At 41.9% G+C, this 144179-nt stretch overlaps 1 protein-coding gene across 1 annotated transcript; it reads right to left on the bottom strand.

The window, feature by feature from the left end:
• Nucleotides 1-75638: 75638 nt before the first annotated feature.
• galnt10 (UDP-N-acetyl-alpha-D-galactosamine:polypeptide N-acetylgalactosaminyltransferase 10 (GalNAc-T10)) lies at nucleotides 75639-127722 on the bottom strand (the record flags this gene model as incomplete). Its single annotated transcript, XM_079283416.1, has 13 exons — nucleotides 75639-75851; nucleotides 75985-76218; nucleotides 76624-76773; nucleotides 77946-78062; nucleotides 79393-79614; nucleotides 81920-82027; nucleotides 85532-85649; nucleotides 91432-91615; nucleotides 93123-93308; nucleotides 109459-109625; nucleotides 112945-113083; nucleotides 115703-115805; nucleotides 127564-127722. 12 exons carry the CDS (start codon nucleotides 127720-127722, stop codon nucleotides 76054-76056), a joined length of 1818 nt encoding a protein of 605 aa, XP_079139542.1. The 3' UTR covers nucleotides 75639-75851; nucleotides 75985-76053.
• Between the last annotated feature and the right edge of the window lie 16457 nt (nucleotides 127723-144179).

Raw genomic sequence — 144179 nt, 5'->3', positions numbered from 1 at the left:
AATCATTAGTCGATAAATCGATGAGTTGATTGACAGAAAATGAATCGGCACCTATTTTGAAAATTGATTGATCGTTTGTCATCTCCAACAGACTGATCCAGCGCCGCTGTCACAAGGACAGATACAGGAAAACGTTCCTGCCCTCTGCCATTAGACTTTATAATAAAACACCTCGGGCCAGATCGTCGTCCTTCACATGACTACAACGCTACACGGCTGTTGCTTGTTGTTGGTGATCCTGGCTCGACTGTCCAGGTTGTTTAGTTTAGTTTAGTTTACTAGTTGCTAATTTTATTTAATTAATACCACTATATTCATGGTATATACTGTGCATTTCTATTTTCTATTCTATTCTAGCTTATTTTTTATTTTTTATTAATCTATTCCTTCAATTCAATATCTGCTCTGTTATTTTATTGTACTGTAGATATTGTGCATTCCATATGTTATATTTTACTCTGTAAATTGCTGCTGCTACAAACGAATTCCCCCCTGGGGATAAATAAAGTTTACTGTCTATCTATCTGTCTATCAAGATGGCAACAAACTGTAAGTGGGTGGTTAGTTGACACGTCTGTAAGAGCAGCAGGACAGTCGGGCGTCTGTCAGATGGATGATAAGGTTCCTTTTTCAAAGAAACCTAAAGTGTTAAATTGGAGAATGGAATGTGGTGTAGTGTAATTGTGTGGTAGCATTTAACGCCACTAAATCACAAATCTCACAGGCACAATACTCGAATAAAAAGTATCTAGAGATAACGTTCCAACAAGAGCATTTGGGAAGTAGATAAAGGACGTCTGTCAATATTTGCTTGGACACAGATCTGACAAAATGGCGTCTGTAACACCGTCAGTTAAGCTGCCGTGGAACTGGTCCAGTAGGTTCGTGGAAAACCCAACTGAAACCACACTGCTGGTGGCAGAACACAGTGACCGAGTGAGGTCGGATGCTGCATTTTTAAATGAACTTCATTCATCCCCAAGGCAGTGAACAGACACAACAGAGAATGCAACGGACAACTCTGTGCTGAACTCAGCTGATACGACAGGACGCTTGACAGACAAATGTCACAGTTGCGCATTTGATCTCTTGACAGACGTCCATCACCGTCGTCGAGTAGACGCTCCTCCTCTGACCGATCATGTGGGATTTGTGGCGATGGTGTACAGTGGCACTTCACAGCAGACACATGATATTGACATTTTATTCTTCTTTCTGCTGAATAAATTTAATTCCTTCTCTCTTCATACTTTTGGAAAGGTCATGCTACTATATCACCAGATCGCTTGGGTTTCGCAGTTTGCATATAAGTAGGGGGGGGGGGGAGAAATGGAGCAACGGTTAATGTTTCAAATATCATTCCATATTAATGATTCTATCCTCCGACAGCTATTTTATATTTTCTCTGAAAACATCCTTCAGGAAATAGCATCAATATCGAATTCAGCTCGGTTTGTTTTGATGTACATCTGTGTGTACACATGTATTTTGGGATACCATTAGATGTATGACTGTATATGTGTTTAAGTGTATGTTGTGTGTGCATCCACGTATAACTGTTGTTCATGTGAGACGTGTAAAAACACAATTCCCATTTAATAAATAAATCCACACAAGAATTCCACACACAAACGTAGCCAAACAACTTCCTGTGTGCCTGCCATCGCCACATGCATTACATTGATTGGACAGACAGCATTGAGTTTAATTGGAAAATAATGAGTGCTTCACTTTGGCTGGAGGCCAGCAGCCCTCGCTGCGATAGCTTGCCTTTGCTCACTAGATATATAGAGAACAAAATTTTGCCGGCGAGAAATGCGGATCATTTAAATGATCCGCATTTCTCGCATGTATTCAGCTTCTCTCTATCTTGTCTTCAGGTTTATCTCATGTTGGGAATCACAGCTGAAGAAATATTTTCACCACTGATCTTTGATTTCTACCTTTTGTTTCTAAGGTTTCAGATTTTCTCCTTTATTTCATCAGAGCGAGTAATCCTGTGAAGAAATAAACAGTGTAAAGATACCAAATCCGGTCAATGATCTGTGTTTTATTGTATGAAGAAGCCGGATGAGTATTTTCCAATATGTTAATGAGCTTATAAAGCCCTCAAATCCTTGTTACAGGAGACGACTGAGGATGGGAGAGAATGAAGAAATCTCTGGGAATCTGTCGTGGATAAATGAAAACCAAATCGGAGCTTTTCAGCAATTTGTTTGGCTGTGTTGTCTTGTCATCGCTACACAGTTTGAACATGAAACCATGTGGCAACTTGAGCTAATAATACCTCAAGCCTCAGTCAAACAGATTGTTTCAAGAAACGACCACAGAGTTGAAAAGGCTGCCCCCTTTCAACCTTGGAGCACATTTGTTCCTGTGAGCGCGCACAATACTGTTCCCAAATTCACCCTCCTACTCAATCCGTTGGATACATTCCAATACGAATGATTTTCACAATATGTCCCGGCCCTCCTGGGAAATTTCTCTTTCGGCACCCACCAATTCACTCCTCTCTCCGAGTAAAATGGGTTTCCGGCGATTGCAGGGCGGGGGGGAAATTGTGCCGTCTGTGCCGAGGGACATTTGCTGTAAATGCAGTTATCGACTTGATGGGACCCCTGTGATTATTGTGAAGTGGAAGCACCCTGTTCTATCGCCGAATGCACCTTCTGCCATTATTTTCGACAACGCCATCCATTAGGTTCTGCAAGGAACTGATGCAATGATGAGAGACAAATGGTCAGGTTCCATTTTCACCACCTGTGAGACCGAACACACATACTAATATGGAATGGATGGATAATCCCCCTTGCACTGACTCTGAATACATTTGCATGCATCTTGAGTGCACTCGGCAAGTGGATTTGCTAGAAGCGAGGGTAACTTTTGATCCTCTCCACAGGCCCTAATAGTGCTTGAAATTATCAAATAAAAACACCCTTAAATGAGAGCTCATTCATTTTAAAAGACGGAAATTACTCTTAATTTGATTTTGGGATGATGCAGCTGACGCTTCTGTGTATTTACTCATAATCATGAAAGACCAGACTGAATATTTCGTCGACAACAAGCGCTGTATTTAACTTGCTTCTGTATCGTTTGACACACTTCAATATGTTTTTTTACCGGCTGGTCTCATCGAGCACAATAACGGGCCGTAATATCCGACCACATCCTCTCGTATGTTATCCACGTAATCATGAACAAGGAAGCATGAAGACCGGAAAAAGCCTTCAAAGTGCGGCTTCGAGGGGAGGTGGGTGAGTCCTACAAACGCCAATCTTTCAGCCAAGAGACGGAACCGCTGTTCAACCTCTGGGAAACGAGAAGTCAAAGCTGATTTGTTTGTCCTGTAAGTTGAGTAACTTGGAACGGCACTTCCGTAGTTATTTTAACATTGGCTTACTTGTTGATTTTAGCATTTTATGTTTTACTTTTTTTGAAATAAGTAGAAATCCCCATCTCTACATTAATGCTTTGTGTGTCAGAAAAGCTCAGTGTCCGATGAGCCGATATGCATTATGATTATCATGTATTGAGAAGTATTGAACAGCAGCAGGTCAGAGCAGCAGTGCACCCAGAGGCCTTGGGGGTTGAAATCACAACCAGACACTCATTTGTCTGCAGCGATTTTGCGAAAGTACCGTCTGTATCAGATTCATCCACATCACAGCCCACTTCTGCCATTCTTGTGCTGTATTGACTCTGTTCTCTGAAGCCGAGCACTGAGAGTTCTCTTTTCAGCCCTTTACCTCAAAATCAAATAACATGCTGTTTGTTCTAAACAAACAGAGCAAGGCTGCCATCCCTCACAGCCCAGCCGACGGATTGTATCTCTGCTGATGCTGGAAATAATGAAATCAATAATCCGCCGTCTGTGATATGATCGCATGCCAAGTCTTTATTGAAGATCAACACTAGATATGTAGCGCTATTTCCTCGTGTTCCGACAGATAATGAGCAAACAGCAAACAGACTGAAGCTTGACCACTGTTGAACAGGGTGAGTGTTTTGCGAAATCGTGATGTCGCTACACGGCAAAGCCCTGGTTAACAGGAGTTAAAACAGAGAGGCATATGACTCTGAGTCTCTTATAAGATTGCGGCTGTCGCACAGACATGTTTCTGTTGTCACACACACACACACCTTAGCGAGGGAGAACCCCGTGCAGGTCTCTGCCTGCACGGGGGTGAAACTTTAAACTTCTTGCAGATCTTCGGACTTTGAGAGTCAGAGTTTTTAAGAATACTTAGAAGTTTTTTTCTAAGTTGAGTCAGGAGAGAAGTCCTCCACCCCACTCTGTCTAGACCTGCGCTGGGTTAATCGTTAACTTTTTCCTCCGCAGGCTACATCGCAAGCCAGTCTGCTGGCTGAGTCAGAGTTTTTATATATATATATATATATATATTTAAATGGAACCTTTTTGTAGTTTTCATTTACTTGCAGAATACATTTTACACGGTAAATGTAATTGCTGCCTGGCTTGTGGTACGTTCACAGGCAATGTGAAAGTATTGTCCGTTTTTGTTTTGCACAATATACAAAGCTCAGAGGCAAAGTGTCACTTAGGCAACGAAGCATTACGTTGCTCAAAAAACCCATTTGCTGTTTCAAATGAATTGTAGAAAAAAGTGATAAATAGATAAAGTCATGCTCTAACACTGAGGTATGGTTGGTACAACCTCCCACAGGACTTTCTAAAATACACACAGAACCACGATAAAAAGCAGCAGCTTTATCCGATGAACACAAAGTTAATCTTCCTCTATGCCAATGAAGACGACAATTTATGAACTCCATGTCGTCTGTGCTTGTATCTGTACACTGAATTAAATATTGGTCTTAATTGGTTTAATCAAAATCAGAGCCAATTTCAACAATCAGCAAATTAGCATCATCAATCATGCATACGGAATTTGATTACCAATTACCAATTTGCCTTACCAATTAAAATGTCGAATCATAATACACATGCACACGTTATTTTGGCTGTTTTGTACCTTTCATTTAGCTGTAAACACTTCCTAATTAAAGCCATTTGATGTAAAGGGTTTTTATTTGAGGTCACATGGTGTTCAAAAGAAAACAACGGCCATCAGTAGAAACCAAACTTGAACTAAACCTGCTGTGTTCGTTCAAAGGCACTGAAACGCATAAACTGGAAGATTACAAAACACCTCAAGTGAACCCTGCTGAGCTGATATACGGCGGAGTGTTCCTCATCTTTCAGCTGAGACAGGAGCTGTGGTGCAGAGGGACGTCTGCTGTCGCTTCGGAGAGGCAAGAAGAAGTGATGCCAAGGCAAAGCGGGGACGGAGAAGAAGAAAGGGGAGGACAGCAGAGAGGATTGGAGAGGAACGAGGAAGGAAGCGAGAGAAGGAAACGCAAGATGAAACAGAGGGAGATGTTTGGAGGGAGAGAAAAAGTAAAGGAAGAGAATACAACTACAACACTGTTAGTTTGATCTTTTCTGCATTTTTCCCCCCTCAACAGTTTTGAAATAAAAAAATAGATATTACACCTAACAAAGTGGAATCTTGTACTTAGGCTGAATGTAAGTATATATTCACTTGAGTCATTATTGACGTTACATAGGTGTCCGCCATTGTCATCGCCATATATACATATATGTGTGTGCGTGAAATCCTTATTGCTTAGCAGGACATTTCCTTGGATAACCTGCTCGACGTTGACTGGATGCTCAGTGTTTGTTTTCAGCTCACACACTAAATGACGAAACGAAGCGGTTGCGACGGATGAAATGATCGGCGTGTCCTTGCCAAGTTCCGTTAGATCTCTGCAGGGTGATGTTTCCTCCCACACCTGCCTCTGTTGTCATGTTTCACCACAGAGCACTTTGTGAAATTACAGCCAAGTCTGGAATGCAAATGATCTGTTGTTGACATTACCTTTTGCCTCTGCTGGAACATTTTCTGACAGTGAAGCACACTGAGAATATTAGCTTATGCTTAAAAGAGAATACCAGCGGTTTTCTTCATGATTTAAAAACTTGAAATACAAATCACCTTCGTTTCAATTGCAGGTTTTTATTTCAAAGTGCACATGAGCTTTATTTTACTTGCAGAAATGCTCGATTAGCAACGAATGAATCCCCCGAGGTGAGCATGAGATTTGTCACAGTTACATTACCATTGCCTTGCAATGCAGCTGCAAGACTGGTTTTCTTTCATTTTTCGAAAATAAGATTTTTTTTTCACACTTTATTTTTTCGGCTTTTCACCAGACAGACAGACAACACATACACAAAAACATGAATAATAATAATTTAAAAAAAAGGATCTGGATTGCGCTGTCTCTTCAAAAACATGATAACTCCTGTGAAATATTCAGGTTGTGTTATCGTTGACATGTAAACATCATCCATTTCTCACGACATCGCTCCACTTGAGCTCTTGTTCTATGAGTTAATAGTTCCATATCATACATGTCAGTCACAATTTTCAGCCATCCATCTGTGATGGTGTTTCTGCCTTGTGCCATCTCTTCGTGATAGCCTTCTTGCAAGCTGCTAGCAAGATCTTCAGTAAATACCTGGGCTATGACAGACCAAAGTCATGTATGTTTCTCTACTTAGGTAATCTGACAGCAGACACTGTGTTAAGAGAAAGTAAGATGTCTGTGTCACTTTCTCTAGTTTTCATGCCAAAGCAACGGATATGTCAAATTGTGTAAACTTTTTGGCTGTTCTGACTTTTCTCATTGATACCAGTTTTATTTTTTGAGTTATGATATTGAAATAAAATGAAAAAACAAAATGCTCAGTGTTAAACACAAGCCTACTTGTGTTTATGAATTACTATCATGGCAGAGGACCATTCAGTCCCATTGAATGCAAAACACCACAGCCGTGTACAATACAGATTTCATTTCAATTTCAAAATGTTCAGTTTTGCACACTGGTCAATTGTACATGAGCTCATTATCATGAAATGTGCAGTTTCATATGATTTAAAGTCATTCAAAAATCCAATTCATCTTTGTACATTCAAATCAGCATCAATGTGCACAGCGTTCACGTGCACTCTCTTCAGGCCGTTTTCCGTTCACTTTTACGACATTGCTATTATTACAGCAGATTACGTTAAACAGTTTGTTGTTCATTTTCTAGGACATCTTACTTTTAGATGGAGAAAGTAGAAAGATCTGGTTGCTTTAACCAAAAGTGTGCGCGCCGACGATCCGCTGCCCAAGCAGGGAATGAGATTTGTGAATGAACGAAGCAACGAGCTTCATAAATGTCCTTGAATGCAACAATTTTCAAAAATGTTCCATTTCAACTACAGCATGAGACGATACAAATTCAACAATGAGAAAATAATAATGGTGGCTAAAGAATTAGTGTATAGGTCTCAAGCAACATTCGTGTCTCTGGAATGCTCCTTTCATTGCGTCCTGAAGTGCACTGAAACCAAAGGCTGCTGCATGGTCGCAACTACTCATATGATGTTCTGCTGGTACCAGTTTATGGAAGTGAATATTGACTTCTATATCATCCAAGTGCTGTTGAAATTGCATTCTGTGTTTTCTCTGTTCACATCTTTGTGTCTTTGACGATTGTATTTTCTGTCTGTTGTGTTGTATTGGTATTTTAACTGTAACTGTGCTGTCTCCCTCAGAAAATAGATTTTCTTTTATCTCAAGTGACTTCCTGATGAAATGTGAAAAAAAAAAAAAATGAAGGACACTGTGGATGAAATGTATTTGTTTTTCTCATTTTACCTGTTGTTGCTGAATGATTTTAGTTACGTCAAAGCAGCCTCCTTCACTCAGAGGATCACTTTGCCCAGGCGGTAAACTTGAGAACAGCAGGATATGGACCAGAAGAAAAGTGTCCGAGAGAGAGCGAGAATATTCCATTTACTCTACTATTCCATGACCATTGTTATACAACTACAGGAAGTTGTGTCCACACCACCAGAACCTCTGGAGGTGTTGTTGTCTGTTGATTGGGCAAAGTGCAAGTGTCAAAAAGAAAAATCGCGGCTGTACATGTTTGACAACCTTTGTTTGAAATAAATCACCATTGTTGCTCTTACTCTTGACTCTTTCATATTCTGCGGTTGTTCTGTTATTGTCTCAACTTTTCCCTGAACTGAAAAAAGGGGGATGTAACAGTCAATGAAAACACGGAGAGGGAAGTTTAAAAACAGATATTAGATAAATGTGTTTAAATGAACATACGCCAGTTGGGATAACAACTGGGAATCCCGCCCTCGATCCAGTGGAGGTGGTGGGAGAACGGAGAATGATGGCGGAGCCATCATCCCTGATGGGGAACACATCCCACCCCACGCAGGACACACTGACAGAGCATGCACGTCACTGGAAGCTTACAACGACGTGTTCTGTGGTTACGTACAGAACGTCGTGTATCATCTATGCCAACAATTCCACGTAATTCTACTTTGTCCTTCACTCACAAATATGAGACATGCCCCAGAGATAAAATAGAACAGGCTTTGAGTGGGCTGTTCAGATGGATTTGGACTAACATTTCTGTCATTAAAGGACAAGTGTAGTTTATTCAGTCAATTTGGTCTGACATTCGTAGCTTTGTCCAATTTCTATCAGTGGTAAAATCACTGTACTAATCTTGTTAAATGCTGAGATCAGGCAATGCGGCTACACCGTTACAAATAGGTCAGACGAAGTAGGAGACCCAAATGGTTCGATGATCAGAGGTTAGAATCAAACTCAGTTCAGTGAAAGTTATTTGGCAGAAAGAAATAACGCCAACTGTACAATCGTTTCTCAAATTGTCCATTTTAAGCATCCAACACAGTGAACAGATGGACTTCCATCTGGAAGCATGTCAACCAATAAACATGTCTCTGAATGAGTTTGACGGGGCAATGCATGAGCATTGAGATGGAAATTCTGGAGTCCTTTGAAAATACGGAGTATATGGATACATACCCGAGAAGTAGATCATGCTCCTTAAGTATTTTGAGAAGTTTCTTTGGGTGTTTTGATAGTTTGTCCCCTCCCCCCCCCCCCCCCTTACACTGAAATTGTGTCAACAACTTGAATCCAAGCTCAACACAGCCTCCGTTCTCTACCGAGGACGAAACTACAAAACTCTACAGCCACTTTTCAGGCCGACAGGGGATGCGTGTTCATGCTCCAAAGATAGATTTTGGGGGGAAAAAAAACTGTCACACCTCACAGATAAAACATGCAACGTGCAAGAGGAGACCAACGCTGCCAGCTCACTATCTCCAGGGATTAGACAGCTGTGGCCGCGAGTGAAACAACAACAAAGGCAGAATCTTGTTAGCTTATCTACTGCGGTGTGAAATTTGTCTTTGAGAACATCAGAAGATACTATGTACAACAGAGAGCAACCAGAGCACAACAGCACATTGACGCTGTAAATAACCCCTTGATGGATTTTACACAGTTAAAAAAGAGGCACAGAGCAGCAAACAGAAAAGTCTTCAATCTTGATTTAAATGAGCTGAGGGTCTCAGCAGACCTGCAGCTTTCTGGGACTTTGTTCCAGATATGTGGAGCAGAAAAACTGAACGCTGCTTCTCCATGTTTAGTTCTGACTCTGGGAACAGAACGTAGACCGGTCCCAGATGACCTGAGGGGTCGGGATGGTTCATAAGGTAGCAGCAGATCGGCGATGGGCAGAGAGGGGCAGATTACTCAGGAGGACACCAAAATCCCTTTTGTTAAATCAATCGCTAGTCCCCCGACTTGTTAGTCACATGACTTGTTAGTTAGTCACTCGGTGGTCAGTGACTCGTTGGTCATTTGAGAGTTACATTACTTGATGGTCATTGGATAGTCATGTTTCACTTCAGTATCTTTTGCAGTCCTTCATTCTTTTTCATTTTAAATTGAAAATAAAGTGAAAAAAAATGAATGAAACCGTATCGGACCATCGACAGTCTCTCCTTTTTTTCTGCTGAATTCATTACTTTGTCTCCCAGGAAACTTCAGGTTATTTAATATTCCAGGTTTCCGCTTGATAAAAGAAGCGAGAAAATCAGAGTGCCAATGATCAGTTAACACCAGAGCCCTTCAAGAGCTTCTCACTGAGCTCTCGGAAGCAAAGGAGTTGTTGAAATCTTCCCTGCTATTAAATCAAAAGCTCTTTGACAACCACCAGAGAGCTGTATCTGTAGTGAAGTGGTTTTTCGCAGCTGTGAATGCAAATTATAACCATGAGATTAAGCTGTGGGGCTTCTCTAAATAACAGCAGCTGAGGTGTCAGTACCCAGACCTGAACTGTTTCATTTGTCAAATCTGTAATAGCTCCTTCTTTTCGGATGACTACAGAAAGGGATGAGCTCCAGCAGAGCAACAGATTGATAATTAAAGAGTGTAGTGTGTGACGGGACATGGGTGTGCATTAATATGACCTATTAATCAGAGCTCCTCTTTCAAGACATGATGAGACATGTAAGGGACAGAATGCTTTTGGCAAACATGGAGGACAGAGGTTGTGAGTGTTTGTCGTTAATCTGAATAAAAGTTCCCATACAGATGATCTAAGACAGAGCTGACTGTAAAGCCAGACTGACGCTCTATGTATGTCTCTGGCGTTAGGGTACACTCTTAGCATACATAGTATTTTCAAAGTAAACTTCCGTATTCACAGGTTTAGGCATCAAGGCCGTCGCAATCTTGGGTAGCGCCCGTTGCCATCTTGACTTTTTGCAACCAGTGAACGGAAGTGACCATAATCGGACTGAGGAGTGACTTCCAGAGCTCTGAGAGCTGTCAATCACAAGGCAGCCCTTCCTCCAAACGGCCATGACTCTCATTTACCAAATGAACATCATGCTGCATTGAAGAAGACTTGAAACTACAGCGACTGAGACCATAAACTCGTGTTTACAATGTTTATTGAGGCAATAAGTCAAGTGGGAAGTACAGTCATTTTCTCATTGACTTCCATATAATCGGACTTCTTTTTACAACCAGAGGAGTCGCCCACCTGCACATAACTAGCGACTCAAGTGAGTCACGTGACTAACATTACTTAACTGAACAAAATGTCAACTTTCACCTACTTTTGGTTTTGCCACGGAAGCCATCTCCTGAATGAAAGTCCTGAGTTAGTACTCGTCGTCATTAGCGCGGTATGAAATAACATATGTGTCAGGTTAAACCAGCTCAGACTTTCTCATTCCTCCCAGAGCAATGCAAGACACACGCACACTCGACATTCAGTGCAAATCCCCCTTGGCGAGCCCACAGCGGGACACATATTGATTCTGACACACAAACACACATGCCCACTTAAGCGGTGGTCGTACAGAGATGGAGGGAGAGAGAGAACACGCTGAAAAGCTAAAGAGCAGCCACAGAATTGAGCAGAAAGGAAACGGGTTTAGAAGAGGTTTTCTGTGACAGACACTCGAGGGAATAACCCATCTGCTAAATATTTCACAAGCTGAAGTTGTCTCAACTTTATTTAAAGAAACTTTCCAGTAATACTTCCTGGTTAAATCGATTGTTGTTTTACTGTATTGTGAGGATGAGGTGTTGATGAAGTTAGAATCACTCTCTAGACAGGATTAGAGGATGAGGAGGTACTATCTTTAAAAACCTCTCTCGTTAAATCCTTTTTTAGGTTTTGCATCAGACCGGTGTGCAAAGCTTCGTCTGTGCTTACAAACTTTTTGGACGACTGATTGTGACTTGCAGACATAAATTCACAACAATGTATTGGTACGTGTTGGCAGTCACACCTGCAGCACAAATGCTGTTTCTTTTCCTCCGCTTCGTGTCAGGTTCATTTCTTACTACCCCGCAATCTTCAGACAGCAACACTGAATAATTCCCTTCTCCCCTCTATTTGGCCTTGACAGGCAGTGACTGAGATCCTGCAGCTCAACACCGCTGAGTCTGTGCCCCCGTAGTACATAACATGTCACCCTCCCTGTTGTTTCATTCAGCTCGCTGCTGTTTGTCAAGCCCTCTGTGTTCCCCCTCACACTAGCTTGTCACACTTGTTTTTAGCTTGTTTTGCCGCTACGTCGGCTGCAGACTAAATGTTGTGTTCTGGATGTGGGTAGCTTTCAAGATACTCAATATAGATGTATGGTATCTTGATGTATTAGTATCTGTGGTGCATGTGTGTTTTTATTTCTATAAACTAGGAGTTTGTGGGTCATCATGTAAAAAAACACAATAGGAAAAAATAGTACAAAACCCGACACATTTTGTCTTGTTTCAATGCACACTTTAATGATGATGAATGAGACAGATATAGCTGTCAGAACCGGGCTGCAGAGGGACATACTATACGCCTGCTTTAAACCTCCACACGTGCAGTGAATGACACAGCAATTTTATTTTGACAGTGTGCCTTTACGAAAATGCACATGTGAACATCTACCGAACCAATCGCAGTAAGAAACTCCACCCAGAGGCCGAGACATGCACGGACACACTCGTATCGCTCGTCATGAATCTGAAATAAAAAACCTACCTTTTCAGGTCATCATGCAGTTGATTTCTGACGACATGACAAAAGTAACGTGACGGTTGACAGGGACTCATGAATGGCATTGTTTGATATTAGTGAATGAATATAATGGGCTTTGAAGGTTCAAATACTACAGGAAAACCAGGAAGGGTCTGTATTACTGCACCTTTACCAACAGAAGCCTTCACACCTATATGAAGGGCTGTGAGGAACACGCTGACACCCTGTACTTACGCTGGATGTGCAGACAGCTCTTCCCAGCTCGAGATTTGAAAATAATGCTGTGAGAAGCCCTCTACAATGTGAAAAGAATACGGCTCGACAACACCTTCTATTTTTTTGTATTTTGCTGCCATGAGCCTCCACCTCTCCAAAACCTCAGGAGGATTTTTCTCACACCGCTAGGGACGCGGCCCAGATGCTCACCCAGGTGCTTTTCATCACCCGTCCCTGCTCGCTGGAGCCCCGGCGTCTCCCACCGGAGCTCTGCAGATAGTCCCGCATGCTGCTGCTCTCCCCAGGTATTCCTACTCCACTTCTCTACTCACTGCACTGGCTCCCTGATGTCGTTGACGTCCAGGTCAAGGCTCTGTTGCTAGTCTGCAGGGCTGCTGCTCCTTTCCTACGGCCTTTACACACCAGGGGCGTGACGAATAACGGACACGAAAGATACGCACCTGTAAATATTGTATGTCTAGGACTGTTATTGTGAAAGGCAAGAATGGAAGGAGTGGATCTGGTCTGTGGTGCCATTATTAATATTGAAAGGAGTAATAAAGTTGTCCATCTTGCTTCAGACTAGAGATCCTCTGTGTTGCGTATTTAAACATATATTTGGATAATGTCTCTTCCAAATGAATGTAATTTCTTACCAAATGTGTCGGCCTGAGCAAATACGTTGCAGTTGTAGGAGGCACCGTTGCATAACAGAGTGCAATGTACCGGAGACTGGTTGATGAGTGCGGGCCCCGGTTTCAGCGTCTCCATAAAGAAAATAACTGCATTGATAATTAAGTTTTGTGGGAAACATATTTTCTGGGGATTCGGTTTTTCGAGGTATGACAACTTTAAGTTCCTCGTATAAAAGTGTTCAGGTGGAGGATGGGTCAAAATATCTAGGAGACTCGGTTGCCATAAGACTGCGATTGATTCTACGTGTCTAGATCCATGATGTTTGTAGGATTAGAAATACTCAGGTAGCTCAAATCAAGCGATCTGATTGGTTCGAACAGGCAACCAGCCCAGCACAGCCTATTCTATAATAAACTATTATTTCTCAATAAAAAACATTTACATTTTGAATATTGACATACTTGATGACTGTTTTATGAAAGCAATCGTGCACAACAGGCCGTGGATTGTTGTGATTACATCACAGCTAAGGGCCGTCGTTTAGCCCAATGTGAAGGATGGTCAAGGAGCTACAGTATATGTATAAATCATTTTTTTAGATAACAATTTATGATAAATATAAAACATTTAAATAATTCAATCGTTTATTTTTGTATTTTCTTGCACTTACAGAAAACTAAGCACCACTTTCTCCTTCGATGCTGGTGTTGTACAGAGAGTGGGTATTTTACAGCAGAGTGCATAGAGACTCTCCCTGCATAGTCTGATGCCACCCGGGAGCTTGTAGAGAACACACATCCTGTCGATGTGTCCTACCCTGGAGCAGGTGTTGTCCTCCATGCAACCACAAGACATCCACACCTGCAGAGAAAGATAAAGAGATGCGGTGAAACACGAACACTGTATCATTTGCCTGTTGGTGCCCGCAGTTTGAATGTGCAAGCAGCTGACGAGGTGTAAAAGGCAGGAAAACTGGACAATTGTCAGACACAGGGGGCGAGGGGAAATATGAGATGGAAAATACATATACAGAAACAGAAATGTGGGCTGGAAGATCGGAGATGGAGTGGTGACAAAGTGGGATGAGAGGGAAAGAAAAGAGTCGAGAATACAACCGATATGGAGGCAGGGCCTCTTGATAAAAGGAAACTGGCAGAGGAGTCTTGGGAAAGAGGAAGGACAGCAGATGATGAGTAGTTTAGACGGAGAGAATGACAGGAGGACGTGCAGTTCCAGTGAGTGTTTTTCTGCCCTTATGTGTTGCACCTCTGTAATGCTACAGATGCTTTTACTCCTGTCTTTCATCAGCTCCTGACCACTGGCACATGTTTAACAGAAAATATGCACTCACACCCTCGTGCTATGACTGAGGTAAACCTCAGCATATACTTAATGGTTGGTGGGGAGTTCAAATTGCGTCACTGTTCTTCCGCAGGACCTGATACTAAGTGGAAAATCCTCAACAATTATCCCTGTCCACCCACTGGTGGAGGATGATAATGTGGCCGATGCAAACTAAAACACGCCAAGCCTCTTGCCAACATGCTGAAAGACACTGCAAACCGCAAGTCAAACCTTTTGGCGGTCCCTCTTCTTTGTTCAAGAGGGTGTGCTTTGAGTGCTGCAATGCAACTCTGGTATATATTTTCAGTCCCAAATATTATAGCCCACAAAGATTTTTATGAAATGTGAATTATTTGATTTGCGGTGTGCAGTGTGTCTGTTTTAAGCTGCAAATGTTTGCAGACCTCACCAGTTAATTCCCTGCTCATCTGCACTGGACCAAATGGCACAAATAAAATGCTACGCTAGTGGTGTCATGCAAGTGTAATACCCAACTGAGATGAAATGTCAAAGCTTGATGATCAACATCAAACCTGACACATCCTCAAGTCATCTGCAGTCCACATGATTGGTTTGACATGTTTTGATAATTCCCCCATTTTACTGACTGCTCCATCCCCACGCTCGACTACCCACAAGCAACACCCCGCCATTGTTCTTAAAGTTTCTGATTAGCCCATCCTCGGCCTCTGATGGACCAACTGATGAACATACACAGAAGGCCAATGCTACATAAGCTATTAAAATGCATCACTTCTGATGGTTCATAGTACTTTGAGCTGCAAGAAACAAGACAAACTTCCACACAGCCACTTGCAAAAGAGGGCTGCGAAGTTGCCATTTTTTTAAGCAGCAGTGAAATGTCTGCCTATCCACAACCACAGAAGACCATTTGTGCAGTTCTTTGCTTTGCCTCCTCCCGAAGTTTTTACAGCAATCAGAAGCAATGACTAATGAACACAATAGGAAAGACAATGAGGCTTTTAACAAAAGAGGATTGGAACAAAATGGTGCGTATGGGGGGGGGGGGGTAGGGCAGAGAGCTGAAAGGACTAAGACTTAGACATGAAACATACGGAGGGAGTGATAACGGAACGGAGGGAGAAGTACTCGCTCCAACTAGATTTGGCTGAGCAGTGTCCCTTGATATGTAAATGTGCTACTGCGGTATGAATGTTTGATGGCTGCTGAGGCTCGACGTGCAGCGAGGGCCAACAAAGCATGAAATACACATGACAATTTCAGGCATTGTGTTTGCAAAGAAAGGTGTGAGGCACATTCACACACACTGTTCTGAACTCTCGCTCTGTCACTCACACACGCCCAGAAAGTCAGTGAAAACAGTGAAGGACAATAGTTCAGCCTTGTGTAAGAAAGCCGAAAGAATTCGAGGGGGTAAAAAAAGAAGAGGGGCGACTCTGCTTATTTACGTGCACGTTCAGATATCGGAGAGAGAGAGAGAGAAGATGTTTCCTCAACTAGCAGCAATGATTTGCAGATCTCTGTGGGTTCAATCTTTCAGAGACACCTTGCTACAGATGGATCCACTTTAATGACACACCAAGGCAGTCCACATCATTGCACCTGGGGAACGACCAACATTACTCTGAGCTTTGAATCAGCAACTTGAAATATGCCACAAAAACCTAAAGGATGTCGGAAGGGAGGGGTGCGTGCCAGAACAAAAGCAATGGTTTTGCTACTGTCACGCCAGAGAGATTTTCTAAAGCGCTCCAAGAGGCTTAAGCCCCAATGACACGAGACGCGTCACTAGAAACTCGTTGCATTTTTGCAAAGCATTGTTTTCAAACGGTACAGCGGAGCAGCGCGTCTCTGTCAATGTCACTCTTGTCCCAGGCGGCCAATCAAATCACGCAAGAGGCAAGCTTTACTACTTTACCACTGGCTTCCTGTTCTGATGCCGGTATATGTTGTATAGGCTAGCTAGTTGGGTTTTGGGCTGTTAGAGAGCGACAGAGTATGTGAGAGGGAATTCGTATCTCCTGTGGTCATAGTTGCATGTAGGCTGCGGTGAGCGGGGATAACGTGAGGGACTGAGAGAGCACATAATCCATTTTCTGGTGATCCGTTGCGCATGACGCACCACGCAGTTTCGCCTCACCCATCTTTGCCAGGGCGTTTTTGAACGACGTGTGATCAGCCACTTACTCATACACACTTTTTGGAGAGGACCTGAGATTGAAGTTGAGTTTCCTCAATAGCAGGTTGGCCCATGTTTGATCTGAACAGTAAGATCTTGTAATTTAATCGGAGCATGCTCGTCACAGAGTAGCAAAAAAAACCACAAACAGCAGAGGTTTTTAACTTGTCAAAGCAGGAAAACCACATGTGTATGTAATGAGCATGCACAATGCCAGAGCCCTGGATCAAATGGAATGCAGCCATCTGTGCTTTTCCCGCTTTGACAAGTCAAAAGGTCAATTACGCGACCCCATGAATCCACCAGCAAGTGCCTTTTGCAATAAAGCAGTATATTTAAGCACTAAGTGCTTCCCGATGCACTGTTCACCTGAGAACTCTGCTGTAATCATGTCTCTCACTGTTGATGCTGATGCTCATGCTCTTAACCATCGCCCACCTGGAACATGCTCTCAGCTGAAGTTCACAAAGTGGAAGTTATTAAAATCCGCACGTTCATCGAACAAACCCATTCCATGTGGGTTGGCTTACTCAAGTGTCTAATGCTCATAAAAGTAAAGTCATGAATAATTTGAAATAAATGCAGACGAGGAGGCGGCTCTATTAGTCGTCAATTTACAGGCAACGGTCTCAAATTGTAATGTCTGTCTTTTGTGTGATCATACTCATTTAGCCACTCTTTACTGGTAGATAGATTTTCCACAATTTAGCTTTTACTTGGGTAGAAGCACACCAGTACCAGCATGTCTTCTTTAGGAGGATGAAGAACACTCCTCGTCTCCCTCTGCACAACAAAACAACCCCTCCTCCCCACAGCAGCACGCTTTCCTCCACCTCCTTCTCCACGTACTGCATGTCAAACTCCATCCTTCATCCTCTCTTCTAGGTGTGACGCCAAACCCTCCATCTTCCCATTGGCATGCCAAACATTTCACTCCCTTCATCCTCTCCGCCCTAACTGCAGGGACCGGTTATTGGTAGAATCTGAAGTTTGTAGCACTGTGCTACAGGGATTTCTCTGTCTTGAGGATATAACCTCAACCGTGCCGTTGCGTGCTTTGCTGCGCTGCAGTCGACAGTCACTTGCAGCACAATATATATGACTTTGCACAGGAAACGGGCTGTCATTTCTGTTTTAGTTTGGGTCATTTGGTTGCTTAAAAGTAGGACCCAGTAAATTGTTTTCAGAAGGATTTTTAGTCTCTAAAGTAAATTTTACTTTTCACAGTAGAGGTGTTCAGATACTGGACTGGACTGCAATGAACTTAACTCTTCTCGACAGGATTTCTTTTAAGTTTCATTTATTTACAATCACGATCTGATTTCACGCAGCGCAAATAGTTTCCCGCACAGCAGCATAGCACAGCAAGGTTGATTACCTTGTTGCAAATTCTACGCCATTATTAGATGCTCAGAGAAAATGCCCTGTGAGTGTGATGACGTAATGTAAAGGGCGGGAGGGGAGGAGGGTTTCAAATGTTTTTTTTCTGTACTTATGTGACGTTTGCATTTGAAGTAGTTTATGTCGTTATTTTAAGCCCAACCATGACGTTCGTCCCAAAACCTAAGAAAGTAGTTTGGTTGCCTGAACCTAAGCGAGTTAACCACGTGTTCAAAGATGACGCCAAGGGGTCTGACAAAGCTTCAGTGTGATGACAATCTAGATTATCATCTTGTCCTGATGCATTTTTTGTTAAAAAATGTGCTCAAGTGAGACTGGAGTGGTGTTCACGTGTTTGGTTTGTGTGTTTGGGAGTGACAGCGAGAGAGACTGAGAGGGAGGGAGAATAATTCTGCTTCCAGGGGCTTTATTTTCCTACGCTCGAGTCTGAAGGTGCTCTGTACAGCCACAAACCAATTAACCCATCTGCACCACTGTGGGCTCTGACTGGTGACAAGCTCTGCGGTGCCAAACTACATAATGGTCCTCAGCTCACGGTGCAGTGGGAGCTCGTCCCTGTAGTGGCGCTGGAACAAGCTGAGGACGCAGAGGGCAGTCTCAGGCTCTGCTGCTGAGCGATGACAATGTGACAACACAGGCGACGATTGTGTGAGTCCCACTTGTCCTTGCATGCTGGCTGAATTGATTTTGCACTTCTGCTCACCTAAATGGAAGAATCTTGCTGGAAGCGGGGGGGCTCAGAAACTTTTTTGAGCATGTCATGAAACAGGATCCGGGTTTAAATCCGAACTGAAACTGAATTTTCAATGCAAATCATTTTGTTCTTGTAAATGTCTCTGAGGAACTGATCTGCATCATGATCACTTTTCTGCTCCATTTTATCCTCACGTCCTTTTAGTGGAAGCTGTCCTCACCACGAGAGGTAAACTGTGAACAAACCGTGTTCCCTAGCAGCCAGAATCACAACGTTTTGATGGGTAGGAACCAAAGAACAAAAGACAAGACAACCAGACAAAGTACAACCGAGGCTGATGTGAATGCCATTGGTTTGGCGGGTATTAAGTCATGAAGCAAAGTATTGGTCATATTGAAATGTTGACCTGACGATGGCGCTTGATGTAAAAGCGTGATCACTAAAGTGATAACAATGTATATATTTAAGCTTTATTCATCCCAGTGGGGACATTTTACAGAGAGAGTTGCTGCAACAGGCTGCTTACCTTCTTCGGTAATCTGAAGGTCTGTTCCACATTTCATGCTCATCCATCATAGATGCTGAGTTGACAGTCTCTTGTCAATTAGCATATCTTTTGTGATGTGTATACTCATCCATCAATGATCGAGCAATCAATAGATACATGGAAGGATAAAGAGACTTGTACAGAGTATTCTAGGAGTGGATAAAAGTCATGAATGTGCCACCTGCAGCTTGTTAGTAAAATGTAAGAGGAAAGATGCAGGAGTGTCATGCTAGGAGACATTTTAAAAACATCTTCTGAAAGGGGCTCGAGGACCTAATCTACATGTTGTCATTCAGACATTTTGCATGACATGCTTTTTGTTTGAGCTGGCTCTACTTAAGAACTACCAGTTTTAGAAAAAAAACCTCCATTTGAAGTATGGGACTCTTTTAAAGAGTCTTAGGTAAACCTGTTAAACGAGAAAGTCATCTTTACTTCTTTTGGAGGAGAATGTCATGGAGTGCAGAGCAGGCAACCGTCTGGGTGAGGTGGACTGGAATAGGAGAGGAGGGAAATGATGGAACTGAGAATCACATTTAGGGAGAAAAAAAAGGCTGAACAATACAATGATTTATACACGGGCAGTGAAATAAATGCCAGGAGGACAGAAGATTGATAAATAGGACGAGGGCACAGAATAATGTCAATGTAATGACCATTGGGATTATCAACCCTCCCTTGTTTTTTCCCCATACAACCTTAAAGTGGCAGACTATAAACATCATGTGTCGTTTAAAACAGCTGGAGAACACACATGTTCTGTAAGCTGAAATAGAAAACAAGATTAGTTTACAACATGTCCTGTCTTCCCTCTGTCTTGTGTGGCAACAAGGAATTAACAGAAAAGAAGCAGTGATTATTATTTCCACCATGAATCATGCGATCGCTCAAGTGTGTGTGTGTGTGTGTGTGTGTGTGTGCATCCGTGCGTGATTGCGTGACTGACTGTGACCCTCTGTGTCTGTCCATGTCTAATATCGCATTATGCTGCAGCGACCTGCATAGTATTTCAGTTGATCAGTTATGGCTGCATGTCTCAAGGACCAGAAGTGGTTGCTGTGGCTCCCACTTCACTTTAATCAAAACACCGTTTATTATAATGCCATTGACTGCCTGCTGACTCCTCACTCACTACTCTTAACCAGCCCCGGCCGGTAGGAGCTGCTAGTAACATTTCTTTGGCTAACGGCTAACGGAAACGCAGCCGCTAATCCACCATTAAGCTGCTTCTCTGCGATCAGAGAGTTATTTCATGCCTTTTTATTGGGCATCAACCTCACGTTTACGCTCGTGAGACGGAGCTGAGACTCGGGCCAGCATCGACATCACAACTCTTCTCCCGTACATCATGCTTCATTCAGCACAAGCTTTTGGGCTTTTTTTTAACAACAAGAATGGATGCCAAGGTGTCCTGACATTCTCACCTCCCCATCATCCCTTATTTTCCAAAACATTTCCAAAATGTGCAGTGACATAGCTAAAATATAGGTGTAATTGGGAAAAGAAACACAAGTTGTAAAAATACCGATAGCTTCCGGTGATTATTTAAACACTTTATTTGGAAGTTAAATATATAGTGAGCACACATGTTGTGATGTTAATAATCCCTCACTGCACATACAACATTGAAACTGCATGTGGCCAAATACGGCAAGGATGATGGGTCAAAGGTGATGGATGTCTCCAACATCTCCATCAGACTTATTTTTGTGTGTGATTTTGTTGCAGTCTGAGATCTCTGCGATTACTTTTGTGAGTACCAAAGTAAGGTGGTGAGTGCAGTGTCATTATAACCAATAGAACTAGGCCAATAACCTGTGAGAAAGAACACCTTCTCTGTTCTCTTAAAAAAACATCTGTCATTATCTTAAGTGATATCTCAGAGTCCAGGCTTCCTGAGAGGTGAGTCTTTTTTTGTCTTTTTTTTGGCTGGGGGGCAACTCACTCAAAATAAAGACGAGAGATTTGGTGTTGAATGGGCACAATTATTCATCGGCACACAAGTGCCTTGTCTCTCAGTGTCTCTCAGCCTCCACTCCCCTCTCTCCTCTTTTCATCTCTGAATGCACCGAGCAATAAAGTCCAGACAGAGTAATTACAGCTTGCCGACAAATAACACAGAACCATCCGACAGAGTGCAACTTCATATGCTTTTAAGCTGCTTATTTTCACCCCGCAGCAAATTAGACACTTTGTGCTAAATCGACCAGCCTCTCCCTCACATGCTCCCTGTCGGGGTTTAATTATGGAAACAAAAACCCACAAGGTCTGACACACTCTGCGCCTCTCTTACTTGAAAAATATCTGATGAACAAAGTTCTTCCTTGTGTCCTGATGATTCTGACAGCCTCTATTCATTTGATTCTTAGTTTGGATAAAACATGTATTGTATTTCAGAAAATGTAAGTCATTTGATCGTCAGTTTCAGTCTCATCTTAATTGTTCATTAAAAAATGCAAATTATTAAAATTAAAAGCCACGTGGTGTTTGGAGGACAGTTAGCTCATTATTCTCTTATTAAAGCAAAGGAATTTTTCCACGAATAAATTCCCCATCATCATCAAGGTGTGTTTTGGGCTTTCCACTTGAACAATTATTCCTGTCTGTAGAAATACGAAATAAACAATAACAATGAAACACAAAATAATAACGCAAACACCACTACCCAAAAATGTGAAAGTAGTTTAACACAAAATAAGACAGACAACCTAATTCAAGGTCCATCACTACAATTGTGTTCACTTCTCATCATGTGACCTACGTCCTAAAACCTGTGGAACATGACATCACTTCACAGATGTTCCAAACTTTGGTCATGTGATGACAACTGAGCAAACTCCATCTGTTGGTGAAGACCATTGAAAGCTCTGGAAAACACAATTTAGTGATTTTTTCTTTTGTTGGTCAAACCACAACCGGTGTTGGATTTTACATGAAGACAGGATTAAAGCATTACTCTTTTACTGGACACAGACATAACCCTGGCAGCTCCCTCATGCAAAGTCCTTCCCATGTCTGATTGAGCCCATGTGTGAATCGTGTGAATTTCCACCATTAAGGGGGCATCCTAATCTCATCCCTACTCGTCATATTTTGGTGGTTAAATAGAAGCATCTAGCAACCTGGGAGCCAGCCTTTTACTGCAATGGCACTGAATGTTGGCATCGGATATAACTTATCCAATATGGATTTAATTCCGAGGGATATCAGGCTGCCCATGCTTGTAATACACACTGTATTCCATTAGAGCATCCATGATTGCTTGAAGTGTATCCTCCTGCTAGCTTGTCGTTTCCGCCCTCAAATGACGACCCTGAAGAAGACGCAACCATAATTACGTGCATTTTACTAAAAGTACAGCAAGCAGTTTTTTGTGTATTTATAGGTCATATTACTTTCGTAAAAAGCTCCAATGTGTGCTGTTAATGATAGCTATTAAATATGCATGTGCAATTTCATGAAATTGGCCTATCTCGTATTTGTCTCAGTGGCACATAGTCAGTTCGAGCTGTATATGTATACATGTTGTGTATAATGTGTGTAATATAATTGGATGGATAGTATGGACACCAAGGGAGTTATTTTGAAGCTAAGCATGGCCAGTGTGGTAATAATCTCAGGTATTGAGGTCCAACGGGTGCTAAAGCAGCAGACTACAAATGCAGCCAATTTATTTCGTTTTTAATTTGTTTAAAAAAAACAGGTTTATTCACTGTTAGTAGACATCGAAAAATGTCCCGTGAATCATCGTAAAAAGCCAATTTCAAGCACTGACACACAGTGGCAGATTGGCAGCTTAATAATGTAATGTCCTACTTATTTATTGTTATTTGGAAATCTGTGCATTACAGCGCTGGTTTCAGGACAATTTATTGATGTTTTCTTTTCTCGAAAGCAGCCGTCAGCAGGATGAAGCTACTTTGAACAGTCTTATCACCAGCAGCAGCCTCTGCATGACAGAGATGGAGGCAAGGAGAGGTGGGGAACAAATGGTAGAGGCAGTGATGAAAAGATGGGAAACAATTTGTTGGAAGGACAGGGATGGACAGAGAGAGAGAGAAAAACAGGAAGATGAAATCAAGTTCAGGGAGAAGGAAGCCGTAATAACACGCCCAAAGGCTGAGGGAAGGATCAGAGAAAAAGAAGAGACATTGGAGCAACACAGCCAATCACCTGTACAGCAGTAGCCACTGCAGAATCCTCCCCTTTTACGGCTCAAGTAACATCACATTGCAGTCATTTTGCAAAAGCTTTAGTCTGAAGCGACGTTCAGTATGTACTTTGTACTTTCTGAAGCTACACAAACAAGTTGTGAGCACATTGATAAATTACCCAGCCCTCTCCCACCGATCGGTGTCATTTGCCCACCGTGTCGTTTGTACCGACGGCAATGCGAACGCATGGATATTGCGAAAGAAAGAAATTGACGAACGAAAGAAATTGACGAACACGTGTACGATTTCATCGATCTTGCGGTTTCTCCGCAAAGAATTATGCACAAGCACCACTTCAAACATTGTGTTTACCAGAGATTAGTTTGACCACCACTGGTCAGCAGATTGCAGAACAGATTGTGTTTTATAACTGGAAATCTCTACTTGTCAAGTCTCATGTAACATCAAACTGTCTTCACGTGTGAAATGTTTGCAGGATAATAATGAGTACAACATTGAGGAACTCGCGGTTAACTTATTTCATCATCGACTCATTATTTTCAACCTATGTGGCAGCCGGAAAAGCAAAGCCCGGCTGTTCTTCCACAATGTCTTTTGGAGCCGTGATGCAGCAATAGTAAGCAAAGCTGTAAGCAAAGCTGTGACAACTGTTATAAAAATGGCTACATCTGTATGCTGCCATGTTTTGGGCAGACTCCGTTCATCAGTGAGTGCTTTGAGCGGAGGTTTAGCTGCCTGTGGTTCAAAAAAATCAAATCGGCCGAGACATAGAAATAGAGAAGGAAGAGATGCCCCGTGGACAGTGAATGCCAGTCTCCTCTCTTAACGATGCAGGTTCTGATGTCTGGCAGGCTACAGCTAATGATGAGGCTTCGTTAGGTGAGGGGAAAGATACAGGGGCAGACGGAATGGGGGTGAGGTGGCTTTGGGGGGGAGTAAGCGCCAGTCATATTGAAACCTGCCTTGTCTGATGTCTGGCTGGCTACAGCTAGCCTCTAGCATCAAACGTGTCGGTGACAGGGTGTCAACGTGTGCTCGTTACATGCGTGGCGTCTTTGCGTAATAACCTTCCTTCTTTACAGGAGGTTAGGTTTAGGCAACAAACCCACATCGTTTTTGGGAGAAGAGTGTTGCTAATGTTTAATTCACTGAGTAACGACACTACTGAGGGACAGTATTGGTATTATTAACTACTCATATCGGTATCATATGAATGCCGTTATAAGTAGTTGTCTTGAAATCAGTACATCCCTAGAATTTAGTCATTGGATTTTCACATGTCAGTGTTACATTCTATTTTGCAGACAAGCCTCTCCACACAGCATACTTTGGTTTTTGTAGACCGTAGTGTGCTCCCAACTTTGCCAAGAGTTTGTGTTTGACCTTTTCCTGTTCCAACATGACGATGCCGCCGCCATGCACAAAGCCAAGTGCATGAAGAAATGGTTTCCCCAGTTTGCTTTGAGAGATCTGGACTGGTCTGAATGTGCAACTGCATGCAACACATTGGGGATGAATAGAAACAGAGGTGGTCAGCTTGCAACCCCTGGGCACACAGCTTGCGTGTGCATGCAGCCTGCGTCATGTTCACATTCAAATTTACATGGCTTGATTAATTACAGCAGGGAGGGGACGCAGGCCGAGGGTTCAGCATCATTACCCCTGCCTTGATTTGTCTGTGGCTGGTTCGTGCGGCGTCTGCGAACTCATTACCCGTTGTGTTTCTTAGTGGAGCTGTGTTTGTGTTTATGGGGCCGCGGGGTATAAGGTGCTGTTTACATATTCGGGCGTGCCATCTGTATCCGCTGCGGCAGAGAGAAAAGGAGCCGAGGCTGCTGCTGCTGCGAGCTCCCTCAAATGCACTTTTGCATCATTACTCTTTAAGGGCTGTCATCACAAATTGTTACTTGGCATTTTTTTAATGATATACTTCAAATGCCTCATAGAAATGAGTTGTTCTCTTTGTCTGGTCTCTTGATCACAAAGTGGCGATAATTATCATTTCTCAGTAATTGTACTTTATTTTGGAGACGGCGCTGCTGCCCTGGAGGAATGCAGCTTCATTAGCATCTGTAATAGTAAAAATAAATGTTCAAGCTTTGCATTTTCCTAATAAGGTCGTTGTTAACATTGTCATTATCAACATCATCATCTGCTAGCTAATCATTTATCAGGGAGGGTGACATCTGACGAGGGAGAACAGAGGTGTGTAAAGGCATATTATTATGTTTTAATATATTTTCCTGTGGAGGGCCCGGCCCATCTCCTGCTCAGCTAATGAAGGGAAAGAGCAGAGCAGAGATGACGGTAGAAGTGAGAAAAGGGTGAGGATGAAAGGACAGACCAGGGGGAGGAACAGGGTAGAACAGAGCAGTGGTTCTCAACTGGTCTGGCTGCGGGACCCACCATCACCCCTTAATGACATGTATTATATACCCACAAAATAGAACCGGAGTCCTATTCCATTATTCCTAGTATTCAGGCGACGGGGCCTGCTTTGAACACTCTGATTTTTGACCCAAATTATATATATATATATATATATATGTATGTATAAATTATCATTTACATCATTATATCTATATTCAAGACGTCTAGTAGTAGTAACGTCTCTGTGTCGTAAACAACTGTCAAATCAAATAAAGAAAGCACACATATTTGAACAAATATTATTCTCATTTTTCAAATTTAACTGGATGGATTATAAATACATAGAAATACATGAATACAAAATACATGAATACATGTTCTTCTCATTTCAAGTAAAATAACACCTGGATTAAAAAATAAATTACGTAATGAAATTCAATTTAGAAAAAATATTTTCACTGAATTGCCCTGCAGCTTTAAATTCAGTCCATTGAGGGTGAAGTGAAGAATCCATAATATTATATTTTTCTCATCTTTCAAAAAGTGAAATGAGTGTTTGAAGAATTCACCTCTGTCCAGAGAGTCTGTCCAGTCAGAGTCTCGTGACTCTGGTCTCTCTGGACATTTGTCTCTTTTGGAGATCGTCCTATGATTTGATTTTCACAACCCACACCACAAGTGCCGTAAATGCTGGAATAATTCCGCTGCATAAAAAATGCCCTTCAAAATAAAATCACAATTTATTTTTATTCATTTTTTGGTCAGGCAAAGGCCCGCGACCCACTGAAAACGGGTCCGCGACCCAACAGTGGGACCCACCAGTTGAGAATCACTGGAACAGAGGACAGGCCCTGATTTCACCAGCAGGCTTGTGAACTGGAGCTTATTGGACCAACGAGCTCTACTGGGTGTGTACAGCACACTAGCAAAGCTGTGTCAGCTTAACACCCTGTGTTAAACTGTTGCATTAGTGGCTTATCAGTTGTACTGTATACTGTACTTTAAAGGAACGCTCCACTAAACATCTTTTTTAAATAGAAGCGCTCCGTCAAAGTGTAATAATTCTCAATTATCTATCGGTTACAGGTCTGGGTCTGGATACAACGCCATCTGGGTCCGGACAAAAAAGTGACCCCTGCTTAAGTGCGGTGCGCTACAACTCGTCACATGACTTCACACTAACGCCCTGTCAGAGCGCTTGGAATCACTTTCTAACGCATTGGGTTGCCCCGCGCAATAATTCTACACCGGACTTGAATGAATGAATTTTATTTATATGGCGCTTTTCACAGACATAATATCACAAAGTGCTTAACAGAGCAGACATTTAAGGGGTTCTGTTTGGGCTGTGGGGATGGTAGGTTTGGTTGATCCACCCTCTGACCTTTCTTGTGCGAGCATTGGCTGCAGATCTTCCGTGTTGCCTTCGAGTATGAAATACCCACACCCCACGGCATTTTGATATGTTCAGACGTGACCCTGGGTCAACGACGAAATCCATCATAACTGCTGTTAATCCAAGCAGACTGCAGCGGCTGTCCTCCACAAAAGAGCAAGCTAAAAGCGTTTCCAACATATGCACTCAAGAGCCAAACAAGCTCAAACATGTTTGAAAAATATAATTTAAGCAAGAAGAGGTTCAAACGGCTTCTTTTGACTCGAACGAGCCAGTTGAGGTTGTTTGAACAACCGGTGATGTTATGCCGAGGAACAATGTTTGAAATGTGAATTTAGAAGAGGGAAAAAAAATACTTCCCGGGACCAACTGCTTCTCCCACTTCATATCAAGAAATGTTGTTTGTGCAGTTTTTAAACTTCACGCTGATATTTTGCACCACAACATTCCTATGAGTCATGCCGTCAACGGCTCTAAAGCCATGAATAACTGTGCACTGGCCCCTCGCTTGCAGTGTGATCGCTGCCTCGGGCTCTGCAGCATCTGAAAGCTCAAAGAAACAGCTGGAGCTGCCCTCAGCAGAACAGCCGCTTATACTCCATTCGCTGCTTGCTCTCTCCTCTCTCGTTCTATTTATCGATTCAGTTCAATCCAGTGACTTTTACTGGACTGACATTTGACGTGTTACAGCAAGCTACAATGGTTGAAACCATGTTAACGTCTTCTCAGCCTTTCACTCTTCTGTTCACACACACGCATTTTCTCACCCCTCCATGTGTCCTCGTCTCTCTTGCCCGCCTTCCATTGCTGAAAATGATTCCTGCTGAAAAAATGAAGAATATCCATGACAGCAAAGCTTCAATTCAGCGCGTTACTGTCGTTTTACTGTGCCCTCCAGAATTATTGGTTGCCTTTTATAAAGAATAGCTCATTACTTTTACAGCTTTTTGGCTCATCCTCACCAAGGGTGCCAATAATTCTGGAGGGTAATACTGTATATATATCTCACCCTCCTATGACTCTCTCCCTTCTCTTCCTCCTCTCCACGAGCAGCCTCATCTCACTTTTAAGGTCATGCATAATTCATCGACTTTTTTTCTGCAAGTGGGAAGTTATATTTAAAAAACGAGCAAACAACAGGGATTTGATTATCTGAACAGTATTGAGCTCCACAGAACAGCTCTTAACTGTGATCTGTGCATGCAGTGTGAGTGAGAACTTGCAGTGAGCATGAAGGAATGGCTTCAGACTGCTGCAAATTTGAGCTTTACGAGTAGACAGGAAATATGCAATTCATTAAGACGGCTTGTCAAGCACACTGCTTAAGGCTCACACTTTAGGATTTTCAATATGTTTCGTGCTTGATTTGATTCAAAGCAAACCTTCTGCTCAGGTCAAGTTCACCTCAACCCCATGAAGTTATCTTCCTCCAGCTCTCTGCACAACGTTCCTCAGTTCATTTGCTGTTCCTGCATAGATGTCTCATTATGTGTCATATGTCTTTTTGTGCCATTGCGTGGGGGTCTATGTCTACACAACAGAAACTAACCTCTCATCCAATTGACCCTTCACTGTGCCCCCCCCCCCCCCAATGCTACTTTGTCAAGCTATCAGAAGCTACCATCAGGCACAGTTGCACACAATTGACCAAAAAAAGTACCACATTTAGTTTCCATTGCCACCCTGTCCATAGAACAATATAGTTGATACATTGTAATATAAAATGATATGTGTTGGTGACAATCAATGGAAATGTCTCAATATTGTGACTTGTTCTTTTCAGTCTACTTTAAGGAGACATTGTGGAAAAAACAACATGACAAAACACGACTAATAGAAATAAGAAAACTGACAGGGGAGATTTGAAATGTACCTTACATAGACTCATAAATCATCCATTTAACAATAATCGTCTTCAGCCTTTTTAATGTCGATACTGCAAAAAAGCAACTTAAAATATTCCTAAGTGAGCACTAGGAGATTGGGAGGATGTGATGGAGTTCACAAGGGCAGGGGAATATTTTGTTGAAGCAATAAATTAGCAGCTTCATTCAAGGTGACAAGGTATCTGGGAATTCACCCACCACTTTGGAAATACATGCTCAGAATGCCATAACAGCTCCGCTATATGGAGCTAATTGATTTTTTTGTTTATTTCATCAAGAAGATGATGCTTGTGGCGAGTGCTTATATTCATACAAACAAACAGGCAGTGCTCATTTGAGACACAGATCTTCAGTACTTTTATGGACTGTTGTACATCATGTTGAGGTTTTATGTCTAAAGCGTCAAGTGAGCAATTGCCTTTAAGGTACCGTATTAATCATTTTTTTATTAATATGTTCCAAGACAGTTTACTGTGGCCCGGGATGAGAATATGTTTCTCCTGAGAACTGCTCTTGTTTATTGAGCTCGAGGATATGAAGAGCGTGCAGTCTTTTATGGACACTCTGTGCATTGTATTAAATCTCATCTGATCTTTTATATGCAACTCATCAAGCTCATGGGGATCTGGGGAAATTAAGCACTACAGTTGGGTGTAGAATGGCAAAAGACCACATGGTGCTGTCCTTATACTTTAAACCAGAAATATCAGCCTATTGAGAACTCAAAACAAAGTTGAGCTACAAAGAAGTAATCGATTGGGTTTGTGTACATGGACACACATTGACCGGTTTTATTGTGTTGCTCTGTCAGAAAACATGATTGGGGTTAAAATAAATTGGTAAACGACGTAAACACGTTATGAACAGAACTCTACAATAACTGAACAGGATTTTGGGACACGAACTCAAACACCAATCCTGTGGTTGAAAGTTAACGTACATGTAATATTCCACCAACACGTAATTCACTGTTCGAGTACGATGAACTTCAGATTTGGAGGTGCTGACTGGCAATCCAATATGATAAAAGACAACTGTATCTGGAAGCAGGATGCTAATAGTCATATTTCACTAAAAACCATGAGTTTCTGAATCCTTTTGATATTTAGTAAAGAAAGGCACAAACAGTTTCTTCAACACACACACTGGATATATAAGAGCTGCGGGGCACAGAGGCACCCATACACGCACACACTTATACAGTATGTGGTCTCATCTCTTTTGCCTCCTCTCTCCATATACTTTTAGTGCATTATTTAACACCTCGGGAAATGGAAATGTGAACAGGAAGTGATGCATCATACAGTGGTTCAAAACCACACTTTATGATTAATATCCCCTTCCTCCCACCTCTGAAATCCCAGTGGTGATGTTGCACTTGTCCCCTGATTTAATATGTCAGGGTCCGAAGTCATGCATTGACTCCACAGTTGAAACTGATTAAGCTGCCTGTGTGAGAAGACAGATATACACACAGGAGCAGTTTTGCATTATTCTCTGCAATGTTCCTGCTGCAACACGGCAAAGCAATCAGCTTTTGCTGGTTTGGTTTGTGGTCTCCGTGTTTCTTATTATTCTTAAAGCGATTACGAGAAAAGTTATTTCGTATATGACGAAAGAGCCAATACAAAGTTGTCTGACTAAGTATTTCAGGAGCCCCATAGCCTACAGTGGCTTTGGTGGGGCTTGTTTTGGGAAAACAGCTGACTTCTGCTGCTGGAACCCAAGTTGAGCACTGAGATGCTGTGAATATGAGGCTCAAAAATCTCAGAATCATGTGATGAGTCTCTTTCGATTCATCACTGCATGCAAGTGGTATCACATGACACAAAGTCATGTGCTTCATTGATTGATTCAGATATTGTTTCGTGGAACTTTAGGAGGATTACTGAAACAAGGTTTTCAGGGACTTCAAATTAAAGTATTTTAATCTTGAAGCACTCTTCGTTGTGAACACTATTTCCCTCCAAACAAAAGATATATATATTTCTGTCTCATGACCTGTGCACAGTGGCGGAACATAATGTTAGAAATAAACAATGTTCACAGCACTTAATCCGCATCATATCGGTCATGCTTATTTATAAAACTAAATAATTGTTGTAAGAATGTGTTGCCCCCGGTGACATTTTCAATTTTCTACCTACTCAAGTTATGTCTCATCAGTGAGAAACACGACCTGAGTGGAAGCCATCTACGATTGATTCCCCCCCTTTTATGTCGTGTTTTACTGTCCGCCCTGAAGGATGCAGAGGTAATCACAGAGGAGCTTCAGGTTCCAACACATGGCAGATATGGATTATTGTGGCTGAATGGGGTTTCATTTAAAAAATACCTGCTGCCTCTCTACTCTGGCTGTATTTCATCCATCTCATTTCGTTTCCAGCTGGTTTCAGGTGGGTTCAAGGTTGAGTTTGTGAGGAACAAATGTCTCTTTTTTTTTTGGTTGTCTTTTTTAAATTGTATCCTCGTCTTGATGCATTGGAGTTTTAGATACATTTTGTCAGCTTAGCCCTCATAGTTTTAGCTCACTGTGATTTACACATATTTCAAAATTTAGTTTGTCATTAATTGTGTTTGCAAACCCCTTCTAGGTTTAAAGCTATCTACAGAGACGTATTATTGCTTCTTAAGCCGTAACAGGCGAGTTCGACAAACAATGCGACACGTACACGCCATGTTTACTCGATGTTTCTATTTAAATCTTTGCAATAATAGAGCCGAGATATAGAGCTCGAACATTGCCAGAAGCTGTAGACGGTCTGCTGCCACGTCTTTTGTCTCGCTAGATCATCTGTGACTCATGCAGCGAGCTGGAAGGCAGAGAAGAGAGCATCTCTGTCTGTGTGATTGTTGGATCTGTGTGTCTGTCTCAATTTTGTGAGAAACTAACCAACAAAAACTCAAGAAATCACTGAGTTTCTGATTTGAATCTGTCAACAGGAGAAGCTTGAAAAATGCCAAAGTTGTAATCTTTTTGTTGTTCTTGCTGTTTATGTGTTTATTTACTTACTCACTTCCTTTACAAGAAACTTAACGAAATGGTTTTGATGCCTAAATGTAATATTAGTTGAATTATGGTATGTTTTCACAAGAGATTTGAAGAATATCAAAAAGTCTTTTCTTTGCACAGTACGTTAAGGCTAATCGGAGCCCCATTATCGATAGAGCTGACACTAATTTTGATATGAAACATATTGGTATCATGACATTTGCAAATACCTTTTTAAAAAGGTGCATTTAAGAAAATACAAAATCGATAAAATGCCCTTAGACACATACAAATATGAAAGACAAGACGCAGACTTATTATAATGTAAGTTTAATCAACGTATAATTTATAGAACAACACGATGACAAACTGTACTGATATTATCTGAAGTGATATGACAAAAAAAAGTATATCATTGTTTAATTAGTTTGTTTTCCTAATCTAATGCTCATCTGACTCTTTAGAGGCTTCTTCCTAAAATGACATTGTGGCTCTTTCATGTCACAGCTGATTAAAATGTCTCTCATTGCTTTTAAATTGTGTTTAATTTGTCAAAGATATTTAAGTGAGTCAAACTAGAGGATCACCAAAGTAAGTGTGCTTCATCATCTGGAGACCAGCAATGTCTCTACACATTTTGATGTCCATCCAACAGTAGATATTTCAGCCTGGCCCAAAGTGATGGACCTTCCATCTCTAGAGCCACGGCGCTAGCATGGCTGACGGACAATTATAATGAAGAAAACAGTAAAACAAGGATAAAGACAACTCATGTAACATCATGCAAACCCTCTGCTCGAGGATATCAGACTCTGTACATGCTAATACAGGGCTAAGATGTGAGAAATATAGCACATAGCCAGGCAACGAAGAGTCTTAAAGGAAATCAATCAGATGATCAGAAAACACCAGAGGCCAGTGTAAAGCCTGCAGATTAATTCTGTTGAGTCCATACCCACAACTTTTGATTAAGACAAGTAATGAGCAAAAGCAAGTTGTACACAGCCTGAGCTCCCTGCGGTTCAGTAAACCTCTCTAAGCTGCTGCCAGACAGCCGGGAAAAATAGAATTGTGTTGCGAAAGGCCAGTTATAGCACTGGTCAGGAAATGTGTTTGGCACAGAGATATTATGGTTACTGAGATTTAATAGGATCATTTTGATTCTCGCCAGTGCTTCTGGGTACATTGTGCTATGTGCTTTCCACCAGGTATGATCTACTGTCAGTACCCATGGGCAACATATCGCAGTCTTCTAATTGATGTCCAAGGGAGCTGAAAATTGTCAGCCACTCACTCTAAATGCACTGGATATAGGGACTGGCTGGAGGGAGGGATGTCTTAATATTGCAGATGAAACATTGTGAAGCACAGACGAGAAGGGGTGACTTACACTAAAGTTTGATTCTTTTTGTGACGTTGCGAGTTTGTGAAGTACTTTCACGAAATTCCATAAAATTCTGTACAAAATTTGATTGAAATAATTGATGAGATATTTCAGTCTGGATTTTTGTGGTGGGCCGACTGAGCGCCATCCCAATAAACAAACCTTTACCGGAAATGACTGATTTCATGGAACCACCTCCACCTCATTATTTATTCATAATTTTTAGGACACCTATTATTTATTGTCAGTTACATAGACCACAAAGTCAGCCAACACAATTTACTGGTACTGTTTTTTTTCATGGCAAATTAAAATAAGAGATTCGTTTGGCCAATCAGATAGAGCTCCAGATAGGCAGAACAAAATGACCTAAAGTGTTAAATTAACTCTGGTATGTGGACTTTAATACACTGTCAGAGTTAATTTCCATTGATTGTAATGAGTTTTGACTCCCACCTCCAATACCATGGGATACAATCAGGTTGTTGTTGTGAAAACACACAGAGGGAAGTGTCCACCAAATGGGGATCTCTATGTGTGCTTCATCAGTCGAGCCGCAGTATAGCAGAGTATATAAGACGGGATTGATACTTAACATGAAAAATGAATGTGCAAGACAAGTACAATATCCATGCTGCATGATCCACCGCCCATCAAGATTTAGGGTTATGACATTAAGGAAATATTGAATTTGTATCGTGCATTCTTTGCTTCATGTCTAATTCTGGGACTGGGTCAAGTTTTACATGTTGAGCAGATCTAGCTGTGGAGTGAACCTTTTTTTTCAATCAATATATTCAATCAATCAACAAATAGATTACCAGCTTTTAATAAAACAAATATTCATGACATATTTTTGAAAGGTAGAAACGAGGGCTGGCAGTAGCAGAAGCAACGCTGTGAAACTTTAGGCACGGCCTGACTTAATGGACTTCATTCTCTTGTACCTCATGGGGACCAGCATCCCCCCCCCCCCCCTCTACATTAGAATAAAATGACTTTCATATTCACTTCAATCCATTTCCTGATTTTCAGACGAGCCCTTTCTCAAACATTTTTCCTCCATGAATGGCCAACTGCACTGCTGGGAGCTGCAAGTTTACACAAAGACATTTTGTCTGTTTCATGCTTGATGGCACTGTGAAGAGAATATCAAAGTATGCGTCAACATAAGGCGGCCTTTGCACACGCAAGCAGGTGCACATGTTTCCTGCCTTTCTTTCTTTTGCTGAACAGGAAAGCGCAGATTTCTTTGACTAATTGTTTCAGACTGCAGACATGAGTTTCAGCAGCTCTACAGTAGTTCGACACAGTGCAGAAATAATCACCTCGCATGTGAGAGGATGCAATTAGTGGAATCGAAGAGATTGAAATCAGCTTAAACTCCTAATCTCTACAAGTGGAACAATATAAATACAAATGGCAGGAGTAATTGCATTGAGTCCATTCATTATGAATCAAGCTGTTGGCTGAGGCATCTCAGACATTAAATAACAATGTAATGTAGTGCCGCCACTGCACATGAAGGGCAGATGAGGTTGTTTGGCACTGGAACAAAAGGTACGTTGAAGAACCAGCTCGATGAACAGGAATAGTGCAAAACAAAGTGTCTGTTATTAAAAGGTTTACAGAATCAAAGGGGTTAAAGCAGACGTAAGACAATACAAGGTGAACAGGAGAAAAAGTGCCCTTGCTTATACGCTGACTGATTGATATTTAACACTGTAAGAGTATTTTAAGGCTAATTTAATTTCCCTTTAAAGCAGCCCTAAAACCATTTCCACCAACTTTTATATTACAACAATTGATCTTCTGGTGGCTGACAGAGGCACTATTCACTGACAGAAATGCAATGTACTGGCCAAAAGTAGCAGAGGACATGTTTACAGCTAATGAATGATGTTCCTTCAGTTTCCCTCTGTACACTTGGTGTGGAAATACTCCATTGTGGTACACACGCCGTGGTATAGTTCAGACATAATCACAACCACGGTCTGATGCTCCGCTGAAGGCCGAGCCACCGCGTTGGCACAAAATCCTTCCACTCTGGGCTCTTTTCCACCCTCTTAATATTCAAGGTACAGCACAAACACTCCAGCAGGGCCTTCGGGACGGCACTATTGCAATGAGCCCCTCAACCTATTTAGTCTCTATCAACCCAGCGCTCATTAACTGACAACGGCTCACAAGTGGCAGGAAGAGCATCTTAAATCAAGCAATTAATTCAGATGAGAACCTGAAGCAGCGGAGAGACACTGAGCGAGGACAGGGACACAGACTATTTCACCTGAAATGAGGAATCTTTCATTAACTTTGATGTTTTCAAAGTCGATTCCTGCGAGGGTTTCTGCTTCTAAGTGTATTCCTCTTTGTTTCCAATGTAGCCTAAAATGTAATTCCGATTCCAAAGCTAAAATATAACAAGTTTAAGTAAACTAACTAGTCAGCTAAACTTAAACTGCAGGTGTGTTGAATGGTTACTTGTACTCGATATGTCGGTCAAATGCCTTTTTTGCAATACTCACTTTTGTACTGGAGAGGATAGTTGTTGGATGCACTTAAATGATGATCAGTTAGTAGTTCTTCAAATTTGAATTGTACTTGATGACAAGGAACTCCATAAATATGAGGATGAGTCTTGGCCCATTTAATTACCACCGAGGACTTCCCAAAAAACGTTCTGAGAAAGTAAGCTGATTATGTTCTCTTCCTCAGTGTTGTAAAGTGAAGGTGAGGAGCACCACATACAATTAGACTGACATGCTGCAGCTGCTCGCATGGATGCAGGCTTCGTCCCTTCACGTTGTTGCAAACTCAACACGTTTTCATTCTCGCAAACAACGTAACATGAGAACAGAAAACCGAAAACAGAAGTCCCAAAAATCACTCACGTGTCTTCAAAATCATTCAAACTCTCCTGGTTAAAAGTCCTGTGTTTGACGCTCTGGGAATGAGAAACATGTTTGCAACTCACGCACTGATGAAATTCATTCCATTTATAGCACTGGCACCAAAAGCTGACATTTACCACTGCTGCTTCAGATAGCAGAGAAATGTTCTGTTATTCAAGCTCATTGAGGCTGAACTATAACACTGACAGTTGGTTACAAATAACTTATGGTTTTTCTATTCCTTGATTCATTTTTTACTGTTTGCCATTCCGCTGGCTTTGTATTACTGCATCATTTAGTCCTTGAAGGATTGTTATTCGGCACATTGTGAATCACAGCACATTTGTGCAGTCACCCATTCAGCTTTTGTTTAGTTTGTTAAGATTGTGTTTCATCCTGCAGTGTAGCCGTGTGTGTTTTCTATTTTATTTTATTTTTACCAAAATGACCGGGAACAGAAGTCCACACTTGGTAGGACGAGCGTAATAGTCCACTGTTGGTAATGTAGGAATGTATTGATGTGTGTGTCTGTGAGTGTGTCTTATTTACTGTCACCTTCTGTTAAGGATCAGGTGGATTGTTCTTCTAGCTCTCATTTATCGAGCTTTAATCATTTACAATATCATATCTAACTGGTGTTCCAACATCAGAACATAATTCCTTGAGGGATTCTGCATTTCCAGTATAGACCGTAGATCAAAGGAAAAAGCATGCAAAAACTGTGAGCCTTGTTATGCACTCTTATTTTGGCACTTTTGTCCTCCTAAAATGTCCAACACAAATTCAGTGCATTTTAAAACCGTGCGAATGCAGAAGTATGGTAAGTACTCCAAATATCATTCATCCTTATAGTCTTTAAAACTGGATTTATTTCAAACCTCTCGCATGGAAAAAATAAGGGGTTGCTCTCAAACTTATTCCTGGTTTCTGTGGGAGAAGCAGGTGTGGAGATAACAGCACAGTAATAACGTGTGTGGCGGCACATACAGTGCTGAGGCATAGTGCTGCCAGCTCCAAGAGCAGCTTACTGTCCCATCGCTGTAGGAGTCCAATCTGACGGATAAGCAGTCCTGTCATCCCATGTCTCCATGTTTTCACTCCTGGTGTGAGGAAAAATGGGATGTCAGGAGCCTGTAAGTGTTTGTAAAGTGAGTCTGTGTCAGGAAGTGTGGTTGATTGGAACAGAAAATGAACAAAATGAACAAGTTCTCCCTTAATAAGCGACCTTCCAGATTCTCTTGACCATGCAGGCAATATTCCTTAAAAGAAGAATTAACAGGTTGCTCTACTATTATAAATGATAATGGCTTCATAGATATATTTGGATGTTTTTTTCTTGAAAATAAGTTGTAGTTATGTCGTGGTTGTAGTCATAAATAAATATTTTCTACAAGGTTCTACATTGGACCTGGTTTTAGATATGTTACTTACTGTACAGGCAACTCTTGTGCATATTGATTGATCCATTTAAATCTGCTGAAATTCTGCCTTTTACCCAGTAAACAGATAACATCTTAAATATTTATGACATGAAATATTACATGATACATGTGACTTAAAGAGAAGCTTTAAATGTCTGTCTGTGGAAAATCTCAATCGGCTGCAAATGAAAAGGATCTTCACAACCCACATATTTGTAATTAAAAGCCTGACTCCTCGGCCCGTATCCAGGGGCTGTCTGCTGCACCTGTCCCTCTTTTGGCTCTGTATGCCGATGTGGGGCAGCAGATCCCTGACAGGCCTACAGAGCAGCTTCTGCACGCGCTCAGTCTGTGCCTCAGCCAGAAGTGAGTCAGGATCCATTTTTTTGGACATACTGTTGAGCAGAATCCGCCACTGGAACAGTCTTCACAGGTCTGAATGTGTTGTTTCCCTTTTTTGGGAATTACTGCTGAGTGACTTGGTTGGTCTGTTGCATACGGCATCACATCCAGTTTGATTTACCTTCTAAATAACAAATGAAGCCACAGTGCTACCAGTCACTGTGTGTGTGCTGAACTATTACTACTCCCATTTTATTTATTTTTCAGAAAAATATGCAGCTTTCTAAACCTTTGCCTCAGGCAGTCAGTGGCCAGTATGATTCCAAGGCCTACATACAACATTGAGGATTAAGAGGACTCAAATATTTTTTGGGGACAAATTAGGACAAAAGTCTTCCAGTGTCAACAGCACAGACAAGACATGAAACAAAAACGAATTAAACAGTAGAACAGAATGACATATCAAGTGCAAAGTGCATGATACTCAATGAACTGCAGTGGCCTAACCAAATTTCAATTCAAACCATAAATCAAGATTGTGCTTAATATTCAAATCATTAATTAAAAATGATTTGCCTGCCAAACATCTGATGTTTAAGTTCAACTTAGTGTTTAAAAGCATTCTCTGCCAATTCATCTTTATTCTTTTTCTTCGTGAAGACAGACCGTGGCTGAAGAGTAATTGATGTCAAATTTGATAAATCGGCAGATTCAGTTGACTACGTTTTGTTCAGTCTACTGCTACAGAAGAGTAATTTAGGGGTTGTAGACGTGGGCCAGGGACCCTGTTTGTCTTTGGCATCATGTGTCTCCCGTCTCCAGTGATGCCAGGCAGATTTGTTTGGTGATGATTTGAATGGCGATGATTCAAGAGTTCAGCTTAGTGGCATCCATTGTCACATCTAGTTCCCAATCACTGATCTGTTAGAGATATCCATGCGGCGACATCTGGTGCCAACGTGGAAGTGATAAAAACTGCGTTTTTTCAAATGGCCACTTGAGGCTGGCTCCAAAAGAGAGTCAATCCCCACAGACCCCCATGTTAAAATGCCCAACTTTGCAGCAGAAATATATGTGTTTACAACCTGGTATGAAAAATAATTGTGTCTCTATAGCCAATATCCGCAATAGCCAATATTCATGACAACTTTAAAGGGAGGGAATTTGAATAAAACTCACCCGTGGACATTTCTAGTTAGGCTTAAAGTTAGGCATAATTAAGGGAGTGGCCTCTTTCAGTGCCAGGTTGGTCAAGTCACTAAACCTAACCTCTCAGCGTGTGTTGTGCCTTTTGGAGATTATTTTATGCAAATATCAGGGAGAATCTAATGTCAACGTGATCCAACGCTTCTATTTCATAATTGAATTCCAAAACGAGGGAGGCAGGGGAGGGCAAAAGGAGGATTAGGAGACTGATCCATGAGCTAATTCTCCATATTGAGGCTGTGATGTTTTGTTCTCGTGGTGCAGAGGCTGCTGTTTCTCAGGGTGCTTAAAACTCAGATCTGGACATCACAGGCAGAACCAAACTTGGTCCATCAGTACCTAAACTTCACATCTGCTTGGGTGGAGGCTTTCTGCTCTGAACAGATGCCCATGTCCCCAGAACAGATTGAGGTTATGAATATAATGAATCCCTTTCAGGTTTTGCTGAGCCATGTATTCAGTGACAAGAGTCGGCTGGACCTGTTGATCCCTCTATAGACCATTGGCAGTGGTCCACCAATAGAAAAATGGGCTTCCAGTTTGTCCGGACAGTTCAGTGAATCCTGCGTTAGCATTTCTAATTGCTCTCTAAAAATATTATTGGCCCCCACATTTAGAATAATGGGATTCATTTTGGGACGTTTATCAGTTGAGGAATGTCAAAGACCCTGTTCTCTAGCATGCAGTAGTTATTTTACGACAAGAGTTACAGGTTAAATCACCGTGTTGGCCAAGGTTTTCTTTCCTGTCCGCTGGCATTTCATAATACTCCCATGTCCTGACTTATCAGCAGCCATCTCCTCTTCTGTCTCATGGGGATTTATTAATGGTTCAAACCTGTTTTCTCGTTAAGGTCTGGGGTGATGTAGTCTGGGTTTATGGCTGTCTGGTTGAAGTTGGCCCTCTGTGGGAGAAAACAATGGGCTAAAATTGGATTTATTTTTAATAGGCATGGCACTACAATCTGTCTTTTGGGTCGCTGTTGATGTTAAAAATATATATATATTTCATTAATACCATTTTAGAGAACCATATTTTTTTGTTTTTAGTCATTTCTTTCATGCCAGGTCCAGCTTTTATTTGACTTTTGGTTTGCAATATGTCTCCGCTGCAAATGTCTGCGTCACTTACCAAAGGCTCGTATACTAACAGCGTCAATATCAATGTGAGACCGATGTTAAAAAGACTGACGTGTAAACGCTGTGGTTCTTCAAAGCTACACTCTTTGTCTGTCTGTCTCCGTCCGTGTGTCTTCCTCTCCTCCAGAGTCTTGTTATCTCAGCCTTTGGTCAGTGGAGGACGTCGAAGGCCCAGTGTGAGACAGAATAGATTGCCCATTAACCCTGACTCCAAAAAAAACAAACAAGCAACACAATGGAGACTCGGTGAAATATGAAAGCCTGCCATGCTCACTGTGTGGAAAAAGCAAAACGGCAGCAGTCAGGTGACTCATCTTTTAATGAGCCTGGGGGGCTTGAAAACAGCACATCAGCGAATAAAGAAGGAGCTACTGATTGTGTTATTCATGCTGACAATGCAAGAAAACAATTAGCGTTAACGAATAGTCTGTTCGTTTACAATGATCAAACAAAAAAAAAATAACAGCCTTGGGGAGCGATATTGAGCCAAAATGTTTTAAGTGTCGTAAACTCTCCCGACTCTTATGCAAACTACGGTCACGTACACTGCTGAATGTACACCTCTTTTCATTAGAAACACCCACACCCTAATCAAAGGCTGCCGCATTTGATCATCACTGTATGTACTGAGAGGGTTTTTTTCTCTTGTTATGTGGAAGCTTGGCCGCCACATAATGAGGACCCAGTTAAAGGTTAAGAATAGAGTGTTTCTGAGGCGCCGTAAGTTCATACGAGTCTCGTTAAAAAAAAATCACCGTAGCTCATTGTGTATTGATTGAGCGGGTGCATCTGGCGGTATGTCTTCGTGTGTCGCTTTTGACAAATGTGAACATAAGCGATGCCATAAATGTGTGTCAAGTTAGAAAAGGCGACAACAGGAAGCAGACACGGTGAAATTGGCGTCGGGCAAAAATCCGGTCGGCCTTTCGAAGGGCCATTAAAGTGACATGGAGGAAATTGTAGGGAGTCACTGGAATGAATCGCTGCTTTCAGGCTTTAAATGCTTTTTTTTTTGGTTTATTTTCTCCTCTGTCCTGGGTTTGGAGTTGACATTGTTTTGTATGTGTAGAGCAGGGGTGTCAAACTCATTTTCACTCTGGGGCCACATCAGCATCACGGTCGCCCTCAAAGGGCCGGTTGTAAATGTAAGACGGTGTAAATGTAACTACGGTACTCCTAACATAGTTAGTTTAGTTTCCCGGGATATCTGTGACTTCCACAACACGTACTTCCAGTTGTGTGATTTCTCCTCCGCCATTGTTTCCTGTTGCTGGTGCAAAATGCATTCTGGGATATTTGGCTGTCCCAAGTACAGACAAGTCACCTCCGATGCATCCCGGGTAAAATGGGCAGAGCGAGCCACATCCGGGCATTAGGGCCGTGCTTGGCTCGATGTGAACTTTGAATTGGAACAGTACTTTGGCTGAGACTGATGACGTTTCAGTACAGAGAAGTACGCATGTTGAGAAACTTGTTGGAAATCCTCTTTATGGGCTGTTGCATCTCCTGTCCACCTGTTGTGATAGTTTTAATGTCGGCACACAGACAACATGCCATCTCATCACTTCGACTTTCTATCTCATAATTTCGACCATGGGGATATTTTTATTTTCACATCTAACTTTAAATTTTTGTAAAAAAAAAAAAAAAAAAATTTTTTTTTTTTTTTTTCTGGCGGATTCGCGGGCCACATAAAATGACGTGGCGGGCCGGATCCGGCCCGCGGGCCGTATGTTTGACACCCCTGGTGTAGAGTGAGAGTTTGAAAACACATTGGATATCACATAGGACGAATTTAACAAGTGGCACATGCGAGTAATTTCAGAAAACTTGTTGCATACACCAGTTTATTTAATTGGAATTTTCTTTTTGGCATGGACCAAGTTGGCTTTTTTTACACAGATGGTAAAAGAAAGGAAACTCTGGTCGACGTCAGGGCTACTCACAGGCGCTCCAGGGCTTCTTAAGAGTTCTGGACGTGGAAGCACCGAGTTCTGTCAGTTGTTGCAGGAGCAGGAACCATTTCTTTGTGCAGGTCAACAAGCCATTCTGCTCCCCTGCTGTTTTCCATAGAGCTAATCTCTCTGTCTGCTTGTTTGTGTGTGTGTGTGTGTGTGTGTGTGTGTCTAAACGTCGCTCTGTTTAGACACAACTGAGAAATAAAAACCACAACCACAAACAGCAGTGATACGAGACTATTTGTAATAAATAGCGTGAATGGATTTATATTATCATTATGAGATCATAGTGACGTGAGCAAATCTGGCTACAAAACGAATCTACAATAAATATACATCAATTATTTTCTACATGATATAAATGGTCTCTGATGAATGATAAAATATGCATCCCACGCTTTCCTCCCCTCTCTCCCTGCTGAGTTCTCCTGATTCTCCTCCCACATGATCACATTTCAAAATCCATCCACCATATTCATTAGACTTAGACTCGTGTGACTGCTGTTTGTGATTGTGCTTTTTAAATTGCGTACTTATTCCTCACATTTGTCCGTTGTGTCTAAACAGAGAGCATGCACGCATACACAGACAGACAGCGAGATTAGCTATATAGTCAACTTCCGCGATGTCGTTGTAGTTACATTCTAAATGTTTTGTCTTCCAGATGTTGCAGAGCTTGAGCGTGGATGTCTTTGTTAATGTGACGGCTTTTGTTTCTTGTGTTGCTCCCAGATCGAAGCAATTAACGCAACAGGTGTGACGTCATCATCACAGACAAAAAAGCCAAACTCATGCCAATTGGACCAAGTTGCAAAGTATAAACAAAAGAAAAACAGAATCATCTTTTTCTTTTCATATATCTAGTAGAATACCTGCTAAGCATCAATTGGCAGACAGCATATGTTTGTCACTAGGCAATGGAGTAAGTGGAACATCTGGAGGCTGAAAAGATATTTAATTCTTAGAGGGTTGGTGGAAACCAAACCAATAAACTACTTAAAATAACTCAAGCATGGATACTTATAATACTGAAAGACGCACACACACACACACTCCTAACTACACGGCTTCGCAGTGATTCTCCCCTTAAATCAGCTCATTTGAATGCAAAGCCAGAGTTTTCATTCCAATTACACACTTGCACTGGAGCAAAGTAAATCTGGGAAGGGTTTTAGAAATTACAGTTATTAGATTATGATGAGCAAAGTTCAGTTGAAAGGCTTACGCCTCTGCAGTTCACATGAGAAAGGAAGGGCTCCACGCAGCACTCACCATGCACTTCAACCAGAAGCCTGGAAATCACTGTACATAGAAAATGCAGAAAAACTCAGAATTACTCATGGATTTATTTGTATGTATGTGCTCTACCGTGTTGGCTGCCAAAGTAAGCTCAAGATGCAAAAACATGTTCATGCTTCGTTTTGGAGGCTGGTCTGACCCAATGAAATGCACCACGGTGACAAGGCAGCAGCCACCAGGAACGATACACTTTATCACAATGCCTTTGATGGACTCATATTTAAAATATGTCTCTGTATATCTATGTTGCAAGATTTCATGTATAAACACAATCATACCCAATCCCAAATGCATTTTTTATTTATTACATGAGAACAGTTGCCTTTACAAGTCTTTTTGCCAATCTACTGTAATTTCATGCCACAATAAACATGATGAAAATGTGGTTTATTTTCCTCTTTGGAGCTAAATGTGCCTCCATTGAATTTTCTGCCAGGCAATTTAGAGTGCATCCACAACGATATTAACAAGCACAATCTACAGTTTCCTTTTATCTTGATGACCGTGATGGCAAGTGAGTTGTGTACTGAGGCAAAATCCATAGAGAATGAAGGAAGGAAACATATATGGCGTTCGTGTTCTTTTACAGAATGTCCAAAAGAAATGCAATGTGAGTTTTGTGTCACGGGGTGTGGTGGCGGACCCAAAAGCAGACACAACCAGGGAATACTGAGTGGACACAAAAGGGTTTATTTCAAGGTGGACACAAAGGGAAAACTGTCATGGAACAATGGGAAATCCCAGGACGAGAGCGCGAGGTTAGGCAGACTGGGGAACCGGGAGGATGATCCAAACTGTAGGCACAGGGCAACGAGGTAAGCACAAGAGAAAACACATGGTTCAAATAAAAATTAAACAGAGCGGCCGAGAACGAAGAAAATACCGATCATTTCTCTGGCCTGCCTGTCTGAGAGTGGCCGTTCAGTGTTGAGAGCAAATCTCACAGTGAACTGTCAGTAGAGTGTGTGTACGGTTTCTGGCCCTTTATTATTCTGAGCTGTATGCTTTTAATTTGGATCACTCTCATGTTGTGTGTTTTCTTTATGTATTATATCTTTTGTGCTGGGTGTTTTTGTTTTTCCCCCATCAGGGGATCCAACCTGGGCCAAACTGCTTCTCAGTGACTATAAACAAGCAGAATGGATGAATCCAAACCTCAATCTTTAAGAGGTTGCCATAAGTGTGATTATACAGCCAGAGGTGTCATATTTGTCTCCATCCCCTCCATTATTGCCATGCTTTGGTATTATTTGCAGAAATGAGGAATCCAGACAATATGGGCGTTGCCAGCCAGCCACTTGACATCCAACAAACAAACACATTTGGTAAAACTGGCCATCTACCATCATACAGATGGATATAATTGTGTTACACAATGGATTTGACCGAAGTAAAAGTTTTGTATTTCAAACAACCCTCCACCTACTCTTCCATCACCCTAGCTGCCATTTTACACTTCATCCTGTCATCCACACACATGCACAACGACCACTTTCTTTGCGTCTATTCGTCAGTGCAATCTCTGTCCACCCAACCAAACATCCGTCCATCAGTCACTCCTTTATCTGTTCAAGTCGCTATAGCTACTGGTGGCTGCCTTGGGAGAGCTTTTTGTCTTTTTCCCAGTCTGACAGTTCAAAAGACAAAGTGCTCTTGCGGCTGACAGCAAGCCGGTCCGATAGGAGCAGGTAAGTGGCACCTTCTGTTCATCACTGCCAGCAGAGAGGGAGCACCGAGCCGCCCCGCTCTCTGCCTGTGATCCTCTGGCAGCAACGCTCCGTGGTGGCAATCAGAGACAGTGATTTCAGCCAGAAGACGCCCTGCTGCTCATCAGGCGTCGAATCCTATTTGATATATATTTTTTAAAACACATGCTTTAACTTGTGGATTCGTAACTCCCCGCATTTCCGCTGTCTGAGATACTTCAAAAAGTACAGGCTCCCGTCACTTTGATTTTAAGCCGATCACCTCCTCGTTCCAGCTCCAGAGTGAATGCACAGGTATAAGAGGTCTCATCTAACTCCAGGCATGACAGCATGTAAGCATTTCCTTTTCCTTCAAAATAAAGTGTAGACTGTGGTCAAATGAATAATCAATAACTGACATGGCATTTATATATTATAGTACAGTGATTAGGTATATGGCTAGACCAAGGAATGGATTTAGGTAGTCCTTTCATGCCAGGCCCATTTTTCTCTACAAAGTGCTTTTTTTTCTCCCAACACTGGGCGGGGATGGGGAGGTGGAGGGGCATGTGTAACAGCAGCACGAAAGGCACGACATAATCTTATTTAAATAGAAGACAAGAGCAAGACGATAGGCTGACGACGTAGTCGTGCCGCTACCGACCGATGGGACCAGCCGATGACAACGGCTGATTTCACAGCAACAATGGCAGCAAGGAAATTATGACAGCATGCATGAGGGAAGTGAATGTCAAGATACATCAGAAATAGACTACACGCATGCAGAAGTATATAGTCTTCCTGGCTCATTTTATGCTTGAGCTTCATTACCCGTAGAGGAATATGTGAGTGTGTGCATACCTCACTGGAATCAGGATGCATTGCTTCTCTTCCACATCCCAGCAATGCAGCTCATTTTCCTCCCAAATTCCTACAGCAACATCTTTACCAGTCACCCTCTCATAATGCTGAGCACAGTCGGCCCATTCAGCCTTTATCTCATTTTCTAACCTATTTCCTCCCCATCGCCGCCTTAATACCTTCATCAGCCTCCAAATAGCCTTAATGTCTTCAGCAGATGGTGCGGCTGTCTGAGGATCCTCAATCTCAGGAGATCTCAGCTGAGATGAAGTGGTTTACTAACCAGTCTTCACATCATCAACAACAAAGTCTGCACATTTTAATATGTATGAAAATATAACAGAGTATCTGTTATTTGCCACATGCTAGGATAGCGAAATATAACTTAAGGAAATACAATGTCATTAGTAATTTAACACAATGTGTACCAATATTTAGTAGAAAAACATAAATATGCAGTACATGTTTATGTACTGGGTAATTGTACTTGTCAAACCGTTGTCAGACTTTCTTACTCTGTTGAAGTCATTCATATTTCAGGACTTTATTTTCTATTATGGTTTTCTCTCCAGTAGGCGATTTTAGACGTTCAGACACAAAAACCTTTTCGTCTTGTTGAAGAAAATAGTATTGCTGCCTGTGAGGGAGAGCTTCATTCACAGCCATAGTTGCAGTCAATATGCGCACATGAATTTGCTCGACCAGGTGTTGGAAATTCTGGACTGTACCAAGTGGAATTGGGGTAGGGAGAAAGCTTTGGATTAGTACTGCCACCAAGAAGGAGGTTGTGTTTTCAGTTTTGATCTGTGTTTGTTAGCAGGATTATGAAAAAAAACAACTACTGACTTAATTTTCATGAAAGTTGGTAGAAGGGTGTTGCATTAAACAAATCAGAAAATTCAGGAGTGGATTACTCCTGACGATTCCATGTAATTGATTGACCAGTATGTTGGTGGATGACATTGCATTGTGTTGCAGCAAAAGTTGAGCCAGGTACAACTTTTTTTGATTGATGTTCTCTGTCTGACCCCCTTGTGGCAGCAACCCCACCTCCAAATGAATGAGCAGGCTGAGTTTTTGGACACTGCACTGATGCTAGTCTGACCACAGCCTTCTGCTTTCAGACACAGCCACGCTGATGGTGGTGATGCATATCACTTCTAACGTTCAAAGATCCAAACTAGTTAAAAAAAGCCCCGAAGCAGCCGTGCCACTGGCCATTGTCTGTCTGTTGGATGGCCGGACGTAATGACAACTACGGATATGACAGCTGTAAAAGTTTCTGTGAATATTCATGGTTCCCAGAGGAATACTCCCAATGATTTTTACAATACCCCAAACCATTCTTATTGTGCCACGATCATCCCAAACGTTTTCATTGTACAAAGGAATTTCTGGTCAGATTGCAATGCAGTGGTGCAGAAAAGGCGACAACAGGAACGGTGAGCTTAACAAACAATATCTCACAATTGAGAAGAATATAGATATATATATATATATATATATATTCACCTTCAGATGGATAATGCTTTGGATTGACCCTGTGGTTTTTCCAGCATACCTCAGGACAAACATATTTTTACTGATTGTAATGATTTTGTTATGAAAAGCAAAGTCTTCAGGATTGTTCAGTCCAACAATTTCTACTCTGTGGTCCAACGAACACCAAGACTCCTCAGTCTTGTTCATCGACTGGCCCATGGGAAGCATCATTGGTTGGGGACAGTGTGTATCTTTCTTTGCGTGACCCTTTTTCAGATACAGCATGGCCGGACTATCGCAGCCTGTTGGATGATGTCACATTTCTGAATGGTTTTAAAGTGGATGAAAAATGAAAGAATGCACTTTCCCCTGCAGCCATGAGTTCAACTTTTCCTTCTCATCTCGAATGCTCTTTTCTCTTTGTGCTGAGGCAGGGGATTGCAGTTTTCCCTCTGAAACCTTTCTTTAGGCTATCAGCCGATGTAAACATCAGTCTGGGGTGATTCATTATGCCAGGCAGAGAGAGAGATAGAGGAACGGGGCAGACAGGAATGAAGAAGAAAGTGGAAAAATCATATAGATTAGAGTCCTGAGTCTCCTTGACCTGGCTCTCTCGTGGTACCTGCTTGTCTTTACAATAGGCAAAGGTATAAATATGTCAAGTGAAATAGAAAGCGGTATAAACTGAGTTTTCATCTGAGTCTTCATCTGCTACTTACATCTTTAAACATGCCTCACAAATATTGACCATATGTGTTTCAGCAACAAGGAGCTCCGACTATTAGATCTCAACACAGCATTGGAATCAGTTGGTCATATTACTGTCATAATAGTCTGTATAAAGAAGTCCGGTCATGTTGGTATCTATGATATTGTACAGTTTTATATGATCAGGCCAAACCGGGTTTTCACATCTGCTACTTCCAGTCCATAAGTGTAACATGTTGGTCATTCAACATGATAGAATTAAGATGACATATTCGAGTGAGAAGTTGTGTTTTAAATCATCTATCTACTCGTGAAATGTTTCAAAATGTGTTGAGAAAAAAACTCTGCTAGTTTTATGCTCTCAAACTTCAGGATGTTCAGTCGGTTGCACTCCTAGAAACTGAGCCTCTCCACAGCACTTCAGTCCATCTCCAGAGTCCCGCCTGCACTTTTATACCGCTATAAAAAGGCCAGCGGACAACTAATGGCATGACCAACCACCCTGCTTCCTCTGCATCCAGCATGGTAGCAAATGAAATCCCATGAGCTGCTCCACTCTTCTAAACTGCCTTCGTGTGATATGACCCACCAACAAAAAAACACATAAATTGAATTCATAAATAAGTATTTTCTTTTTCAGGGCTTCGTAAATGCTGAGAATAAAAAATTCAGCTTTTGTCCAACCAGTCCGTCTGTAATCACTGAAGCTTCTCCCGACTGTAATATTAACTATTTAAGAAAGAATATCCTATCAATTAATCACCAACAGTTCATCATTTTGGGGCATTTAATATTGAAACCAAAGAAAATGTTGTGAAAAACATTCACAGTGTGGTTTAACAGGTCGTGTTGAGCGATTCCAATCAGAGATCAAGTGTCAGTGAGTGAGTCTCAGTGAGACAATTGTTCAGTTAAAATAAACCATTAATCAGAATTGCTATGAAATATAAAACTATTTATTTTTACTCAATTAAAGGGCTATGCGACTTAATTAGAATTGACATAAGAATCACAGACAGGGCTTTATTAATACACAACCAACCAAATTTCTGCATGAAAATTGGAAAGAAATATGATACGGCTACCAAAAAACAAATAACCCTCTTTCTCTGCACCCGTTTATATCTGTGTGTGTGTTGCTTCACCTTAACTGCAATTGTATCAGAAAATGCCAGTGTCACCACAACCATAATAAACTGGTTTAAGAAGGAAATGCACTTAACAGAAAGGTTACCACAGGGAGCAGTCAGCATAAGACGAGGAAGGCTACATCGAACTCATTTAATCACCGCAGGTTACACAACCTGAGGCATTGTTTCTGAGCTGCCCATGTATGTCAATTTAAGAGGTATGCGGGGCCATGAGCGCCAACTAATACTCAAAGTATCAACGACGTATGGAAGGAGTCGTGTTAAAGAATATCTCTTCAGATGACAGAAGGCAGAATTAGATATTGATCCTGTGGGGGGTGTTACAACGAGAAATATGAATGAAACAGATAACAAGATTCCTTTCTTTAGAAGACGGATACAAGGGTCAACAGACAGAGAAATATGAGAAGAAGAACAGAGGAGATATGAGAGTGCGCAGTAAAGACAGTGAACAGAAACATGCAGATGTCTCAGTGAATGGGATGAATACGCCAGAGACCATTCTGATGATACAACAATGTGCACGCTGAATATTGTGCTTTTCACTTCAGGGAAGAAAACGACATATTGGGTGAAAGTTGTGTGTCCAGCAATATGGAGCTCATAATTAAAATGAATTCAACTATGACAAAAAAAATAACTAACCTCAGAGTTGGAAGTACTACAATTGAAATAAGCTTTCAGGAGTCTGAGCTAAATAAAGTGAGGAACCAGCTGGTCGGCTTCGACCCGCAGACAGTCGGTCAGAGAGCAGGAAAGCGAGGCACTGCATGTCCCCAGGGCTGAGCAGTGTCGGACTGCACTGCAGAACATATCAGCCTTCCCTTTATTACTTTCCGTCTGCTGCTCTGAAAGCCGCTCCATCATTGGCTCAACGAGCTCGAAACAACAGCAAACTCCTCACCTGAATCCTGACTCGAAAGAGAAGGTGTCTTTGTGGTTTCATCTCTTAGAATGATTAATATTATGTATTCTCCAATCTGCTTTCGTCTTTGACCACCTCACTTTCATTTGACAGTGTATGGTTTACAATGTGCAGTGCGTGATATAAGTAAACAAATTAAACTGAAAGCCATAATTACAGCACTTTTACAGGACTTTAACCTTCCCATCACACACTCAGGCTGTAGCTCTCAGTGGTGTCGGGCAGATGGTGAGAGTGGGGTTAGTGCTTTATGAAGGAAAGGAGGCTGTTGAATATGTATGGGTGCAGGTCAGTGTGTGAGCACGCCGGTGCGTCAGCAGCGGGGCCCTGACAGGCAGTCTTCCTCATTAGCAGTGACTGAAACAGTGCTCTGCGCGTCTGTCCACCTCCAGCACCGCAGGAGGCGGCGCTCTAGTGCATAATCCTGCCATTCTGATGGAACCTTTTTGCTCCCTTAACTTTCAACTTCTCACTGTTGTTGACTCTTGTAAGCAGAATCCCACGTTGAAACTTCCCCACTCCTGTGCAGAAGTTTGTTGCCGAAGTGAACAGCGTCGCCAGTATTGGGAACGTTCACGGAGACTGAGAGAACTTTGCAGCTGCGGCTGATGTGGGAGGAAGTGCGGCGGGCTTTTAGTCGTCCTCTGCCAGCAGTCTCTGCTTGAAACCGAGCAGCGTGCGTGGGTTCAATGAGCTATCTGCACACAGGAATGTGGAATCTCAATGACACGGATATCATAGCGTTCTGCTGAAAGAACTGTGCACGGTGCAGGGGGAGAAAAGTTCTGAAACTTTCCACAGCTTTCCCAAACACACACTGGTAATTTAATAAAGTGATCGGTGGTTTTTGGAAGAAGCAAAAAGGAGAAAATCTAAACACATAAGCACATAAAGAGGTGTAGTGCTGGTTGACTCATTAGATTAAGATACTTAATTCAATCTCGATAAGTTATGTTTTTCTATAATTCAGTCCTTACCGATTTGTGAGTATATTTGAAGAGCATTTGTATCAATAAAACATTTAAAAAAACGTTTACTACTATTCTCTATTTGTGTCTCAGGTCACCTATGAAAGGCCATGCTTTAAGGAAACCTACAAGCTCTTTGATGAGCGGGGATCATTGGAAATCTGTCGTGCAACATTACACACACAATGTTTTCCTGTTGGACCAGTTTTGTTGAATTTCATCTCCTAACCTGCGCGACGTGTCATTTTCTTAATGCCACCCCACCACATTCCCCAAAATGATGCTATCAACAGTGAATCCCCCAGACAGCAATAGCATTTTCCAAGAGAACAGGGAAGACTGAAAGCAACTTCACAAATGGCACTGCAGTATTTGTCCAAAGAAAGTGAATGAAACGTTTTGTGCAGACCTAAAAAATATTGCTTTCTCATAAAGTACTGCAAAGACATTGCTCAGCTATACCCATGGTATATCGATCTGGTAATTTGGTACTTGATCTGAATTTGGTGTACGATAGTGGCAAACGTCCCCCGTCATGCATGCATGCTGCATTAGTAATAGAGACACATTTCTGCTGTCTTAAATCATAAGTTGTGACTTCTAACAACTGCAGAAAGCAAAAGCTTTATTTTTCTACTTCTTATTATACTATTTTTCCAAATGGAGTCAAAATCTATCGTTTCAGAGCTACAACCCCTTCGTGTTCTTACTATTTTACATATTTACTGTTTGCCCCAACAGGTGCTGCTGCATTTCACTGCACCATCCTGCATTTAAACAATTATCATCTTCTGCAAACTGTATTTTGCTCATTCTGTACAATCAAGCTTCTTGTTAATTACGTTTTCTGTTCAATGTACATCTTCACTCTGTCTTTGTCTGTCTGACCATGTCTCTCACTTCATTTTGGAGACATGTTTTCGTCTGGCTTACTTTTTCATTAAAGACTGCAGTTCATCCCCTTTCACCTCCCAACAGAAATAACCTTCAACCTGGCTTCATCCAATGTTCTGAAAATGTATAAAAATCCAACTTCATGGTTTCTCTCGGCTTCTCTTTATAACCTTTAGACTAAAAACAACATTATTTACACAAATATAATTTTTGAGCCTCAAAGGATTGATAAGTTCAGGTCAGTTTACAAAGTTTAGCTTTGTGAAAGTTAGAGATACTTTTTGTGGAGGTGAAAAACAGAAATTACCTCCAACAGCAACAGTAAAATAGTAACTGGTAAAGAGTTTTAAAATAAATAATGAGTAGGCCAGTGTGTTTTATTAATTTTATTTTATTCCTGTAAGGTTTCAGTTGTTGCTTCCAGACAAAAATAGACAAATTAAAATCATTTGCGTCGCTGTCATGTCCTATCTCAGGGACTGCAGGTTTGCTGCAGGGTCTCACAGGGCTCGTTGGTGGGCACGTGGGCTGCTGCCGTCCTCTGGCTGTCTTTTCCAATGAGTTGAATGTGAAACGATTCCTTAAGCGATGTTGACTGTTGCACCTCGCTCATATCTTATCCATGCAAACAGATGCTCGTTAGCCACGGGGGGATTTCGTTTCCACAAAAACAACATGAGGACGTGGACGTGAGGTGTGAGTCGAAAGAATCATTCACGCCTTCAAACAAAAAAACAGTGGCAACCTGCATATTGGACACAAAACCCTCTGGTGAAGGTTCAGTATTCCAAATGCTTTCCAGCAGTGTCATTACACTGTATGCATTTTCAACACGGACCGAGCCAGCGGCCATGCAGCCTTTAACCCTCATAGTAAATGAGGAAGCCTTTTCAAATTTCTTCATCAGCACTGAATGTGTAGCATGAAACTTGTAGGACAGAGACAGAGTATGCTATTTAGAGTGCAGAAAATATGTCTGCAATGCCTGTTCTCTCTTTAGCTGTGTGTAATATGGAACTTTTTCACATTTATAGACTGAGTGCGATTAGGGAACCGTCTGGGAATCCATGCTGCATAATCCCTTTAGCAACATGCACAGGTAAAATTGAAATGTATCCTCCTGGCGTATCCTTTCTGGGAATTTTTACAAGATGAACAACGTTATGTTTTCAATTAAGAACATGTAGAGACCTGCAATGCAAGGGTATAATACAAACAAACATCAAAACCCCGATTCACTCGCAATGGCTGATTTTTTAAAAATGTACTCCATATTCTGGGCTGATTGTAATCCTGTTTCGCTCTTGAGATATTTCCAGTGTAAATCAACAGGAGTCACTGTGATCAGGAACAGCTCAATAAAACATAATGGCTCTTTTACACAGGATGGACACCCTGCAATGAAGTCAAATGGATTTGTGTGACTGAACTCCCACAAAGAGGGAAAGACAAAAAGATGACCCTCCCGAGTTTGCCGCCTCAGTTGCTCTCGAGCCTGTGTTGGGAGGTAACCAGATGATGTATCTGTTTATTGATCAGTGATTGATGCTGCTAACAGCGCAGCATGCTCCCAGGCCCTGGACAATCTGCACACAAAACCTTGCCAGAGAAATCCTATTAAAGTTTTAACAACTCTGATATGTTCCGCTTTGATTCAGTTTATAACCCTCAATATTTTCATCACATCAAACCAATCTTGCATTCATTTTATGGCTAGTAATTTATGATCATTGAATAATGACTCAGTAGGTACCTTTCTATATCGTAGCCCGTTTCGTCGATACAGTTGTTTGTAGTAGTCTGTGTTGTCTATATCATGGTCTCTATTGACTAGTGGTCTGTGTTGTCTATAGAGAAATCCATATTATCTATACAGTAGTCTATATTGGTTATAGTCTATTAGTAGAATTCAGCTTGCTTTGTGTTTTCATGAGGCTTCATCTGCTGCCTCCCAAATGCTGCCTTAAGAATTCCATGGCCTCATGTTACTTTATATAAAAATGATGCCAAGGGCTGCAGTGACATACGTAGACTTTACATTTTAAAGAGAGGTGTTGGTATTGGATTAAAACTAACTGACACCCAGAGTTGAGAATAAGTGAAATAACTGAGCATGTCCCAGGTGTGAGCGTAACTATGATGAGCAGGCTATGAACAATGTCATATATAATACCCTTTAACCCTCCTGTTACCTTCAAATTTACGAACATCTTTTATCCCTGGGGTCAATTTGACCCCAGCAATTTAACCTGCAGAAAATGATTGTAATTTGAATTGTTTATGCGTCAGGTACTTTATGTTTGTTTGTTGACTACCTAAATAGCCCTTTAAATATAACAACCCGGGTTGATAAAGGTTAAAAGAGCTGTAAAGCTAGCAGCTGCTGGCCAATGGATCTTGAACATGTTCAACGTGCCCGGAGCTAATAGAACAAGCTCTCAGAAATCCCCAGACTGTGAAAATACCATCAATGAATGTGGCTTAAGCTATTCAATTCTGTGATCTTCAGTCAGTCAAGAAAAACGCACATCTGCTTTCTGTGATATGACCGACTCACTTTACCCCCATTTTGGAAAGCCTGTTCCTCCAACTCTACATTTCAGAAAAGTGTTACACTTTTCATAACACCTCAAAAAGGGAGGCACTGAATAGCTTCCTGTTTACGGAAAAAGAAAAGAAAACCCTAGCCGATGCAGTCTGATTATAGAAGTACAATTTAGGCTGTAATTGCACCCAAAAACAATGAAAATTTAAACTTGCTGGTTTTTTTCTCAGAAATCTCCCCTGTCCATCAACGTCCAGTCATCTTACCAGTCAAAATATGTTCCTGAATATGCTACTACTACCTGCTAATTTGAATCTTACTGCCATTCACAAATTCCAATCCAAACATTTTCTCTATTTTTTGTTTTTCAAAGTTATGTTTTATGTCTGTAGTTCCCTTCAATTTTAGACCCTTTCATATGAAACAGTAACGTTTACATCCACATTTTAACTAAACTTCAAAAAATCTACAAATGACATTTTGAACGAATGCGTTTTTTTTGCAATATTTCAACTCGTTTAAGTGTTTTCACTCACTTTTTTTTATGTGGATATTGGAAAAGCAAATTAAAACAGGTGGATGGAAACTTACTGTCTACTCTACCAAATTAAGTTGGTTTTATGTCACATACAATATGAAACACGACTCCAAGAGCACCATTAAAGAAAAAGGAAAGTCATTGAAGGTTACTTTCCATTAAAACAATGCAAAATACGGTGATCGACCATGCAAAGGAACAACAACCTTGAGTTTCAAGAGGATAAAATGATTCATTTCCAATCAGTGGAATATACCACAAAACTGAGACAGAGAAATTGACATCTGTGTTTATTCAATGACGGCATGCATGATGTCAAGAGAGGGTCGAGAGGATGCGGGTTGTCATTCCCTTCAATCAAGCACTCAGAAAATGTCACTAATTAGATTCTCGCTCTCTGGCAGAAGTTGTACTAATCAGTGGGAGCAACTTGTTTGTCTTAGTTTGAAAGGAAAATCTGCATGCAGCACATTTCAACAATTTAGCCTTGGGTTTATATTCAAACTGTAGATCCTACATTAAATGCAACACCAATTACAGAACTCATTACAGCTCGGCAGCAGGTGTGGCTCACGTTGTCTTATTCTTTAATCACAGTTAAACAGGTAAAGACACTGGAGGGTCACGGCCTGCAGGGATCACCTTTAGGTATCATGAGGTAATTTCTGTTAGCTCGCCAAAGGGACCTGATCTCTGGCACGCTGGGATGATACACTGCACCGTGTCTGACATCTCTAAAAAAAGATGTCTGTAGCTTGCAGCCTGGAATGAAATTAACTAAAAACCAGAGACCTACAGGCAGAGTGTCGCCTCAACTCGCCCACAGCCTGGAAAGAACAGAGAGAGAGATGTGGGCTGCAGCTTATTGCATCTCTGACAACCAAAATCTGCACTACATTCATTTTAATGGTGCTGAACAATGAAGGCTGCAACTTACTGACATCTTTTATTTGTCAATTTATGAATGGTACACTCCATAATGAGGACTGGCAGGAAAAATTAGTAATAATCCTGTTTGCACTTCTTATTTAAATTATTAAATTGAGTTTTGTCCTTCTCTGTTGTGCTTTCGGAAATGTTGTATTTGAAATGTCTTTGTGTTTTCGGAAATTTCGTTGTGTTTTGATCCTCAGGGCCACCGTAATTTGTGCTTTGCCGAATACCGTACTCCTCCATAATATATATAAAAAGGTTGTTTTACCAATAGTTCAAAACCTAAATCCTGCAATACAATGATGTAAAGCAGGAAATCCAGTCCACATAAATATGATGGTACCGCGATCAATCTGGTTGGTTCTTCCTGTACTCTATACTGTCATCCTGTTGAAGCGCAGGATTACCATTGCTGGTTTCTTTGTCTTTATGATTGACTGACATTTCGAATTTGTCATGAAACAGCTACTTATGGAGGCAAAAAAACAATACATATAAAATGGATGTCTTGGTAACAAGAGGAAACTTTTTTTCCCATTGTGACACATTGTATATTATTAAATGTCTTAAAATTGATTTGCCAGCATACATCAGTGACTGTAGTGCAGTGGAACAAGAAACAATTCCACCTTCAATTCTTGGGGAAATTAAACATTCCAGTCAGAAAGAAACATCTGTTTACTTCAGCGCATGGAAACACTGAAGTTATTTTTTTCTCATTAGGTATCTTGTAATAATCTCAAAGGACATGAGTGAAACTCTTCAGAGTACTCCGGGTATTAAAACAGTTTTCTGGGAATTTTCCGGAGGTATTGGAAAACAACAAAGTAGCAGACAATGCAGGATAAATTTAACTTGATCAACCAAAGCCTCAAGCTGCAGCAGTAGATGATGGATTTCCCTGCGGTACAGCAGCCCTGTCCTATAACTGGAATATTGAATTACATTCCTAACACAAGTTCCTCTGGGTCTTAATATACATACAGTGTGTGTGTGTGTGTGGGTGTGGAAGATGCTGGCGATGAGCTGGTTCATTGGGAGTGAGCTCAGGTTGAGATCCTCTGGAGACTCTCACAATCCCTTTGAAGATACCTCCGCTCATTCACTTTGCATTGCGTACGGGGATGTGTTTGTACTCACTCTGCATGAATCAATAGTCAAGAAAGCTTGCGATGAAGTGTAACGCTGATGTGCATGTTGATACCGTGAAACCATTTTAAAAGGAAGCTTTTAATAAACTGCGTTTGTTCGTGAGGATTGCATTGCAAGCTCTGGAATTAAAAAGGACATTTCCTAATTTTCCTTTTGTTTGCATTACCGATGATAACTTTTTAAAGCAATACCTATATTCACGGAATCATTTTCTTTCATTGAGCAGATACGTTTAAACCGGTTTTCACTGGATTTGTACTATTAGAAACATCATCACCCCAGTTTGCGATAAGGTTCCTCTGTGACAAAGGGGTTGCAGACTGTACACGACCGTGGCACAGGCGTCCTGCACGGACATGTGTGTGGCACTCAGAAGTTCCAGGTCCGTTTGTCTGTTATTGCTGCGATTTTAATATCCTGAACATAGCTGCTGATGACAGTTACGCCACTCACACACACAAGTGACTGACAGCTGTGCTGCATTGCCGAGCAACAAAAAGACGCCTCCAATGGCAAAGAATAAATCAGCGTGGGCGGGATCGGAGCCAAGAGGCATCATGGTGAGCCTCACAACACATTCTCACTCCCAGGGGCTGCCCGTTCTTTTTGACACATCTGTATGCTGCTGACCACAAAACAGAGGAATTGATAATGACGATTTGGAGTGCAGGTGCAGGTGCACTGCAAGAATAGCATGCATGCCAGTATCTATATTACAGTGAACAAGTGATAAATCACCTTACTGCAGGAACTTTACATCAATAAAAGCCTTATTTATTTGAAAATACAAATGCATGGCAAAATTAGCACACTCAATATTTTAAAGACTCAAATGACGTGTTTAGCGGAGCTCATGAGAGGAAACCAGCTCCCCTGTTTGCACCCTGCTGACAGAGAGCAGTGAAGAGTTCTGTGCCTCTGCAGGTCTGAGATTCACTTGTTTCAGGGTGGTTAAATCAGCAGGGTTAATAAGCACCACGGGTTGCTGCCGGAGGACAGAGAGGAATCGATAATCTGATAGAAGGCTTTCAAGACAAAACAAGGTGTCCTCCAGCAGTGGTGCAGCTGAGCTGATTGAATCCGACGTGTTTTATTACAAGTCCTGGCATGCTGCTCTGTGGTTTACCGCCAATTAAGGCCACCAGCCCTCTTACCCTCTCCCCTCTACAAGATGAACACTCTATCTGTACACACTGATTAATGCTGTGACCTGCATCTAAATGTAGTAGCTGGTCCCTGCAAGGCGCAGACAACAGTGATCATAGCCTGTTATCTTCCTGTGTCTGTCATTTTATCGGACTTCAGGGCAATCCACACGGCCAAGGATTGTTTTAGACGTCAATCACCCGTCTGTCTCAGAGCACAGAAATGATTCTATTTCTTCAAATATCAATCCGCAGCCATTCTGACAGACATGCAATGCCCATCAAGTGAAGGGAAGTGCGTAATAACGCAAATCACAAACTTCGTTTAATTAAGTGGAAGCCCCATTGTGTCCTGGCTGTCCTCCATTGTGTGGGCGAACTCTCGAGTTTTGGTTTTGCCAATAAAGATAGTCGAAATGAATGTCCTACAAATAACTGGAAAAAAATGCCCAAAGGGAATTTACGTCTTGGTGTTCCTAATTTTTCAGCACAAAAGTAAAGTAGAGGTGGACTGGAGAGAAAGCCCCACGGAGCCATCAAGTTTCTCTGAATAGTGGGCTTCTTAAAGGAGAGCTCAGGAAATGTTGAACTCTGCTTAACTCGTAGCCACGACTAAGAAGTACAACCCTTTCATACACCTGCACACCTTTATATAGCTCGTGATGGACACACAGAGTTCAACATCCATCAGTAGACCTTTAGTTTTGTTCCCCACAGTGACAGTTTTTGCTCATGGCGTTCGTGAAATATCGTGTTCATGAAAATGAGACGGACGTGAGGTCACAGTGACTTTGGCCTTTGACATACACAATCGAAACAGTTCATCCTTGAGTACAAGTGCCACATTTGTAAACCTATTTGCTTATGCTGCTGGACAAGGTTGTCGCCGGCATGGGGGCATGAATCTGTTTTCATAACTTAGGATCAATTGAATCCTTGTGGTGAAAGAAAGCGGACTTTCTGGTAAATAGGTAAAGGTGAATCTGACATTTTATGAATGGCTGAAATCTTTTTCTATGCTCTGTTTAACTGGTCAGTCTAAATTTAGGGTTAACGAATGTCACACACTTTAAAACTGCCATCTTCAGATTCTTGCTGAGAGGGTTGTGAAGGAGGACTCGTGAGAGGGGCGCTGGCCTTAATACATCTCATTTGGGTTCTGCTACGTGATTAATGTGCTCCTTCTTTTCAGACTGGGTATTCACCAGGAATTCTGATGAGACAATCAGATTTCCACTGTAACATTATTCCTCGACCACAATGAATGAATGCACTTTTCACGGGGCCCATTGTTTTAATGATGGATTGCACGCTGCATCCTGGAAAAAATTGAATACATTCGAGATCTAGTTTTAACAGGATCATGGGAGTTTTGCAAGCTCTGCTCTTCCACAAACATGATGAAAGTTGAGGACATAACATTTGAATCATATAGCAAGCTAATCTGTCCAGTTAGCGTATAGGTGTAATGCCAAGCTCGGATGTTTCAATGCGAAGAAAAACATACACAAAAGGATTCAAGGCTTTCTTAAGTCCACAGAGAGAAAAGTAATCGCACTATAAAATGCCACATGTTTGTTTAATCGAGCAATTTACAAGTATAAAGAATGTTGTTGTTATTTTATCAGTAGAGCCAGCTGTGTCCCTGCTGTGAAACACTGAGCTGGAGCTGGCGGGAGAAAAGGCTTCAGCTAGCGCTTTCACTGATAAGCACACCTTTAATCACAGAGGGAGGATTGATTCGGGGAATCGCCCGTGTTGTGATCGGTTTGAACGCAACCCTGCGCACTCTCAGCTCTCCGTGGGCTTTGCAAAAAGAGATCACTTTGACAGAGCTTGTGGAGGAGCTGCTTTGCTTTGTTCACATCAAAGTTGGTGCATACTAAACTGAATCACATGAACAAACTGATAAACCGCAGCTGTACAACTCGTACTGTCTGAAACATTTTCCTTTGGTTCTCTTCTGCACTCGGGGCCCATTGGATTTTTAAGTGTTTTTGTAAACATCACAGGTGTCTGTGCAAAGAGCAGGCAGTGATCAGTAACGGTGTTTATTGTATTTACATGGATATGAATAACCGGATTTCTCCAGTCACAGAGGTCACAACTCTGTCTTACCATCTTGTTCTGGAAGTGAACAGAACCCTGTATGGTTTTCTGCTGCGGCTCAGCCACTTCAACGTCTCTTTTCTGCTTTCATTCAATGCAATGTTCTCAAATCTGTAACCAACTCCTCAGGATGTCTTGGACATTGTTACCATGTTCAAAGTTGGCACGCATTTGCTCACAACGACTGTGTCCAGCGTAGACTGTGTATAAGAAGAAACCATTTTTATTGTCAAATATATTTTTACACATACACGAAATTGGACTCCTGCATTTGACCCATCCCTGTATATATCGGGAGCAGTGGGCTGCCATTGATTGCCTTGCTTTATGTTGAAATGTTAAGTTAAAATAATTTACTAACTGATCATCATGCTACAGCTGATAGAAGACAAGCAATTGAGACCACAATAATTTTCTGAGGTAATAAATCAAGTGAGAAGTAGAGTCATTTTCTCATAGACTTCTACACGACCAGACTTCTTTTCACAATCGGAGGAGTCGCCCCCTGCTGGCCATTATAAAGAATACATGTTTAAGGCGCTTCCGCTTTGGCTTCACTTTGCAGAACCGGAGGTTGCTGCCTAGTATCCCCCCATTTACTGTCACATAAAACAAAAACTGTTACTCTGGTGCCAGAAAATAGCTTCATTAAGAATTCTGCATTGAGAGGCATCAGCTTTGTGCCACATATGTAAACCTCAGCAGCTTAAAAGGGAGTGACCAAGTAAATCAATCAGCAGACAAGCTTTCCGACTGAATGTTGAGCTGACAATTTGATGAATTAAATTCAGATTCCAGTTGCTTTATGACTGATAAGTCTAGTTTTGCAGCCACTGCTGAAGAGAACCTTTGGTGCAGGTTGATGTGTGGTACGTTTAGTACATCAGAATGTAGTCACGTACTGTGCTTGTGTGTTGATATATTCATGCCCAATCAAATTTCTCCATCTATTGATCTTTTTTTTCAATTATGCAAAGTTAATTGGTCAAAGTTTAATAAAAGTTCCCTGTGCACCTTTGGAAAATGGCAGTAAATGGCTCTTGGCTTTCGAATCAGAGCAAATAGAGGTTGAGAGTGGAACTAGTTTTAATTCCCCAAGCACTCAATGAAAGCTTGTGAATTGAGGCAGGCCGATGGAAAGGGTGAAAACAACGACAGGACGCCTCTCGCACGAGACAGGAAGAAGCATCTCTCACAATAATGTCACCTCACAGGAAAATATCTCCGCTTCAGGATACGTATGAGACATATGATCTGTTTGGACAAAACCAGAAACTGTCATTGCAATTTTGTGCTCAGGCTATATTATGGGAAGCCAATTTTCTGATATACAGGATTTAAAATTCCCAAGATTTAATACATTTTGTCTATATATATGCCAACAAAAAAATGTTTAACAACTGAAGGAATGACATGAAAGATGCTGTAATCACAACCACAATTGGGTTTGAAGGCAAGTGAAACCCTGACTAAAACCTGTATTTCCCTGTCCTATATATATCGCTGTAATTATTAAAAAAGCTGCCATATTTTATAGGATGTAGTTCAGCCCTTGACTAATAAAGTGGGCCCCCTCTTTCCTCCGCCACCTCAGGTCCGGACGCTCGCGGTTGTCTCTGGACACGGCGGCCATCTGTCATACATACCTGTGAGGCTGTGATGATGTATGAGTGTAACGAGCCATGTGGAGGAATCTTCCATCCAGCTCCGTATGCAACAGGTCACCTGGTGACCTTTACAGGCCACACCCTGATGTATCACGTGTTGGAAGACTTTCTAAAACAAGTAGCCCAGGATGAGTCTATGTCTTCATATTTACCTGTAAACGAGAGAGTCGGGGAGCAATAGGAATGATATCAAATGCAGTGTTTTCTGTCTGCAGGAACAGAACAAAGATTGTGGTAGGCGGGTAAAGTATGCGGCGCACTCACCACTATCCGCTATATGAAGTATCTGTCACTGTGGATAATGATGAAAAAAATCACACAGAGTCAAATTCAACATTTCCTCCATTGAATGAAAAATGGCACAATAACATATAGGACCTGAGAGGAGAGAGTGACCATTTAAATATATATATTCATACACGTTTTGAGAGTCTCGATCATTGATCGATCGATGACGAACTCTCGTATGAATTACATTTTGGACTAAGAGTGTCATGCCACAGGGATTATTCTTATTATGCGTTTTCAATTTTAGACTGTTCATATTGTAAATGTAGTGGTTATTCTATTATCATGACCCCGAGGAAGACTTGATAAGTATGGCACTAATTGGGTGTATGATTATTATCATGTTCCATATTTTGTTATATCATAAGTGTGTGTACACACACAAAACACACAAACGGCCCCAGCTAGATCCCACACACACTCACACGTGACTTCTGTGACCTATCTGACCTGCCTGGAGGCGCACACACACACACACACACACACACACACACACACACACAGCATCCATTTTACTACAGCAGGCTATATGGAGTGCAGAGCATGGAGCACGATGATATGAGGCTGCATCATTATCCCTGAAGGCACATTCTGCATGCGAGTCTTTGGGGTTCATAATCTGCTGCTGCAAGGCTTTCTTACTGTGATGTACAAAAACAAGAGGAGGTACTTTCTTCTCCACCTTCTTCTTTGATCAGGAAAGCAAAACAGCAACCGCTGGGTCTCAAACCAATTTCATAGAATAGCTCATGCTCTTTCATCACACCACTTCCCTTGTTAGTGGGGCTGTTGTTGTGAGAGAACCAACTGGATTCACACCGACAGGATCAATGGACTTGGCTGCAGGTTTGATTCACCACTTCTTTGGACATTTTTTTCATTCCTTTCACACTTACTCTGATTTGCCTTTTGAATCCATGGTAATTGCTTCACATCCAAGCTACACCTTTGAAGCTGACAGACAGCGTTTCCCTCAGGATTTAAGTTTTGGGTGGAGTGTTGTTTTTGTTGGAACTTATAGAGCTTTCAAAATTAGTATTAAGAAAAACGTATACTATATTGTAATGTAATAATATAGAGGCCTGTTTTTTGTTGGGCAGTGTGGGCTTGAGTGACAGGTGTCTCAGCCCATCATGCTCATCCATTGTCGTCGCTCATCCGGCCTTATTGCCGACAGAAAACAGTCATGTGACAAATACAAACCCTGGTTAACAGAGGGACATTTTCAAATCTAGCTAGCGATGTCTAAGAGACAACGGCATGAAAAGTTTCAAGTGTGACACGTGTGTTTCGGTACATAATAAAGGGTGACTGACGGCACAGTTCTGCACTCATTTGACTCTTAAACGTGACGTTTCCCCGTCATTCTTGGGAAAAGTGTGATAAAGATGAAATCACTTTCATTTCAAAAGGTCTGAGGGTGAAAGGTTTGTCGCACAGTTATTCACAGTAGGACAGAAAAACAGCTTCAACCTGTGATATATTCTTCCATAATGTTCACCGGCGTGATACAGATGGATCGTGTCTTCCCAGCCCTAACATCATATTTCTGCATCACGATTCACTGGAATGTGAAGCATCCACATAACTCGAGTAGGAAAACAAGAAGCCTTTCCTCATTTATTATTTAGTCGCTTTCCTCCTCGCTCGCAGCTTCTTTTCAAGTTTAGCAAAACTGGCAGGCTGTGTTTACGTTCAGCTCCAGTCTATTATTAATGCAAGATAATCGTCAGTGTGCATGAGTGTGGAGGACTAATATATGTACATATTTTGAATTTCCATACATGAAATATATGTACATATGTCGGAAAAAACCTATATGTACAAACTACATATGAAACCTGTTAGAAAATAATTTCATATATGACGTTTATGTGAGTATGGAGCTAGCAGTAATCTATATGTGAACAGTTGAGGCTATTTATTGTTGAATGAATGCTCCACTCCTTCAGACCCGATTTTGTTTTTTCTCTCTTTCTTTTTGGTAAAAGCAAAAGTACAAGTTTCTTCCAGGTCATGTGGAACCACAGTCTGTACAGAGCCTCACAATAATACATTCATAAATGACATTATACACCATAACATAACCACATATTGTCAGGATCCAGGATTCCCCTGTCTGTTGTGGTGTGCCATGTGCTCTGTTTGTCCTCTGCCTTCAGACACCTCCCAGGGCCGCACCCTTAATCGTGCACGGCTGAGGACACTCAAGCTGATCACCTCCTGCAGCCTGACACACCAGACTCAGGGCCCCTTAATGAGTAGCCTGCCACTATATAAACTCTGGTCCTGCAGTCTGGGAGTGTCAGGTCGTACCGTCTTCAACCCGCTGAAACCCTGTGGATTACACTCCACGGCTCTGCCCTCCTTGTGTTTGTGGATGCGCTCCGCCGCTCTGCTCTCGTTGTGGTCTACGGATTACACTCTGTCGACTCCAGTATCGAGCCACGGGACTTCACGCCGTCAACTCACCAGCCCTCCAGTGTCGAGCCACGGGACTCACACCATCGATCTGTCAACTCTCCAGTGTCGAGCCACGGGACATCACACTGTCGATCTGCCACTCGGGTGTCGGACCACGGGCTCCACACCTGCACCCACCTGTCTATAAATAAAACCTGTTTAACATTCACTTCTGTCTCCTGTGGTCTTGCGTTTGGGTCCTATCTGTGAACTCCCGTGACACATATATTACATCAGATATATCCGCTCTATACACGTAGCCCCACGCGGCACGGTGTGGTTTGTTTGGTGGCGGAGGGGACAATGGATCTGTATCTATTTTTTTTTGGGGGGGGGGGGGGGTCATGTGCTATGGTGTGTGCTCTGCATGTAATGGCTTTGCTGTTGAGGTCTGAGACTGACTCATTTCAGCACTGCTCTGCACGAGGAACTCGTGAGTGGTTCTGTTGAAAAGGCTGCCCTCCACCACGTCACTTTTCAAACCAGAATGAAACGCAGCGAAGGCGTCCACCTTCTGTGAAGCTTGATGGAACAGGGAAAAGCCGACAAGCAGCTTGATATAACACTGATTCTTGTCAGAATGGAGAGGGAGGACAGTACCTGAGAGGCGTAAAAGCACTACCTGTGTCGGTATGACTCTGCAGCTGGTTGCTTTCCAATATGCTTTATGTTTTTCTCATGACATGAACAATGTCTGAACTGATAGCGACCGAGGCCCACGGCTCCTATTTGCGTTGGTTATTTTCATGATTGATCCTTTAACGTTTTCATATAAACCTTTTTTTCTGTACATGTCTGTGGTTGTTGGCAGTCTCAAGTCGTCTACAATGATGTATTTCAGTCTTAGTTTCACGTAACATATGTGTATCATGTGTACAAACATTCCCTCCTGAGATTTGTTAGTTTCTTTAGATTTGATTACATTATTATCTCGTGTGAGTCTTTTTTTAATTCTAGAAATCAACGTTTTAGCACATCGTACCTACTTTAGGTGTTTCAATCGTAAGCCCAGGAACCAGCAAACTCTAATAGATTCCACTACGGTAATTTAACAAAACATTTGCTTTGCATTGGATTAAAACATGAATCAACTTATTCTCAATCTATCTTTAGGACGGAATAGGGAGAACACAATATGCATCTGATCTGTAAAGTCATATGCATTTGTTTCATCCTGAAATCATGTGCAAAGCCTGCTTTACTTTAGAGATACTCATAATGAACTATCAGTATCCCTGTCAGTCATGCCAGTCTTTCGGAAATGGCGAAGATAAGAACAGCAAAGAAGAATTTACAGAATGTGAAAATGAAAATGTATCGGTGAAGAAGTGAAGAAAGGCGCTTTATACAGCGGCCAGAGTTCACACGTCATTGTCAGAATGAAGACGTATTGAATGGCAACATGTGATAGAAGCTATTCATTCTGTCAGCTCTGAGCCAAAGAAATTGTGTGACTAGAAGAGCGAGACGAAGAAGCGCATCGGTACGCACAATGACAGCGCGAGGGCTACAGGGGCAAGACGGCGAACCTCAGCCGATGAATGCTTCTGTTCCAGGACAAAAGACATTTGATGGGATTGTTTCAGCTCATGAGGGAGACAGATAAAACTTGGTGTGCTATTTTTCTCTTGTTTTGCACAGTGACAGATTTAAATTTTGGAAATTAAGATGTGTTTCACCAAGTCAGGCGGCTTAGAGGACCACGGTGCCGCTCGTAGGATGCAGGAGAGTGAAAGTGAAGATGCCGCATTCAGTCTGCATCGTCATCCAACACAGCTACTATATGAATTTAAGTAACTGATTACAATACAACAGCACAAACATAGTTGCAAATAGTTTTGTGGAATAATCCATACAATTATAAACTCCCTTCAAGGACTTTAACCTTTTTCTTTTCTTCAGGTCGACTGATCACACCAAGATGAAATGTATTAGCTGGTGTAAAAAGCCCAGGAGGGAAGCGGCCATATATCAGCACAGGTTGACGGAGTAATCTACCTCTGAATGATTGCATGGGACAGCCACTTTACCGTCAAATAAAAAATGCAGTGCTCCACAATGGCGTGACCAGCCAGGGATAAGTTTATGTCGTTGAAATGATGGCGATGGCTATTTCACCGTCACCATCTTGGGTTACGGTCGACGACATTTTGTTTTTTTTCTGCAGCCAATGAACGGAAGTTACCATATTTAGAATGCGGAGGAGTGACGTAGAGACGCCGTGTACATCTCTGGTAGCGGCAGCGACCTGTCAATCACAGGAAGCCGGGCCAAAAGCCTACTCCGCTTTATGGTCTCTTTAACTTTAAACCGGACCGTAGTTCACTGACTGAACATGGTGCTGTACTGAAGAAGACTTGAAACTGGTGATTGAGACCATAAACTCATGTTCACAAGGTTTACTGAGTAAATTAATCAATTCATTTTTTCATTGAATTTTATACAACCAAACTTTTTTCTGCAACCGGAGGAGTCGCCCCCTGCTGGACGTTAGAGAGAATGCAGGTTTTAAGAAGCTTCCGCATTGGTCACATGCCACTGCATGTTTGTTTTTCTTTGTCAATTACAAAAAACTGAGTGGTGCAGGTGGGTGATGCGAGTTAATGATGTGTCACACTAGGCATCCATCTCACAATCTGACAATCTCTTTTCATCGAAGAGAAAATCACCTAAACACTCTGAAATGCAATATTTTCTCCACAACAGTGCCGTCGATGCATCGAGATACATGCGTTGTCTTGGTTTCTCCCTCAGTCACAGTTCCTCTCCTTCCTAAAATAGATTCCAGGTCAGAACTGGATCAGCTGGAAACAGAGGGAACTGCACGTTTTTGCAGAAATCCTTTGCTGTAAATGTAGTTGTGGAGCGACCTAATCGTCCTTTAGAGCACTCCGTCAGTCAAATTGAATGGATGTCAACGTGTTTTGACGAAATGGCGAGATTCCATTCCCAGTAAGGCTAATGTCGCGTTAATGAACCGAACCAATTTCCACCAAATTAAAATCCATTTGCACGAGGCTTAAGTGCATCCGGCGGATACATTTCCATAAGCCAGACAGGGCTTTGGGGCAGCACTTGAGGCGTTACTGTGCTTGTAATAACTGAATTATAATTTTATTAGAGGCAGCTAATTTCAAGTGAAGAAAATTACTCTGACAAGTCGGAGGGTTTTTGGGGACACTGAATGGAGGCGAGGCAGGCGCATTAGAGAGGCTCTTCACTCTTCACGTTTCTTTATGTGACACATTCATGCTGCCGAACACGGAGCTAGTTTGTGAAGGTTGCTCTGTGTGTGTTTTTTTCAGTATTTGATTTAATGTCTGCAATGGCAATTTCTCCATGAAGGATTAATGAATTTTATGGGCTGGGTGAAACTGAACTAAGTAGGTCACGTTTACAGTGTAAAGTCTGGAGATTTACACACAGCCAACATTTCCAGATGGGGGCTCCAGATATATTGGTGATTGGAAATAATTTGACTCAGATTGGGAAACCTAAACCTATATGTATAAATGTATATATATTTAGATATCAATATTGAATCTAATATGAAAAGTCAGATAGATCATAGAGAAAATCGTTTTTTCGAATTTTCTTCCGCCTCATTTGACTCATAGTTGTAGTTTCACGGCATATTTGCTGTTTGATTTAGTCTCAGTGTTCTCATCAAACTCAAGCAGGCAGCTGTTGTGTTGTGTTTGCTTGCTGTCTCAGGAATTGATTGAATGCCAAGGGCTCCGTGATAAGTGGAAAGCAGAAATTCATATGAGGATGTGTGTTTGAACCAATTGCAAAAGGCCGGATTGGGAGGCCTGGAGAGAAGCTGAGCCAAACACAGCACACGTTTCGGAAAGTTACAGAGAATACTCACATGAACAAACTTTGATGTGTAAAATTGGTGGAGTTCCCCTTTAATTAGATAATGTAGACGATATACCAATGTAATATTAATCCTAATATTACTGATATTAGGTTTAGTATATGTGCCTTTTCCCTCCTTCAGTGACGGACATCAATTCGTCGTCATTATTCTGATATGATTGCTCTTTGTAAGACACATCCAGGCAAGGCACTCCGAGTGAAGGCTGTGTTGGAGGGAAGCTCGACTTTAGCTTTGGTCCCTTGAATAAGAGTCCAGAGGATGAGTTTTTTTAAAAACCTTCTGCTCAGCGCCTGCAGTGAATGGGTTCCTGAATAAACCAAGTCGTAAATGTGTTTGGTTTTCCTGCAGCTGCGTATAATTTAAGGAGAAAGCAATACAACAAAGCTGCTATATTGCAGATGCAATGGTGAGTTCATCCTTGCCAAAAAACCTTTTAAAATTGCAGGGTGTAAGTGTTTCTTCTCCAAATCCTTATTTTTCAGCAGGAGCTGGTACTTTGAGGAATTCTTACCAACCATCCATTATGCACAAGGATAATTCTCATCAAATGATGTTTTAGCTAACTCGGTTTATCTGGATTTGTCTGCTGATACAGATTCAGGGAAGTGTCGGCACGATGAAACAATTTTTGTGTTTCTAATTATCGTCGAACCAACTCCAGTTCACAAACCTGATTGTCATGACATTTGTTTTCAACATGTCTGGTCACCAGAAGATGCATCAAAAAATTCCCATTGACCTGAACTTTTCCATATATCTTTTAAATATTCATGGCTGCCAGTGGAATGATGTTAATTTCTTTGACCTTTCCCCCAATGTACAACATAGTCATGAAGCCCTGCAAGACATGTACAGACTCTTCATGATTCCCATGCAAGGCAGCAAACCTGTGGCCTCTACCTCATCCTACTGTTGGATTTAAAAAGAACTGAATGTTTTGGGTCTGCTAAATTGAGGCATACAACTTTTCCATTTGCCACAGCCTTTGATTGGATTACAATTTGGACTTTACACTCATGGGAAGATTTGAAATTAAATGTATTCAGCAAATCAATGTTCCCAATGAACCTGTTTGATTTTGCTGACCACAGGATTTTGATCATTTATGTTAGCAGCACTACAAATAACAATATCTTCATCTTCTTATGCTTGTTCTTTTCAACCCGTTGGTATTGTGCCGAGGGTGTTTTGAACGTTGCAGAAGTTGAGCTTTGGTCCTTAGGTTTGTTTCTACCTCCTCATCAGATGGCTGGTGTTTCATCTAGAATGCATTGCTCTGATTGCCCAGACATTTACTTTCCAGTTCCCTGTCCAATTTAAATTACTTTAATTTATTTCAGGAATTTTATTGGTTGCTGACCACAGGATTTTGATCATTTATGTTAGCAGCACTACAAATAACAATATCTTCATCTTCTTATGCATCTTTTTATTGGTTCCTTTTCATCTTTGTGACTTTCAAGCAAGCACTTCAATGCGATCTTAGAAACTCAGGCGTGACATCCATCTCAGCTCCTCCTTCCCTGTAAAAGCCGTCAGTTAGGTGACGAATGGTGCAGCTTCTTTTTTTTTTTTTGCGGATTGTCCTTATTTTGCAGATGTCATTCCACAGTCTGCTGAGAGGTTTCAGAGTCCCCAAAAGTACGTTTCTCAATCTCACGCTCATGTAAACCATTTAATCCTTTTGAAGAGTTTAATGTGTCCCGCATGGTATTTAAAGGAATGACACATTATATGAAATGAAATACGAGTGTACGTATGTGTTGAAACGGGACAAAAAAGACCGCAACCTTGGTGGCAGCCCCTCGAGGCTGCAATGTGAAAGTGTGGGACAGAAAGACAGACATACTGACAATTTTGCTATTCTAACTGCCCAAAAAGTGTTGGAGATACAGGAACAAATAATGATAAGTCAATTGTCAGTTTGGCTGTTTTTAAACACAGTGTAGACGATCACTGCCTAACTGGCACGTAACATGACTTAAAGTAGGCCGATATGCCATTTACCTGAAGAATGTGCACCCGTGTCCTCCCAAGTCCTGGTTATTGCTCTTGCAGACATGACGTTCATTGTGATAAAATACTGAACTCTTGAGTTGATCTTCACAATGAAGTAAAACAACTCGATAACAATGGCTGCCTAAATGTATTTGTGGTAAATGGACAGAAAAAGACACTAGTTTGGGCCTTGCAATATAATGGAAACTCTAAACTGGCTGACATTCTTCATGGCTTTCTCTCAGTGAAGAGCAGTTTGCCTCCTGTACTCGTGCTGCATTTGGACGTGTGCCTGGTGGAGGCAATCGCAGCAGAATATATAGCATGCTGTATAAATCCGCTTTAAAAAGACGGAGGTGACAGCAGCATGTGTGTGTTGCCAGCAACAGCGAGCAACTGACTGTGCAGCACAATGAGCTGTGGTTTCTGCTCGTCGCTGTCAAAACACGGTGGTTATTCTGCAGCTCCAGCGTGTGATTTACTCACCCGGGCTGAATGGGTTTATGTAAATATAACAACAGGTCTTTAACTAAGTCACTGAGAGAAGGTATTCGCTTCACAGCCAGGGAGTGATGTCAAAAATATGCAGCGTGAGGGACGAGGTGTTATGTTGAATAGCAGGAAGCATACTCTGAAAACTTTAAAGAATTTGACGGTATCGTGACCAAATCATGAAACACAAATCGGTCTTTCAACCAGGAGACCGCTGTTACTGTTCCGCACTTAAGTTTATTTTGATAAGACTGTATGCAATGTGAGAAAATTGACACGTGATGCTGGAATTTTGTATGGAAACGCAGGAAATAAAAGGAGTAACTTTTCTGTAAGATATCATACGAAGATATCATCGTAAATATAGCTCAGGTTAGAACAGACAGCGTTTTGTTAGCAGTGGAATAACTAAGAGATCTGCAGATTGTACCTCTTCAAAATGCTAGCTGATCAGCTAATTGGCGATGTAGCCTGCAAACTAAAGTTAGCAGTGTTTTCTCCTGATGAATGGTCCATTGGTAGCTTACAAGACTTTTCCATGCTCCGGTTCAAAGTCTGAGGCCTTTTTGTGTGTGTGCTTTGTCTCGGGCTGCAGTCCGGCTTTCAGTGTCACCTGATTTATGCAAGTATTAAATCATTCAATGTGCATTCGTTCTTTGTCAGTGTAAACAGAAAAACAACGGCATCCAGTCTGAAATACGCTCGGAGAAGGAGCAACGTCATGAAAACACCGTCGTAGAACATCTGCCTTTTTTTGAAACAGCGAGGAGTGTTAAAGGATTTGACCCGAATACGTCCACCCAGGTCCCCGGCGACTCGAGCCTGCCGCCGTGACACTGCCGCTGCCTTGATTTCCCATTAGTGTGTGACAGCGGGGCCGTTAATAGCAGCGAAGCCCTGTGTGAGGTTAGCTGCAATTATTCAGCTGATAGGTCAGGAGCAGGGCAGGCCTGTCACACCTCTCCCGGCTCCCTAGACAGAGCGAATTAAAAGCAAGGAAGGGTGTTTGTTATTAGTCGCACTTGCAGCAAGCGTGTCCCCAGAGAGAGAGAGACTCTCTAGTATTCATTTAATATTTTATTTGAGGACTCTTTCACTCTTCTATCCTACATGCGACTCCTTTACCATTAGCCTGATTAGCACACATACTCATCAAAAGTTGCTTTTCATCCCGACCCATTTCTGCAAAAACAATTCTCTCTGGACATTGAAGATAAAAGTTGACGGTGAAGAAGGAAACAGGTTTTATTTTTCAGTCAGGGCTGGATTCAGTTTTTGTCTGCAGCTCGCATCTATCTTTCCATTTCATGTCGTCTGGTGTTCATATTGCACGCCATCAAAAAGATTGCGTGCAATTTTGCAGCGTCATAATATGATGGAGGCGACTGTGTAGCAATGGAATTAAAGTGCCATGGGTCTCTCGCCCTTCATGAAATTGACTCGACAGTGCATTACACATACAGCATAGAGTCAGTGATTGTGAAGATTACCCGATTGTGAAGATTACCCACGATTCACTTCTGATTGTTCCCGCATTTGTTTGGAGCTTGAGATGTCAAAGTTTCAATCACAGTGATGGGCAGAAAGTGAATGGAAACATTATATTTAATCAAAATGTGTGTCAGCTTGTCACTTCAAACTCATTTCAGTTGAGAGCAGCACTGTTTCCTCCACAATTTCTTTAAGCTTGAATTAATTGTGTGGAAATATTGTTAAACATTATTTCAGACACATTAATACACATGAACCCATTCAGAGAAAGAAAACTGTCAGATGACAGTTTCCCTCGATGATTATCTACAATGTTTGAAGAACTGAGAAGTATGCACATTTATTTTACTTCTAAAACAGAGGAGGCTCTGATTCAATTCCAGGCCAGGCAGAAGGCAGATCGTCTAAACTTTTTTATTTTTTTGGAAGTTGTTAGTGTGGGATGCATCATTTCTGACCTATGTGGTGAAGATGAAAATTAATGCTTTGTTCTACATCACACTCATCTTGATTTGAGTCTGTCCACAGTGTACTGTGCCCCATAATGCATTGCAAAAAGCAAAATGGAGGGGAGGGGGCTAATCACAGCTGCAAAAAAGAATAGTGGAGGGAGAACTGAATGAGAATGTGGCATTCCTGCATTAAACTCTAAAGAGGAATAATATGACAAATCCAGTAAGCAGAGGGCAATAGTGTGCAAACCGACCGTGGTTATACGCGGTGGCTTCCACTGTTTGCTTGTTTAATCTTGGTGGCATTAGACAGCCAATAAGATCCTCAGACTCATACTTGCGGTATTGGAATTGCCACTAAGGTTGATGACTCACTCTGTTCATGAAAAGAGTGAAAGTGGCAAATGATCGTTGGGCCTCTGCAGCTGCCGTCCTTTGGAGTGAGATGTTTGCTTGCTGTGCAGGATTCCTTCCCAGACTGAGGAGTTTGTGTGACCTCGGTTTTATCAGAATTGCAATAAGACGCCTTTGCTCATATACAAGTGCTGAGTCAAGGATCCGAGTGGTCATATTAACGGTGCAGGAGGGGACAACCTCTATGATAATTAAGAATATATTTGCATAGGTTTATTTCATCATGTTAATATATTCAGTGTATGACAATTATCTTCAGCTTCGATGACCTTATACCGAGTTCCAGACAACTCGGCTGTTGGCATTTTCCAAGTTTCCAAACTCCAGATGCACAACGCCAAATGTAGAGTAAACCCTGGCTGACAGTGACAAATCGATGTTTCCTTGGCAACTGTTTTCCTGAATTACCTTTGTGCAGAGACAAATGTTGACAACTAGGACTCTGGACTTGACTATGACTCATTTGGCTATCCAACCTCTTCATGTGAAAAGAGGAAAATGTTCTTTAGTAATGTTACAGATCTCTGAACCCTTTGGTTTTTGCTCTGATGATGGATAAGCCTTTGGAGGCTAGGGGCTATATTTCTGGAGCCTACTACATTTTCTGGTTGAGGCTTTAAGGGGGTCACAAGTGTCAATCAAGGGATCTGTGACCCCCTGATACCCCCCGGTATTGTCTTTCTTTGCAAAAGCTACAGTGCGTAACACTCAACACCTGTTGCTAATCAAACAACCATCAGTAGGTAGATTGTTGGGTTCTCTTCACTGCTCAAGCGTCTGACCTGTGATTACATGACATAACACTTTCTTCCCTGGAAAAGCTGTCTGCTTAAGATGAAATTGCCATCAGAGCAGAGAGAGTGAACCAAAACATACATATAGATATAGATATATATCTTTATGTCATCTATCCTGGCTGAAGATACATGAACGTGTAAGTGGTAAATTGTCAGACATTACAAATATTAAATAACAATACCAATAAATAAATGGTAGAAATGGACATAATTTGATGCTTTATTGCTCAGTAGAAAATCAATTGCACTTCAAAGATGAGTCTGTACAAGATGGTGTTCCTTCTATAAAAGAGATGCTTGCAGTCCATCTGCACACAGTGCAGGAATACTTGTTTCAAATTGTTTCCAGTTTCCATAGAGTTTTGGCTTGCAAAAGTCCCTCATATGTCCTCATATGCTGTTTCGGCACCTTGGAGGAAAACATAGGGAAAAGGTATTTCCCATTGCTGGAATTGTTAATAAGGCAACAATTGAAAAAGACGAGGGGAAAAGAGGCTTCCAGCAGAGTTTGTGTTTATGACTCTTGGAAACACGTAAACGTCCAAACTTCAGTCTGTAAGAGCTCTGTGTTGTCCGTGTGTCCACAGGACAATCAGGTTTCACCGTGGTCCTCCCACCCTGGGGAGGGACAGAAAACAAAGTAAAAAGTATTTTTTAGTGAGTGAACTTCAATTGACTGTGAAATGACAGTGAAATGGTGTGCAGGCAAGTGTGGCTTTCTTTTACCTTCCTCCTCATCACAAGCTCTTGCTGAATGATTGTGTGTGTGTGTGTGTGTGTGGTCCAACCAGCTCTTCTGCTCTCAGCCGTCACACCGGATCGCTGCTGTGCCACGGGACGATGTGTCTGAAGCAGCACGTTATTCACATGTAGCTTCCATTCTTATCTGGACAACAGTGAGACGGTTTAAACAATGACATCAGCGTTATTGGGTTTTTTTTCTTGTTGTCAACAAATGCCACAAAAAGTTGACTTGAACGAGCGCACCGTTTTGATCCTGAGACAACCAGGTTATTCACCTGATCGAATGTGATCATTGCTTCGTGGTCTTTTTCTGCAGAAGACGCCTCATCTCACGTCCAGTGGCCTCAGTTGGCGCCCCGGTTGAAGAGCTCCAGCACGGTGGCGTTGGTTCTCTCAAACATCCACTGCTGACTCAGAGAAGAGGGGTCGCACGTGTTCATGAAGACCCGCCGCTCGCTCGGGCTGCTGTCGATACAGCTGTTACTGACGGGGTGGTACAGACTTTTATCCTGGAGGACGGAGAAACAGACTGACATTTAGCCCCTTCTTGATTAGTTTTCTAATTCTGTTCCAAAAATCTATTTCATAAACTTCACTCCTGACACCCTTTTTTGTACTCAAACAAAAAGTGCCAGACGAATAACCTGAAAGATGCTAGAATCACGTCACATTGTGATCAGGGTAAGTGCAACATCTGTTGTTTATGTATCCTGCAGTTTTCCTTCAGATTCATTTGATAAGATGTGTAACAGATGGTCCCCATTATGTTGAAATCATTCATTAATTGACTGAAATGATGCTTAGCTGACCAAAGAAAATGTTACAGCAGCACAGTTGGAAGGCCGAAAAGAGGATACAGGTGTGACTACCGCCATGAACTCCACACTGTAAGTCTTGACTTTCTTCTCCCGTACCTCTCTGTAGCGCCACAGCTGGTTCCCCTTCATCCCGTGACAGTCGTACAGGGTGACGGGGCTGTTGTGGGAGACAGCGTCGAAACAGACCTTCCTTGTGTGAATGGGGTCACCCACCCGAATATCCTCCCTCCAACCAAAGGTTAACACCTGAAGGGAACACATCTCAGCTGTAATTAAACATCACACATCGCTCTGTGGCTCTTCCTGAGGTTTCTGTCAACAGGTTTTTTCTCTGAAGGTGAAACGCTACTTGAGTCTCAAGGGGGCTTTGATGTTGTTCAGAAATGATGAGGCTTAATGCACAAGAGCAGTAGTTTAGACTTTGCATGACATACACGTCATCACATTTACATCATGCAACACGTCAACGTCTGCTTGTGCAACAGTTTGTACGACATTTGTCTGTGCATTTTACTATGAAAGTCCAAAAACTTGTCAATTTCCATTCTTTAAATGCACAGTTCTTTGCAGAATAAACTTCCGTCTTCACAGGAAACAACTTTGTTTTGTTTTAGGCAACAAAACCACTTGGTTAAGTTTAGTAAAATATTGTGAAATGCATAGTTAGGCTTAGTCAACAAAATTACTTTATTAGGTTTCGGAAAAAAATGTTTGTCTTAAAATAACTAAGTGCCGTTGCTGAAGTACGCGAGTTACGTGACAAACCAGCGGTCTCCTCGGTGAATGATGGCTTTTTGTTTGACCCATCCACCTCCTCTCCCGCCAGCCCTTTGTGGTCTGGTTCATGATTACATTCGATTTGAGGGATATCGACGAATTACGGCGCATTGTTTTTCGCAGAGACCAGCCTGAACATATTCGCATATAACCATGCAAATGTTTGCAGTAATGTTAAGTTGCCCATGTACAGTAATGCTTAGCATGTTAGCTTGCTAGCATGCTAACGTTAGCAGCTACACAACATTTATATCAAACTATAGTAGAATCGGTAAACAATTACTTCGGATTGCTCTGCTGGCTCATGATGTCTAGATAAAATTCCACAGCGATCCATTCGGGCAGCATTTCAAGCAAAGTGTTACACAAACAGAAGATCGCCATCTTAAGAGCCACATTTGGGCGGCTAAATATACCCAAATAAATGAACAAGGACACACAGGCCTGTAAATCTGTTCAGTTCTGAAAGAACTGGCCAATGGGGTCACCTACTCATTAACCCCTGCATGATGGTCATGGTCCTTTCAGATACAACATATGCAGTGCAGAACTCCGACCTTGTGTGTTCTATGACAACCTTCCGAGGTCAGGAGACCTCCTGAGACGTTTTTGCTAGAGAAAGTGTAATGAAGGACCCTCACCTGTCCGTGGCTCCACGCCACCTCGCCCCGCCCTTTCACACAGCTCTCCAGGCGGATGGGGCTCCCTGACACAAAGTGTTTGATCTCCATGCACATGCCGCTGCCCACGTTCCGTATCTACAAAACACACAGACAAACGGAGTCACAGAAACAGCCACTGCTTGCTCTTTAGTTATGGATTGTCACAGCACAGGTCCCATCAGATATTGTTTGTAATCCAGCAAAGTCATGCTGGATGGGTAGACTAAAAGAAGGGATTCATAATGTAAACATTGTACTTCCATGACCTGATTCTGAATGAAGAAATGATAAGCTCAAAAGTATTGTCATGGTGAATTCACCAATTTTAAAGTGTTTGGTTGTTCTGAGAAGCAGAGTTGGGTAAGAGCCTTTGGGCATTTTTAAGATGATAACGGATAGAAACGGCTGACTTTTTCAAACCTAAAAGGATAAAAACACTGTTTCAACTTTGCTTTTAACTAGGAAGCAATTTATACCCATTTCCTCATTCCTTTGATATTGTTATTCCTCTTACTTTATCTATGCACTGTATGCAGATTGTCGTTTTATTTCTGAAATAAAAAGAAGGTGGAGGACCTTCACCAGTCATGTACACACCTTGTGCTGTGCTCGTGCTGACAGTGGGTGGGAGCTAATTGCTTGATTATTATCTCCACCGGGAGATTATCTCTTAGGTCGTGTGTGTATTTCTGTGCCTCTCTTTCCACGGCTTATCTCGCATACTGCTGGACCCATCAGCCTTTCTTTTTTTTTCTGTGCTGAATACTGACTGTATGCTCAAGGACCTCTAGCGCTGTCGTGATTCACACATGTTGTATTGAAGGTTTACAGCGTCATAGACGGATTGCGTAATGTTCCTCGCTTGATTTGCACGCCTAGCTGAGACAATTGCATGTGCGTATGTGTAATGTGTCATGTATGTGCTGTATAAAGGGGGAAAACACAGGTTGAATCAACTTAACTAATTAAATAAGTATAACAAAACAATGAAGAAAATGAAGTTTTGAGGTGAGAATCCTGGCTGGGAGAGAGCACTGTGAGGTGGAGGAGGGGTTTTTAAACCCAGGTACTCAGAGCAGGTGCCACACATCAACAATTAGGACTGGAAGGCACGACATCACATGACCTAATATTTTCTAACGCACACCTTACTGACAGGTGCATGGGAGAATAAAAAGTGTGAAAGTTTGTGTCACCGAAGTGTTCAAGAACTAGAGATGTTGCAACTTTCTGGGGTCTTATCCATCCTAGCAGGTTGAGATAATAAGTTAAGATGAGATGATAAATGTGTGCTCTGCTGGTTTATCGTTTTTGGCCGTGTAAGCATTTCCAAATATGCGTGTTTCTCTGTACGTTTTCTTCTCCATGCAATCTGTGAAACCCTTGAACCACGCTAATCAAAGCAGTGTGATGAACTAAACCTTACTTCTCCCCACGCGGCAGCAGGAGGCTCCACCATTGGGTAGTGTTTCGGTAAATCCCAGGCCACCTCGCTCATGAACCACTTGAAGTTCTTGCAGTTGAGCCGGTTCCTCAGCTCCTTCTGCGCCGTCATGTCTCCCGATGACAGGTGGCGGTACTCGGGCCGACGCTGGTAGACATATTCTGCGTATTCGTCCATCCACACCTCTGCCACGCGTTTGAGGTTCTGGAACCAAATCAAAGAGAGAGAGAGTCAGGCGGATAGATTCATTCACGAAACAGCCTACTTTTCTCAGCAGGCATCTCAAGTCTGCCAGAATGTCTATGAGCCTCCCACAAATAAACACCAAATCCCACAGTCCCTGGCAGTGAGGATGATCTTGTGGAACTACATTGGACTGTTTTGTGAACATAAATGTTTGCTGTTAGCACTGTAGATTGCTCTCGGGGAGTCAGTTCCAACAGTGGCATCCATTTATTGACTCTGCCTGTCACATCAACAGCAACATATTGCTCCTTGGCTGTGGTGTACCATTGAAGACCACTTTGGGCCAACTAAATTAAAGCTGACCTTATAAGTTGGTTGCCATGAATGCAGTTTAAGTTGAAATACTGTAGCGCATCAATAAAAAATGAAAACGTTTGAAGAATGATAAAAAATGAACGAGGGATAAAACTGATGATCAAATTAAAATTCAAGATGGCAGCGAGTTCATTTTTCAGTACCTTTTATGTACATTTTCTCCTTCATCTGCAAGGTCAGGACCATCAGCATTCCCCTGAGTGTTCAGTTTAAAGACTGCTGGTCAGAATACAAAGTCCAAACAAAGGCCAGTGCCCTTCAGTTGCATACTGAGCCAAGCTGCAGCTGAAATTAATCGTTTTAGGCAACACTCCAGATGATTTTTTTATCCTGTGTAGATACTTTGAAACGTACAAGGAACAAAGAAACTTAAGCCTATTCTTCAGAGTAACACCTGCAAAAGCTATAAAGCGTAGATCGTGGATACCCTGCATACTGCTGCCTCTCGTCTGGGGTTTGTTTGTTCGTAGATGCTGAACCGACTTTAACATGCTTTTGTGCGTGGAGGAGAGTAAGGAAATATGAAATAAAAACGTTGTCATTCATTATAGTGCCCCACTTAAAGACAAGCTCACATTAGGGCAATGTGTGTGTGTGTGTGTGTGAGTGTGTGCAAGTACACAGTCTGTGTTTGCACACATGTGGTATTGATGTTTGTTCATGTGTCTCTTTATTTGTGTCCTTGAAACTAGACAGAGGTTCATTCGCTCCTTCTCGTAAGCTTGTGTTTTCAGCTATGCCTGATTTAAGACCAGATTTACTGTTCAGAGCAGTTCAAGGACACACAGTGTTCTTATAGTGTGTGTGTGTTTGTATTTGTATTTATGTGATTTCACAGCAAGAAAAGAAAAACAACGCTGAATTTACATTAAAAGGTAGGGTTGGTAATTTTGTTGAAACTCATTAAATCCTGTCAACAATCATTCAATGAAATGCTCTGACAAAAAAAGAAAAAAGAATTTGTGACTGTCACAAGACTATAATAAGTCGGTCTGATCTTTAAATTCAGCCCAAATGTAATGACTGGACAGCTACCTGCAATCATTGCTCTTCACCAGAGTCTTCCACAAGCTGCTAGCTTAACACCTGTGCATGCTAACAATAGCCATGTTCATTGTTTATGTCCAACAAGACCAACCCCTCACAATATCACCAGGGTAACGCTTGGAGAGCACACTTTTTTTTGAACAAACCTGCTTTAAAAACATCTTGCAGAAACTCTCGAACAAAAACAGACAATATTGAGCTACATTATCGGAAGTGTGTTTTTGAAGTTTGGCCAATACAAGGCACTTTATAAAAGTGCAATATATAATAGCCGGGATGACGATAAATACATTACGTGGACCAAAGTGGACCCTGACTGGCTTGCGGATCACGTCAGACACGCGGATGCTGAAAGTATGAATTTGTGTTTCCATCAATAGTTTCCTTTTATTTTTGTATAATTAAAAAAATAAAATAAATGTACAGTGTCCTTTACTCTCAGTGTATGGACCTTTGATCAGTTAGGTTTGACCCGTCTTAATTTCATGATGGACAATGCAATTCAGTTAAAATGGACTTTACCATCGTGGTGCACCTGAGAAATGTCACCAAACCAAAAGCACAAACAGCATTACAAATACTGTAGGTTCTACTGTGGTGGAGATTAAAGGAGTGTCAGACAGCGAGTGTACTCTGGTTTATACTCCCTGAATGGATCAGCCTTTAAACAGCCAACACAGATCCATTACGCTTTGATTAGCCCTGCAATATTAGAGAACAATCCTTCTTAAAATATAATGTTGTCCATTGTTGTGTTGTGTCTCAGATGTGAAAGAGTTGATGTGACAGCACTGTGCTGACACTGAAACCCTGTCCTGGTACACAGAAAATGTGATCTGCTGAATTGTATTTGCTCATGAACCGTGGAGGCATACTGTGGGCACAGTGTGTGAAGAATTACCTTGGCCAAGCTGATCCCTCCAGGGACCTTGTAGGGGACGTACTTCCTATAGATGTGTCCTACCCTGGAGCAGGGGATGTCCTCCATTCGACCACCACACATCCACACCTACAGAGAAACACAGAAAGGGAGGAATCTCTTTCATCAGTCTGTTGTATATAGAAGCTTTGTCCATTTCAAAATTCAAAGACAGAAAGTTGTGGAAAGGTGAAAGAAGGAGACGATCAAGGAGATGAGCAGGAGAGTGATGGTGAAGAATAAAAGAGGCGTGCAGTATAGTGATTCTAACAGGCTTATAAATCCTGGGAGACAAAGAGGAGCGAGGAGTGAATTCGGAGGGCGGGCAATAAAGACGAAATTGCAGGATAGTGGAGGAAGAAGAGACGACACCAAAACCAAATTATCATTATGATGGTGACCTGAAATCACCTGAGCAGCGGGGTCAGATTAGAGAAAGACTGAGCCGCTGGGTTAACTCATTGGCACAGTATACGATGACAGTATTTAAAATGAGCTGATATGGGAAAAACAATGGCAACTGCGAAAAACTGTTTACTGCAAAGGCTTTCCAGGAACACGAGGCATGCTGTTTCTTTGAAATATTGAAGTCATACAATGAGATTTTAAGCACCTTGATGTGATTTTCTTGAGTTAAAAAAACCCTTCATTTACTGTTATTGTATCTTGTTTATTTTCCTTTCCTTCGTCTATCGCACATAACCGACACATCCAGCAGAGGCTCCTCATTTTAATCCTCCAACTATAATAAAGACACCAGTGATGAGTCTCTGTCTTGGCACGTTGAAAATAAACCTTGATAAAGAAAGGGAGGCAATGAAGAGGATCAAGATGAAAGGAAGACTTAGAGACAGCAGACCAGATGGAAAAGGGGTTTTGTTTTAACGACAATAGCAAAATGAAAAGTAGGGAATTGAAAAGCTGGATGAAAACAAACAACCTAAGTATGAGCGTGTAGGGCGTCCACATTGTTTCTATGGAGTAAAGTCTTTTCATATGTAAATAAGGTGTATGCCATTTGAAGGCTAGAAGTGCCATGAAACTGCTGAGACTTCAGGAACATGGACAGGACTAATGGAACATGAAATATACATAATAACATTATACTCAATTAAAACAAAATAAAATGCAAAGGCCGCTCTGTCTGTTCTACAACAAGAATAAAGGCAGTGCGATGTGAACACGCTTTGTCTTATTAACCCTTGAAATTGATAGTTAAAACGAACTACATGGGAATCATTTCAAACCCAATCTAACATTAGGCTATTAAAGCATCCCGACATAACATACACGTCCTCATTGCCCTGTTTTGACATCATTGTCACTGCAGCGCGACCAGTCTCTCTGGTCTGTTGCAGATGAAGTTCCAGTGAACCGAACTCAGATCAGCTGATAAACTACAGAACAACAGAATTCACTCCAACTGCATTAATAAAACATATCGCTGCAAGACAAAATCTAGCATTGAATAAAAGTGCAACTAAAACTTGAGTTGTCTCTATTGGTGTCTTTGAATAAATAAAACATAAGTTCAGCATATACTGTATGTCAGTGGCTCTTGTATTCAGTTTCCTTCCACTACATGAATAACAATGACCTAACCAAGGCCGGCAGCAATGAACGAAAAGTCAGAGAAAAAACAGAAATGTAATGCTTCAAGGTTAGTACTGGCTTCAGCACCAATCTCAATGACTGACTCGATCTGCTTTTTAGATAGCAGATGCTTTACATGTTAAATTATTTGTGTTTGCCATCTGGTCCAGAAGGCAGAAGTTGGTCATGAGCGTGATGCAAAAACATTTCACGTCGTGAACAATTAAGTTCTTGTTTTCTTTGGCAAACAAAAGACTGTTTTATGGAGTTTTAATGGAAACAAGCAAGCTGGTGCATTGTCATCAAGCATACCACTGGCCAATATGTGAAAGTTTATGTAAGCAGCCTACTACCCATGCAAAATTCAGAATGCTAAAAAAATCATGTGATTTATTTTTCAATGCAAGCTTTGAGAGAAACGTTTCCCTCTGCCAACTTTTTGCCATTTAGCTTACTTATACACAGAATACCTACTTGTTGTGGCTCCTTCCCTGCAAGTTTAATTCGGTCTGCCTCCAGTGCAGATGTCTCTGAGAAATGTTAGCATAACTGAAACTCCAATATGCCAGAGCGGAATTTAAAAAAAAATCAACCGTCGGTTATGTGCCTGCTCTATCTTCTTGCTTGGCATGTGAGGTCATATTGCCTTTGTGCTCCGTGTGCCTGTATGTCCTGAGATTATTTCCCTGTACGAGTTGTAAATGCGTGATATTCCCATACTTATGTGACCAAGATGGAGCTTTAGATTAACTGTACCAGTGATTGTGTTTCACATGCGAGCAGGGCCTGGCTGTCTTTGGGAGCAGCAGTGTGGCTGTAAGGATTAGTGTGAGGAGATGGGCTGTCTGCTCTGTATCAGCTAATGGGGATCTTAATAAAAAGGAAACCAAATTGAATATCTGTGGGCTTAAAGTAGGGTTACGAGGCACAGCTAGGAATGTGCTGATAGCACAATTTAATGGTATGATAATCTTGGCCAAAATAATAACCTCGGTTTGGGATATTATCTCAGTAATTACTTAAATAAGATGAAAAGCTTCGAAACAGTATTCAAATGTGAGAGCTTTTCACATAAGCCCTGGGTCACGGATGATGTTAGTTGAGGCCTATCGTTTGGGCTTTAAATTAATGAAATCCTCACCTTTTGCTCAGGGTTTGAAAAACACTCAAGCGCAGAGTTATCCTTTACATTCTCGGGTTAAAGTGGAATCTTCTGCGTCACAGTGGTCAAGTTGTAAGTGCTTCAGGTTTGGAAATTGATTCATATTTCAGCGTCGGATTTCAAATGTTGAAACCACCACTAACATCACACTAGGAAGACAGAGGCTGTGTAGGGCTTTCATTATATACCTCCAAGAAATTGTGTCGGAAATTAGTTTGCAAGATCACAAAATATGTTCAGAAATTTGCTGAAAAGAAGATTCCTCAGCCTTTCTTCAGCTGAATTGATGATGTCTGTACTATCAACGATCATCATTGGCATCTGAACAGATGCTAAAAGGACAACGCCAAAACCCAAATGTCAGAGGTCAACAACACAACAGCCTCCAAGGAGCTGGCTTCAAGTTGGTGTGGGATGGATTGGGAACACTGCCAACCTCATAAATGTGTCTCCAATCGAATACTCTCAAAGACAAAGCAAAGAGATCATCCTTTTGGTTTTAAAGTCGTAAGTGAACAACAACATGAAGCTTTCATCAAAGATGTTTCAGAAACCAAAAGGAAAGAGGTTGATGGCATTGTTTGGGAACAAGATTCATTTCCAAAATGATGTTTTATTGTATGACCCTGATTCAATGATAACAGGCTAGAAAGGTGTCAGAATGACTTGGTTACAGGATGTAAATTCCAAAAATATCATCTGCAAATGTGTACGATAAATGAGCATTCAATTAGCCAGTGGTTTATGAACATATAAGAAAATGATTCTACCATCCCTTCAACAAAGTGAGCAAAACTGGCTTTAACTGCAATTTACATTTGGGATTTGATCATTTTTACCTTGAAGGAGATCTCGTACTGTTCTCCTCCCCAGATCTCCAGACCTGTGTCATATCCTCCCAGCTCCCAGAACCACTTCCTGTCTACAGCAAACAGTCCACCTGCCATCACCGGTGACCTGCGGGACACACAAAATACAACACACACTCACTACTTGCAGTACATGTTGTACAGCAGATGCACCCAAAACCACAGCATTTACATGAATGAATGAATGAATGAATGAATGAAATTTATTTATAGAGCGCTTTTCACAGACATAACATCACAAAGTGCTTAACAGAGCAGAAATTTAAAAGCATAAAAAAACACAATGTGACCCTAGGGTCAATAAATTACATACACAGAGAGAAAAAAAAAAGAGAAAAATTTTAAACATATTTTAAGAGCAGGTCTAGGACATGGGTTTTTACTAAAACGCCAGCCTAAAAAGGTGGGTTTTGAGCTGGTTCTTAACAGTATTCACAGTATCTGCGTGGCGTAGAGTTGCAGGCAGAGCATTCCAGAGCCTCGGAGCCACTGCCTCAAAGGCTCGGTCACCACGGCTCTTAAATCGTGTGCGTGGGACTGACAGAAGACCTAGAGCGTCTGACCTGAGAGAGTGGGCGGGTGAATATGGGTTAAGTAGATCAGCTACATAAGTAGGAGCCTGACCGTGAAGTGCTCTGTAAGTGATGGTGGGAATTTTGATGCAGAGCGGCAGCATCGCTTTCTACTTTTCAACTGCCAAAAAAAAATAAAAAATGTACAACTCACAATATCCTTGAACTCAGCACTTTTTTTGAGTCAAAGTAACCAAATGGAGAGAGAACGCAAGGAGAATATCAGAAAGCATCACTGCTCAAGAGAGAAATAGAGGGCGACGTGAGCAGATGCATATTGATTTGTGAGGAACTTTAAAAACCTTTTCCTTGAAAGCTTGAAGGAAGTCTTGGCTCGGATAGCTGTTGGCTACACCGGGACCCCAAAAATATAGACTCTCGCCTCCAGACGCTTATCCGTCATCAGACTGATAGCTGATGGGTTTCGAGTAAACCAAAGCTGCATACATAATTATTGTCAAATTAAAAGGGATTATTTTGCCGAACATTATGCCTGTAACGATCAGTGAAAAAGCAAAGGTCTAGAAAAGTCAATTTGTGCTCAATTATTGCTATTCTATAGAAAAAGAAAATACATTTTGTGATCTTTTGTTTGAATGTAAATGGCTGCGTTCACTGGAAGAAGCATGAGCAATATATTGGCGAAGCGATGAGTGTTTTGACACAAACCTAACATATGAATGGTTGGCATAACAGTAGATTGTACTGCAGGTGTTGTTTGAGAGGTTTTTATTCATGCATGTATGCATGTTCTTTGCTGTGACTCTGGTTCTGAGTTGGAAAGCAGTGCAACTGCTCTAAATCCAAGCTGACGGCAGCTGCTGGCCGCCATGATGAGGGCGAAACAAACCTTCCAGCCTACGTGATTAAAAACTCAAAGGACAAAATATAACAGTCAGAATAAGAGCAAGGAAGCAACACACAGAGACACAGGCAGCAAGCCAGAGTTCATGTATTTATGGTGGCACTATTTCTCACCAGATAATGAAGCTACACTGAAGAGTGCAGAAGCAATAAACCCACTGCAGAGCACTGTGGCTTCCGTCTGTTGTGACGAGCTCTGTGCTGCTGAGTACGGGGCTTGTTAGCTCTTACACCGCTGCTGTACAGTACCCGATTGTAGCGGCAGCACACCTGAGGCAGACAAATTGGGGCAGCAGGTGCAGACACACGACTATATTTGATTTCTTGTAAGGAACCCAGCCCACCTAGTGTCTTCTTTGAATCCAAGTCATGCCACACTGATCCTAACGATCGATCACAACTCAACCCCCCCTGCCCTTCTCCCACAAACACCACATCTTCGGCACAGACATGTCACGATACACGCTTGCAGATACACCAGGTTGTCATAGTTACAAGCATTTCATCAAGTCGAAGTCGGAGCCAGGCAGCCAGCAGGTAGTCTGCTCTCGCCAAAGTCGTCCCTGAGGAGGATCAATTAAATGGAAAACAGGGCAGCTACTGTACTGTCAGCAGTGAGAAACACTCCGGGGCTTCCCACGCCTCATGAGCTGTGAGCACAGACACGAGTCCCGTGGTGATAACAGCCAGCTTTCAGCTTCTCCAAGGGTGAACAGGATGAAAATAATCCACTAGCAGTGATAACCGTACAAACACCTCTGTACTTCCCTCCGACATTCTTTTTGTTTTGTCTTTTAACATAATCAGTGTCACTCTGTCCAAACTGCGCTACTCTATTTCGTGGCGCAAACAGTTATGTTTGCTGTGCCTGCTATTTGCAGGATGGGTCTCTAAATGACCACTTCAGCTAAATGATGCGCATGTGTGCTAAATGAATGGCTGTGCTTGCTGCGTAATGAACTTGTCATCATTTCCAATTGTTTCAATGACAATCATTTTCTTTATTGGCATCTTTACAGACATTTTGCCAGCTTACCATGTCATTACAAAACCATTGGAATTGTTTCTTCTCTTTTGGAAAGGCTTGCTGCCAGATTTTGAAACTTGGCTGCAGGGATTTGTTCCCATTCAGCCACAAGAGAACTTGTGAGTTCAGCCACTGTGCGATAAGGCCTGGGTCTCAGTTGGTGTTCTAATTCCTTCTGAAGGTGCAGAATGGGGTCGAGCTCATGGCTCTGTGCAGGCCAGGCAAGGTCTATCACACCAAACTGGGAAAAGCATTTCTTTACGGAGCTGGCTTTGTGCCACATGTTGAAACAGGAAAAGGCCTTCAACAAACTGTTAGCATGTTATTCTCTAACATGTGTACAACCACTCTCCCAACTTTTATAAAGCAACAAGTTATAAATCAAACAATTTCCCCAAGTGATGTATCCATGTTTCCTGCTTTGTTTTTGCCCTGCATGACAACAACTACAGTCTTCGGTTCCATTATGGACGTAGGTATATTAGAGGAAAATAAACTTTGTATTTATACAAATGTAAGTGTGTGGACAGTGAGCTTGATTCCCACTGGCTAAAAGACAGTAATATAAAGCAGCTGGAGTCAGATTACACAACAGCAATGTTCCCTCTAAGCTGCGCGCTTGAGCAATCGCGCACTGCTCGCACATTCTCAGCGCACAAGAAAATCTATGCAGCGCATAAAATAAAATTCAACATAAACGTATTAATTAATATCTAATATTAGTCCTAATCTTATCTAATCAATTAAACCAATAATAATAATAATAATAATAATTTTGTTTTCTGTACTATTTTGCAACGTAACTCAGTGAGTGACAGGTGTCCAGCCAATGATACGATTCGGTTCACTTACGCTACGCAGCCAATCATAGCATTGACACTATTGCCCTGCCCATTCGCGCCGTGCAGGTTAGCTAGCTAACAACAGTGCGGCGGAGTTACGAGACGCAAATGCGTCTTATCATGGCGAAACGAACGGGCAGCGACATAAAGTCAAAGCAAGAAGCAGACGAAGCCATCAACCTGGACAAAGTGTACAACCATTGGAGAAGTGAGAAGGACAGACGTGAAAAATAAGGTAAAATTTAAGTCAGATTTGTGCATATTCTAGTGACATTTATTAAGATTTTTTACTTATGGATATTAATCATTAAATTATGTTACTACTAGATCATTTATGGGTAGTAGAAATGATAATAAAAAACTGAGTAATTACATATTTTACAGACAGAGTTACAGGAATTTACACTGTATCACAAGCTACAGCACACGTCATTGTGCAAAATGTGAATGTTTTAATGTGAACAAAATGTTATGTCTGAAAGGTGTATATGTATAATTTCTTCCAGAACAGGACCCTCACACAGGCCACAACAGGACCTCACACAGGCCAAAGCAGGACTCTTCCCATGGCCAAGCAGGACTCTCACATAAAACATACTACACATCTCATGAACAAGATTTTTGTCTTTTTCCTTTAAAGTTTGTCAAATCACTTATATTAAAAGTAAACTAGTGAAAATTGCTGCTGTAATTTGATTATTTGAATAAGCCATGTAACTTGCTATGATCCAAGGTTTTGAACAGGTGTGATACTGGTGTGTGGCCACAGCGTGCACATCTGATGTTGCTCACAGTGGTCCTCAGTGTGCTCAGGGAGCTTGTGTGTATGCCCAGACACATGAAAAATTAGAGGGAACATTGCACAACAGTGTTTGATTTTTGCCTGGAATAATAAGCCATTGCTCTCAAACTTTATCTGTATTAATATAGATTTGAGCACAAAGGACCAGTTTGAATCCTTGCAGGGGAATGGACTTAATTACCGCTGAGACATAGTGCAGCAAAGGAGTAGATGAAGCAACCAGCTTTAGAAACTCCCGCTGGTGTCTGTTGTGTTCATTAAGAAAGCCGATAGTGCACAAAAAAAGTACATATTGTGCAGCTATAATTACTGTAATTTTTACATTATTTTCCATTGTGCATAAAGGCAATCTAATTCACACTCAACTGGTAATACTTACTCCAGAGTAAGCATGGGCTACACACACATGCACCATTGCCCCACTGCCCCACTGGACCAGAGGCAATGAAGGGCAGGTGAACACCATATGGATTTAATGAGCTGTCTGTAGCACAGCCATGGTCTGCTGTTGCTGATAAAGTGACCCAAGTATGCAGCTTATACATATTGATATGGAAAAAGAGATTTATAACCTGCTCGTCTGTGTTGCTCATGTAAACGCATGCGGTACAACAGTGTGGCTGTAGGTAGGGGAACCACTGAGCACAATGTTTAATTCATGTGTTGACACAGCGTCTAGAGTTGGAGGAGCACTGCAGCGCACCAGTGAAGTGGCTGCTCAGGGGGTGTTTGACTTCCACTGTACTGCCTGTCGTACGAGCACATGGATTCCCCCCTCCTGCTAGAAGTAGAAAAGTAAAACAAACAAACAAATGAAACACTGGCTTTCGGTCTGTCCACACCTCGGAAACGTCAAGCTAAGTGAGGTGGGGGTATTACTTGCCAACGTCCTCCGTGTGTGCTGCACAAACCAACATCATGTTGAAAGAATATTTCACCCACAAAATGACCATTTGTATTTTCAATTATTTACCATGTGCTACATGAAATTCTTGAGAAGAGCAGTTTTCTCTTTGCATGCCTTCCGGCAAACGGAAAATCTGAACACGGATTTAAATGGATGGATTTGAATGAATGGGGTCAAGGATTAACAACAGCAAAACCACATCAAAAATGGGTTTGAAAACTCTCACACAACTTGTGCAGCATTATCCAAGTCAGTCGTATGCTCAGTACTTCCCAAACACATGCAACTTTGCCACAATCGTACTATAAGTGTATCACTTATTAACCATAACCATATACACAATATTTACACAATTGAACACATCTCACAAGTGTTACCTGTATTACACCATCAAAATGATTAAAATAGACCTTGTAGTTAGAGTTCTGGACTCTATTGAGTATGGGTATGCAATTTTCGAAAAATAGGGCTCGGGCCCAGGAGGTTAAGTCACCTGGTCATCATTATCCATGTGCACATTCAACCATTCATCCTTGGACTGCTGCCCACTTATTTCTCAACTCAGAAGTCAGATACACATTGCTGCTATAGCCTACGCTCTCAGGGCATCATCACTCTCTCAATCGTCTGTCGTTACTGAATTTGAAACGCTCCCGATCTCGTATGCAGCACCTTTTAAAACGCGAGGGGTTTACGGTCGTGATCGAGTTCTGTGATAGCCAGCGTCCTACAGATGAAGAGTGTGAGGTGAAGCGTTCATGTATAAAACATCCCCATATTCAGGAGTAAAGCTTGTTGGAGGAGTAGGCTATGAAAACAAAGACACCATCAATAATGAGAGCATGCTGCCACTCACTCGAAGGGCTCACTGGGGTCGTCGCTCTGCAGCTCTGTAGGGATGGGTATCCGTTTGTAGTACATTTCCCAGTCAAACGCCCCTCGCATGGCGTCCCCCGCCTGCGTGTCGTAGCCAAAGTTGTCGTGGTCGATCACGTCGATCATCGGACACACGATCGTCTTCCTGTTCTGGACGATTCGGTCTGAGAGACACAGACACAGCAGATAGTTCAGTCCAAAAGAAAAAGTTGTTCCACCGCTTTTCATTCAAGCAAACCAGAAACAACGTTTTAGTTTGTACAAGACTTAGAGTTGTGTTTGTGTGTCTGTCTTTGTTTGAGTATTGAGGGTGCTTCATCTACGGTGGTAAAGGAGGATGTCAGTGGGTGCCCATCAAGAATGAATGTATGTATGTGTGTGTTTGTTTGTGCACTATTGTGCCCCTTTGAACCATTTATTTCAGCAAGTCTAGTCCAGTTTCTGAGCTCATCTGTGAGACAGTGTAACCATTTTCAAGGTAATTTATGAGTGATGGTTCTGACTTGCAGTTTCTTTCGATGACATTTGTATGAAGTGCAGTACTTTAGGTGTGTGGTCCTTAAAAGTGATTTTGTTTTTCCCAAACCACCGCTTTTAAATTGGAAATGGTAGATCTTTATTATTATACGGTTGTCATTTGAATGCCACACAGGGTGCACTTAAAATGAAATTGTACTCATCATTTTGTCACAGCCTCCTTACCCTCGCTCCTTTATTAAATGTCACAAAGTGTTGTATGAACACAAACAGCTGCCTGTTTATGTCACACACTGGCAGACACGCATCATTGTCCTGCGTGTTGTGTTAACAGTAGAGGTAAGGTGGGTCATGAAGCTTGTTGTTAAAAAGGTTCAATGTGGGACGGCGCCATGCGGGGAAACAGAGCCGAACATGGGTCATCAATGGAAAAAAGGGTAATTGAGAAAGTGAGCGCGTTTGTGAGCAAGTCCATCAGGCAGAGGAGGAAGCGCTTCGTCTCACAGTAGGTGGTGTGTGTTTGTTTGTGCGCGTCGGTTACATCCATCTGCTCGGAGGACCTTGAGATGCGGGACATTCATCTTAAAAGAGAGGACATATTGGGAAATTAAAGCTTTTGGAAAAGTGAGTACACTTTTGTGAAGTGCCTGGTATCAGACAAGATGGCGGGCAACATCCACGATGGTCATCCACAGGAAATGACTTTGGGACAACGGGTGGAACTTGTTCGTCACGTTTTTTGTGAGGCAATGTAGAAGGCATGCAGACAAAGAAGCAGACATTGCCGGTGATCGTGAATGCAAGTTGGGAGTCTCTGCTTTCTTCGAGACTATAAGTGCATCAGTATAAGAGCTCAGTTTTTATTCACTGAAACTTGGTTTTAAAACTGCCATTCTCTCTCTTCTACCAATCAAACTACCAAATGCCCCCGTAATAAGTTAAGTGTAGTGAAGGAAGACTCAAGCCTTAGCACCAAATTGTTACCTAATATATCTACTGCAAATGCAGCTAACGCTAACTGTGAAGTAGTGAGTCATGAATTACAGTTGTTGTTTTAGTCAAGTTGTCTGTGGAATAATTTTTCCACTCCACCACGAAGGAAGAGATTTGGCTGGGATAAGCTTTACATCGTTACATATCTTGACAGTGATTTTGATCTAGCTAATGCTAAGCTAATGATTTTGTGTTCCTCACCCAGCAGCGGTGGCAGCCAGTTGACGTTGGCCTCACAGTGGGAGTCCAGGAAGGTGATGACTTCTCCTTTAGCCGAGGAGGCTCCGAGCAGGCGAGTCCTGATCAGCCCCTCCCTCTTCTTGGTCCTCAGGATGCGAACCTTGGGCATCCGCATCATGTACTCCTCCAGCGCCTCCTTCAGGTGCTCTGCACAGAGGGGAGGGGAGGCAGGAGGGGATACAGGAAGAGGGTGGGATCATCAGTGTCATGTTTAGTGCTCTCAAGAATTGCTCAGTTAAGTGGTATTATTTCCTTTGCCCTGACATTTGTTTTCTCTCAGACTGACACATCGACCTCAATCATTTTCTTGATTTCCTAGAATGCCGTTGGAAAAACAACAGCGAGGGGATTTTCAGCCTACGGCGTGGAAATACACATGGCAATTTCATGGACAACAAAGCTGTGTCTGCTTTTGCAATGTTTGAGTCTGTTGATGGTGAAATTTGTCTCTACATTATCAACTTCAGATTGTATGCTTGTTGAACCAAAATGCACATTGACGCGTGTAGAGAGAAGAATGAGATTTTTAAAAGCTGCCATTGAGGCCAGCTGCACATGCTGACTAAACCTCTATTCATGCAATGTACCCTCAGACAACAATTTGACGCTTTTTATTCTCCATCACCTGTTTCGGCTCACATTTACATTCAAATTGATTGTTTACGTGGGTTGCAAACAAATAGCCCAGAACAGTGTAAAACATTGTTGGAGTTAACTTGACTTGAAAACAAAAATATATATTTTTTGTATATATATATACACACAAATGTTTTCAGTGCAAAACAGTGTGGAGATTTGTCCTGTGCTCACCTGCCTGATCACTAACTCTCCTGTCATTAGAGATCCTGTTCCCCTCATCTGCTCTGCAATCACCTCATTCACCCACCTCAACTTCCATGTCCACACCTGGACCTCAATATCCCCATCAGCCACTCTTTACCGGCCCAGACTCGTTAACCCTCTGCCAGACTGTCTAGACTCCCATGTCAGCCTGGTTCGTGACTCTGTTTTGACTGATTGAAAAGATATCGAACTCTCATCTACTTCGGCATTCGTGATTTTTTTCCAGTGATTTCTGAGTTGCTGTTCCAGGGATGGGCTTCTCCCTTGAAGTGTTTCTGTTTCGTCATATTCACAGGATAGAGGTTGGTGTGCAGTGGTTACTGCAGTTCCCTGTGGTAGACTGGCAACCTTTCCAGGGTGTTGCTTGCCTCTTGCCCACTGCATGCTGACAGTCGGGCTAGTCTCCAGCCCTCTGCAACCTGCACAAGATGGATTTTTACCGCAGTAGCAGTGAAGGACAGATTCAGGATGGGAAACTTTTTAAACAACAAAAGGTTGTACAGGTCCCTTAATGCCTTTACGCAACACATCTCAACCACAACTTTTCTTCAGTTGTCTGCCCGTCGGATAACACATTTTCAATGCTGACATTACATACTAAACATTAAATCAGACCGACAAGCTGCAGAAACAAATGTTGCTGCACTGATGCAGGACAACAAAAAGGAATAGATGTATTGCATCAGCAAATACTCAAAACAGCCCACACCTTTCCATTGCTGAGATGGACATGCATTGATTCATGAGACAGAAACAAATGGATTCAGACAAACTTGAATCTCCTCTGACGGTTATTAAACAGCTGATAATTCATTTTCCCTCTGTATAAATCGCTTGCAACAGATACCTGCTCTTGCAGAGAGATGCTGCAGGCCTCCTTCTAGCAAAACTGTCACAAGTAAACAATCGCCATAGAACACTGTAACCCAAAGGTCTGTCAAAACCAGCAGTTTTGTAGGACAACCATCAGCCCTGTGATTGCCACTGTAATCAAGTCAAAGATCACTCTGCTAAGTTCAGCTATACCATTAGTCATAGAAGCAGGAAGGGCTCTCTCGGGATACATAGTTTGTTTGTTTAGATGGGACTGAAGACTTTTCCTTTCATGTGTTATTGCTCCTTTGTTCATAATTGAATGGGTAATCATAGGAGTTTAGAGCAATGTATTTGGAAGGATGCGTTTTGTTGTGGAACACTTTGGTAGAAGAGACACAATTCTCTGACTAGCTTTGTGTAGCAAGTTATTTTCTGACTTTTTGCATATTTGGTATGCGTGTCTTAAAAGCACGCGTCAGGGTTTGACGGTGTGGTTGAGGGTCTAAATTTGATAAAACCATTTCTGGTGAAATGGTTTTACACCCACCGTGTGTCAAATAAGGAGGATGTTGCAACCGCCCCGTGTTTTGGAGGTGAAAAATAGATAATTACTCTTTTTGACACTAATATCTAATTTATGAGGATAAGAGCAGGAGCCCTGAATGTTTAAATATAAATTACCCCTGAAGCAGTCAAAACATAAAACGGAACTTTGACAGATGCTTGACAAAAAGCCACATTACTGCCTGTCAACAAGAGCAGAGAGACACTATACGAGAAGCTGGAAAGTTGACCTTTTAACTTCATACGTTGAAACCTTCATTTACTTTCATGCAAATTCCAAATCTAACTGAGCTGAAGTTGACGAGCTTCAGAGAAATACCAAAGCGGCTCTACACATTTCCCACGCACGTTGTGTACGGGTTGTGTAAGATCCAGCCCCTCAGTCGTGTCAAAGCAGCTGTCAATGTTTACAACTTTGATAAAAGGAAGAAGCCAAACTAGTTCTCATGGAATGGGAAAAATAAAAAGAACATCTTGAGTGAATTGTGGGAACAACGATCAGGTAAACTTGTGTTCTCGCCTCCAAGTGTGTGGTCCACAAAAAAAAACTAACGTTAAGTTGATGTTCTAGTTTGCAGTCCATCTCTCCATCTGTCTTGCTAACCTCTTGCTAACGTCAGTGCATCTCTTGACCAGCCTGTGTCTTGTTTGCCACGTCCAGGGCTGTGTTCTGGGACTTTGTCCGTGATAAAAGTGACAGTGAAATACAACAATATGCACACATACTTTTAAAACAAGACCATGATCACCTAGTTTCTTTAGGGGGAGACAGCAGGTCAGCAGTATTATGACACATAAGTAGTGTTCATTCGCTGAAAGCTGGGAACCTGAAGAATCATTTGAGTTGCAGCTATGTGTCAAGTTGTACTATAAATAAATAAATATGTAATAAACATTTTGTTTTGTTTAGGCGCCTACATATTTAAATGTTGAAAGTTTAGAGTGGATGAGGGCACATCACATTATGATGGAGGTATATGATGGCCATTCCCATGCTGAATTCTCTCTCATAAGTTGTTGCCTTATGTCATTTTTGGGGTTGATTCCATTGGTAACGCAGATCTAGTGCTCAATTTAACACTTTTCTGCCATTCGAAAATTGATAGAAATATGCAAAAATTCCTCTAAAATACCACATGAAGACACCAAGACCTTGATCTACAACTTAGAAAAAGCCACGCTGTGATTTGGTAGCAAGAACTTTTGACAACATTTTGAGATTTTTGCAAGAATGTCAAGCGCTTCCATCCATCCTGGTTTCTTCACTCGGTATTTCTCTGTTTCTTCTTTCTATCTTGACCCATTATGGATACAGCTCTAGTTTTTGCCACAGAGAAACATAAAGCATCTTCAGGGACGAGGAAGGATCCTATCTACAAGGGCAACAGGGAAGATGTGACAGGACTCATTCCTTCTGTCCTCCATATTTCTCTCTGTTCTCACTACTCTTTAGAAACTATGATATGGAAGCCTTTATTTTCCCATTTATTGATACTGCTTGTGTCTCAGTTGTTGATCTGTCTTTTTCTCTTCTCTGGTTGGGATGTGCATCAACACTTAGTTTGTCGCTCTTTAAATCACGTCAACTGACTTGCTCCTTCACACCCGCCATAACTACAACCAGTAGAGCGTATTGATACTGACCAAGCTACCATATTTGGGTGTGAGAACAGGCTGCATATTCACACCTAAAGGCGATTAAAGAGTTCAGGGAACCTAACCTCCATGTCTACTCAGCTTGTATCTCCCTCACATATTCTCGCCGAGTCCTGTGACGGTCAGCCATCGTTATTTTCAGTAAAGTGTGTAAAGTGTGACATTGCAACAAGGGTGGGAGGGCACCGAAAGGTCGGCGCCAAACTGTGTGGAAAAGGCGAGCTGTCCTCCCCATGTGCTCCATCAATAAATTAACCCATTAAAAGCTGACCATTACGAGCCATGACTCTGGCTCACCCTACACACAGAGACGCTTACATCATCCTGCTAATGACAGGAAGCGAGGCAAACTGAATCAACGGGCATTCACCCGGCGTGTGAAGACAGCTTGTAGCGGGAGAGGGATCAGACCATTTAATTATGATTGGTTTAATTTTCGCTGAATAAATTGGAATACCGCTCACAATGTTTACCAAAAGCAAGGAGGCAATTAATCACGCTAATGAGAGCAAGCTGATGTCGGCAAACACATTAGTCTTTATTAGAATGTGAAGCGGAGGAGATTGGAGGGTTGAGGCGTCGTGGATCTCGGGGTCATTTCCCAGCGTGGATCAGAGGGATGAATCGCCCATCACACACCAGGTTGGTGATAAAAATTCAAGATGTTTATTCAGACTCCACCTGAACTCCCAGTATCCTATCCATCCCTTTTTTCTTTTACCTTCCTGCAGTACGTCGCTCACTTATTTTCTCCTGTGGACGGTGCGTTAGCTGCCGCGGCCTTCTTTCATCTGCTCACATGGGGCTATACTCAAACCTGAATTAGCGCTTAGCGGATGAAAGGCAAGGCAGTTTGCCTCAGGCTCTTGTCAAAGTGTCTGTGTTCATTAAAAATGTCATTGATAAAATGTGATTTTAGCTTACACGTGTCCCGTGAACTGAAATCACACCAGCGAACTGGAGAGTAGTCAGCCAAGTCTTTCACAACATCACAACCACCTTAACTGCACAATGCACAATGCACAATGTTATGCTTGTGTGAACTAGTAATATAGCAGCCAGCGAGCTAATGTGACTTTATTTGTTTCAAATACAGCTTCCATTTGTCCAGGAAACATTTACTCAACGTTAATGTGTCATTCAGAGTCATCTGTAGGCACTGCTGCAACAAAGCTACCCTTTTGGAAAAAGCAAGTCCTCCTACCTAAAAAAAAAAAAAAAAAAAAAAAAAAAAAATCCACTTACTAGATTTCGAGTGGTTGAAAGCTCCAAAAGTGTTATAGTCATGGAACTGACTAACCAGATATACACTGCAGTTCAAAAGGTTGAAAAAAAGCTTGATTCTTTACAGTCTGAGTCTAAATAGTCTTTCATGCTTTGACGTTGTAGAATGTCCATTGTAGAAATAGAGGTTATTTTGACATACTTATACGTACATGGAGAGCAAAAGGCTCCACAATGGTTTAACCAGACTGAAATTTGAAAGGGCAGAAAGACACAAAGATCGCTATGAGCAACAGTTGAATAAGAATAAAAGAAAACACCAGTCATTGGTAATAGATCAAAATGTATGCAGAATTAACTATACACTTAACTATACACTGAGCCATTTCAGTGTCCAGTGCATATTGATGCCTATAACAAGATGGGATGGTAATAGGTGTGTTGCTTTAGCAAGGCTCTTCTTCAAATAGAGATGGAAGGTTAGTCTATGGTTAGCACTATTCAGCTGAACATAGACTGTCATGGACTGACAAATCACAGTTTAAACCTCTTTAATCCAACCAATGAGTAGACTGCAGAGGGCCCAAAGAAAAATGGCTACCCAAAATATTTAAAGCCCAAATTGAAGTACCGTAGTGGTTTAATAATGATTTAGGGTAACTAACTATTTTCTGGACCGGGAAAGAAATTCAAAATTGACGGGTATTTGGGGATAAAGTGGTCTGCGATGTATATCGTCAGATAATCCTTTAAATTGGCCAATGTATGAAATGCTTTAAACTTTACCAACGAAAGTCAAAACTGATATGAGCTGTTTGGGATTGAAAGTGGGCTTCCTGCTTGAAATGAACAGAAACTCACACACTACCAAATGCATGAAAACAATCATTAGCGTTCCAGCTCAGTGTGCCATGTTGGATCCACTGTGTTTTGTTTGCAGGGTGGTGGATTAATCCCATGATGCTCTGGCACACCACCAAGGACTGGAGCAGCTTGTTTATTCCCTCAGCAAAATATTCCAATGCCCTTGTGAACTCCCTGTCAATTCCTGCGGCAGCTTGCATTTTTTCATTGTTCTACATCACAGAGGGAGGTTGTAGGCTGTCCTGCAGGCTTTAAACTCTGTTAAGCTGCAGGCCCTCATGGCCTGTGGAGGCAGACAGTCAGATTGTGTTCTCCAGTAAATCTGGGTACCACCTCAGCTTTGTTCTTGCATCCGTCATATTAAGAGTATCAAACCAGCTGACTTACATCACTCCTGTACAAGCACACTGAGGTGGTGGATAATGAAGGTACCGTCACATATATTCAGTCACTCATCACATGGCTATTTCAATGTTTTGCAACATCTTTCTAATGGTTGTTCGTGGTGGCCTCAGATGAAATCACTTAATATGCCCAGACAGTGCATGGCCTTTGCTTCTCCAGTGTGTGTTTACTGGTGAAGCTCAGGAATGCTGATCTGTCTCCGATTTCTCTTTTTGATGCTGTGCTTTCTCAGGATGAAGTTGAGAAAATATCCACGGGTTACTTTTTGAAATTGTCAGTGCTAATGAATAAATAGACAGCACTCTCTCTCTTTCCTTCTCTTCTTTTGGTGCTCTCCCTCCCATCTACCTGCTTTTGTCTTTAGAACAGGAGCACCTGAGAGGAATGAATCATCGGGGAGAAGGAGGCGGAGGAAGTCTGTGTGTGTGAGAAAAAGGCCGGTCGGCAGGTAGCACGATCTTTGAGATTTTGTTTTTTTTCTCCCCAGATCTTACTTTTTCCCCCAACATGGGTTAGAGTTTTGGGTTTTTGTTATTTCATTCTTTTCCGCCTGGAGGCTGCTGTTCGTTCCCCAGGAGAAGTCAATGTTGATTTTTTTGTCTTGTAATTTACATACTTCAGTAACGGCACTTCGATCTTCAATCTTGTCCTGAACCTAACTAAGTATTTCATGACCCTTCCCAAACCTAACCAAGTACTTTTGTTGTGTAAACCTAACTGAATTGTTTCCTGTGATGACGCAAGTTTATTTTGAAAAGACCGTTTGCAGCGTTGCTGGCTTTTGTGGGAAAACGCACGATAAATTAAGCTTTCCTTAAATATCATACGAACCATCTACGTTGGTACGTTATAATTGTGTAGTTTGCTATTTCTTAGCATAATGCCTACACTTTGTGTTCTTTAGAAAGTTTTTTGTGTTGGACGCCACAGATTTTGTGCCAGGCTGTAATAGACCAGACTGTGTTTTATGGCTTGGTGTTTTCTTGTGGTCAGCGTTTGATCGAGACATCCTCTTGTGGATGGAGTTTAACCTTAAAGTGAAATATCATCCTTGTACGAACGAGCACTTGCTTGTTATTGCAGATCATTTTAAGAACATTGTGTCGAAACGTTTAAAGAAACAGACGATTGAGTCTTAGTTTTGGTCTGCGCTGTCTGACAAAGGGATTTTGCTTTGTGACCCTATAGCGCAGAACATTGTTAACCTGCTGGGAAGCAAAATTCTGAAGAACTGCTGCGAGGTACATTATAAAAGGTATAATATGCAACCATTTCCTAAAAAGAATCCCTCTGAATCATTACTCATTGTCTGTATCCACAGAGGCCCTGCTCTCTGGCTGTATTTCCTCGTTCCTTATTTTGCTGTGTTCGGGATGTTTCTGGGCATCAGCAAAGAGCCTTTGGACCCGATGTGGGGCTGTAGTAACCGCCAGCCAATGTGCTTGTCACAAATACAATATAAGAAAAGAACTGGGACTTCCTTGTAACCATGAACAGTCAGAGACAAGTGAATTTGCTCAGTGGCTTTTAAATGAACTTCCATCGCTACATTTTCTAGTTTATAGCTTGCTGCAGAGGCCAGTAAATGCATCGGCAAGACTGCAGAAGACAATGTTTACGTTGTCCTCGCACAGTAAACGCGACTCATCGAGTGCTCTCCTCCTCGGAAAGAGTTTGAATCGATCACCTCCCACTGATGTCTCAACATCTCTAAATGGGAACACTTAATTAGCTTCTTTTGTCCTCTGTCGTCTGTCACCCTCTCAACCTCCCTCTTCATATCACTCTCTCCCTCGTCTCGCCGTCACACTTCACCGAGCGCCATTATCTCATTATCTCCCTGCGCCCTCAGTCACTTACACAAACAGACAGACACACCATCACAAACTGGCATGAAGGAACAAACACGCTGAACTTTGTTCAGTCTCTTTCTGCATAACTTCCTCTCCCGTGCGTCGTACTCGCTTCCATTGTATTCCGTTCCACAAATTGTCTCTCATCTCCTCATAAACGCCGCATCCTGCCCGAACCTATCCATCATGCAGATGGTTAGGCTGCTGGTGTTGATAAGAGCTTTCAAAGTAGCTCTACACTGCTGACAGCCACTTTCACAGGCAGCCAGAGCAACTCAATCATTGTTAAAACTTTCTTAAAATTAAATAATTCCACTAAGTACCAATTAGAAACTGCCAACTCAGCCTTCTACCAACACAGCCAACACTGAGAGCTTTGTTCACGAGTCACCAGTCAACACAAGACACTAGCAGATGCCTGAGTTTTTGCCTGCTAATTGGCATTGCCAAAGTATAGTGATGTCACTTGGTCAATAGGTCTGTCAGTCAGGTCGTCCATCGATCACAAACACTTTGTTCCAGACTACTGGCCGGATTGCTTTGACATTTGCTGTGAATATTCATGAACCACAATGGATGAGTCCTTAATCGATTCCCGACATTTCATAACACAATGGAAATATTTTTGCCTCCAGAATATGAGACCTATTTCTACCCAATTAGCAGCAGACCCTATGGTTGTGTTAGGTCGGACGCTGTGCTGACACCTGCTGGGAGCCATGCTGTCCAACCGCCAAAAAGACTCTACATCCGACTGGAAATACATCAAAAGTCACTCTGCATAATACCAGCGTGCAGACCCCTCCTTATTTGAAATGAAGTATGGCCGCCATTTGCCCAACTGTATTGTCCTGTCATATGTCATGTGAAGACATCACTTTACTTTAGAACAATTAAGAAATAGGACAAAGAGTAGAAAAACATGTAATTGAACAGAATGGCGCAGACTTTGGAGCTTTTTTATGGTCAGGTAAACGCACCACAGACCAATACCAGCTGTCAGCTAATCACGTAGCCTGCAGCCAACAATTCAAAGCAATTGCAGTGGTAAATGGGATGAAGATTCCAAAAGACATCAGTAGGACCATTTAGTGAAGAATGAAGAAAACAAAACAGCAAATCAATGTTTCATTGCTCCATAGTTTTCAGAGAATAGATGTTTCAACACAAAAAACAGCCAACTCACTTCACCCCTTTGCAACCCCACTGTGACATGGCCAAGGGAAATAAATGAATAACACCTTTCCCTGCATCGTTAACTCCTGTCAGACTGGTGAACAAAGCTCTCAGCCCCAAACCGCTCGACCGCTGCTGTTTATGTGCGAGTGGCAACAGGCTGTGTTGGTAGTGGCCAGCTCCCAGGTGTCAAGGTGTGAATACGTAATGCTCCCCCACTGCTGTGGCTGTGAATAATGATTGTTTTGAATCAACTTGATTTAATTAAAGATCATTTCATTCAACTTTTAAAGTTCCAAACTGAGTGTTTATGCAGTGTAAAAACCCTGGATGTGACAATGTGGCGGTACATCGACATCCTGAAATAAACATGTTTTCTTTCATGTTCTTTTTTGACGATAAATATTATTATTGTAGAAGTTACAGAAATGTAGAGACAAACAACTTCTGTCATTGACAACACAAAAGCATGTGTCTTTTATTTCCAATCAGATAACACTAACAACCAGCCTTTGAGATCAACTATTCAGATGATGGTGAATTATGTCCTTAGAGTTCATTTGGGAGATAGAGACGTCTGGAATACCGCAGTGGTAATAGCTACGGTTATCATTTGTTTCGTGTAAAAATGAAGCTCAACACCTATAAATACACTAACTGCAGAGTGCAGATACATGAATACGCAGAGAGTGCGCCTTCTCTCTGCTCTGACTGCTGCGCGAGGCTGCTGTGAGAGTTACCCGATTCACGGACGCCAGAGAAGACGGTCGAGCCTCCCCAGTTGTATTTCTTGAATACGCCGCTATACTGCTAAAGTCACCTCATTGGTTTTCAAAACATCTCGCCAAAGGTCTGCAGTTGAAAATTAGCAAGCGGGCTGAAAAATAAATGTTGGTTGTGTGCGTTGTCTCTCTGAATAAATCGATGAAATAAACGTAACATCAAAAGAAATGAATGCACTTGAAACACAACATTAAGCTTTGAGTAGAATGAGCCCCTACACGAGACAGCAAAGGATGCTTTTTATATTTAGTGAGGCGGATTTTTAAACCCTCATCTAGTAATGAATTGATAATAAACTGAGCAGATGACATACCTATGGATGGGTCTGATTCAGTCCAGTAATTGATTGATTCATCAATCAAATCATACAGTCATCGCCCATCACCTCCACTTAACAATTTGCTTGAGGGAGACTGTGAAACGTAGCTGTGTCCTCAGTCGTCAAGAGGTTTCTCCCACAGACATTTTGCCCACCATACCTCCAGGGCTTTTGTTGCTGTGGTATCTCTCCAAAATCACTTCCACTTGACAAATAGCATCTGTGCATCTGTGCATCTGTGCCTAAGTAGCAGCTAAACATGGAGTTAGTATATATCTCCTGAGAGCCGCTAGGACGTTTGGTTTATTTTTTTAGAAAACTTTGACAAACTGCTGGGTGGCTGCACCAACACTTTTTTAGTGCATCATTCTCTTTTGGATTTTAAGGTCACCTTTAATATTGTAAATATTGTGCAGTAAATGATTCTCTTGCAGCTGATGAACTTTCCTCAAAAAATGTGGTCCTATTGTCATCAGCCAGATCGTAGCAGAAGGGGCTGAAAAATAGGATGGATGCAGTTTTTTTTCCATCGTGGTCCACAGCTCTCTATGATCTAAAAAAGTGTTGTGATCCTCAGAAACATTCTGGTGGAGCTTACTGAGCCGTGGGACGAGGGTTGTCAAGCCTCAAAGCGTTGCCCTCTGGTGCAAGAATGCAAAGATAAAGGACAACAAGCGTGGCGGTTCCCCACAGACGTCGACTGCAGCATCAGTATGGTGATTGCTGACACGTTTTGGCATCGACAAAAGATGTAGCTCACAGGATGAGGCATAGAGCATCGAGAGTCTCTTGAGTCTCAACTGAAGGTTTGATAATGTCCCAAACGCCACCATTAACTCTGTGAGCAACCATCAATTTATGCTATGAATTTTTCTCATACCTCATACTTAGATACAGCAGCCATGTTTTCATTCAATTGTCCTGCAAAATGTTAAGCAAACTTTTGAAATGTCTCAGAAAAAGAAATGCAAATCAGGTGGTTTTCCATCAACTGGTCCGGAGTGAATACACTTGGGTCAATGCAGTTCAGTCAGCAGTTGGCGCGAATGGCTACACATGGCTAAACAGAGTAGAAGTAGAGGATGGGAACCAGAAACAAAACAAGTTAGCTTGGCCTTCAGATCCATCTACGAGAGAAAAATGGAGAGCGGTCTTCCGGAACTTGTTTCAATTTGGCAAGTTTTGATTGTTCTTCCATATCGGCTTGTATCGGCCGTGCTTCTTGCTGTGATACAGTGAAAAAACTGAGGAAAATGGCTGTTTCATTTTAGCTAACTATAAACAGCCTCAAACATCCACAGCAGGTTTGATAAATGAGAAAGAGAGAGAGAGAGAGGCTGATATAGAAAATGATGCTAACTTTCAGCAACACTGGAGGGATACTTTAACGACCCCATCAATAAAACTGGAGGTCATTTTTATAATTACAACATATGTAATGCAACTCACCTTAAGGGCAAACTTCACAACGTAAAAAAAAAAAAAAACGACCTCATCATGAGTTAATTTGCCCCAGTATAACGGTTACAAGCAGTTCTGGCGCATAATGAAGTTATAAATATATCAGGGCATTAGTATGACTGTAGGCTCTGTATGCTGTTAAGCAGAGCGAGGGAACTCAGCGTCAGCAGAACTGATTGGGAGGGTTTCTGTGTGGGTAATGAAAGGAGAAGTACCTTTGTCAGGGCCGGGCCGGGCCGCTAATGACTCACACAGATTGATTCTGTTTTGTGAATAAGAATTAGATCACACACACACTGCTTGAGAATAATACACTTGTATTTCAACTGTAAAGTACCGTATAACTGGACCAGAAAGATTGAATTGAGACAGCTATAACTAAATGAACAGGGCTGTTTGCTAGGTAGCTTATAACCTAGATCTGGATTACTAACATGTGCTTGCTCCCCAAAAAAACAGCAGGATATAGTTGCAATGTTTCTATTGCTCCACTTAGAATTCTCACCCCTGGTGTGTCAGATGTTTGACCATGTGGGGTTGAAAATCAATATCCGTCGCCTTGACTCTATGAACTGCCAAAGCATGAATGCTAAACTTCTAATTTAAATATTGGGTATTGCAAAAAGTCAATTTTCCATGACCATCACCTTTTGTTGGTCAAAGCCATCCACGGAAATCCCACAGTCAGAAAGTGTGTCTTTTTAATGAGCCTTCTGGACTCCCCAACCCATTGTTATTTCCAGCTCCTTACATACGGACGATCGGTCAGGAACACTTGGTGTCACGTTCCAACTCACTGCACTACGCGTCAAACGATGACGCTCCACTGCGGTCGCAGTGAACGTGCGCTTACAATTGTGAATTCAAACAAAAACACTTTGTTAACCAGCAACAAAACAACCTGGTTATGTTTAGGATAATATTGTAGTTCGGGTTACAATAACGTAACGTCACATTTTTGTTTCACACGGGACACGAACTGCAGTCTCCTGGGTGAATGTCCCGTGTTTGTTTGACCCGTCCATCCTAAGCAGAGACTTCCAAATGACTTGCTCTAAATGTGAAATATTGCGGTGGATTGGTTTACTGAAAGCCTGTTGCGTCTCATACCGACGTTCCTCGTGTGTCTGTATCTGACGCGTACGGCTATGACAGAGCGTTGGTATTTCACGGCCAGGGAATGAAACCGAGCTGGACTTCAGTAAGGATGTTATGTCACAACTACAGAGTCGGTATCGATGTACCGCATGTACTGTGGTTGACACACCAAACTGCAGTGACACTGTGAAGACGCCGACAGAGCAGACGCGGAAGACCTGAAAACCCGAAAACCCCTGAGCATTGAGAGCAGGATGGTTTTTTTTGGGCTTAAAGAGACAGGCGCTAAAACGATGCATTGCAGACAGTATGAGCGTATGAGCGTATGACATATGCATATGTTTCCTTTAAGGATCAGTGCTGAACCTGGTTCAGTGATGTAAAGATGAATAAAACATTTCAAGAGAGGGACTGGCTCCTCTATTAAAATGTGCCTGCCCTGCTTGTTTATTTCAGCAAAGGACACCCCCAAATATCTAAACTGTGCTGAAGTTAAAATGAATTCATTTAAAAACATCCCTTACTCACTATCTCCGTGTGGATATGTTGTTGTGTTTGAGCGATTGCCTTGGTGGTTCCCGGTGTGCTGTAATAAATGCACCGCACACCCCGCACAGGTGATTCCACTTATTTTGGCGGATTGCAATTCTGCTCAGGTTGACGGTGGGAACAACTATGCTGTGACACACGTGGAGTCTCTCTGGATTCCCTGAAATCATTTTGAGTGACAGAGATGTCATTTGTCCCACGCTAACAGGAATCACAAATCCATCAAAAGAGCCAGGGAGACACGCCCTACCAGACCTGAGATGAGGTCTAAATCAGACAAAGTCAAATCACCTGTGAGCTGTGCGTCACCAACACGTTGCTGCCCTAATGGATGCAGATTGGGAAGCCATTTGTTGACATGTTTAAGTGATTGATGTTTTAGTGATTTATTTTGGTTTGTTATGGCTTGAAGCCAGCATTCCTTTAACTTTGGAAAAACATATTTAAGGAGTGAATGAAGTACGCTACGGCTGGACACACAAATGCAAATATACAGGCACACTCTTCGTCCTGCTTTTTCCAAATTCTCACAGAAAGGTATTTATCAGCTAGGTTAATAAATGTGTGGACCGGGAATTAAGCACCCTGCTGGATGTCTGAACCACACTTCATGATAAATGAGTTTTTCTCTCCTCTATAATGCACTTGCTCCCTAATTTACTATGCAAGGGTTCAATGCCGAGCATTGATTTGTTGTATTCTGCACAGAAACTGTCCGGGACTATTCTCTGTGACGTTGTAACACAAGCCACTCAACCAAAGACCAGAACCAATTGAAGTTGACTTTGTCCTTGTGTCTCTAAAGCCTTACTTACAGCCTGACTCATTTCTTATCAAAGGGCAGCGGCATTTGGTGGAAACATCAATAATACAACACAATTAAAGGGAGCTGTAATTCCAGTGTGCAGGAACTCCTCGTTTTTTTCAATGATATTGATTTTTTTTTGTGTCCAGCACTAATGCCACTGAGGTTTTTTAAATGGTCAAAAGGCTACTCTATGTAATTGCTTATTTATAGGGTAATTGCTTATTTATAGGGACATTAAATTGGTGACTTGCTTTGTAAAATTGACAGATATTCTTTGCTGTATCATTCTGCCTCAGGCTATTTCTACAAGAAATACTCGACTATTGTAGACATACTTTCGCCACCTTTTGTTTCCTCTCCGCTCTGCAGCAGCAGTGGGCGGGTTTGGTCTCCGAGCTCTGATGGGTGTTAACCTCTAAATGAGTGTGAGGCAGCGGGAACATCTCATTACTGTGGAGATGGGAGGTAAACACATACTTCAACGAGGGACCGTGACAGAGAGCACTAATTAACAAGGAATTAAACACTTTCTTTAAGAGGGCTGGTGAACGGAGAGAGTGAGAGAAAAAATAACACACCGCACAGGTAGGTGCACACACAAACACAAACGCACGCATAGAGACGTACAACAACGCTATGCAACAATGGAAATGAGATGTTTACTGGAGAGAGCTGCTAAAGAGCCGGGAATTCACAAACAAAAGCAAAGCCACACGTGCTGAACAGATTGGGCCAAAACGGTACAGAAATAGAGAAGTGTTTTGTTTGGTAAGAGATGATTATACCTTCATCATTCCTGTGGAAATTGGGCAGCAAAATGACCAATTAGTGCCGTCCTCAGCTACCAGGTAAAAACACAAGGGTTGTTTTTGTTCTTATTTTCTCTGAACGTTTATTTATTGGAAAATATCTGTACTTGTCATTCTTTAAAATGTTACCTAGTTTGCATTTTACATTCACTTTCCCAACAGCAGGGTTTGAGCTCTAAGTGCTGAAATGCTTCGAACGCGTGTCTTCTCAGCATGCAGCGAGCAACTAATTGGGCCCAATGATACGTGAAAACGTCACTGAACATGAATACTGGGCTTTCACAGGTAGTCTCACCCACGTTTGACACATTTCTCTGCGTATTAACAGATGGGAATATACATGAAGGTTTTGCGTAAGGTTAATGGAAAAGATATTACTGGGAATAATCCTGGATAATTGTTTAGTTTTTCTGGTTTGACCAAAGCATGTTTTTGAATAAATGAGGAAAGTAATACCCATTCTGATTGCAGAGAGAAGCTTGCTTTTAAAACTAATCCTGAAAGTGTGTAGTTTAAATAGTTTTTCACATGCTCTTGTTTGCAGAAAGACAGATTCAGGGTGTGACGTTATCAAGGAACTCCCAACATCCACTGATTAGTCTGGTTTTCAGCTGCCGGGTGCTAAGAGCCCTCCAGAATTCTCAGCCCCTGGCATAGCAGTTATTATGTCTTTGGTGCTCATCAATAACTTTATTTTTGTCAAATTAAACCTTTACATTTGACTGAAATCCTCTTCAATTGGTCTGACCTACAACTTTACATTTTCTAGTTGCATTTACCCATTTTTACCATGAATTTGGTGATGGAAAAATTGTGAAAAAATAGCACCCAAAATCATCATTATGATCTATGAATAAGAAACCAATATAGTTTAGAAACCTATGTAATATATATAAATTTGACCAAAAGTATGGAATCGAACGAACTATTGTCATAACTGTTCAAAACGCCATTCCAGGATTTGCAATTTTAGAGAAGTGACACACGAATCAAACATTCCATCTTGCACATGAAGAGGCGTGCCATCTGTACAGGTGTGTGTGTTCTGCTCAGCGTGTTTCCTCTGTACCTTTGTCGCTGAAGTCGTCGACCAGGATGACCTCGGCGATGAGCTGTGGGGGAGAGCGGTTGAGCACGCTGTGAACAGTCCTCAGCAGCGACGACCAGCCCTCGTTGTGGAACGGGATGATGACGCTGGTGTTGGGCAGCTTCTCTGCATACAGCTTCAGTTTACAGCTGGAAACAGGCAAAAATAAATTCATGAAATATGACACTTCTGTCCTTGTTTTCCTCCGTCCGCCTTATTGAGAGACGGAAGAAAGCATCTCATTCACATCCCACATCCACCGTTCTCCTGGTTACACACTCGCCTCCTCGGCAGATCTTGGGTCACGGAGGTGACTTATGGATTCAGTGCTCAAATGGATGTGTTTACGCAGTCTTGACAGGTCAGGTCAACAAGCAAAATAAAGTCATTAAAGTGAAAAATGCATTTACTCGCCTCTAAGAGAGACAGTGTGAAAAAGAGCCCTTTACATTTCATATTTACATACACATACATTTTTGGTTTTGTAGCCAAATTGTCTCTGTGTGTTGCACAACATATTACAGAAAAATAGTAGTAATCACAATTAAAAAAACACAGATGATCATATTCTTGAAAATATGCTGTTTTCAGGGAAAAGCTATAAATAGCGCTAGCAGTGAACAGTACGATGTAAAATCATCTGTCAAATACGAATTCTCTCTCTGTTCTTGGCTGGCAAAAAAGAAGAAGCAATGAATACAACCACTTAAAACCACCATGCATCTGTGTTATATACTGTTTTTTGATAAACATTGTTAGCCAGTGTCTTTCAAAACCATAACAAATTGCCATTTTAGCGGTTTCTGAACTGACATGGTGACATGGATGAGATTTGGTGAGGTTAGGCACAAACACAATTAGGTTAGGGGTCATGGTGTGGTTAATCTAGTTACTCCGTCCTTCCTGTGGACATTATAATAACCTCGCACGAGCTCAGTGCAGCGGGCTCTGCAGTGACATGTTCCCTCCTGCATCAGAGCCAGCTTTAATCTTGTTATTTGCAGCACATACAGCTGTAATCAGTCGCCGTAGTTGTTAACATTGTGCTCCGATGACGGGTTACAGCGATCACCTCGTGCATGATCATCACAGCAAGCGGCGTGACCCCTGCATAGGAGCTAATCACGGGAAGAGAGTTACGGCCCCTACGCTGATAGAGAGAGAGCGAGGGAGCGAGAGAGAGCGAGAGAGCGAGAGAGAGAGGGAGCGAGAGAGAGCGAGAGAGCGAGAGAGAGAGAGAGAGAGAGCGAGAGAGCGAGAGAGCGCGAGAGCGAGAGCGAGAGAGAGAGCGAGAGAGAGAGAGCGCGAGAGCGAGCGAGAGAGCGAGAGAGAGAGCGAGAGAGCGAGAGAGCGAGAGAGAGCGAGAGAGCGAGAGAGCGAGCGAGCGAGAGAGAGAGCGAGAGAGCGAGAGAGAGCGAGAGAGCGAGAGAGAGAGAGCGCGAGAGAGAGAGAGCGTGAGAGAGCGAGAGCGAGAGAGTGAGAGAGAGCGAGAGAGTGAGAGAGAGAGAGAGAGAGAGAGAGAGAGAGAGAGAGAGAGAGAGAGAGAGAGAGAGAGAGAGAGAGAGAGAGAGGCGAACTGTGTCAGACAATCAATGTCCGTGTTGAACATCAGCCTGCGTGTTATTTATTCAAACATGAACGCTGGGAGACAGGCGGGCAGAGTGATCAGCAGACGGTCGACTGGTGACTCTTAACAAACCCTGTCCAATTCCACAGGGGATGTGTGTGTGTGTGTGTGTGTGTGTGTATGTGTGTGTGTGTGTGCGAGAGAGAGAGAGAGAGTGTGTGTGTGTGTGCTTCAATTAACTCTTGTCGGCGTACAGAAATCTAATGTGTCAGTCGCAGGTCTGGGACCGGCTGCCTCGGAGGCACCGACAACATGCCAATCAGCAAGAGGGAGACACTGCCTGTGAGGCAGACGAAGTGAATGAAGTCAGGGGGAGCAGCCACTGGTCGGTGGGGGGGAGCAGGTGTCTCCGTATGATTGGTCACAGGAGGGTGACAAGTGTCTGGCAGCCACACGGGCTACATCAGACCTTAACACCATTGACATGCTAATAATTCAATTACAACTACACCAAAGCAAGTCTTTGGGCTTTGATTGTAGCTGTTGTTAAGTAAACACTTGTAGATAATCGATGGAGGGAAGGACTGGACGTAATTTAGACTTGATTTGACTTGAGACGTAACAGCAGAAATATTCAAGTTGTTGCATGTTTTGGCCTGCTGAAATCCTGGAACACTTATCCAGACTGAAGGGATGGGCGTTTAATACCTCCAAATCAGTGTCTAACATGACATTAACTTTTCTGGTAATTGAACAACTAAATAGTCTACATGATGAAACCTATTTTTGTGTACTCCTGTGTGGAATGAATATTTTCTCATTGAATTATTTTTGTGTAGAACTTAAGTGCAAAATAAATATAATTCAAGTAAACATTATAGAGAAAAAATAAATTTTCCAGCTATACATGCTATATATGTTTATGCAGACAAAAACAGAGCAATCAGATTAAGTAGATTGTTTGCTTTAAGATTAGATTTCTGGAGAAATTCAAGTTATGTGCTCTATGTTATCAATTAAGACAACGTAATTGTTGATCACGATATCTCGACATGGGGTTTCATCACAATATGATTCCAAACAGGCCTTGTATTGCTATACACCATGTACTCTTTATTGACAAAACTTGGTCTCAGTCAGCTGACTGTCAAAACAAAACTGAACATGTGGTTGATTTGAGGTGTTGCATTTATTCCAGAGTACCTGTTAGCACAAACGACTCACGGCAAGAGATGTGTACGGTCAAGGAAGGCCTGCTTTTATAAGCACCGGTTTAAAAAAAGAATCAGTCCTTGTGGGTAAACTGGCAGAGTTATGAAGATGAATACACAGGTGGATGTCAGGGAACTTTAATAGAATTCCACATTTCACTGCGTGTGCGGGATTTATTTTCACAAGATACAATCAAATGATTCACGGCAATGTCAGTCCATTGGTGGCACTCCTAAAAATGATCTTTGTGTTGGCATTTCACAAGCAAGTCAATGCATTCAAATTGCATGCATTGTTGACCGTGCACAGCAAGTGTTCGACTTTGTTTAATTAAGGTGTGCTTTCAAACATTAACCGGGAGCCAGACACACACACACACACACACACACACACACACACACAGTTGTCTTTTTATGAATTTTGGGGACATTACATTGACTTACACTGATTTCCTGGAGACACACCCGAACCATAACCGCTACCAGCCTATTACCAACCCTTTCCTAACCTTAACCTAAACCAAACCTTACCCCAAGTCTTTTCCAAAAATGTAATGATTTAGGTTATGGGGACGTGCACAATGTCCCCGTAAGGAAGGCGAGTCCCCAAAATGTGAACATTTGAAGGTCCCCTCAAGACAGGTAAAACTCGCCTATACACACACACACACACACACATACAGGACTTACTTTGCATGTCGAATGTCAGGGATGGAGCGATTGAGGGAGATCCGGTTGCTGATGTAAATGTTGAAGCCGTTCTCCCGGTAGGCCTGGTCTACCCGGTCAGTGTCTGACAGAGGAAACGGTTTCCCCTGTTCACCGTTACCTGCATCAAACACAAACATACAGTCCAGGTCAGTGACTCATACATGTAGACTCAAACACTGCGTCAGCTTCTTTTGTCCGCTTGATATTTAAGTCGGTTGATTATCATGGTGTGTTTACTCCACCAAGTGTGTCCCCCAAGTGGCCAGAAATCAATTAACACTGGTTGAAGGTTTCTGGCTGGAGAAGACCAGATGTTTGTTTGTTGTTTGTGTTATTTAATGATATTCTGTAATTACCTTTGTGATACTTCCACTGTGACTACATTTACAAAATGCATGCAAGGGATCAAAGCATTGAAGCACAGAAAATGTTATTTTTGTGCGGTAATTCATAATTATTTTCATGATTGATTCATCTGGTTATTTTCCGTTTTAATCTATGAATCGTCTGGTTTGCAAATCGTCAGCAAACAGTAAGAAGAAAATGTTTTCCTAATCCGAAGTGGCTTGTTTTGTCTGACCAACAGTCCCAAACCCCAAACCTATTTAGTTTAATGTCATAACAGAGCAAGAAAATATGCTAATATTTGGATTCAAAGCATTGTAATCAGCTGGGGAAAAATGACTTTCATAAAAAATGAACCAATATGTTTTCAGTCCATTTAGTAATTAACAAACATCACACATTACACAAACATTCAAGCTTATTTCAGGAGTGCATCAAATTACACTGTGCTGCATGTTTCATAAGCCACTCATCAATGCACTCCACACAGAGACGCATGCATGGAGGCGTATCTATAGTCAGAGGAGAGCATCAAATTAAAGTGGGCTGCCTTGTTTCATTAGGTAGAGATGATCTGTCGACGATCCTGAAGGTAATAACTGTGAAGAAGAACTCCTCATTTTAACGGCTCATTTCAGAGATAAACTCTTCCACTTAACAGTGTTCTTCTCCTTCCACAATGAACACACATATATCACTTATTTTGTGTTTTCTGCTCCTCCTCGGGCAAATCTGAACCCGAAGACATTTTTAAAAACCATAAGATTCCCTTTGACTGGATTACAGATTCTTTCAGTGCTTTTCTTCAAACTGAAATGTTGTTTACTTGCACACTTTCCTACTTAGCTGGCGGCATGTGAAGTTCCCCAGACAGGTTTGGTTATTGAGACATACAGTGTTTCTCTTTCTGTCTGTCTCCATCTCTCTCTAGGCAGCTATAGCATTCAAACTGCAGTCTCTCAATTTGCCTTTCTCCGTTACTGCATGCTGAGATATTCAAACACAAGCTGTGTCCCAAATTCATACCACATATTTCTCTGCAGGTTCTGGGCCTGAAAGTACAAGGCACAGGGTATATTTATTGTCGTTGCACAACAAAATGGATTTTGCAGTCCCATTTTGTTATATAATATAATACAAAAAAAAAAAAAAAAACTTTATTATATGGTGGAGGGTGGAGAATGAATTCAGGGGTCTCTCAGCCTGAGGAAAGAAGCTGCTCTGAAGTCTGCTGTACGACAGCTGATACTTCTGTGACACTTGCCAGTATGCAGGGTGAACAGGCGATGCATGGGATGGGTCTTTTTAATATTCTTTGAGCTCCTCGCAGGCACCTCCTGCCACCAATATCACTGATGCTCAGTAGCTGGGTGCCAATGATATTCTGTGCAGTTGTAATTACCCACTGTAGAGCCCTCCTGTCCTGGGCCGTGCGCATCCCATGACAGTTTGTAATGTTTCCAGTCAGCCTTCTAATGCTCCTCTGTAAAATGTAACAAGAACTAACCTGGGCATTTTGCCTTCTTAAGTTTCCTTAGGAGCTTTGTTCACCAGGATGGAGATGTGTGCTGACCATGTCAGGTTGCTTGTGATGCTGATACAGTGTGAAAAGGAGGTGGCTGAACACACAGCCCTGGGGGCCTCTGGTGTTCAACACTCGGGAGGAGGACGTGTGGCTCTCATTCCGAGCTGGGAACACTGTCCTGTGACAGTCACATGTTGAAAAGCTTAGGGATGACTTCAGTGAGCTGATGATAACGACCAGGGATGGTATCACACCCAGCAGCTTTACTCGTTTTTCCGACGGTTTGGCCCGTTTACTCAGCTGGATGTAAGAAGCCAGCAAACGCAGGGACATATTTGTGTAAAGAGTTGTGAAGATCCGTGTTTTTTTGCCTAAATCTAAGTGTACACTGTCCCTGTGCAGGCAGTTCTTGTGCGTACTATAAACATTAGAATCCTATCAGCAGCACTGTTCTTATAGTACCACCTAATAATATATAAAAGCCAATTCAATCTGTTACATTTGTAAAAAACAAAAGACAAATGCATGTTTCCCACTCAACGCATGAGACTGAATCGATGCTTATAGTAGAAGATGCACTGTGTATATTTACGGACTCAGAAATGTACTCGCAGCATTGATTCACACTGCTTCTGGGAGAGACACATCCACTTGGAAGGTATTAAGGAGGAAATACATTTTAAAAACTCTTGAATCGAAATAGAACGCTGCAGTCTGTGTGTGTGTGTGTGTGTGTGTGTGTGTGTGTGTGTGTGTGTGTGTGTGTGTGTGTGTGTGTGTGTGTGGCCTCAGTGCTGAAACTCAGCAGATGTTCTAAGAAAACTTGCCCAAACAAAACAGCAGCATCAGCACAGAGCTAGGACCTACCTGAGCGAGCAGCGTCTCTCCTCATTGCTTCGTAGTCGTGCCAGTCTGTCCGCCGCACACCATCGAGTCCCACCTGAGCGACCTTCCTCATCTGGTTCAACCCCTGCAAGAGCACACGGAAGAAGTACAAACCATTTAGACCTCCATCATTTTAGCTGGTCTGTTTCCAAAAATATATGAACCGCAGAATATTGTTGGGTCACACAAAAGCTCTCCATCACATTGTCTGGAAATGAAAGATGTTTCCTCGAAAGACCGAGAAGTGGCTCTGTAAAACATGAACTTTGATAGTCTTTGATATTAAACTGTAAACAAATACAGGACGATATCTTGTGCTTCTAAATAATAGAAATGTAATGCGTAGGAATCTATTCAAAAATGTAATTGGTGCAGTAAAATGCCTGAATAAAAGAATATACAGATACATCAATTTTTTCAACAAACACACAAACTTGTAACCCACTTAATAACGACTTCATTTTCCTCCGAAATCTGTACGAGTTATATTTTTCTCCCTAAAGTGTGCTACTGACAGCTGGCGGTTTACACAAAGGGCGGAAAAGAAATCTCTTTCTATTTGTTATGACACCTAGAAAATGACATTCCGTTTCACTGCTGTGACACACATGCACAGACATACACATGCCGTACACACCCTCATCACCAAAAGCTCGTGTTCTCCGCTCAGCATTAAAATCAAATGCAGCCATTTAAGAAATTGCCTCTGCTTTGGAAATTACTTTCTGAGACTCTGAGGATATTATAGGATCACAGCACAATGATAATCAATTAGTTCCATGGGAGGATGCAATTAGTACATGTTGTTAATGCAAACGACACGTCTGACTGCATTGAATACTATTAACCTGTTAGCTGATGCCACAGCACAGGCAAACAAACCACTACGGGTGTAATAGGAGGCTGCAGCCGCTACAGAGTTATCCAAGGTGGCAGATACTGTATAAAACATGATTACAACTTATACTATGTTCTCATCTTAACAGTATACTGTTATTTGTAATATAAATTAAATCTAAATAACATTTTGTATGAACAGAAAATTATAAAATGTATTAAAAACAGCAAGAACACTCCACAAACTGTACTGGAAACATGCATACGGCTGAGTTTGAGAGGCCGCAAGTGGTTTGACGGACAGTTTTGTCTTGGACTTCAAGCACCAGAGCAGGCATTCGAAACACAGCGCATCAACACAACAGCCAATTAAGTTTAATTGTGGAAAAATCAGGATTTCGATTGTTCAGTGCCAACTCTTTTAAGAAAAATGAGGAGCTAATTATTCTGATTGGTGGTGTTAGAGATGTGTTGAATTCGAATTGATTTGTATGAGGAGGTCACTGGAGCAGCCACCTCTCCCATTCTGCAGGAAGCAGACAGAGGCTTATTCGGCATGATTTCACTCCGCAAGACAAACATTTTGCAGTAACGTACCTCAGTATCAGGCCAAAAATGTGAGTCTGAGGTTGTCATCATTTTCTGTTTGAACTGTTTAGTCTTTTCGTTACAAAGTAAAATGCCCGTATAATTCTTTCCCGAATGCGTCCTTCCTCTCTGTTTGCTTCATATTTCCTCTTGTTCCTCTTCCTCAAATATTCTTGTATGAGGTCCATTGTGTCCCACCAGGACGTGACATGAAGTGAGAGTCCATCTGTGAGTTTCCAATTTAAATAAAGTGACTGATCCAGCAGATGTTGAGGACTTTGCAGAGAACAAACAAAAAGGGGAATCGAACTTCCAGAAAAGCTTAATCACTCAACACTAATATAATAATAATAATAACAATAATATACAGGAAATTAAACTGGACACCACACTAACCCCGCATTACAATTACAAAATAACAGCCAAAAAGTTCAATCTATTTTTTTCAAAAGATCCAAGCAAGCGTTGCAGCAGGCCTCGCCATCATCGCTCCTCCGTCTCACAGAGCCTCGACTGCTGTCACCTCACCGAACAAAACCCCCAGGGTTGCCTGACCCTTTCTCGTCCACCCCAACACCCAAAAAAAATCCAATTCAACTGGCGAGGCAGGTGGGGTAGGATTGCAAATAAAGGAGTGCATCTCCACTCCTGTGGGTCTGTATTATGTAGTATCAACCACATCACCACCTCATAAAAGCTGGTGTAAATGGCATTCACATAAAGGAAAAGAAAAGGTCGAACAGCAAACACATTCATCGTTATTCTGCCTGCTGTGTGCTCCGCCGATACCTTCTTAATGGCCATCGTGACAGGGACGAGGCTTCACGCTGCCACAAACACATTTCTACTGTGGCCACTTTTCGACTGCATCAATATTCATGGTGTAGCATGAACTAGCTAATAGGGCATGACGGGAGCAATGCCAAAAAAACATGCAGCCAATGTTTTATCTCCGTCAACTATTCAGTCATTAATTACAAAGCACTGTGTCAGATAAGGGGCACGCTGCAATGGAATTCATACTTTATCAAGCGAAACATTCAGGTTGAACGTATGCGGGAGAGAAGACGACAGTGAGGGAGGGTGTGGGTGGCCAATTTCACCTGAGTGATCACTCATTAACGTTCATGTGGCGTCTTAATGGTCTACTCATCTATTCATCGAATGTTTGCTGCTTCCAAAGTATCTCTCCCTGGGTTGGGATAAACATCATGAGTTACAATTTATATATTTATTTTCACAATGCAGTAGAACACAAAAAAACACACTTCAAACTGTAAGGTGCCGACAGTAGAGTGCCGATCTAGCACCGCTGTCTTGGGTGATCGAATGAGGAGTGACGTAGTGACGCCGTGTACAGTCACAAGGTAGCCCCGCCCTAAAGCATCCCCTGCTGTATGGTCTGTTAGACTCTAAATGGACCATAATGTACCAAATGAACATCACGCTGCACTGATGAAGACGTGAAACTAGAGATTGAGACCATGAACTCATGTTCGCAATGTTTACTGAGGTAATAAATCAAGTGAGAAGAGTCACTTTCTCATAGACTTCCATACAATATCACTTATTTTTGCAACCAGAGGAGTCGCCCCCTGCTGGTCAGGGAATGCAGGTTTTAAGACACTGCCGCATTGGCTTCACTTTTCAGCACCGGAGGTCCGCCTGGCCATGAGTGGCCACCCAAAATAGAATGCAGTTTGCTTCAGCAGAACGAAAGATGATGCACCCTTTTTTACTTTTTCTACTTTTCTCTTTTTTTTATCCTTCATCATTCTACATTACTTCCTATTCTTGACGTATCGGCCAACTATTTTGTGTCATCTCTCAGTGGCTTCTGAAAAGGCCTTACGCGTCGCACCTGACCAGACTTGAAAAGGTCTTCAACACCTCAAAAACCCAATGAAAGGCGCACGATGAATGGAAATGCCATGCTAACCTCTGAGGCGTTACGTTCTCTGAAAAGAGTTGCCTCACCGTGCTCTGGGGCAGTGGCTTTATTCTTCGGTGGATGTACAGTACCGTGGCACAAGGGAGAACCTTTTCTCCTGAGATAGAAATGACGGCAAACTCAGACGAAAAGGCCAGTGACGTCTCACTTGTACCTTCTGAACTTTCTAATAAAGCACAGTGGAAAACGTTGCAGATAAAGAGAATGTCAGGTTGTTAGTACATGTGGTGGTTGCTGTCAGCCTCCAAATGATTTGCATTTTCTCTGTTAGAAAACACCCTGATACGGATTTTCTGAATAAATCAGAAATAGGGGTATTGTTTGTGTTGCTCTGGTCCCATATCGCTATGTATTGCATGCTCTTATGTTGCATTACTGCCTCGAGAAGCATTCCCAAGAGGATAGCTGAACTGCCAAGTCAACACTTAACAATTCATTAAGACAAGAATGTGTCTAGACAGAAGACTGTGCAAATATTTATCTTCATTTGTTGTTGTTTAAGGTATAAGATAGTGCTGGTTGTATCTCAAGACAATTGTGCAGAAAATGTTAATTTATAAGAATATTCAGTCATCGTTTACATTCAGTTCATTTAGTTATTGCCTGTTTGTGTTCAGCTTTCTCAGCCCTCATGGAGATCAAGTTGTCGTTCGTTGCCGCTTGCCCTAAAGCACTAATGTAACGCCACGTTGGTGGGAACGAGGCGTAAACAAGGAGAGATTGAGGACCGCTATTGGACTTCCTTTGTTTGGCGTAGAGGAAAAGCTGGTCTTACCAGCAGAGCAGTCAGTCTGATAAGAACAGAGCTGTCCATTTGTTCTCTGAGAGGGATGAATCCGACCACCTTGGGTCAATACGTCCCTCTTCTGTTTCCTCTCCCCGTGCTCAGAGCCGACAGAAGCTCCGAGAGAGAAGAGGAAGCTTTTCTGTTCTTTCCCCCCCCCCCTCTCCCCTTCCTGTTCTGTCAGATCACAAACAGATCCGCCTCGACCCCCAGAGACACAATTACCTGTCTTTCCTATTCCACCTCACCCTCTGCTCTTCCTCCTCCACCCTCAGCCACTTCACAGGCAAGTCAAGCTGTGCTGGAGGCTCACAAATCCCCTGTTACCTCTTCTAAGAACATGAAACTTCTGCATGTACTGACCTGCTCCTGCGCCATTTCAATGAGAGGCCAGGCTAGAGGGAGCCAAGTCCTTTCACAAGTCACAACACATGGCTAAAAAGAGCAACATTATCCTCCCACCACTAAAATGTAGATAAGGTGTTTGGGTTTTTAGCCCTGTTTTGATACGCATGCAAATGTCTCTATAGACCTACGCTGCCTGTGCTGTCAGAGCAAGACATTAATCTGAGGGCACAGGACCTCCAGGCGGAGGACCCTGCCGCGAGGCACTCCAAACTCTCTCAAAGAGAAGGCCACAGCATAGTCCGCTGTCTCCCGAAAGGAGTCATTATCCAGAGTCCTGCTGAGCAGGAAGAAGACCAGGGAGATGCCAGACTCATGGAGTCCCCCCCACCCCCGCGGTCTGAGACATTCTGCTCAGATATTAATGGATGTGATGTGAACGCTGGTCTTAAAAAATGCTTTGCTCACCTGCACAGGAAAATGGAGGCTCTCGCTCCTGAATCAAAGTAAAGATCAAGTGAAGGAGAAAGAAAAGGACACAAGAACATGGGACTCTGCAAACGGGCGTGTCCACACGAACAGCACCAGCAGGTGCCACACGGCTCTTTAAAGGTGCTGCACTCCGCGTTGTTGTTTTTTTGAGTGCAGTGTTTCAAGAGACAAGTTAAATTTTCCTGAAAATGTCACATCAATCACCTTTTTCTCAGCCAGTTAGTCTTCCTTTTTGTTGTTGTTTGTTTTGTTTTTTACAAAAATGACAGACAAATTGATAGTAATGACTGTGTCTACATTCTCTATCCAAACACATCTGCTTGATATTTGTTCACTAAAAAAACATTTGTAGCTGGTGACTGATACATTGCTGTACAGCCTAAGCTACTGTCAGATGTTTATATTGAGGTAATAGGAATTCCCTCTGGTTACACTGTCTGCTTTTATTGTGAAAGGTAAGAATGGTAGGAGTGGATCTGATGTGTTCTTCCTTTGTATTTTGAAAATGTCCATTCAGCACAACATGATTGGCTGAATGGATTTTTTGCCGCTTAATCGTCACGTTTTCTTGAGAAACAAATATTAATATATATTGATGTGCACACAAACAAACCCCCTCACTGTCTAAAGGTCTAAATACATAACTAATTTGTGCAATTTGTACATTTGCCTTGAGCAATACAAAGTGATTTAGTCACGGATGAAAAGTAAAATGTAAAAATAAATGGTCATGAGAGACAACCAGGCGGCCAGGTTCCAACATATTGTGGAAAGAATGGAGGCTGTGCATCACTCTGCTTGTTTTCAGCTTGCAGCCTTGTAATTGTACATATCTGTGTGTACATACACACATAGTAAACAAACGGCTACACGAACAGAAGACAGAACACACGAAGAGGTATACACTAACAGAACAGACACACACTTCAACTGTACACAAACACCTCCAGCTAAAAGCAGCCCCGCTATCAGCCGACTACAGACGCTCTTCCAAACAGCTTCAAGGATGCTAATAACAACTGTTGGCGGATTGAGCTGGGAAACTTGCAAATATCTGAATTTAAGTCTTTAAGTACATTAGGCTGACCTGACTGATCAAAAGGTTCTCCGTGGAACTTCAGAAAGGGCCAGGAGGAACTCAAGTTGTAGAGCGTTAGCATGAGTCTGCCAACCATATATTGTTTCATTTACAATTTGTTGAGGTAATTGTTGATGTGAACAGTTTTCACATCGGGACTACTTTAAGAAGTAGTCCCTGTATGAAAACTGCTGAGAGTGATATCTGTGGATTATTCAGAGTAGGGGTGTCGCATATCGCGTCCGGTATTGATAACCGAGATCTTAAAGAAATATGAACGAGTTAATAAAGTTTACACATTGTGTATATAATCTAGCACCTCTTAAATCATTATATATATATATATATATATATATATATATATATATATATATATATATATATATATATACACAGTCATGGTTACTCTATCCACCTCCCTAAACTCTGATTTTGAGTTTAATTCACCTGCTCACTTTTTGTTTTCTTTCTATAGATACTGTGAAAATATTGTTAATGTGAAATATTTTGGTTGTGAAAATCTGTTTTGTGCCAAACCTAATTCAGGTTTGGCACAAACTGATGATCTTTTTTTTTTTTAGGTAACTTTCCACCGGGATGACTGCAGGTGTTTCACTGATGCATATCTCAAAACCTTGGCACATGGAAATGAAAACAGCTGTGTGTGACACTGCTAAGTAAGAAAACATCATTTTTTTGTAAATTTGGGTGAAAAGCATTTTAACCTCCCTTGCACAGGCTTTTGACTTTCCAACAAAAGGACACACAAAAAAACACATTGTGGGCTTTAACCATGGTGTGATGGACCCGCTGTGGGGTTCAGTAGTAATTTACAGCTGTGCTGGTTGCTGCCTCCACTGGCTCCAGTCCAAATGCATCTCAGCCGTTCAAATAAGATCCTTATTGTCATGTCTGAGGAAGTGGAAGGCAGGGGAAGAACTGCAGAAATACAGAACGGTGGCCATTAAGTGCTGAGCCGTGTTGTTGCCACCTCAAAGAGCAGCTTTCTGTCCCGTTTTCAGCCTGAGGCGAAGGCCAGGTGGCAGTTTAGTGAACAGTGGTGAACACAGGAATGAAGCTTCTACCAATGTTTTCAGTGCAAAAGAGGAAGATTATATTTGTTCACATGGTAGTGGAATTATAGCGCTGTAGACTAACTGTTGCTTCATGTCTAAAATAGAGATGGTCGGGTCTAATAAGTGTGTTCATAAAACCGGCGACCTATTTTGTGGTTTTGTTATGAAGACTTGGTGCTTGACTTCCCATTAAGCAGTGTAGCCGTGCTCTTTGTTAAAATTAAAAATAACTTTGCGGCCCAGATACACAACAGAATCTGCAGTGTGAAGCTACAAGACAGGCAGAAGCAGAGGCAGCCATTCACTCGTCACTCTGTGTGAATGTCTCTCTGTCAGCAGAATTCAAACAGATGAGCAACTCGTCTCCGCTTGTTGCTTGTGTGCTGGGCTCCCTTCGACCTGGGGGTACTAAGGGACGCTCTAATGTACAACTCCCCATGTAAACTTACTCTGTGTGTTGCTGAGCCGGGGAGCCGCCCTCCCTTACAGTGATCAATGCTCAATTTGGTTAAGAGGCACAGATACATTGGTTTAACACGCGGAGCTGTCAGGGTGCCGCTGAAAGGCATTCAGCCACACTGCTGTGTACCCCAAGATTAAATTCATTTTAAATAACAGAAACCTTCCCTTTTTTACCTTGTTTCACAATAAAAATTTGGAAAAATTGAACATTTACACTCTAACCCTAAAACAGAAACACAATAAATAGAGAGCTGCTTCTTGACTCTCTTTGGACTGAAACATTCAACCATTTCAGGCTTCTGGCAGCAACGTAGCCGCCAACAGTTTGTGTTCAACATGCTCCACAATGAGCGCTTTTCATTCGGCTAATTATTCTTCCCTCCCGTCCTCGCTCCTTGGTCCTCCAGCAGGACCCGCAAATCAATTGAGGTCCCCTGTCGTCGCGGATCCAATGGATCTCACAGGAGATGAGGAACGAGGAGGGAGGAGGCTTCAGACGGCAACGCGCCTTCAAAGTGAATCTGTTTAGTGATTGGTGTGATCTGATGGGAAAGCAAAAGGAATACTACCGACTCTTCCAAAACAGTGAATGGATCTATAATCACTACTGGAACGGCAGACAGTAGTTAATTATTTCTACACATTTTAGGTCAGTTCAGATGCTGTGCGACATGATTAATTACAGTCTCCTCTACATGACGCTGGACCGAACGACGATGCCTCGTGAGAAAATGCCTCCCTGTCAGGCGGAGTTAAGACCAGAGGAAGAGACACGAATTAGGAAGCGATGTCAGGGAGCCACATTAGGAAAGCACCCATTTTCAACATGCAGAGAAAAATGAAAGCAATGTCAATGTGGAAGAATTCCTCAAATAACCCCTAGTTGTATCCAGCCACACAGATATCAGACAAAATTCTTCTGCAACCTCCTGGAAACCCTCTTGTGTCCCTTTTACTCTGGATAATCCACAGAACACATTTGTGCAGCCAGTAGTTTCAATGGAAACTGGTCACAGCGAGTTGCCGCTGCACTTTCAATCTCCACATAGCAGCTTTGTGTCAGGCAGTCACGCTCTCTCTTCAACTGCTGCTGCTGCTGCTGCTGCTACACTGCCCTGAAAGGAATACTCCACCAAACATGTATCTTTTCATCACCACTGGTATAAAAGTGACTCTGAAACGTCGAAATCGGTCCTTTGCAGAGGTCAACGTCTGCTGTGAAACAATTGTTGCTTCCTCGATACGTTCCCAACATAGTTTTGGCCGAGCTTCGGAGATATGAAGAGATGATGTGTTCAATGATGATGGATAAACTCTAGGTTTCTGAAGATACTGAGCATATGTGTCATGGGTCAAAGCGGATTAAGCAGGAGCGGTGCGACTGGGGGTTTGCCGTTGGGATCTATTGTACCTGCTGTGAATCCAAGCCGACTGCTGCTGTAGTTTCCCTTGAAGGAGCAGGAATGAATCACAAACGGCAAACTCCTCGAACGAGAATGCTCCAGGGCAAACAGGAGGAAACTAGTTGCAACTAAATAAACGAGTATTCAGCTGAAGAAAAGCCGTCTTCTCCTCCTCTCTGGTTAAATAACTCTTTAAAAAACAATGGCTTTGAATGCAGTGCATTTATATGCTATTTTATCGAGTAGATCAGTGGGCGAGATTGTGTATAAATGAGACTGCAGCTCATTCTCTTTATGTTTCATCCGCTCTGCTCTTATTCTGATGGTTTAAGCACTGTGTCGTCTACAAGTGAAGCTGACAGAACCCAACAAAGGGGAAGGAAATATCCTCTACAGATGTCTCTAACAAGACGTATGTGGGAAAGGGCTGAATGGGATAAGGGTATTGATTTTTATCTACTTCAGTGAAGCCGTACCAGCCCACAGGGAGCACTCAAACACAGAACACAAACACACATATTGTTCCATCCTTTTCCCTCATTTGTCCTTTGTTCCATTTGTCTTTTGCTATTAAGTTTGCCAAAAAAAAAGAAAGATAAGAAGATGAATGCTTGCAGCCAGCTTCCAGCAGTGTAAACGAGGTTCTGGGTTATATTAAAACCTAAAATAACACAAACGTTAGCGCTGCCTGATGTACATCTGCCAGCCTAGTATGTTTCCCTGCTTCTCACACAATGCTTGCTAAAGCCGTCAGTACCCACATGACACTGAAATAACGGCACCATAATGTCAGAGTTAAACCAGTTTCCTACCTCACAACAACTCCAATATGTCTTAGAACTACAAAAGTTCCTGGACAAGCAAAAATCAGCATCAAACCAATTATATCAGGTCATTATGATCATGTTTTACTCCCCAGCCATCTGCACAGCCATCGTAACGAGGTAGAGGCATAGCAACACAAAGTCGTCCACAGACAATGCAATCCTGAGTGACGAGACTGATTTTAAACCAGTCCTGTGTAAACCAATTATCAAGTATTATATTTTCACCGTCCAGAATGGCGTATTTATTTCAGATCTGATGCCATTGGGGGAAGATTGTCACAAATGAACGCTATTAAAAACTTAAAAAATAAGCTTTTATCCAAAGCACTTTACAATGTGCCCCTCTAATTCACCCAGGAGCACCATCACATACCGGTGATAGTGAGCTACCCTGTGAGGCGTTGACATCTGCTACTGGGAGCAGTATGCGGTTCAGCCTCTGGCCCCGAGCACACTTCAAACATGTGGAGAAAAGGAGCCGGGGATCAAACAGCAAACACCTTGATTACTGTAGACTCGCTCTACCTCATCCCGACTAACTGACTAACTGTCTTTGTTGGTTTATAACAACATCGGCAAAGAGCAGAATTACAATTTCAAGTACTGACAATGTGTTTGGCAACCTACCATGACCATGATCACACTGTCCATTCTATGTCTAAAGCCACTGACGAAACCTAATGTAACCACTCACTACGGTTAAAGAATAACAGCAGGTTCAAATTTTCACTTTCCTTTTTCAGTCGACAACTGGAAAGCCTTGGGAGTCATCATGAACCATAATGAATATACAATATGATCTCACTCTCTCAGAGTATTTAGCCTGAAACACTGTTTCAATACAACTCCGAAAAGAAGATGTATAATATGATTAGCCTTTATGTTGTTGAATTCCGGAAGGATATTAAAGGCAATCTATGTTAAATGTTCTCTCAGGATGATAGCAAATGTAATTTTCTATCACAAAGCACCTGAGAATTACAGTTGAAGTCTTTACAATACACGGCAGACGGATAAGTGACTGAGGAATATTTTAATGGAAAGTTAAAGAAAAAGCAATCGAGAGGCTAAAACAAACCAAACCAAGAGTATTTCTGATTTATCTCAGCAACAGTGAGTTTCAACCCTTTCCAAAAGAAAAAAGGAGAACGACAAACTTGTTCCATCCAAATTGAGTCATGAGTCATACGTCTGTAACTGTTTCTCGTTATTCCATTAATCCTCACATTCATCAATAGTGCAAATAGCCAGTGGCAAGCTTAGATGTCCCCAACGGCAAGAGCTAAGGACCAGATGTTAAAGGACAGCAACATCAATTAAAACATGATCACTTAGTGAAACCATCTACAGTTGCTTCCCGTAAAGGAAAATCAGAAATGCAGCCTCTAAATGCTGTACATCCACCGGCAGCAAATCACCCCGTCTTGAGCAGATATCAATAATACCAAGCAGCAAACAAGAGTGACTTCACAGGAGATGAGCCTAAACCTGCTGCCCATCCTAAGCCTCTATAGCTGCCTTAATGGGCTGCTAGAAATCTCAAAACGACTGCTTTATTAATTCAGATCAGAATGACACCACAAGCGGAGCAAACCAATACAACCTTAAACTGTGTGGACGGATTGGACATCCCCATGTGTTATGAGAAGCACCGCTTGCCTATTCAGGCGCTCTCCATGGTGCTGAACCTACGCGGTTGAAGTGCGGTGAAGTGCCAAAGCGCTCTCCATGGTTCTGACTCCGCACCGCAGATACAGTCGGCCAACTCAACGTTATGGGCGTTCTCTGCCGCTCCGAGCTGATTTCTGTTGTAATTACAGCCACTTCCAAAGTCGGCTACATCAGTGAGTTCTTTGTTTCAGTTCGTCGAGTTCCAAGCAAGGTTCCTTGAATTTCGTAGAAAACGAGGAGACAATGTAAAGGCAAATACCGGGCACTTGTGGTTTTTTTCCCAAGACTTCCCAGTTCGAGAAACAATACATAAGAATAATGCCACGAACCTGTATCCGGAGGATGCCGCCCGGACCGTCCACCGTGCCGGGCGAGTTGTCGAACACTCGGTCCCTGTACAGAGACCACAGCCCGACGTTGGGGAGGAAGAGGAGAGCCGCTATGAGCAGCCCGGCGAACTGCAGCAGCCTCTTCTCCTTCCGCCTCATCTCTCTCCGGGAGAAAGAAAGCGCGAGTGAAGAAGCAGCGGCGGTGGGAAACACGCGAGTCCCAACTGCCCTGGCTTTCCAAGCGAAGACAACTTTCACTCTGACTGACTGGAGGGGACGAACTGCTTTTCAAGCTACATGAAAAACGCCCACGGACGCAACGTCCTCTCGTGACTTTCACAATAAGACCCCGACTTGATTATTCAAAAAATAAAAAAATAAACAGGAAGAAAGACACGTTAGGTTCACTGTTAAAACAGCACCTGTGGTACACCAGGAAATGTGAGTTTTAAAAAGACATTAACAATTCCGACATTGGTAATAAAATGTCAAGCTTCACCCGGCTTTATCTTAAATAACGTGCCGGAAGTACCAAAAAGCTCAAACTGGTAGAATAGATATCCGCACACCTAAATCTATGCAGAGAACGCATAATATAAAACGTCTCAGACAGTTTTTGTTCTTTGCATTCACAATGAAGTTACACATGAAGAAATCAAATGAATTCCAGTCATATAGTATGGAAGTATTCAGTATGCAATTGCCTGGATACAAAGCAAATAGTCATTGTAATTTTCACAGTCCCCTCATATTGATAAGAAGCAGAAGATATATGTCTGATGAAACCTTGTCTGATGAAAGGTTGATGAAAAATTAGAAAAACGCTACTCGATATCAGATCAAAGGGGCATAAAAAAATGCATATAAATATTGACACTGTGCACAGCTATGCTTTGTCAAAAGCTGGTTAAAAGTTACATCATCTAACCACCACATGTTAATTAAAGTTTAGAACCAATCAAATAAATCTGTAGTACAGAAAAACAGCTGAATTCCTGTAGACTTCTGGAAGTTATTTATGTACAAGTACATTATAAAAAAACATACAATACTAGGCTGCTTGTGAGCCACACTTCTACGACCAACATGTCTACCCAAAGGCTGGAGGAGGTACTTCTATGAATTTGAATGGACTGTACAGGTTTTGCACAGCCCCCATTTTGAATCCATTTTGTAACTCTTCTGAAACCAATATTTAATTTAGTCTACGTTTTTATCAATTCAGCATATTCTTTTACATGTCAACTATTTCTGCACATTTTATAGGTAAACTTTTAGTACCAACAACTACAGCTTCATTCTATTATTTCCTAGTATTTAGTGTATGCGTCTCTCTTGCAATTAACAACATTGATGCTTTTGTTTTGAAGTGTACATCACCTAACTTCCTGTGTTTTTCTGGTTCGCTCTATCAAACTTGATCCAGTTCATAATTTTGAAAGAAGACTTGGAGGGATAATCATCATGGCCAAACATTTGACAAACTTCTTGGAATTTAGTGAATTTAGACAGAAGGAGACAAATGAAAATAAAGTGAATGACGTCCCAGTGTCAGGGAAATCATGTCAATACGCTCTTATTCTTTGCATAGTGACCTTTCAAAATAAAGATCTGTCTTCACAGGAAGTTAGATTGAGGCAACAAAACCACTTAGTTAGGTTTAGGAAAAGTGCACGGTTGACATTAACTTGTGTGATTACCGAGTCATGTGACTGCTGTTGTGGTCTCAGCTTCAATAAATGAAACTTCTGACCACACCCAACAGAGATAAAAAATAAAACAACCTGGAAACTTCCAACCAGAGAGGGCAGTAAAACACTGCTTCCCAGCCTAGTGTGAAGTGTTTCTTTAAAGGGTAACTGAAAAAGACCAGTAGTGACAGTTCTTTTGTGTCATTTCATTGCCGCTGCTTTCCAGTATTCGTCTCTGTCCTCATCCCACAGTCACGTTGAATTATCTCATTACTTTTGTGCCGTGATAAGAAGCCAAAACGCATCTATGAACACTTTCTCAGTTCATGCTTCCATGTGAAGAATCTTGTTACATTTGTCTCAACCCTCCTCCACTGCCTCCCTTTCCCTTTAGCAATTTTTCTCAAGGCTGCACTTGCAGACAGAGACAGTGAATACAATGACTGCATTATATTGCATTGCCACTGTGCTGCTCCTTACTTAATTAACGCCAGCCATGCTGGACTCCAGACTGAATCAGAGCCTTTCCAGAATATTATCCCATCTGAAAAGCGTGCAGAAGGAGCAGAGCAGGTGTCAGCTCAACAGAGAGAATGTTCTTTCACCAAGTGACTTGTGCAAACATCAGCAAATGTCTGCCCCTCTGCACTGCCCTTGAGCAATAAATGTGATCCCTGATATTGCAGGGGCATCTCATGGTCTCAGTGGGTCAGTGCCCCTCTCAGTACATCTATTCATGCACAAATGAATCACGAATCAAAAACTGAACACCTGCATCTGAAGTGGTTATTCAGAAAGACGTATGCTAATACCACATTCAGACAACAGTTTACAGTTTAGCAGTACACTTTACATCACCAAACTTGAATGTGTTGTTGGATTGTATCATATCCCATTTAGGGAAAAGTTGTCAGTTACTTTGTGTCAGATATGTACGAGTTACATGGAATGTGTTTTCAACTCAACGACTCAACAGTACAGTAGATATCCTTTTCACTCGCCATTGAGGTGATTGTTGAAGTCATCTGCTGGACCTGTTTGTTTGACCAGTGTGCCATGGGAAGTTAGTTTTATAAACACATTAACGGCTAATGTTTGCGGAGCAGATGTACCACAGACTCTTTCTACTGGCTACCTGCAGCCCACATAAGGCGTAGTAGTGTGAGTCACAGGCGAAACAACATGGTGAGCTTATGTTTTGGGATTGTGTTGGATGTTTCTTCAGTATTTTGGACCCAGCAGAGCGCTCTGAAGTTTTTCTGTCTTTCCGTTGTTCTTTGTGTTTATTTGACCTGTAGGAGCAGATTTGACAGCTCAGTTCATCGAAACAGAATGACGCTTGAGTAATTGCTTATCAGGGAAGTCGTGGCAGGGCCGCTTCTGAATGAGCTCTGCTAATGGCTTTCAGCACAGAAGAGTAAATCAGTGATCTGCCATCAGGGGATATTAATGCTGCCAATTTCCTCTGCTTTGATGTACTGAGAATTACCTGGGTTTCTTTGTTGTTGTCCCCCCCCCCCCCCCCCCCCCCCCGAACCTCTTTCAAATCCACACTGAGCCTGTGACATGAGCAGGAAGAGGTATAAAGCGTAAATCCCCACCACATTCAGAGGTTGCAGAGTTCATCCATAATTTATGCGGGAAGACGCTGAACAGATTGAATTGTCACAACTCAGGCTGGTACAGATGGAGAGAGAACAAGAGAGGAATGAGCCTCTCTCTCTCTCTCTCTCTCTCTCTCTCTCTCTCTCTCTCTCTCTCTCTCTCTCTCTCTCTCTCTCTCTCTCTCTCTCTCTCTCTCTCTCTCTCTCTCTCTCTGAGTGTCCAGACCAGGATTAGCAGAGGCAGAGACTGCAACACATCCTTGGTTCAAGTCCGCTCTGTCAAACAACGTGTCTAATCTTGAGTTAACCCACACTCATTCCTTCTACTGTATACGCATGCCTGTCAAATACAAGGGTTAGAAGAGATTCGAGAGATGCCTGACTGGTTTAGAAATGAGGATTTGTTCATCGTGTGTGTCAGAGGTTACAGGGATGAGGCAAATGCCAGTTGAAACAACAATGAATCAGGGGGCAGTTTGAGGTCAAGAAGAGGAGGTCAGCATTCATGCTTTGCTGTCAGTGACAGACTGAGTGAGAATAACTTTTACAAAATGAAATTTATGCTAATTTGTATCTGTCGACATTACAGTAATTATCATCATATTGTCGGTTTGTCAGGAGGATTATAAAAAAACTACTGGCCCAATTTGGTAGAAGGGTGCACAGGTGGACTCAAGTGCCCTCTTGGATGCCCCTATTGTAGATACAACTTGAGAAAGTGCCCTGTGGCGCAGTGGAGAAAATAGAATGAAGTGCCCCGCCGGTATATAAGACATGATGAAGTGCCCTCTGGGGTGCCCTTCCAGTGGAGAAAACATGATAAAGTGCCCTCTTGGATGCCCTTTCAGTGGAAACAATATGATGAATGTCCCTCTTGGGTGTCCCTATGACAGATAGAACATGATAAAGGACCCTCTATCATGTTTTCACCGATGGAAGGGCATCATAAAGTGCCTTCTTGGCAGTACTACCAGTGGAGAAAACACAACAGAGTGCCCTTTTGAATGCCCCTGACACTAAAGCATGATGAAGTGCCGTCTAGGATGGCATTCAAGTAAATAAAACATTAGGAAGTCCCTTCTTGAATGCTCCAACAGTTTTAAACCTTAAAACTTAATAAAGTGTATTTTAGGGTACCAGCAGAGAAAATGAGATAGAGTGCAATAATGGGTGCCCTCAAGGGCCATATAGACCGCCCTACATGCCAGACAACTTTCTGGACCCTGGTGCACCCCCACATGCAGCTGCAACCCTTTTTTGTTTTGGCCCCTGCCCCTCAGACAGTCAACCACTGGAAGCGTGTAGCATGGTACAAGGAAGAACTTAATTCAGAGCAAGGCGGATGCACAAATCATTTTTCACTTGCGTTAACATTGCGAGATCGGGCATTTAGCCTTGGCGAAGGTCTGCGCTCTCCCAGTGGCCTTCTAGTTTTTATTTCATTACCTCCACCAAAGAGATTGTTTTCGGTTAAATATGTTTGTCTGTTTGTCAGCAGGATTATGATAAAAGTACTGGTCCAATTTTCATGAAACTTCTGCAGCCCTGTGCACAGGAATAACCCCTGCAATGCTGGAGCGGATTGGCCTTGGCAGCAGCCTGCACTCTCCAAGTGCCCTTCTAGATGTATTATGCATTCAAACACTGTAAGCTCCTTAAAGCTCTATAATATAGGACTGGGGAGAAGATGGCTCTGACCGCAGTTTTTCTTACATTTACTTTGAACTTCTTTTATGTATTTGAGGGGAATAGAAAACTACTGTTTCTGTTTCAAGAGGTCATCAAAACAAGTGCGATCGGTTGTCTCCAGGCTTTTGGTCCCATGCGTAATTTGCATAAAGTTAAATATTTGTCAACTTCCCCACGCCATGCAGCTGGATGACTTTTGATTTCTAAAGAAGTGGTGGGCGGCACCAGCATTGTTTAAAGGATCAGCTTACAGTCAGTGGCATCCTGTTACATCTCCGTTATTTGAGTCTGGTTGTATGAATCGGGGTGTTGTCGTCTTATCTCATTTATTACAAGATAAGATTACATAAATGGATACAACGTATGATACAACCGCTAACTTACCTGCAATTTAGTTTACATTGTATTGTTGTGGCAAATAAATGGCAAGCTCAGCTGTCGATAAGAGACGAGATTTGTACACTTGAGAATCCGTTTCTTTGGCCAAGTAAAAAGCTACAGCTGTGGTGTCCACCCTTTCTTTTCTCTAAATTTAGACATGTGTTTCTGGTGTCATTCTCATTGGATAAATTATTTAACAATTTTGTCGTTCATACATCCCAATAGATTATTGGATAAGCATATTGGCATGTGTGTATGATCTTGTTCAGGGATACACATATGTTTTGCATTGGGACTAATGACAGGAATGCCTGTATATATGCAGCTGGAGTTTCTTTCCTTCTGTTTGCCCTGAATGACTGAAGGTCTGGAAAGCTGGCATGTAATCAGAGAATGAAGAAGCTTCTTTTTGTATTTGCTTGACTGCAAACATTCAGAAGTGTTTACTGGCAGAGTTGCAGCAAAAACTATAAAATCCATAAATAGATTTAGGCACTGTTTACATCATCACAAGCCAGCAAACACAGCTTTGTGTAATGAACAGAATATTGCCCTTAACCTGTGCCGTGTACATACCATTTCTGTTCCTGCTTAACGTGACAACGTGTTTTTAATTTAGATGAACTGTGATTAGCTGAGCATTACTGCTGCCGCTGTTTTCCTGGAGACACAACAGATAAATTATTGGCTTGTTAATCATCCAGCACACACAGTTATGTTTCAGTGAATGATGTGTTACTTTTGGTGGTAAGCACATTCAAGGCAGAATAAAATGTGCACTAATATGGCCTGTATGGAAGGGAAGATGTGTGGTGTGCTCTCTTTCTGTTGGTGATGAAGAGGCTGAAATGAACACCACAATTAATGGGCAAAAGTGCCCTTTCTTAATGCCATGAAAGGTCAAGAAGTGGCAATTCACCGGAGAAATTACAGTTGCGCATGCAAAGAAGGAACAGAATAATATAAGGCATGGCTGGGATGCTGAGTGGAACTGGTTTGTTTCATGGTTCCACTTGACTATTTTCATCTGATGCTTTCTTCCTAATTGCACAGCTTTTCTGGCTAAATCTGTAACGGAGCAATCTGTCATGTGGCACAGGAGCGCTTCGCAGGGCAAGGCAATGCAAGTTATAGAGCACATCTCAACAACAAGGCGATTCAAAGTAATTTACATCACCACAACAAGCATTGAAACAAAGTGCTAAAGAACTACACTATCAAATACAGTCAAAAGCAGTCATTAAAGAGCCAAGAGATTAGAAAAGAAAAAAGAAGTGTTGATCAATGCTTTTATAAACAAGTTTACTATGACGCAAGAGTTACCAGTTCAATTTGAAGTAAGAAATGACCACGACCTCTTAACAGTGCATGGTGGTGGTGGCATAATGTGTTTTAAAGTACGTGCCACTGCCACAGAAACAATTTGACGTTAAGTTTAGACAGCAAAACTAATGTTAAGTTTAGGCAATATCACAACTTAGGTAGTTAGGTAAAAGAGAAACCTCATGGGTGGGCTTAAAATTTGTATGTAAACTAAGTAAAATACTTACATGCGTCACAACTGTCACATCTCAACAACTCAACAACACTCTGAAACACAAACACCGGTCTCCTGGATGAAAGTCCTGTGTTTCTTTGACCTATCAATATTACCTCATTTTTGGAAAAACAAAAAAAAACAATTTTGGAGAGAAGTGAACGGAAGGGTTTGCAATATGCGTTTGACATATCCAGGATGTTAAACTGAAGTGAAAACAGGTTGAAACATAAAGCTAGAAGCTAAAGCCTACAGACCACAATGTAAAAGCGAACCACCACATCGCTTGGCGATCGAAACAGAAGACAATGAAATTAAGGAACATCGCTGTTCCTGTAAAGCCAGGTGGTTCTTTATTCACTTTTACACTTTTATCACCTTCCAACCTCGCCGGGTAAATAGTATCACTTGACTTACAAACACAATCGCTCCCTTTTGTGGTGTGTGGCAGCCAAATACTTTTTTTTCCATGCAAAGGTCCTTCTGCGTTTAAAATAATGAAGTCTGCTCTTTTTGTGTATGAATTAATTATGCGGCATCAGTATTCCCTCAGACTCATGGTGTAACTGGCAGAGAAAGAAAGATTAGGCTGTTGTACCCAGAGCTGTTCCTGGACCAGTGCCCTCTGTAAACATGTCTCCTCTGGTCCCACAGTGCTATCTACATCCCTTGCATTCCATTCCACTGTAGTGACTCTGTATTGGTTTATACACTCTGACAGCTTTCACTGTAGTACTGCTACCTTCCTTAGAACTATAACAAGCACTGCCAGGTGGTCATATCTTTCCCGAAGTAATTTCTGTTGTTGCCTGGACGCTTGTCTCGGACAAAATCCCAGCTGTGGGACAATAGATAGTAAACTGGAATGATGGAGCCTGTCTGCTGTGCCCATTTTCAGACTTTTGTTGCTTCTTGTTGGTTTTTGTTGCTCTCCGATGTGTCAATTCCAGTCCCAAGCAGTTCATAATGTGCCTGTCTCTCTTGCATTGACTGTAAAATTGGAAAATCCATTCAACAATGCTTGTGTTCGTGCTAAATTTAGACAGAATTTAAAAAAAGAAGAGTGGGGCTGGTTAATGCAAAACGCAGAGAACTTAAGAAACAGATGAGTATGTGTACGGGCTTTCCCCTTTTATGTCTTTTATATTGTTGTATCAAGACATCCAATCAATTTATCTCAGGATAATAATGGTGGTTATACTGTGGTTGTGTTATTAATATTATGTGTAAGCTTGCTCACTACGTTCTTTGCAGGGCAAACTACGTATCAGTAACAGCCACTCTTAGCTTCAAAAACCATCATCCTTCGTAGTGTTTGAATTATATCTAAGCTGTGCTCCGTACCTCACAGTAATATATGGGAAGGGAGACAAGAGTATCAGTTCACCAATCATCGAACAGGTGGTGTTTGGGAGCTTTTAATGAAACAGCATTGCAATTGCATGTTCTCTGCAACACTAAGAGCTTTTCCTGCTTTCTCATACTGCTATGTACACAATGTTGCCATTATTGGCGTCTCATATGTATCCTTTGACAATGCGGACCTTGAGTTTCATCTTCCTCCATTCGGAACAAAAGTGAAAGTATCTGAATCCAACATCATGGTTCTTTAGTAATGTTGCAGCTTTTCTCTCAAGTGTCTGGTAGTATCTAAAAGCTGATCCATCTCCAGTCATCCATCTCTATTCACAAGATTATATGCATACAAAAACATATCGTATTTTCTCTCCAGCAACCCTGAAATCTATTTATCTCTCCCTCTCTGCCACTGTTTGTACACCTCTGTTCGTCTCTTCCTTCATCAGTCAGTCTGAACAGTCATCATATCCAGTCAGCCAAGTATATTCATTTCCCCTGCAATCCAAACACCTTCATCAACATAACCAGCCCATCCACTTTTCTTCTCATTTTCTAACTTATTTTCTTCCCACTGCTGCCTTGATAGCTTCTTCAGCCTCTAACAAACAGCGGCCCGAGTGAGTCAGGCAGATGGTGCTGCCAATGTATCCACTTAAGGACAGTGAATTTCCCCAAGATGGAGCGATGAAAGTAGGGATAATAGTTTCAAGTGAGCTGACCTTCAAATATGATAAATGCTGCATTTAAATGACTAAACAGGTGGTTTGGCACATTTTATCCAATTACCTGGAGACTATGCCAACCATTTTATATTGCCAAACCCTCCAAAGTATACATTTAAAGATTAATTGTTGATACGTAGGGGCAGGCTGGGCAGTCGGGAAGTTCGGTTAGACTCCCTAATGGCCGATTACTTCCAGGCCGAACAGGCCAGCTGTCTTAGAGTTTTTATTTTCCAATCTCTGGGGTCAGTAGAGCCAATCTAATACTGCCAATATTAGGGGGTATACAAGCCGCCCCTCGCAATTTGGACCGATCCTCGTTTGTGTTGAAATGTGATTGGCTCTGTCATTTTCAACTTGAACAAGACAAGCTGTGACTATAGTGTTCCAGCTCACCTAGGATTGTCTGGCTTCTCGTGTTTTGATTCAGTGCAGCGGTGAAGTGTTTCTACAAATTGAGGAGGCAAGTGGCAGCAAGACATCCAAAAGTGTCTCTCGAAGCTCTTCAGCATTCTCTTTATATTACAACGAGTGTATTAGTGTTACAATCGTCTCTAACTCAAAGTCCCGGGCTGAATTTCAGTCCCAGTACATCCTTGTCAATGTGTTAACTACCGCCCCCCTTAGCTATGCCCTTGCATTTTTGCAGGGCACATGTGCAGTTTACATTGATGACAGTGGCAGATTCACCCACCTCTTGAAAACAACGGGTCCTTCATTTTAGACAAATGTAAAAAAGCAGACCTCTTATCTTTCCGTCTGGTGACCGTCATTTTATTTACATGTATAACTAGTCTGAAGCAAGCTGTTTTCATGTGTTCCGGAGCTTGTGACCACAACGTTGTCGATGAGAGTCACTGAAGCTGTTCTGTCTTTTACCAGCAATATTCTGTCCGATGAATAAACGTCTGGTTGGAGCCATCAAAAGATATCGTGTCCTGAATTAAACACAACGCAACGGAGAGTACGCAACTGCTACACTTGTTCAAAACTGTTGACTTTTTTATATTTCCAGCTGACCCATTTTACAACGATAAAGCTGTGAAAGGTCTGAAACACTGAGGCTGGAACTGCATGTCCCGAGCTAAACGTTGGCATCCTCACCTGCAGATGATCTGTAGAAGACAGTCTTACAGTGTAGAGCTTAGTCGTAGTGTGGGATAAGGATCTTTAGTTCCAACATAAGCTGTTTGACTGCGTAGTTTCATGTTGGACAAGCAATACAGAGGTTAGATTCATGTTTTGTTGTTCATGGTTTAAAACAATACATTTGAACAAAAAAACATCTTTGTTTCTGCCAAGCCAAGAGGCAACGTGAGGAAACTAGAGCGTGATGAGTTATAAAGTCTGACTGTGAGACAGAGCAGACTGAGGGAATACAAAGATGAAGATGAGATTATACAGCTATGCTTGAGTGCCTTCTCGCTCCAGTCTTCCAACAAGTGCCTTGTCTTTGTAATCGAAAAGACATACTAGATGTTTCAAGTCAAAGAGAATGGAGTATTATCAGCCTGAGCTTCTATCTGATATTCATTAAAGTCAAATAATGCACGACCTCGTCCAACACTCCTAAATGCTGGTAGAGCAGCTATGTTTTCATCCAACTATCAAGCAAACTGTCAGCAGAAATAGTTGTAAAACATAAACTGAATGTTACTGTGAGCTTATCCAAATCAAATGAACTGCATTTCTGAAAGAAAAAACAAACAACATTAAGAGGGTGAAGACAATGTTGTTGCTGCTTACTTTTGGGATTGAATCAAGATTAGGCAAATCAATGCATCGTTTTGATCCACAAAGGCTGTTTCACTCATCACACACGCATGGTTTGATATTTGTAAACTTGGTGGTTTTTCACAGGAGAAACGTGTCTAGAGCTGCTTTTGAACCACTGTTCAGTAACATTAAACAATGTATCTGGCTGATCAGACTGAGATTAAGTCATGTTTATTTTTACTTCTGATAGTAGTGGACATTTTGTTTCTGGATCAACAATTCTGTGTTTTTAAAGTCATGCACTTCATATGCATCCCGTCCACATCTCCATGTACAATTTGCTTGCAGTACAAAGCAATTGCACTTCAGACACATGAGGGGAACACACTGCCACGGTACATAATTCAAGCTGCAATTATGTTTCTTTGGTAAATGTAGCTGGTAAAACAAATGAGTAATGTATCACGAAAAAAGACGACATGGGTTGTTTTGCTTGTTGTAAGTGCCCTAACTTTTAGTGTTGCTTGGTATTGCACTTCCATGAAATCTGTGGATTTGCAAGAAACAGATCCAAAAGAAGGCTTTGTATGTTTTACAGGCTGAGTGGTATTTCTCATGACTGAACTTGATCAGTGAACTGATCTTCAAGAGTAAAATGGATAGAGTGCCCCCTTTTTAATGTAGGCCTTTTGATGATAATGAATGAGTTAAACTCATATTAATGACACCTTGTCACTCTACACTAATGCAGAACGTACATTTAATTCAGTAACAGTTCACGAAGGTGCAGAGCTGTAAGTGAACGGAGGAACATCATTAAACCTTTAATCATTACCACCTGTGGCTGCAGGGGAGGAGGAGAAGCAGGGGAACCCGTTGTGAATGTAAGAAGGTCAAATAGACTCTCTCTCCCCGCAGTGAGTCTGCTATCTAATGTATTATATCAGGGGTATTCAATTAAAATCCAACGAGGTCGATTTAGAGAGCATTTCCTCATGCAGATGTGTGGAACATCACAGTCATTTCGAATTTGTGCGATAATTTAGTCCCATATATGTTGAAGTAGCCTAGCAGTTGTATTAACGTCTGTACGTAGTCAACAGCTGACTGTCAAATAAAGTAAAGAAAGTTTAATTGCATAATATACAAACAATATTTATTGTCAGATTTCAAATTGAACTGGATGAATTGTAAAGAATACATAATCTAATAATAAATACATGTTTATTGAGGTGTGACATGATGTCCGCCAAAGAAGCCAAGATGTTATATCTTCTCATCTTCTAAAAAGAGAAATTTGTGTGTAGCGGTTATTGAAACCACTCGTTTCAGCTCTATTCATCTTTTTTAACATCATTGTTGGGCAGTGAATTACAGCTTAGATTGTATATTTTGTGTTGTCTCGTATTGCTGTTTCACATTGCCGCTTTTAATAATCGCTACAGTCCCTGATTTCTGAGACTTACTGGTTTTAAACTGCCCGTAGGAAGAATGAACGTATAAGAGTCTGTCCATTCGTGGTTAAAGACTCTGGTCTCTCTGACCACATTTGTCTTTTTGGAGAACGCCATGTAATACAACTTCTCTGACTCACGTACTTTTTCTGTTGTGTCTCTCTCCCCCGTCTCCCCCGTGTGTGTAAATCTAACTCGAGTAGGGAAGTTTATCAGAATACACATATTTGATTGGCTGAGCAGCATCACGTGATGCGATTTACAACGCATGTAATCGGTCGTTGTGTTTCCTGGACCGCTGAACGAGTGCCGTAAAGGCTGGAAAAGCTGCGCCGGTTAAAATAGAAGTGCTCCATCAAAATTGAAATCGGTTTTAGGTCCGGGTCCGGACAGAACGGCGTCTGGGTCCGGAACCGGACCGCGGTCCGCCGATTAGTGACTCCTGTATTATATAATACATGGGCTCTCTTACTGCTCAGGAAGTTTTTCTCACTCTCACACTTTCAACTTCCCAACTTCATTTTTAAAACCCAAAGTGATATTGAATTAACAATGCAGGTGTGAGAACATGTTTGCTCTCCAGCTGTCAACAGTTTTGACAAAACAACTGGGACATTCAGAGCAACTGAGCTTTTAAATGACAGGCGGTTGTGCGCATGATGTGAACCCCCGGTGGGCGGATGAAACTGTCAGCGAAGAGCTCGGAGAGAAAACAGATTGGATGACATTTTTAGAAAATAAAATACATTTGAGGTTCAGCTGTGATTCCTACAGTCAAGCTGCTTGAATCAATCAAAACTGGTGCATTTGAAACAAACAAAATCACTTGAGAATCAATTGTCATCAAAAATCAAGTATTCAAGATTTCAGTTGGACGACCATTCAGTTCCTCAGACATTTATTAGTTAACTTTGTTAAAATTTCACACCATTTCTTCTCGCTTCTTCTTTTCCCCTCCAGATGCCGACTTTACATATTTCCTCTCCATAAGCCCTCTTTCTCCTCCTGATTGAGGCTGTGAATGACTCTCACGGTATCAGCCGTCGTGCAGCTTCTTTTGCATTTAACAGCTTCAGATCCTCATCTGCATGAAACCGCATTAAGCAGATTTACGAACCACTCAGGCGGAGAGTGATATGGTCAAAATGAATCCATGAATGGTGGATATTTTACCCATTCCATCTTTTTTTCTGCCTTTTCCCTTGCAATTTTTATTCATGAAAGCTGAGCAAAGTGATCGTTTCCATATTGATCGGCAATGAACAATATACAGTTTTCTCCTTTACTTACTCCAATGCCTTTTTATGCGCGAGTGACAGAATGGGTTGACATTATGGTTTATGCAGACACAAGAATCCTTACAGCACCAGGAGATATCATCAGTGGAAGCATTTCCACAATGCCTTCTGTTTTAAAATACTCTCTAACAATGTCTGGTGTGAATATGAATGCATTATGTTGTGTGGCTAATGGTAATACATGTATCTATGTGTCTACCTTGATACCTTTGTGTGTGCACATTAAAGTGAGCTTCAATGCTACCAACTGTGCAGTGACATTTGAGGGAAAGCAGTGCTTTGAACGATGATAATCTTCTTTCCTTCTTTTTAAGTTCCAATTTGATGATGCTGTGTTTTAAAAAGAGAGCATGTTGTTATTTTGTCTTGTTTTCTTGTCAGTTTTAATTGATAAAATGGTCTACGTAATGAATGCAAAAGGTCAATTCGATCATGACTAATATCTGAAACAGAAATCCATGATTGAATTTGACCAGAACGATATGATACCAGCTAAACCTTGTTCAGGTTTAGGCAACTAAACCACTTAGATGGCTTCTGATCCGTGTGGGTTTTATGTCTTTATATTACGTCATCACACTCGCAAAGTATTTTCTTTGAAGGTTTAATAATGACGTGGATAGGTTTACATTGTATTTATTTGAGAACTGGGTGAGACTCTTCCAGAGAACCGGGTTTCTCTCTGGGAATGAAAACGGGCTGGTCTAAAGTACCTCAGAACAGAGAGCCCTTTTATGTTTTTTTTACGTTACCTGAAGGCCAACGTAGTTCTACACCACGCTTGTGGATCAATAGCCCATGACATCACTCTTTTGGTTCGTTCCCAACTCTGTCATCAACCCTCAGATATTGTTCTCTGCAGTTGGAGTCGGTGGAGATCAAGCGGTGAGTGAAAATTAGACCTACATTTGTGCCAGAAAAATATTTGCTAATTCATTCAAACAACTTTATAGCATTTTGACTGCTGTGTTTACAATTTGTGCCACTGCCCCCGAGTGGACAACAAATAAAACTATTGAGTTTACACCACTTTTTCATGGTATAGACCTACAGCTGGAAATGATCAACTTCAAGCATACGTCCAGAGCAGTGTTACAAATGAGCATAAATATGGACTACTCATGTTACAGTGAACTTCCCTCAAACATAAACTCACTCCCCAATTATTGCACATTAGATAAGAAACTCACTGCTGTATCAATCGATTTGGCTCAAGCCAGTCATCGATCAATTTATTGATATTACAGTAGATTATCGGAGCTGATTAATGAGCTGCTCCTACACAGTGTGTCTTCAGTCCTAACTCATCACATACATTACGTAGATGAGTGATGCCCGTTTGGCCTCTAGCTGAGCTCTATTGACATTCTGGACTATGGAGCTTTCACTTTCAACCCTCACTGTATCAATGCATCTGACCGAGAGCGGGCAGAAATCAAGTAATTGGTAATACATTAGACCGCGGGATGATTCAGCTTCTGCCCCATCCATTACACAAAGCAGTCAATGTGACAAGACTGGGCCAAGCTAGTGGCCGAGCCAGATTCACGAGTGGATTGATTATAAACACGAGCTGATGCCTCGGAGAAAATATTCATGTCAGCCTCCAGGAGGATGTAAAGACGCCTCAGCGTTGAGGTATTTTACCGGCTGTCACGAACTATCAGGATCCACACAAGTGCTAAAATGTCCAAGGGCAAACAAAAATGTATTGATTATAAAAGTGATATTCCTTTGTCAATGAAAAGCATTATTTTCCAAATAAAAGTTGCTGAAACACCCCAAAAAGAAGCATGAAATAATGTAACTGAAAAGCCTTTATTAGCTGTTCATCAACCCTTCATGGTTTAATGGTGGGAAAACTGTTTCCCTTTTCTTTTGTCTAAAAACAGGGATGCGATTTTCTATTCAGTTCAATATACTCGACTTCCTGAAGCCTCCGATGGTTGCCTAGGAACTGCTCACAGCCAAGAAGTAGTACAACTGCCGGTAAATCAGCTATTTGTCAGTTTTTACACCGGTTGTTTTTTTAAAGATTAAAGAAAAAGGAAATGAGTGGGTGTTAATTACCGAGCTGCAGAGGTGCTTCTAATTGGTGGATTATGTTATTAGGTCTTTTTAAGCAAAATAAACGTAGGCTGTATATTCCTGGTAAAAACTCAAAATCATACTGTGCCTTCTCACCGAGACAACAAGAGCGGTGCATCACTTTGAATGAACAATGTGGGGCTGTTTAAAAAGACAGAAGGGGCAACCGCAGAAGGCACCCGACTTTCAACAGCTGAACCCTTTTCAACAAAATGCAAAAAGAAACCTTTGAAAGAGGGGAACAGCGACAGAGCTGCAAGAAAAATCGAAAGCAGATTTTGAACTGACTGTGCATGAAATCAGGATTCTGTGGTCCAAATGTACAATTCCCTGTGTGCTCTCTGCTGACATCTTAATTACAGTAGCTTATACCCCAGTCTAATGCACTGTTTTGTGTCTGTATTGACTGTATGTGTCTAGTTTTCTGGTCAATTCGTGTGTGCACTAATGTTTGTGTTTGCCCTGCAAAACCTTTGTTTTTGTTTCACTACATGTTCATCTTCATGTACATTTTATACTGCATGTGTGTGTTTCTCACACAGTGTGTGATCTGGCTAGGGCCTGCAGGAGCTGATGCACTGTCTCTGTGTGCATGTGTGTGTGTGTGTTAGTGTATAATCTGGCTGGGTTCTGTGCTGTGATAAAAGGCCAGCTGCCACCTCTGCTTTCTGCCATATGGAGCCAGACCAAGGCTGCTCCTGGACAGAGAGATTAGAGAATAAATGACTGATAACTGGGAGCCAAAGACGCTCTGAGAGCAGAGAGGCGAATCACAACCTACAGCCTCTAAAGAGAGAAATAGGTAAAAGTGCAGAGGTAATTGACAGGCAACGATTGGGTCTGCATTGCATCAGTAAAACTGTATTGTGAGTATATAATTATTCATTGATATGGAGGCTGGATTTATGCTAATTTGTATTTGGTACATGTCAAATCAACATCGCGTAATTCAATTTGATAGACACATGGGTGGGGGAAACATTATTTTAGACCAGATTACCAAGACCATTAATGTAGACTGCAGTCTGAATATTTGAGATTGTGTAAATAAACAGTTTGAAGCTGGCTGAAGTAAAG

This window comes from Melanostigma gelatinosum (assembly GCF_949748355.1).
Source record: "Melanostigma gelatinosum genome assembly, chromosome: 14".
Lineage (NCBI taxonomy): Eukaryota > Metazoa > Chordata > Actinopteri > Perciformes > Zoarcidae > Melanostigma > Melanostigma gelatinosum.
This window is presented reverse-complemented; position numbering and strand designations above follow the sequence as displayed.